The following is a 139399-nucleotide window of genomic DNA, read 5'->3' as shown; positions in this document are numbered from 1 at the left end:
GTCAATACTCTTCTTCTTGGCTCCCACCACAACAACCCATATACACAGACACAGGCTCCCACAGACAAGATATGCACGACCAAAGGACCACATATATTAGGACCACAAGGCAAAGAGATACAGATCCTCAAGAACACATTGAGGCAGCAGTAGGCATGGCCATGGCCATCTCCACTCCCACCATGGACCATGATAATTCCCCAGAATGTGACCACCCTACACACTCAGGCCCAAACAGGAGACCAGCACAGCAAGACACATCATTTCTCATAGAGCTCTATTGTGGCATATAATAATAGGTACTCTATATAAATTAAATTAAAAATAAAGCTCCAGCAGGTTGCACACATTGGCTGTTAATAAATATATCTCTGGGTAATTGTGCCCCAAGACCAGCTCATGACCACTCTCCCTCATCCAGAGAATTATACAAAAATAAATACAGGCTCGGGGGTTGGGGGGGGGCATGCCTGGTTCCATTCTAAAATTTCTCACAGGATCTGCCATTCCTTCCACTTCACAAGCTCTACTGCGGGAAGCCTGGCGCTGACTTCAGAGAGCTCAGAGCTGGGAAGGCCTCTCTCCAGTCAAGCACTCTCAAAACCAAAGGACCGAAGTCCCTCACTACACAGGCTACATCTCACCTCTTCGGGGTGACAGAGGGACTGCAAATCTCCAGACCCCCAAGAGGAGGAAATCTGCTGTCACTGATCCTACAAGCAGTCCCTACGAGAACCAGGCCAGAGAGAGGCACAGCACAAGCACCAGAAGGGACATACCACTGTGCAAAGCCACAGGAACCACAACTAGCCCAGCCAGGACACCCAGAGTTTGAGTCAAGGGCCCCCAAAGCTGAGGAGCCAATCCACACATACATTCTGCAGGAGCTGCTGCCATGGGAGACCTCTCTGGGGACTCAGGGTTTAGGCTTCCACCCTCTTCATCCTGGGAGGTCACATGAGGGTTGGCTACCCTAGAAGGACAAACTTCAGTCCCCAGGGGACTAAGGAGAGCAGCGCTCTGCTCTGGCAGAGCTGGGGCAGCCGGCTCACGATCAGAAATAGACAGCAAGCTGCCTGTCCACCCAGTAGGAACCTCCATCCAGGCTTCTGTCCCAGCCTCCCCTGGGGACCTGGTCACCCCAACTATGGGCGTATTCATATGCAAAGAGTTGACGTCCTTGCCCACCCCTTTCTCTGGATTCTCAGTAAACTGTCCCTGTGTTCCCAGAACCACAGGGCTGTCACATCTGGAGCCCCCAGCCCATGGGAGCCACACATCTCCCACAGAGCGCGCCCCAGAGAGGATTTCTGGAGGTGATTCCTTAGGGCTGTCTCCGTCAGGGCTAGAGGGAGTGATGGAGAGCCCCTCTTCGCCCTCCCCCTCGTCATCAGCGTCCTCAGTATCCTTGATGAGCTCCACGCCACACCCCAGGCGCGCATAGTGCAGCGTGATCTCCTCGGCCAGGGCACTGTTCAGGGCCCTCTCAGGGCCAGGCCACTTCAAGATCAGGTCACGGTCCGTGAGTATGCCCAGGGAATGGCTGGGGGATGTCCCCCCATCTGTAGAGCCCTCCCCGCCACCCCCTGCTGCCACAGCAGCCCGCAAGCGGCTCAGGTGAGACAGGTAGAGCTGCTCCAACTCCTGGTCAATGGTGTCCTCACCAAGCAGCTCCTCCAACCCACTCACAATCTCCAGACCCCGAGCGGGCTCATCTGTCACAGCCCCCACCGTGGGGGCCTTTCGACCCCCTCCGCTTTCCCACGTGGCCTCCACCTGGTGCTGAATGGGTTCCAGGAAGGGCCCAGTGACTCTATCGCTTGCATCTGGCCCTGAGGCCTGGTCCCTGGGAGGGCCACGCAGGCCACGGGTAGATGGAGGAATCCTGATGGCTGGTGTCTGGAGGACCTCTGTAAAAGCCACAGGTGGGTTGCTTCTGGGGATGTCACCTTCTTCTTGAGGGTTTCTGGTCACTGTAGCTTCAGAAACCTGTTTACAATATGTGCATAGGGAAGTAGAAGAGGGGAGGGAACAAGAAGAGACAATAAGAACTGGTAACACCCCACACCCAGTCCCTAGAGTTTTCCAGGCAAAAATATGTCCAAGATCCCCCTGTGATTCTCTAGCTGCCGAAGACTTGATCATGTTCAGGCAAGTACACAGAGACCTCTTCTTGCGGTGGCAGTGCTAAGTGATTCACTGGGTATCTGTACTCAGTGAATGACTGTCGGGAACAAATGAATTCATGATGGGTTTTCTCTTTTTAAAATATTTATCTATGGGTTAGCAGGATTGCTTAGTGGTTAAGAGCACTGCCTGCTCTTCCAAAGGTCCTGAGTTCAATTCCCAGCAACCACATGGTGGCTCACAACCATCTGTAATGAGATCTGATGCCCTCTTGAGGAAGAGACCTGGTCAGTCGTCCTCATCAACTTAGACCATGAAACCCAATATGGACAAGTTCGACAGAACCACCATATACGGACTGCCCATGCATGCTTCAGCATTGCCAGGGCATACATTTCAAAATTTCAATTTCAGGATGGGTAACAGCATTTGCTGCCAAATATGATAACCTGAGTTTGATCCCCAGGGCCCCTGTGTTGGAAAGCAAAGCGCCAATCCCTACAAGTTGCATATATACACACGTAAATGTAATAAAACTTTACTATTTACATCTAACTGTCCTTGAAAACAAGGCTCAGTCTAGTAGCAACAGTCCCGCTGAAGCCCATCTGAAACTCCAGACAAGCTTCTCCACTGAAAGGAACCAAGGCTTCTTAGTAAGACTGCTTTTTCCAGGTTTGGTGCAGGCAAAGTACAAGACCATGATATATAATCATAGCGAGACGTGAGAAGAGGTTCACAGAATAACGGGAAGTGCTAATAAGTACAGAGATACTTCCATGTAACCATGAAAATAAGCAAATGCAGTGGATTCAGAGTCAACAAATAAGTTTTGAATCCATGAATGAATGAACGTGTCTTAATTTTCTTCAGAGAAAAAGTCCAGCCAATAAAAGAAGTAGAATGATAGAATTTAATAGAACTTAATGGAATGAGCTCTGTTCAAGTCAATTTCATAATGCTAGACAACACTGAACAAATCTATTTAGCAAAAATAATGGTTTAGTAAATGCAATTTAATAAAACACCAAAGTAAATCAGATTAATAAATTAATGAAAATAGAGTAAGAAGGTTACTGTTAGCAAGATGGCTCAGTAGGTAAGGGCACGTGCCACCAAGCCTGGGAGTCTGAGTATGATTCCCAGGACCCACCCCACAGAAGGAGAGAACTAACTCTTACAAGTTGTCCTTTGGCCGTGACACACATACACTGTGGCATGCACACACCTGTGCACATACACAGATACACACACACGATAAATTAATAGCCGGGCGGTGGTAGCGCACGCCTTTAATCCCAGAACTCAGGAGGCAGAGGCAGGTGGATCTCTGTGAGTTTGAGGCCAGCCTGGTCTACAAGAGCAAGTTCCAGGATAGTCAGGGTTGTTACACAGAGAAATTCTGCCTCGCAAAACCAAAATAAATAAATAAATAAATAAATAAATAAATAAATAAATGTAATTTTAAAAATTTTAAATAGAATAAGAAATGTGGTATGTAAAAAGGAGGTTGGGGAAGGGAAGGGAAGGGAATGGGAGGAGAGGGGGGAGTGGAAACTGTGGTTGGTATGTAAAATAAAGTTTAAAAAATTAATAAAAAAGAAATGTGTTTCCACCTGAATGTAATCAGCCAAACCCAAACTGCATAGAACTCTACATGACAAACAGGGTTTAGTAAACAAACTGCAATGAAGAAACTTTGGGATATTAAAAAGTAAAGACACCTATTGAGAGGAAATATAATGTATCAGCTGGGCAGTTTAATCTCAGCACTCAGGAGGCAGAGGCTGGCGGATCTCCAAGTTCAAGGCCAGCCTGGTCTACAGAGTGAGTTCCAGGACAGCTAGGGCTACATAGAGAAACCCTGTCTCAAAAAAAAAAAAAGAGAAAGAATAGGAAAAAAGAAAGAAGGAAGGAAAAATGAAAAGAGAGAAAAAACAGAAAAGGAAAAAGAAATACAATTTATCACCTTGTTTGGGTCCTGGGAATATGCATAAGAAAATTGGATCACTAACCCAATCATTAATGATATGAAGGAACACTGTTAATTTTCAGAGGTGTGATCGTGGCACAATCATTTCTGAGAAACAAACTACAGAATTCACAAATTGAATGGTATCTGAATTTTTTTCAAAATCATTCTCTAGGAAATGGGAAGGGAAAGAGCTATGCTATAAAGTAGGAATGGGAACATACCAGTATGTGTCGAAGCTGGGTGATGAGTGTTCATTATACTAGGCTCTTTACTTTTATATATACTTTTACTTTAAAAGTTTTATACACAAAAGTTAAAACACACACGTTTCCAATGTCTCCTCCTCCCCTGCCAACAGCATCACGATTCACCAGTTTCCTCTTCCCTGGTGTCCCTGCTTCTCACCCTCCTCCAACAGGGTCAGTCCCACAGCAGACCACATTCCTCCTCTGCTCAGGACCCTCCCTCGTCTCCTCCTCACTGAGAGTGAAAATGCCTAAGTCTCACCTTGCCTCCCGTGCCCCACCTCCCTGATCTCACTCCTCACCGCTCCACTTTGCCCCCCCCCACTTCATTCTACTTTCACAATAGTCTTCTTTGTTTTTCTTGTTTGTTTTTTCAAGACAGGATTTCTCTGTGTAGTCCTGGCTGTCCTAGAAGTTACTCTGTAGACCAGGCTGGCCTTGAACTCAGATTCACCAGCCTCTGCCTCCCAAGTGCTGGGATTAGAGGCTGTGCCACCACTGCCTGGCTCAGTCTTACTTCTAGCATACAGGAGTCAAAGCACACCTTAGGAACTTGGCACTTGCCTGGAAGGCTCTTCTCTCAGTTTGTCATGAGGCTCATTCTCTCATCTTTAAATTTCTCCCAAGCCTCATTTCTCAGGCCCCTCCATCCTCCATTCCCCCTTCCATTCCCCCTTCTTGCTCTCCCTCCCTCCATTTTCCCTAAGCATTCATCTTCATTCAGATACAATATATGGAATTTATTATTTCATTATGTCTCTGCCCAAACATGTAATCCCCTTAAGGATGTCATTTGTGTTAAGTTTTCAGTGTCTATAATATGGAACAAGTATTCCCTAACTGTTTGCTAGTTAACAATTAAACCCAATGAATAATTTCAGCCTTCGCTTACCCTCATCAAATTCTGGGATTTGTGATCTCACTCCCACCTCCAACTCTACCTCTAGAATAGACAAGAGCTTGTCAGCTCTACCACTGGGTCCAGTTGTGGTCACACTGGGAGCTATTTATCAGGCTATTCATACCGAGGTTACAGGACCTGCTTACCTGAAGTGTCATCTGGGGCCATGGACGGAGAGGGGTGGGGGCCACCAGGGGACCCAGTGACTCTTGAACATCAGGATATTCTGCCAGAGAGAAGAGAAGGGCAAGGTTGAAGCAAGACAGATATACAAGCAGCCTCATCCTGTTCATCTAGGAAACCAACTGGAAGTTTGCACTGGAAGCTTTGTGTGGCAGTCCAAGGAAGGTGACCTTTTCTTTTTTATAGAAAGAAACAAGGAGGAAAGAAATGGTAAAAGGCCACTAGAAAGGTTAGGTGACATAGCTCCGTAGCAGAGCATTTGCCTAGCACACACGGAGCCTGGGTTCTACCCCCAGCACCATGAAAAAGAGTTACGGTATGAAAATGGGCCAGAATTCCCAAAGCCTGGCAGATGCTTACCCCCAAGGGGAGTGTCCTCCATGTTCTTCATCCTCAGCTCCTCCTCAAGAGGCCTGTAAGGCAGATGAGACAGCACATAAATCTGACACCCTGAGAGGACAGTTCTGCCACCTATGGGCACTTTCTGTGCCTCTGTGGTGACTCATCTTCACCTAACAGCTATTTTCTCTTCTGCTACTTTTAAATCCCTTGACCATAAAAGTCCTATACACTCACTGTAGAAATTTTACAAAATACAGAAAAACATAAGGATGCCTGAAGCAAAACAATCATGCGAGCCAGAGGCAACCACTGTTACTATTTGGAAAATTTCATTCCAGACATTCCCTGAAACCATTTAGATTCTGCGAACATGCTTTCCCAGCTGGCTTTGTCCATTAAACAGCAAGAGACATCATTATCGGCTTTTGCAAATATTGAAAAATGGCAGGCTTTATGCTCCTATCAAATGGCCTTACCATTATCTATGTAGCCAGTCCCTTCCTACTGAGTAGCTAGCTTGTTTATTTTATTGTTACAAACCAAATATCGATGGGCAGTTTGGGACCATTTCTTTAGGGTTTGCTCCTGGCTATCACAGAAGCTATTTTTAAGGAAAGGGCAGGCAGAAAAGACTGGGGGACACAGGAAACAGCAGAGGCGAAGAAGGAAGGCAAAGAGAGAATAGGAATGGGAAGGGAGCCCAAAAGGCCTGTGTCCTCCTCTCCACCCCTCCTTGGCCCCCAGACCAGTCTGGCAGGACCCATCGCCTCCTTGTATACAACATAGAGAGCATAGGGAACTCCAGAGTAAGAATCGAAAGCCAGATATCTGGCCTGGCACAGAGCAGTAGCTAAATCAATGGGAGAAATCTATTGGTCTAACTGCTCCTCTGGCAGCCAAGTAAGATCCTTGAGTGGCCTAAGCCAAGTATGTCAGCCAGATCCTACCAGGAATAGGACTTAATCATGGCACAATCACTGTTCATATTCCTACATGGGAGTCTCAGATGTTTACAAATAAGGCAAATGAAGGAAACAATGATTACAAGAGCAATGATATCAGGGTTCAGAGACCTGAGGGGAACTGAAATGATCAACTCTTTCTTCCTAAGAGCTAACAGGGCGCTGCTCACGCTTTTGAAAAGGGCTGCAACTGAGAAAATACCTAATCATATGCCTCACTCACCAAAATTATCTCCACAGAAACAGAATGCCACTAGCAGGTCTGGGCACAGTGCTCTGGTGTTAGCCAATGGGGTACATGTGTTACATGTACCGATTTAATAATCATGGTGACCGCAAGCCAAGAGCGTATAAATTCTTTGAAGTGGGCAGTGGATGATGAAGCAGAGGCTAAAACTGATGGCTCAAGGCTCCACGGGCAGGATCAAAACCCAGAGTTAACCAAGCTCATGCTGTTTGGATAAGAGACTGTGATTGTATAACCCAACCTCCAGCCCTGTCTAGAAATGGAGGCAAGAACCAATAATAACAGACAAGTAGATGCCCTCTCTCCCTCCCTCCCTCTCAAGAGGATTGTTTTCCAGCAGCCCATCGCCCACAGTTTCATTATTTGTCCAGTTCCGTGGCATGCATGGCTAGACTACTACCAGAGAGCAGTTACAGGAACCTGTTATCAGCACCCTGGAAGAAGAAGCTTTAACTAATACAAGGGGCTAGAGTCTAGAATCATTGGAAGGGATACTTAGTCCTTTTCTGTAGTCTAGGACTCGTGCATTTCAACAGAGGTGTTTTTGTCTGAATAGTAGAGAGCCTATGGCAGGCGGCTCTGGGAGCCCAGCCAGAAACTTCCACACAACACAGATGAGAAGATTCAGGAAAAACGACTTTAGTCCTGAGCCAGTCTCTTCAGTTGGTCTAAAATCCGGGCCTTTGGGTCTACAGCTCCCTGACTTCCGCCTGGCAGAAACACTTGCCTTAGTTTTTGCTCTTAGATCATCTTACTGAGGTCTTCTAAAGTAAAATCCTTCACAAACCCCCCAACTGGACAAAAAGGCAGCCCTTCCTCCCAGGCCAGCTCTACACAAGCATCCTGTAATCTGGCTTAACCCTGACATGTATGACGACCAAGCTTCGGTTAGGTATACATGTGCATGAAAAGAGACACAAGCAGCAGCCACTAGCAGAAGAGACTTCTAGGCAGATGAAGAAAAATAAATTTAAAAAGAAGTTCTTCAGCCACCACACCTCTTCCACTGCTAAAGCCTTCCAAATACAGCCCAAACCACGATCCGCCAAGTCAGCAGAAGTAAGCAAGTTGTTTTCCCAGCCTCAAAGAGTTGGGAAGAAAAGGAGTCAGGGGAGTCAGGGGCCATTGCGCCTCACCTCCTCCACTGTGGGCCTTTTTGTTACTACATCAAAGTCGTTTGGAAAGCCTTTCTTCAAAACAGCAACCTCTCCCTCTCCCAAATGTAGAAACTAAGATTGAAGGAACTGTGTCTCCAGCCACTAACTACACTCCATACTGATAACATTCAGAAACGGCCCCACTTGAAGACACTGCCTCAAACAGTAGGCAGGGTGTGTGTGCGCATGCGTGCGTGCGTGCACGTGCGTGTGTGCGTGTGTGCGTGTGTGCGTGTGTGCGTGTGTGTGGTGTTTGAACGGTCTTTCATGGTAACCATTTTGGAGGCAGCTGTGAGTGCAATCAAAATGAGGAAAGGAAGGGAACGTGTAAGTGCACCCTGACTCACAGAGCAGTAACAGTTCTTAGAAAAATGGGGAGGCCGATTAAGAACAAAACTGTACCTGCAATGTGCCTTTTAACTTTCAAGAATAAAACCTGCTCTTTTGGCACCAGTCCCACAAATGCCATGTGGCATCCTCTCAAGGGCCGTGAGTACACAGTAGGCCAGGCCACACACTGCCGGGGATGTGTTGGCATGCTTTATCTGAGTGTCTGTGAACATTTATTAGTCAAGTCCATCTTCTCTAGAATGGAGTACTCTATTGGGTGTGAAAATCCTTCCTGCCACTAAGAAACTCAATGGCTGCTTGACTTGAGAAAGTGGTAGCAATGGCCCCAGGCCAGGCCAGCCAAGGCAGAATAGAAAGATGAGTTGCCAGGAAGAACGAATGAATGAGCAAATGAGGGCTCACAAGTCCCAAAGAGAAATGCAAAGTAGCCTCAGTCCTATCACTGCCACCACTGTCCTCTGGGTCCTGTGTGAGCACTCCCAGCCCTCCAAGTTTCAAAGACGTTTACTTGCCCAAAGTGGGTCATGTGCTGAACCCCAAAGGGAAACACCGCAGTGCCCGGCTCCCATGGAGACAACCTGATGATGCTGTCTGGGGTGGGGGAAAATGGCTTCAGAAAGTTGCTCCGAGATACCTGGAATTCTAGTTACCCTAAGCCATGTGCTTTGGGGTGGGGCAGGGGGTTGGGTGAGGAGGCTGTGAAAGCCACCAAGTTATGTAGAACACTGTCTTGCCTTCAACAAGTGTGAGCCCCAACTCTAGGTCTCGTGCACTGTGGAGCAACTTACCATACCTCAGGCTTCTTTTATCTCACTGACACTTCTATAGTCACGGCCCAAGGTGAGAAAACCATTTTTCCTCCTAATCCAGCACATCCACATGAGTAAATACAGACACTGAGAACTGAAACAGTTGTCCTCCAAAACGATACTTACCTCTACTGCACGGCATTACGTACTGTGCTAGCTCCTACACCATTTCCAATGTTTGTTGGAAGCTAGCAAACTGATTTTGCATCTCAATAAATGGCCAGAAAATGCAATGTTGAGTAATCCCAGCTCTACTGCGTGCCAGCTGTGTGACCTGGGGCACAGTACCTAACTGCCTGAACCTCAGTCTTCTCGTCTAAAAGAGATGATAGTAATATTTCACCGAGTTGTTGAATAGACTTGGGGAGCATGAAAAGCACCGATAAAGTGCTTACAACTAATTCCTTCCGAATTCCCACTCAAAGAAACTGAGGCTCGTAAGAAGAAAGGCAACTTGTCCAGCCATGCCCAGCTGGAGGACCTCTCGGCTAGCCTAGCTCTGCAGTTCCAAACTGAGAGCTGCTACACAGTCCCAGCCCCCTGCTCTGCCACTCCAGTATGCAGCCTCCAGCCCACAGCCTTAACCACGATGCCCTAGCAGTTTTCTGTGGAACAAAGGGACATCACTTTCGCATGAAATCCTCTCTCCATACAACTCAGATGAGCCCTAGCCCACCCTGTTTCAATTCATGTCCCTCAGGCTGTCGGCTCAGCTATGACTCAGCTACCCATTCAGTCACAGGGGCACTTAAAAACCCCTGAGGCGTTGCTGTGCATCAGGGATAGTGACAGGAGACACACTGGTGAGCAAACCCAACTATGAAATTTAGAATTTGATATGGAGACACTTGAAAAAATACTCAAACTCATTATTTCAACAAATATTTATTGAGCACCTACTAAGTGCCATGCACCATGGCAGGCCCGTGAGAATACAGTGGTCACCAATGCAGAGCACGTCCCTACCCCTCACGGAGCTTACAGTCTTGCAGTGCAGTCAAACAATAACCCCTACTAAAGGTCTCGCTACAGACTGAAGTCAGAGCCCCTAGAAAAGGAAGGAGCATGCTAGAACACTAAGCCCTGGCACACACTAGAATCAGCAAGGGTTTAAGGATGCTTAGAAAACAAATGAGGGGCGTGTGTGGTCAGGAAATAAGAGGCTGTTTGGGAGCGGTGTGTGGGAGACAGTTAAGCATGAGAAAGCTAAGGATTCAGTCAAGTGAAGACATCAAGTTGGTAAGTGAAGCTGAAAGAATGAGAAAGAGAAGGGCCAGAGATTTCTGCGGAAAACTAGCAGAGTGTGGTGGTCCCAAGGCCAGGGACAGAGGAAACAGAAGGAGGACTAGTCAGCCATTTCAAGAATGAATAAAAGCCACAAAGCCATCTCAGTTTGACCAAATCCAGAGACTACTAAACATGTGAGGTGAGCAAGTAGAGGAAGCAAGCACTGGCGACTTTCGGGTAAAGGGACAAGGGTGACCATTAGGTACTGACCAGAAGAAGCAGAGGGCAAGGTGGCTGGCTAAGACAGAGGCTCTGGCCTGAGGATAGGTCAGCAGAGAGGACAGGATGAGAGGGACAGGGAAAGAGTTAACAGGACAGAAATGAGGCTTATGATCTCAGATTCTGGAGCAAATGGCAAAAACTGAAGCTCTGGAGCAAAGAACAGGGACTAGCCTAAAACGGGGACAATGTGAAGGGTGTCGGTGTTCAGAGGTGGGGGCTCTAAGCAATAGGGAGTTCCATTCTGATGGTTCCTATTATGTTTGGGGAAGCAAAAGGCAGAGTCTGAAGGTAAAGAATAAGTGAGAGGATCCCATGAAAGAGGAGCTGAGGGTGAATCAGTGAATGCACAAGATTTCCAGGCAGGGTGGACGGCACTCCTGAACTTGGGGTAAGGCTCCCAGTAGGCTCTGGGGCATTCTCTAACTTGACCTAACCGTGATGATCAGTGATACAAATAAAACTAGGAACTTAGAGAGGCTGGGGTGGACAGGCTGCCCTGAGGAACCACTCTTAGAACTGAGGGGTCTACACGAGGAGAATTTGAGGGGTACAGGACACACATTCTCAGGGAAACAAACAGTATGAGCAAAGACCCGAAGCAAGAGGAGTGACAGAAGGGACGTGGTGACAAGAGCTCAGGAACAGAAAACAGCGTAAAGCAAGACTAGATGACAGCAGAAGGCAAGCTGGAGAACAGAGAGGGGGGTAAGGGCCCATCAGACTTTGGTTGATCTTTATTTTGAAGAGGAATAGGACATCTCCTCAGAGTATTAAGCCAAGACAGACCAGAAGGCCTCCATCCGTTACCAGACCTAGCACCGAGGACTCCAATGCTATTTACTCACGCAGTTAAGAGGGATTAAAGCAGTCTAGCCCACAGAAAGCAGTCAAGAATGAGAGTATACAAAAATATTCAGCAAAGTTCCTAGCAAAGAAAAGGAGCTCAGCCATGTGTCACTTGGTAAGGCTTGACCCTACCTTGCCACCTGGCTATAGTACAAGCCCTTGGGTATCTTAGATCCAGTCTGGGTCTTCTTTGCTTCTTCCTAACCCTGTGCTCAGCACATAACAGGCCCTACAAAAAATGCTTGTTGATGGAGTATCTCTAAACCTAATGGGTACTGAAAACCTGGTCCTGCAACCCAGGGAAAGCATGCCTGAGCCTCTGGACTATATCCTCATGGCTGCCAAACATCTCCGCTGACCCCACCTGTCACGGCCCAGCTGCACAGTGGGCCTGCAGCCAACATTTCTGAAGCCCTCTACAGCAGGCCTCCCACAGATAAGAAAAGGGTATCCCCTGAGGTCCACCACCATTTCCCCAGAGGGCTAGATCACAGGGGGTAGCTATTCTTCAACAGCACTCCAAATCAGCAGCAGCACAAAGGCCTTACAACAATAATAAGTTGAAATGTACTTGCCAAGAAAGCCACCGACCTACAAAGAAAACCTTATCGCTGATCTTGCAGTGCACACCAGCCTCCCCTTTGCAAGAGCTGAGATCAAAAGATAAAGAAGCTATCAAAAAGCCATCTGCCCACTTAAAATATTATCTCAAGTCACGTTGGGAACCACAAGCATGGGGCCAGCTACCAAAACAATTGTCTAAATGAACTACTTCAATTTCTCCTTAAAACCACCCATGTATTTTAAAAGAAAAACACCCTCTCCACCCACCACGGCCTAGCAAGGTTTTGATTTGTCTGTTCCCTTCCTTTCACACTCTTGAAAATGACCAAACTTCAATACCCAAACTGTCATATCTTACAGACAGGGCTCCCATAACTGCCAACGGGGGTGAGAAGTGATTGAAATGAAGGCGATTCTGGGGGCACTGGAACTGCTCAGTCTCTCAGTCTGGGTGGTGGTTATAGAAGTGCAAACATACATGTAAATCTTCTGAGCCATGCACTCAAGATCAGTACCGCCATGTGGGTATACCTCAATAAAACATCAAGCACACAAAACAGGTACAGGGGAAAAGATGAAGACCTAAAAACACCACCCGTGAAATCCAGAATTTGCTTTTAAACTAACATCCTCAATATTTCCTCCCTGCGCTCACCATTTACTAGCTGAGTGGCTTTAAGGAAGCTGGATCATCTCCCTGAGCTCCCCATCTCCCTGTCAACTAGGACTCAGTATCCTACCTACAACAAACAGCACATTCAGCTGGCCTTCAGAGGACAACGGACCTACCACTCTTACCAGCACCAGTAAACGCTGACCACTATACCTTTCACAGCTAGTTATGCCTCAGTTACCTTGTCCACAGTTGCTGCATCCAATTAAACCACACAATGCCAATGCCATCCCTCTCTGAGAAGTGAAGAACTGAGAAGAGACCATACATCAAAGCTGAGTTCAGGAAGGGAATCCATAGAATGTGAGTATCTAAATATTAACGCTAATTAACACCGCTTTGGCATGACTTGGAACTAGGCTAAACCCTGAATGCTTTTACTCACCCTGTGCAGTACATGCCGTAATTACATATTTTACAGATGAGGGCATACTTAGTTACCTCCACACAATGCAGTTAAGAATTGGCTAAGGTCACAACACTAGAAAGGGGCAGGCCTAGGTTTTGAACCCAGGTAACCTTACAGCAGAATCCAAGTTCTCAACCCTTCAAGGTCCATCAGCTAAGAGCTAAACCGTTCAGAACCATTCACAACAAGCCCCTGACCACAACCAGTCAATCCCACAACACATCATGCAGCTTCCAATGGTCAAAAGAGCAACCTCCCATTCCCATATCCATTTTCGGTCCTCAGAGAAGGAAAACGCATACATTTCTCAGAGAACTAACTGACCCAAGGAGTCACCTCACCTACATGACCACAAAGAGAATCAGGCCTAGCAGCTGGCCTTGAAAAACTTATAGCCCTGGTTAAGAAGACCTAGAGAAGCATTCTATCAGTCTCCTGGGTTATAAATGGTCCTTTCTCCCAGCACCTGAAGCTTATGGGAGGTGTGCAAAAAAAGACATGAGCTTCAAGTCCACTTCTCATTAGCTTCTGCCTCTGCCAAAGCTAATGCTTCCATTTGAGATTATGGCCTCAGTCCCTCACCTCTACAGGAGGCCTCAGACTACTAAACAGTTTAAAAAAAAAAAGCTTGCATAGACTTCAAGGCCAGAAATGGTTGAAACTAAAAAGCCAAGTACCACCACTTCCTCAACCAGTTTCCCCACCTCTGTAACTGACTTCCTGCCATGTCAGATAGGAATCAGATTCCACACCCCACACTGGGAGACCCTTAATCCGCACCATCAAACCGCATGCTCTCTCCACTCCAGCACACCAGCTGTCATTCATACCAAACTCATAACCACCTCAGGACGTTTGAACTTGCTGTTCCCACTGCCTACGTCTTCCTTCCATGTATGTCACTGCTCCATGCCACTCAGGGCTCCATGCCACCTCCTTGGTAAAGTCCTACCTGTTCCACTCTCTATGAATTCTCTCTTCCATAACTCTTCTTTATCACCGTCTGAGACTGAGCACAAGAACTCACTCAACGCGTCTACAGCAGCCACTCCCTCTCCAGAGCCTTAACTCTATTTTTTTTCTTCTCAGCACTAACCTTAGCCCTATTTATCTTATCTACTTGTTTGCTTTTTCATACTGTTTCCCACAGGAGCCTAGCAGGATGGTTGAGGGCAGGGAAGGTGTCTGTCTTGTTCAGGGCTTTACAGTGAAACTCAATAATGGATGATACCCCGGTACTTAAAACAGTGCCTAGCACATGTTTGACCTCCCCTACTCTTTGATCAAATGCACCCTCCTCCCTGTCCTGAAGAGCAGGCCTGGGGGGAGGGGGGGCTCCTGGAATGGGATGCTTGTCCTCCATTCTACATCCAGCCCTGTGTTGGCGGAGGTGGCGCTGGCAGACATTACCTGCGCCTCACCGGCTTCATGCAGCTCTTCAGCTGCCTGGCCTCAGCCTCCACAGGCCCCTGGCACTCAGGCTGTGGCTCCAGCTGCTGCAGCTGCTGCTGCTGGGGCAGCCCTTCGGCATCAGTGGGTGTGGGAGCGGGTGCGATCCGGAGCAGGACAGTGTAGTTGCGGCCATGGTTGTTGGCCCAGAAAGTGCCCTCGGGGGTCTCATAGCGCACCACGAAGTCGAGGCGCGCCCCATCGCCCGCGCCCTCAGCAAAGGGCAGCTGGAAGGCAAAACGGTCAGTGCGGCCACCGTCGTCGGGCGAGGAGGCAGACATCTGGCCAGGGCCCAGGCCTAGACCCGAATCCAGGAGGGGATCTCCTGCTCCTGTTCCTCCCACTCCTGCCCCAGGCGGGCTGCGTGGGACATAGCGCGCTGGGTGGTCGCAGAAGGAAGCCCAGCCGTCGTGCGAAGCCCGCACGTGCACCGCCTTCTCGAAGGAGCGGTTCAGCACGCGCACCAACCCGCGCACCACCGGCGGGCGCCCCCCAGGCACCCACACCCCGGAACCCCCGGGGACCGCTCCAGGAGGCGGCAGTAGCGCCTCCAGCTCCACCATCACACGCCCCAACCGCTCCAGACGGCCCAGCGCGGGCGGCAACGAAAATGTGGGCACCAGGTAAAACCCCCCGCCAGCGGGAACGGGGCACAGCGGCGAGGGATCGGGGCAAGCCTCCTCTTCCTCCTCCCCTTCATCCCCATCCTCGCCATCATCGTCCTCATCAGCCCCGCCGATGCCGCCATCTTGCCCGGTCGCCGCCGCCATCTTGCCCGCCCCGGGCCCGCCCCACGGCCGGTAGCGGCGTAGCTGCGCCAGAGGCAGCCCCAGGGCCTCGTCAGCGAACAGCACCCTCCGCGGGGCCACCGCCGCCTCAACCGAGGCGCGGGGCTCTCCCGCAGCCGGCGACGGGGGCGCGGGATGCCGCAGCGGTGGCTCCACAGGGGCCGTGCGCGCCATATCGGCGGCGGCGGCGGCGGCGGCACCGACGGCACCGGCGGTGGGACCGGCGGGGGCAGGGCCTGAAAAGGCGGGCAGCCAATGGGAAGGCCAGGGCAAGGGGATGGGGCTCCAGCCGAGCGTAGGCGGCGAAATGAAGACAGGTACAGCTCACAGCCAATGGACAGCCACGCGGGGGTGACGTAGGCAGTGACTGCCGAGCAGGAGAAGCTAGCAGCCAATGAGGACGCCCGAGCGTGGGCGGTGTGGGAGGCGGGATGATCGCCGAATCAATGGAAAGGCCGGAGTCGGGTTAATGCGGGACCGAAGACGTAGCTAGCAGAAGTGTGGCAGTTAGTGGGAAAAACCTAAGCACGAGCGGCGTGGTGGGCAGCGGAAAGATGGAATGGATACAGGCGATGGGGGCAGCGGGGAGCGAACCCAGAGGTCCAAAAAGTGGGAGATCCGCAGGTTGCGTAGGCGGTGAGACGTAAGAAAAATAAAAAGAACAGCCAATGGAGAACTGCATGCGAATGATGTAGAGGCAGGATGACGATAATGATAGCATTGAGCCAATGGAGAGTCTTGTGAGAGGGCCCTGTGGCTTCAAGGGGCGGTAACAGGGTGAATCTAGCCAATACAGAGACCAAAAGGAGGCTGGAAGATATTGTGTGTGCAAACACGGAGGCGGGACTGTAAGGGGGAAGGGCCTTGAGCATGTAAAGAGTGAAGGTGGGAGCAAGAAAGAGATGGGGGAGCCAGGGTGAAGGCTGTGAGTCTCCCGGCAGTGCCAGTGTGGGATTAACCAATACCTAAACGGGAGAATGTAGCCGGATGGAGACTCTAGAGGCAAAATGGGAAAACAGAGCCAAGGATGGTAGTGTTGGTGATGTAAAGGAAAGCGTAAGTGGCCAATACGCAGGTTAGAGTGGAAGAAAGTGCGTGGACGGCCTGAGCTACTGAGGGGTTGAGCATAGAATCAGAATTCAGGCAGCCAATAAAATGACTAGGCCTCTGGGAATAGATTTACTTTCTCCCTATCCTTCCACGACTCCCAATGACCCCGCGAATTTCCAGAGCCCCTAAAAGCTTTGATTGCACCGTAGTGTGAGACCAAAGCAGAGCAGCTCTGCCATCAGTCACTGGATGTGTCCTGCACGCCCCCCCCCACACACACACGAATACCTCCCAGCCTTTTTGTGAGCAGCGCAACTAGCCAAAACCGCTTTTGATTGTTCCTTAAAGTTCCTAACTGAGCATTGGTGTTCTTCAGGACTTGGAACCATTGGGAAAAAAAAAATCAACCACAACATAGGAAATAGAAGTCTTTGAAGGATTAGCGTTTTCTAACTTGCATTCAGGAGACATTGGTCCTGACAGTATGCAACCAGTGGATAGAGTCAGGCTAATGCTGCCCTTCTTGCTCATTTTGACACTTTACACTCCACAGTGGTTTCCTCTCCCCACTTTCCCCATCTCTGCTGAGACCATCTCCTCTGCCCAGAATGCTGTCCCATCTATTTCTTTCATTCTCCCTTTGAGATCTCAGTCCTATGGGGGATGGAATAGATTCTGCTAGCATGTTCATTCACACATCATCCTTTCCGTCTTACTTATTAGGACTTACTGTCTGCCTTGTGCCGGCTTCAGGGGATGCTTTTCTCTAGCCTTCACAATACTCGTAACAGGAAGGCCATCCCTCGGCCCCTTGTAGTCTCTCTGTTCCTCCAGTCTGTGTCCAGAGTCATGAAAGGAATATGTTCAGCTACAAGTAGCAGAGGGATGATGAAATGATGAAGGTTTAAACAAGGTAGAGCTTCTTTTCTCCGACCTGAAAGTTCAAGGTGACAAATAATCTCACGACTCCATCCTAGCTGCCCATTTTTAGGCATCAGCTATGCCCTGGTCTCACTTTTGAGTCTCATTATTTAGCAAATCCAAAGCATCTCCCAAGCAATATATGGTGATGCATACTTGTAATTTCAGCACTCAGGAGGCTGAGGCAGGAGGATCACTGAATTCAAGGCCAGCCTAGGCTACAAGTGTGACCTTGTCTTTTAAAGAATGGTTAGGTGCAGCTCAGTGGTAAATCACTTCCTGGCAAATGTATGGGCCCCCATCTCTCGCACCATTTTTTAAAATGCCAAATCTGTCTTTTCACTACCAGTCTACCAATAGAAGCAACACCAGTGCCAGTCACCTGGGCTACTGTAGTAGCATCCTCCTTGGTCTATGCCCCATGTACCTACACCCTATTCCACACTCGGAAATCTAAGGTATCCTCTTAAATCCTGACAGTGATGTCCCTCCTCTGTTCCCAACACTCCCATGGCTTCCTCCCGACTTAGAGGAAACGCCAAACCTTCACACAACCTTTGTAAAAGGCACAACCTTTGACCTTACCTCCTGTTCCTCTTGCTTTCGCTCACTTTAACCACACCAGACTCCTTGCTGATGCTGCCCAAATCCAGTACACTCACCTCAGGTCGTGCAATCCACATTGGCCCTTCCCTTCAGTTCTGAGGGTCTCTCCACGGCTCTCTTCCTCACCTATGCCGGGTCTGTGTCAAAGATCCCTTTCCCTGGGGACTTTCCCTGACCTGTTCAATTCTACCCATTCATCTTCAACCCCCAGCCCTCCAGATCCTCTTCCCCAGCATCCTACATGGGCAGATACAGTTAAGGTCGAGAGGAGATTCTGCCCTCTGATAACCTGACCCCCAACCCTTTTTCTTCAAAGATCCTGGCTTTCAGCTTCAATAACCTCAACCCTCCCACAGCCGAGACCCACTCATGTAGCCTCCTGGGAATCTCTGCCACTAACCCTCATTCACTTCTCCTGCAACCTCTCTGTCCAGTCTTTCTCATGGAGTGGCAGTAAGGGGAAGATGGTCACAGGGATATAAAGGAGGATGCAGACCACACCATGAACCCTGAGAAAGCAAGCACCTGTTCCAGAAAGAGACAGGTGCTAGGGCGGGGAACTGGAACTGTCTCAGTTATATAGAATATACAGAGACTATTCGGGTTCAAGTACCCAAGGAGCAGGGATCATTAACCTTGGGGTACACCTACAGTCAGCTGCCCAGGACTCCCTGTTAGGTATGTATGTGCTTCACCCCTCCCCTCCCCCCTCCCCCACACAGCCACATCTGTTAAGCTCCTAGGATCTCTGCAGACCTCCAAAGTAAGAAAAAGGACCTCATCCCACCTCAGTACCTCCCTCTCACCTTGGTACCTCCCTCGGCTTCCAACGACCACACAGGCCATGTTTGGTCTTAGATATGTCCCACCAACCTAGAAGCCCCAACCAGTGAAAGTTTTGCTTTGAGATAATGGTAGGGAGGGTTGAGGGTTTTTTTCAATAGTTGTTGTTGTTGTTGGCTGATATTTTTAGGCCTTTTTTTTTCTATTCGCTTTTTTCCCCTTTTGTCTTTACAAAGCCAGGCCATCAGTTCCACACTTGTCTTTTCTAAAAAGGTGAGGTAGGTTGAGAAAAGTCACTCTCTTTGTGTGTGTGTGGGGGGGGGGTGGACCTTAGAAGATAGGGGATAAGGAAAAAGGGGGCAAAGAAAGGAACCGGTAAAGGGGGTGGGTATTGGCCACTAGATTAGTATGTGAATAAAAATGTATTTCTACTTTCTCTTCCTCAGGCCTGAAGCCAGTCTTGCAAAGAGGTCGTGGTGGGCGTGCAGCTGGATAGCTGGAACTCTAAGCTCTGCAGGGTGCCGGGGCATCAAAAGCTGGAATTCTTGACCTTGACTGCGCCTTGGCAGGAGAAATCTATAGAGGCTGATCTGGGTTACGCCGTGGTTGGAAGGAGCAGATCTGTGCCAAAGTGAGGAAACGCAGCTGCCAAAACCTTGTATAAAAACCTTGAATGCTCACAAGCATCGAGCTCCAGAAGTCTCCAAATCCCAGAACTTCCCTACCACTGAATCCTAGAAATTAAACCCGACACTGTTGGCTTCAGGAAAACTGGGCATTTCAGAACCCAGTGATAAGGACCCCTATTTTCCATCTTTGTGATCCTGGGCAAGTTGCACCTCCATTTTCCTTCTCGGTATAATAGCAATACAGTAATGATGAAATGGACCCCAAAGGGAGAGGATTGTTTGGGGAAATGTTCAGCTCTGTGGCTGGAATGTGGAAAAGTCTACATAAATGTTGGCTACCAAAAGTATGACAGTTACTTAGAGTCCTAAACCTTTGCAAACTGTAGCTTTTCTTTCCTTTTGTTGTTTAGGTTTTTGAGACAGAATCTGGCTTTATAGCCCCAGGCAGCCTTAAACTCTTGATCCTTCTGCCTCAGCCTCCTGGATGCTGGGATTACTGGCGTGTGTTACTAAACTGGGTGAAAGTGGAGCTTTTCAAAGTAGAATGTCACCAAGGCTTGTGTGTGTGGGGGGGGGGGGCGTTCCAGAATCATCAGGCTATGGTTATATTGTTCCTGACAGGACGGGAACCTTGGGCTGCCTTGTGTGTGACTTTTTTTTTCTTAATCTCGTTTTTGTGATACTGAGGATGGAACCAGATGCCTTGTTCAAGTTAAGCAAGACCTCTGCCACTGACTTTCTTCCCCTAGCCCTTTGTTGTGAAGTTGGATGCATTAGTATGGGGCCGCCGTTGGGGCTGTTCGCAGGTGGGTGGCTGGTGGGTCAGAGCGCTCACGCATAAACATCATGTGGAGATCCTTTTCTCCTCACGGGGAGACTCTCAGCAGATTCTAGGAGCCAGTGATTCTGAGACTTGTTGATTCTGTGAATTTGTGGTAGGAGTACACCCCACTTTTTCTCTCCATGAACTGCATTGCATGCCTCCTGTCTTCTATGGGAAGAAAAGGCGAAAGTGTCCAGATCTCCCAACCTTTGGTGACATGAGTGATGGGGACCATTCTACCTGAGGAAAAACCAAGGCCTGAGGCAGGACAAAGCCTGGGGAAACCAAGCACTAGTCCATCTCTTTCTTTTGTGTTTCCCATCAAAACACTGGGCTTCAGATCCCGTCTTCTTTTCAACCCAGTGGTCCTCAAGCATCCTCCCGTGCACAGAATGGTGTCTCTACCTATCTCGGGATGCCTTTGGGTTTTGAGTTATTTTCCTTTTTTTTTCTGACTCTACACACTTTTGTTTAAGAAATTGTGGTTTCTCATGAGCCCTGTTATCTCATTGATACCTTTTACCTCTGTCGTGAGGGGAAGAAATCATATTTTCAGATGACTTGTAAAGGGCAAAGAAAAAACCCAAAATTTCAAAATTTCCGTTTAAGTCTCATAAGAAAAGAATAAACAAAGCGAGAGAGAGAGAGAGAAAAAAAACTATGAGAACCCCCCCCCACCCTGTGATTATCAGCACACACACTCATCAAAAAAAAAATTGGATTATTAGAAGAGAGAGGTCTGCGGCTTCCACGCCGTGGTTTTTCTTCTCGGTATAAAAGCAAAGTTGTTTTTGATAATGTGGCAGTTTCCCACAAGCCAGGCTGATCCTTCTCTGTCAGTCCATTGCACCAAGGTGAGTGTCCCTGCTCTCCCCCATCAGACACAGCTCTGCTGGAGAAAGTAGCAGGGAGATAGCAGTTGTGGGTCAGGAGCCCTCAAGTCCAGCTGGGAATACCCCAGCCACTGTGAACTCCAGGTAAGGACTTTTGAAACTAATGCTATTTATCGGAAGTGCCAGAGAGGTGGCGCAGTCAGTCCTTAGATGGGGGCAAAAAGAAGAAAACTGGTTGTTTGATACTCAGATGGACAGGATTTTTTAAGGATGCTAATCAACCTCCGGTCTCTATGAATGCCAAAGCTTTGGGCAACTCGAAGTGTTGTCCAGCTGGAACTGGAAACTTGAACTGCATCTCTTGTTTCTTTCCTCTTAATGCCCCCACTTCTTTTCCTATCTCACTCTGTTTCCTTGTCTGTCCCTGTCTTTCTCTCTTGAATGCCCACTCTCTGTCCATATCTTTCCAAGGCTCTGCCTATATTCCCTGTCCCTTCCAAACTGAGCAGCTGTATCCCATTTCTTCCCCCACCTCTCTCTCTCTCTCTCTCTCTCTCTCTCTCTCTCTCTCTCTCTCTCTCTCTCTCTCTCTCTCTCTCTCCTCACCTTTCTTGACCTGCTTTTCCACCCAGCATCCAGCACACAGATGTGTACACCACTGGAACTTACTAATAATGGCTCGAGGGCTCCATTTTCCAAAAGTGGGTGTCAGTTCTGTTTGTCCTAGGAGGAGGAGGATTGTGAGCAGGCAGGTCGGTCTTAGCATGTGATTGATCTTTTGCTTGTCACATAAGAGGACACCCTCGAGAAAGGCACTTCACAGCGTGGTCAACCATGGTTTAGCAAAGGACTGTGTGACTGTGACGAGAACCCATGTCAGTGGAGGACAGACAGTTCAGGACTAGGGTGATCTCATGTCTCTAGTCTTAGTCGTGTGGCCCTGTGACTGGTATACGGTAAGTTCTCACTGTGAGCTCTTAGTATTTTTAAACAAATTAGAATCGTGCTGTATTTGGGGTTTGTGCCTGCTTTATTCAATCAGTACCGTTTTTGTAGCGTACTTTTAAAAATGAGCACGTGATCTTTTATGTCTGCCCTGACTGTCCTCACATCACACTCTGAAGTGCCTGAATTAAGTGCTGATAGTTGGACATTCAGGTTTCTTCTAATTACGAAGATGCACAACAGACGCCTTAGACCCTGAAGAGGGAGTAGCTGGGGAAGAAGGCTGTGCATTTTTAAGGCTTTTTGTTGTTCTCTCTGCGAATTGCTTTTCCAAAGTGCTGCCTTGTTTTCTATTGTTTCTATGTAAGCTAATCTTAGGTGGCTGTTACCATTTTTAATCCTTTACCATCATAAGTAAAAATTGCTATATTGTCAAATTTTGCATTCTTTGGTGACTTTTAATGACGATTGGCCATCTGTGCTTTGCGGAGAAGAGTTGTATGAACATGTCCCCACTCCTATTAGAGTAACAAGGTTTTTTTTCTACAGATCTTAATTTGGAAAGGACAATAATTTTCTATTGGCTATACGTTATAGCAAACATTTGCTCCAAATTCATCATTTGTGGATATGTGTATTTTAATTTTATTTACTTATTTTATGGGTATACCTGTATTGCCTGCATATGTACCATATGCATGCTTGGTGCCCATAGAGGCCAGAATAAGGTGTGGGGTCCCATGGGACTAAAGTTAACAGATAGTTGTGAGTTGTCACGTGGATGCTGGGAATTAAAGCCACCTCTGGAAGAGCAGTCAATGCTCTTAACCACTGAGCCATCTCTCCAGCTCCATTTGTGTGCTTTTGTGTTGTTTTTGTTTTGAAAGAAGGTCTCACCCTATAGCCCTGGCTGGCCTAGAACTCACTGTGTAGACCAAGCTGTCCTCATACTCACAGAAATCCATCCATCCGCCTCTGCCTCCCGAGTGCTGCGATTAAAGGCACAGGCCACCATACCCTATCATCTGCTTTTTTCTATTTATTGTGCTTTGTAATGCACGTGTTTTATGTACTCAGATTATTCTTTTCTCATGTGGCTTCTGTCTATGGCTTTGTGTTTAAAAGTCTTTTGTCACTTGAAAATGAAATAACTATTCACCCCATACTGGCTTCCAGTCTCCTTTATGGCTTCATTTTTTCCATTTTCACAAGTGTGGGTACTGGAGCCAGACTGTCTGGAACAATGTAGCCTCACCTCAAGTCATCTGTGTGAATGTGAACCAGCACTTAACCTCTCTGTCCCTCCATTTCCTTGTATGCACTGTGGAGGGTATAATAATACCTACCTCAGAGGAGCTTTCTGAGGATTGCGGAATACACAATGACAGACATTAAAACGGTTGTCTTCAGTGGGTCTGGAAATTATTCTAGAGCAGGTGATGATGGTGACATTTCAAGTGGGCAGAGATACTGGTGGGAAAGCAGTCTGATCATTCAACCCAGTCACTTGATTTTCTCCTGATTGTCTCAGAAGCATTTGATAATCTAGCCTGCACTATTCCTCATGTTGAAATGTTACATTCATTGCAAATCCCATCGTCTCTATGCAGATCTATGCCAAAGCTTTTAACTCTGCTCTGATCCTTACTATCTGTTGTACAAAGACAATACTACTTTTCTGATGTTGCTTTGCAAAACAATTCAATACCAGCCATGGATGCCTCTGGCACCTAGGGGCATTCGTCCTCCAGCCAGAGGCCAGTGATTATTTGGGTCAATCCCCTCTCTATCTCTTTCACTCTTTTTCTCGTTATTTCTCTGTCACTGTTTCTCTAAATAGCTCTCATTGTCTCTCTCTCACGTCTCTGTCTCTATCTCTCTCTATACCTGTAGCTCTTCCTCCATGTCTGTTTCCCCATGTCTTTATTCATACACACTTGTGCACGTGCACACACAGGGTGGATGGATGGATGTATTATGTATGTATGATTTACCCCAGACACAGGCCAGAAAGACCCTGGCCTTCCTCCATCCCATATTCTTCCCAGGCCTCACAGAGATGTTTTATCAGTTAAACACAATCTCCGATCTCAGAATTCTCAGTGGGACCTTGCCTCTGGCCATCCCCCATTGTGGCCTCAGTTTATCCCTCAGTACCCAGGAAGCAGTTATCAGGAAGTGCCAGTCCCTCTTCTGTCTTCTCACAAGTTGGAGCCAGATTTGAACAAGATGGTCCATAATCATGGCATGGGACCAAACCTCACAAACCCTGGGCCCGTGAGTCAGTCGGAAGCCCTAGCCAACCAGAGTCTAGCAATGATGGAGGAGTATCAGGAGCACTGTGCTGGGTTGGTGCTGGGTCCTGGGGACCACTATTCTGAGGTTTTGCCAAAGAGCCTGGTGGTGTGCTCTTTCCACAAATCCCAGGCCAAATGTCTTCCTCTTGTTCCCATCTGTGGTAGGATGTTATAATTTGGGGAAGTGTCCCAGGAGAGGGGGGCTGGAGTTGTATGTAAGTGTCCATTTACCAGTCAGACATTTTGCTCAGCATGTTATATGTACTAACTTTGTTACTGTCCCAAACTATAAAGGAGGGCAAAGCCTGGCCTGCAGATCAGGACACAAGAGGGTCCTTCTAATCCTCTTCCTTTATCGGGAAGGAAGCTGAGGAGAACTTGTTGACATCCCAGGCCCAGAAAGAGGCCTTATACAGTTTTGGGCTTCCTGGCCTTACATGGTTCCCATTTCTTTAGACTCAGAATGGTCCACATGGTGAGGAGGTGAATCCAGGCACCCTACAAAGTCTGTGTTCCTGACATCCTGAAATCCGTTGGCTCTAAAAAATGAGATCCTATGATTCTAAGTTTCAGTTACTATACCATTTGAAGACCCAACAGGTCCCAATAGCCATGAGGCCTGCCTAACACTCACCAAGTGTTCAACCCTGGGCCCCTGTGACATCCAAGAAATACAGGATCCACAGAACTTGGGGTTTACATGGTGGCCAGATGGACGTCACCTACCACATCCGCTAGCACCCACCCTGGGCCTATCCGGCTACAGGATGGATCAGTCAGTTCTCGGAACGAAACCTGTGGGGTGGGTTGTCTGCCCCCTTCTCTTCCTCTTTGTTGCCGATGAAGCCCGGTGCATCCGGCCGCCATGACGTCAATGGCAGAAAAGTCTGGCCAAGTCGGGGTTGTGACAACAGGGCCCAGATGTAGACCCCGATAGGAAAACATATTCTATGTCCCAGAAACAACCTCCATGCAGCTTCTGAGAAACAGTCAAAAAGGGACGCCCCAACAGACAGTGCAGGAAGCTGGCTGGCCAGCCCAGCCCTCCAGGTCCCTACTACCACTAGATAGACCATATCCAATTTAAGTGCCCTTTCTGAGAATGTGCTGATGCTTCCCAGAGTCATACCAGTTCCAGACATGTTTAGGGAGGAGATTTCTTATAAGTTCTGGCCAAATATCCATGCTGCTTCAAAAGTGACCATGGTCCACCCATGAGGGCTAAGCCACTATGGTGGAAAATTCTACTCACGGAACTTAATACACATTTGCTCGGACTGCAGTGAAGAAGTATCACAAACTGGGTGACTTATACAGCATAGTTTATCGTGGCACAGTTCTGAGGCTAGAAGGCCAAGGTCAAGATGTCAGCAGGGTTGACTCCTGTCATCTCTTCCTGGCCTTCTCCCAGTTTCTGGTTGTTTTCTTTGCTGCTCTTTTTCTTAGAGAAGCATCACCTCATGGCTGCCTGCCTTCCTTCGGTCTTTCAGCTCCTCTTCTCCTCTCTGTTCTATGAAGCCTGTGTTCTCAGCCTCCACAGACTCCTGGTTCTCATACTACTATTTTAAGCCATGAGACACTACAATTTTAATACCTCCATATTAAACTCAAACCAATCTCTTCCAGGACCACAGTTCTGACGATCCCATAACACAATAGCAAAGAAGCAATTGCCTTCCAGAACACTTCTGTGCTCCCCTGTTTTCAGAAGCTGTATACCCAACCCATGTAGTACAGTAGACAAGAGGATGGCATATACACATGCATAGATATATAGAGCTGGGAGTCTGTGAACTGTAGGCATGGATACATACTTCCTAGAGAAAGGTGTGGAGACATCAGCCTGGATGGTGACTTGTAATTCCAGTAATTAGAAAACAAAGGCAAACATTTCAAGGACAATCTGGCTATATATTAAGTTCCAGGCCAGTCCAGTCTACATGAGACCCTGTCTAGAAAGAAAAAGGGGTCCCAGGCTATGGAAAGACTAAGAATTATGAACCTGGATATCCCTTTAATTAAAAGGGGTAGAATTATAGTCATTTGAAGATCCGGCTGCCTCTCTGACTAGAACTGTAAGATCCTGAAAAACAAAAGCCATGCCCCTCAGAGGCTGTAAGTTACTGGGGCTCACCAGTGGGGCCTGGGTCACCATGCGGGGTTTGAGGAGAACACAGTATGGCTAAGGGAAAAAGCGACGGTCTAGGAATTCCAAGCTTGAGGAGCAGAGATTGGGGCACATAGAGATGTGGCTAATTTTGGGAGCTTCCAAGGGCCCTGGATCAAGAAATCCTGCCCCTTCTTTTTTAGGCACCTGCCATGCTAAGTCCATGCAGGACAAAAGCCCAGACAAGACTAACTAGCCCCCGCTGTGGCCCTGAGCTCTGCAGTCTTGAATTCAGTTACCTACCTGCATGTTTGCCCAAGCATCAAATGCTTACCTTTGCGTCTAGCCACATCTGACTAACATCACTGCAAGCCCTGCTCCTCCATCCTCCATCTCTCGTAATGCCCACTGTTTGATAACTGCTAATGCCAAACCCTAGACATCATCTTGATGCTTTCTCTCATCTCCGACATCCAAGCTTCCAGCAACTTTTCCTGGCTGTATTCAAAAGAGACTGAGTATCCAGCCACTTCCTACCAGCTCCTCTGCCACTATCCAGGCTGACAGCAGCAGCATCAACTTGCCGAAACTATTGCAGTAGACTTCTCACTAGTACCGCTAGCTCCCTGGAACCTTCCCTCTCCTGGCATCCAGCTGAATCTTTTGAGCTCATGCCCAAGTCACTGGAATAAAATAATGAGAAGATAATCTAAGACGAGCCCCAGCAGAATCGGCAGAGACTGTGGCCTGTGCAAAATGCATGGGCTACCGGAAAACTGAGGCCCCACAAACCAACTCCCCATTGCCCCATATTCACAACAGGGTTGTGTGGTATATGCTGGACATGCACATGTGGGGGCTATATACATATATCCGTGTTTTATGCACATATATCAGGGTAGAGTGTGTGTGTGTAATGGCTTCGGGTATAGTTATGGGGTCCTTTGTGACATACCCTGGCCAACACCTGCTCAGATCAGAGGCTACCTGATATTCAAGTGGATGAATATCTTACACTGTCCCTGGAACGCACGTGACTCCATTCCACTGTTGTCCCTGCAGCCTGCCTCTGAAAAGAACCCAATGCCCAACCCCAGGCCAGCCAAGCCCGTGGCCCCTTCCTTGGCCCTTGGTCCATCCCCAGGAGTCTTGCCAAGCTGGAAGAGTGCACCCAAGGGTTCAGAACTCCTAGGGACCAGGGGTCCTGGAGGAACCTTCCAAGGCCGGGACCTGAGAGGTGGGGCCCACGCTTCTTCCTTGAACCCTCTGCCACCATCACAGCTGCAGGTGAGGCTCGGGGCCCAGAATGGGGCAAGCAGGGTGGGGTACCTGGGCCTATAGGTGCCGACCTTTAGTGTGGCATGTGGCAGGAGGGGCGCTGGCTGGGGCACAGGAAGTGGTTTATGGGTCCCAGGCAAGTCTATGACTTATGCAGATGCAGGGCAAAGAAAATCCCCATTCCCCAGGCCTCAGAGATCTAGGCTTCCCCCACCCTCCCAATCCTTGTCCCAAAAGAAGACTTTGTTCTGATCCCATGGGCATAGCCCTGTGTCCTCATTTTGCTGTGACAAGAGGAGACTGCTGAAGCCCAGAAAGGTAAGGTGACAGTGTTGGGGCCAACTCTACCACTTTAAACTGTTTGACATTGGTGAATGATGTCTCCATGAGCCTCCGACTCCACGTTTATGAACTGGATATGTTAACAATTCCTACCACGTGGAACTTGAGTGAAAAGCTGATGAATGGGACACAGAACTGTGAAGATGGGTGGGGCTAGCATCTTACGGCATCTGTCTTCTCCTTCCAGCTGCCTACAGTACCCCTCGTCATGGTGGCACCATCTGGGGCCCGACTGGGCCCCTCACCCCACTTGCAGGCACTTCTCCAGGACAGACCACACTTCATGCATCAGGTACGGAACCTGAGCAGGCTGGGAAGAGGGAATAAACAGGAAAACTGTGAGGCGAAGCCCAAGCCAGGCTGAGCCATGGTCCATATGTTCCTCAGCTCTCCACTGTGGATGCACATGCTCAGACCCCTGTACTACAAGTGCGCCCACTGGACAACCCAGCCATGATCAGCCTCCCACCACCTTCTGCTGCCACTGGAGTCTTCTCCCTCAAGGCCCGGCCTGGCCTGCCATCTGGTAAACATCTCAGCTTTCTCCCCATGGCTTCACAGAATCTTTGAACATCCACAATGTAGACTTTTCTGAATTACAGTCCTATGGAAGTCTAGGGGTGATCTTGTTTTTGGTTTCTTGAGACAGGGTATTTTTTTGGGGGGCGGTTGGTTTTTCGGGACAGGGTTTCTCTGTAGCTTTGGAGCCTGTCCTGGAACTAGCTCTTGTAGACCAGGCTGGCCTCGAACTCACAGAGATCCACCTGCCTCTGCCTCCTGAGTGCTGGGATTAAAGGCGTGCACCAACACTGCCTGGCCATTTTTTTATTTTATTGGTGTTTTGCCTGTACATATGTCTGTGTGAGTGTGTTGGATCCTGGAGTTACAGACAGTTGTGAGCTGTCATGTGGGTGCTGGGAACTGAACCTGGTTCCCCCGGAGGAGCAGTCAGTGCTCTTAACCACTGAGCCATCTCTCCAGCCTAGAGGGTTCTTAAGAGTCATGAAAACTTCAACCTCCAAAAACTGTCAGGCTTAGAACCTTGAAGACATAGACTGCTAACAACCACAGATGGCTGCCATTAGTAAATATGTCATTACTTACCAATGGCCATCTTTAGGCTGCTCTGTCAGGAGTCCTGCTCTGTGGGAACAGCAGAATCCTGTGAGTAAGTATTCAATGGTCCAGGAAGGTAGAAGCCTTCTGAGACCAGCTACAGAACCTAGCCTGCCGCCCCAGAAGTACCCCGTCTCTACCCACAGGAATCAATGTAGCCAGTCTGGAATGGCTGTCCAGGGAGCCAGCTCTACTCTGCACCTTCCCACGCTCGGGTACACCCAGGAAAGATAAGTAAGTTGTCAGTGCTGGGAAGAACCCCGCTCTCTCTGCCCACCCCTCTGCTGATATCCTGTATTCCCCCACCCCCAGTAACCTCTTGGCTGCACCGCAAGGATCCTATCCACTGCTGGCCAACGGAGTCTGCAAATGGCCTGGTTGTGAGAAGGTCTTTGAGGAGCCAGAAGAGTTTCTCAAGTGAGTAGGCTGACTAACCATGGGCTTCTGGTATCTGAACAGAGGTCTGCGGTGCATGTCTCAACTCAGAATCCTCCTGATGGATGCAAAGTAGTAAAGGTTGAGACTTCATCCCCCCTCCCCACCCCCACCCCATTCTCTCATCTTGGGCAAGTCACTGGGCTTCTCTAGGCCCAGACTGCCTCACTTGAATGAGACATAATACTAAAGGTATATGCTGATAGTTATCTTCATTTTATACACAAAGGAACTAAGGCCAAACCAGAATTAAGTGTCAGTTAAGCTAACAAAGGTCCTGTGTGATGAATGGTGGATATGAACCCAGGCAGCCAGGCTCCAGAACTCACACACCTAACTGCTTTGTCTTGTTTCCCCTTGTGCAACACACATTACTAAGCCTCAAACTCCTGCTCCTCCCGACAACTGTAGCTGTTTCCCCTCGGCTTTATATCTGTCCCCTTCTACTTCTGTATGTCACTAATCAATCATACCTAGCTCTTGGCAATGATGCACATCCTGTATGGCCAGGCCTTTGCGTAGGCTGTGCCCACCACCTGAAATGTCATCCTCCCTCTCGGTGCCTTTCTAATAGCTCAGGCTGGAAAGCCAGTAGTTGCCGAAGAGTGGATGTTTAAAGTAGTCTATGTGGGAGAAAGAGACCCACAGGGGTGTTGCTGAGTGCGGGGAAACTCAGACTCTAAGGAGAAATCTCCCAAAGGGTCTAGTTGGTACAGCAAGCCAGGAGGCCTGACCCACCATGGTCATGGAACCTTTTCCTTGCTCAGGCACTGCCAAGCAGATCACCTCCTAGATGAGAAGGGCAAGGCGCAGTGCCTCCTCCAGAGGGAAGTGGTGCAGTCCCTGGAGCAGCAGGTAATGCCTGCAGGGTGTGGCTAAGGGGAAGGAGGGCTTGAGGGAGGGAGGGCCCTCCAAGGGTAGGCCCTAGCACAGTCAAGGGGGTGACTAAGAAAGACCAGGTAGAGGCCTTACTTTGGTGTACATCCCCACAGCTGGAGCTGGAAAAGGAGAAGCTGGGTGCTATGCAGGCCCACCTGGCTGGGAAGATGGCACTGTCAAGGGCTCCAGCTATGGTGAGTACCCCAAGTCCAGAGGCAGAAGACTTCAACTGTTGGGGGCCCTTAAGGACCAAATGACCTCTTCTCACAGCAAGCCCCGGCCTGTACAGGCCATTGCTACCTACTCAATATGCTTACAAACCCTCTAACCTTGTGACCCCAAAATGTCACGTTCTGCCTTTTCACAGCACACACAGAAGGCAGATGGTTACCCCAATGCACCAGTGGCAAAACTCAGAGGGGGCACTGCGAAAAGAAAACGGAGGGCCCTACACTCAAATTGCAAGATAATAACTCAGAACATTGAATACCATAGGTCCTGTGTGAGCACACACTTCACACGCCCAGTCCCAGGCACTTGGCTGATGTGAACTTTTTCCATTCCCATACTACAAATGCAGGGAGCCACCACTGTCATCCTAACAAACAAACGAAGATACTGAGGTCAAGAAGACATAGTTGACTTTTCCAAATTCACAGTTGGATGCTAGAGGATCCCAATTCAGCCCCTGCTCACCCCTAGCCCCAGCATCTATGGCATGCGCACTACTATACTCTAACCAAGATGCCCACTGCCCCTTTATGGAGGTCCACCACAGCCTGCAAGTGACAAGAGGGTGGTGGCCTTCTCGAAAACACTGACCTCACTAGACACACCGTATGCATCTGTAGTTCTAGCTACTTAAAGGAGGATCACTTGAATCCTTGAACTCAAAGCCAGCCTGACTAACATAGAGACCTCATCTCTAAAAGATGCTGGGTTGCCACGTTTATGATATGAGGGCTTGTGCCCAGTCTTACTGTATCAGAAACAGAGGAGGGGTGGATCTGGGGGAGAGGGGATGTGGAGGAAGGGACTGGGAGGAGTGGAGGGAAGCGAAACTGCAGGCATGATGTATGAGAGAAGAATAAAAGTTAAAAAAAAATACAAATAGCCAGATGGTGGTGACACACAACTTTAATCCCAGCACTGGGGGGGGGGGGGGGCAGGTGGATCTCTGTGAGTTCAAGGTCAGCCTGGTCTACAGAGTCAGTTCCAGGACAGCCAGGGCTACACAAAGAAACCTTGTCTTGAAAAACAAAACAAAACAAAAAAACCAAATAAACAGAGTTGGGGAGAATATTCAGTTGGGAAAAGTGCTTGCCATATAAGTAAAAGGCTCTGAGGTTGGACCCTAGCACCCACACCGGATGCAGAGTAGTTCAAGTCTGCAATCCCCTTGCACTTAGGTGGAAATAGAATTACCTAAAATGCTGTGCATGGTAGCAAAGGCTTTTAAGTCCAGCACCCAGCACCCAGGAGACAGAGGCAGTCAGAGCTCTATAAATTCAGGTCAGACTGGTCTACATAGTGAAACCCTGTCTAAACAACAAGAGAATCCTGCAAACTCAAAGCACACAGGCCGGCTAGCCCGGCATAAGTAGAGGCATACAAGAGATCCTATCTTAAACAAGGTGAAAGGACTAACACCCAACCTTGTTCTGTGATCTCTACACATGCACCAGCACTTACACACATCCAAACATGTTTATGTACACACATCATACATATAGACAAGTGAGATATAAATAGAACCAAATGAGTAAATGCAAATTTTAAACTAAAGTAGGGTTGGAGGACTGGAGAGATGTATCAGGGATTAAGAGAACTTGCTGCTTTTCCAGGGGCAGTTCACAACTCTCTCTAACTCCAGTTCCAGTGGGATCCAGTGCACATTTCTGGCTTCCACAGGCACCAGGCATGCATGTGGTGCAGGCATGCATGCAGACAAAATGCCCATACACATAAAGTATTTTTGTTCATTTAAAATAAAAGTAGAATGGAAGCAGGATATAATGACTCACACCGCTAGTCCCAGAACTCCAAAGGTGGGGGCAAAGGATCAGGAGTTCAAGGTCATCCTAGGATACAGAATAAGCTAGAGGCCAGCATGGGTGACTTGAGACCCTGCCTCAGAAAAACAATTTTTTAAATAAAAAATAAAATGGAAACTAAGTAGTGGCTTAGGTAGTAATCTCAGCACTTGGGAGGTTGATATGGCAAGTGGGTCCCAAGTTTGAGGTCATCCTGTGCAACATAGTAAATTGCAGACTAGCCTGCACTACGTAACATGAGACCCTGCATAGGTAGGTAGGTAGATAGATAGATAGATAGATAGATAGATAGATAGATAGATAGATAGATAGGTAGGTAGGTAGGTAGGTAGGTAGGTAGGTAGGTAGGTAGAAAAATAGATACAGAGACAGATGGATAGATGGATGGATGGATGGATGGATGGATGTATGGACGGATGGACAGACGGGCGGGCAGACAAACAGATGGGTGGATGAACAAACACAACCAAGCAAACATTTTTAAAAGTAAAATGGAAAGCCAGTGTGGTAGCACATGTCTTCAAGCCCAGAACTTGGGAAGCAAAGGCAAGTGGACTTCTATGAATTTGAGGGCATCCTGGTCTACATAGTGAGCTCCAGGACAGCCAGGACTACACAGAGAGACCCTGTTTCAAAAAACCAAAATATAAAATAAAATAGAAGCCACTTTGTAATGACACACACTTATAATGCCAGAACACCAGAGGTAGGGCTAAGAGGATGGAAGGTACAAGGCCAGCCAGAAATATATAGTGAGACTATCTCAGAAAAAATAATTAAGTAAGACACAAATAAAATGAATAGACAAGGCATGGGGGTACACTCAGGAGGCAGAGAGGCAGATAAGTTTCTGTAAGTTCCGGGCCAACTAGGGCTACATAGTAAGACCCCCATCTCTAATAATTAATAATAATCATTTTTGAACAAAATAAATAGACATGAATAGGAGTGACATTTGTGGGGAGGAAACGGGTAAGCAACAGGGGGAAGAAGCAGGGTGAAAGTGCTCTGTATGTACTGCATACATGTGCAAAATTGTTCAAAAATAAGTTTAATAATAAAAATACAAAAGAATTTTGAAAAGGATAAAATGAAATTTAAAGCTTAAGCCTCTCAATCGCTGTTCTCTCCCAAATCCACCCAGGCCTCAATGGACAAGAGCTCTTGCTGCATTGTAGCCACCAGTGCGCAGGGCAGTGTTCTCCCAGCCTGGTCCGGTCCCAGGGAGGCTTCCGACAGCCTGTTTGCAGTGCGGAGGCACCTCTGGGGAAGCCATGGAAACGGCACCTTTCCAGGTCAGTGTACTCTGCACCCTATCTGACGACCCCATTGGTGTCAGGGGGGCACAAAGGTGCTCCCCTTACCCCTCACACCCCCACCAACATCTGGGAGGAAAATGCACCTGACTTTATTAGGCTGAGAATCCTCCAATGGTTACAAATGCATAGCTCCAGCCCTGTGTCTTTTGGGGACTGGAGCCATTCCTCACCTTGGCATGTGCTACTTCATTTGGTCATCATGAGGGAGGGACCTAGTTAAGTAATTCCAAAGAACCCTCCCTTCTTCCTTGCCTCAAGGGGAATCAAGTGGATTCATCCAACCAATCCATTCCCACCTGCCAGGCCTGGGCTGTGAACTTACCAGGGACAATAACTCTTTGGTGTCATGCTGGCTGTGCCACTTGAACTGATGCGCAAGTTACCTGACTTCTTTTTAATCTGGAGAGAGCTGTTTTGGCAAGAGTGGTGCCAAGAGTCAGCTCCGGGCAGGCACTCCGCAAACAGTACCTGTGTGTGATCACAGACACCCCCTCCACCCTTGGTACTAATGGGAGGGTTTCAGGCCTTGGACTTAGTGTGGAGACAAAGGTGGGGCAAGGTGTGAGGAGCTCACGGGGCCTGATCTATTCCAAACCCTCCGCAGAGTTCTTCCACAACATGGACTATTTCAAGTTCCATAACATGAGGCCCCCTTTCACCTACGCCACCCTCATCCGATGGGTAAGCAGGGCAGCCTAGACCTCACAGCTGGGGGTGGGGGTACTTGTCTCCTATGCTGCTACATCTCTCTGCATAGAGAGTGGAATCCTGCATTAACAAACTTCAGTTCTGAGAAGCCCAAAGATGTGATCCTTCTTGATAGCTTCACCCCAGATCTGTCCCTGAATCAAAAAACTACTACAAGCCAGGCCAGTGCAAGCCAAATTGTGACACTAGAAACTATTCTTTCCTTTGTCCACCCCATTACTAACTTCACCCTTACCCTCATGCCTCATCCCATTCTCTCTCCCTCCCCTCCCTTGACTCACAACTACACATCTATCCCAGGCAGAGAGCTTAGAGTAGGCTCCCCACCCCCCCATACCTCAGGCACAGTTTTGAGAAAACCTGCTCATTCCACCTGACTCCAACTTCCAGGCCATCCTGGAAGCTCCAGAGAAGCAGAGAACACTCAATGAAATCTACCACTGGTTCACACGCATGTTTGCCTACTTCCGAAACCACCCAGCCACCTGGAAGGTGAGCACCTCTGTACAGTGGGGGCTGGGACAGCTCCAAGGGTGGGTGACCTTGGGCGACACACGCGGGAAAGGGACAGGTCAGTGCTGAGGTCTGCTGAACTCACTGCCTGACTGTCCACCCCATCCCTGCCCGGGGTCCTGACCCCCCTTCCACAGAACGCCATCCGCCACAACCTGAGCTTGCACAAGTGCTTTGTGCGAGTGGAAAGTGAGAAGGGAGCAGTGTGGACCGTAGATGAGTTTGAGTTTCGTAAGAAGAGGAGCCAACGCCCCAGCAAGTGCTCCAATCCTTGTCCTTGACCTCAAAACCAAGAAAAGAAAGATGGACAGGGGCCAAAACATAAAACGGAGGCTGTGGAGGCAAGGAGGCAAGTCCTGGACTTATCTACAGAGACCAGGCAATGATGTTTCCGCCATCTTGCCTGCCAGGGCCTCTGCTCCCTATCTAGCTGCCCTCCTGGATTATATCTTCCACCTTAAGGCTTAGGGACACCAATCCCAGCCCAGCCCCTATCCCCAACCTAGCCCCAAGACAGGCTTTCCAGCCAAATAGCCCTCAGACCCAGCTATACATACAGCCTGCCTTGGCCACTCCCAAATGGAAAAATGACACAGACACACAGTCATAAGCCTGTCTCCTGGACTCAACCCAAACCCCAAAACACAAAGAGCCTGCCTTGGTACATTCGCCTGCCCTCAAAGTTGCATAGTCCTGCAGTCTCACGTGACTGCAGCCCTACTGACTCATACACCTACATCGGGAACCATGGGCACTAACTGTCACACATAGGTACATATGCAGACCCTTGCACAACAGGAGAACCAGAACCTTCAGGATTGCATCCCAGAAAACCACACAGGCATGACTGGTAATACACAGTCTCATGCCATGCCCCAAAATATCAACAGTCACAGCTTGTCAGAACTCACACATGTACACACATGCAGCCCCCTCCACTGTATCTCCTGAGTTCCATGAATACACACTGACTCATCAAAATCTACCCCATGTCTCACTTGCCACTGACCCCAGTCCTCTACCCCAAGCCCCAATCCATGCCTCAGCGTGGACCACAAAAGAACTTCTCTTTTATTTGGGATAGAAGGCCCCTGGCCCCCAGTGCCCATCTAATAAACTGTGGCCAAGCTAGACAATCACCCTGATCAAAGATGGGACCAGATAAGCAGGCATCTGGGTTTAAGATCCCAGCAGGAGAAAGCAGAGGCCGAACGGAAGGAAGTGATAGAGCCAGTGCTTGGGCACTGCCTCCAGCACCCCCAAATTCCTGCCTGTGGCGAGGAGACCTCCATTAGGCCTCTAGACCTCCCGGACTCTGGCCAAGAGGCCAGCATTCTCCTGGCGAAGGGCTCGGTAGTCTTCACAGATCTTCTCCAGGTTGCTCAGAGTCTTCTTGCCCATCTCTGTCTCGATCTAAGACAACACAATGCACACATCTTCAGTATGCAGGGCCCATTTCCCAGCCCCTGCTGGCTGCCCCTCTACTGAGTTACTCTCTGCTCCCCCCATCCCTGTAAAAGTGGCCGGTCCCTTCCCATCATCAGGCCTCTGTGGATGTCCTTCCCATCACCTAAAGTCACAGTTTCTACCATGGGTTCTGGGAGCTGGGCATGAGGAACCTCAAGCTACTCAGAGTAGACGACTGGCTAGCTCCAGGTCCCAGACACAACAGGCCCCATGGCTGAGCCTCTAGCTCTCAGTTGTCTGGTTTCGCAGACTCTCAGTGTAAAGCAAGGAACTATCACCTGGTCTGCCTCCATTCCCCTTCCCATTCCCAGATCTCACCTGCTCCTCAAGGTCTCGAACTTCCCTCATGATGGTGCCTGTGTCCTCAATGGTCTGGATGAGCTGGCTGCAATTCTGGAGACAACAAGAATACAAGGCTTGCTTGCGCCTGTGCTAGCCCTCCACAGCCAGTCCACCAGGCACATGGCTCCCCTCACCTCATGCAGGGCGGCTAGATATTTGTAAGCCTTCCGGACAGCGTCATCCTTCTTAGCGTCCTGAAAAGACAGAAGGGACCACAACGTATCAGCAAGCCGTTCCCACTTGTCCATGACGCCAGTCCCCTCTAGACCCACTCTTTCCTACCACTGTGCCTTCACCCTCCAGAAAGAAAAGCTAGGCCCAAGCAATAGGCAACAGCCCAGGCCCGCCCTCCCCCTCCCCCAGGCCAACCCGCTCCATACCTTAAACACAAGCTCATCAGTCACTGCAAATGTCCGGTCCAGTTTCCCAGAGAGAGAGTTAATTTCCTTCTGAAGTGCCTTTGTGTCCGACAAGATCTGGCAGAAATCAGGGCAGCCATCAGTCCATGTCTGGGGCATGATGGCTGGCTAGTGATGGTACTCATGTGCCTGCACTTACATCCAGTCAGGGCCTGCGTCACTGTGTTGGGGTGTCTGGGGTATACTGCATGTGAGACTCTTATATGCTGGAGTGTACCTGAGCAGCTCTGCCTACCAGAGACCATAAAGTCCCTGTGTATCTACCCTACACCTGTCTGCCCACGTGATCCGTGATCCACCCATCAGAGCCATAGTGGCACACCTTAGTGATCTCTTCTTTCTGCTTCCGGATGTTGCCCACAATCTCCAGGATGCGCTGGGTATAGGCCAGCCGGGATACATCTTTTGGTAAAGTCTCCAGCTCTGACACCTAGACAGGAACATGGCAGGCATGAGCCCAAGCCCCACACTGCACCCCCGGTTACAGCCCAGGGCCCTAAAATCGGCCTTACCAGCTGCTTATAGACCTCCTCCTTCCTGCGAGCCTCTTCTGCAGCTGCTCGAACACTCTGGTGTAGTTCCTGAATTTCTGCCAGCCGCCGAGATGATTCCAGCTACAAGGAGCCCATAGACAGAAGGTAGTGAGCAGAGCTCAGAAACAGCCCCCAGTGGAGGCAGTACATCTCTGTCCACAGCCCAGGACTCCACCACCTACCTCCCTATAATCCTGGAGTTTTCGGAGGTGCCGGTACTCAGCAAGAAGCGGGACCCGATGTTTTTCCCACTGACTTGCTAGATGAATGACCCGCTGGGCACTACTCTCCACCACGAGCTGGCAGGAGTCAGGGAAATATGTCAAAAACAGGCTAGATCCATCCACCCCACCGCTCTCAGCCCAACCCCAATCCCAGCCCACCTGCAGCTTGGCGAGGTTGGCAGCCCCATCAGGCAGCAATTCCACCGCCCTACTCTTCAAGCGTAGGGCCTGCTCCTGCTCAGCCACGATGAGTTCGCTTTGTCGACACTCGGTCTCCACCTGGTACACTCACAGCCAAGCTCCCAGTCATATATACAGCTCATAATCCTAGTGAGCCCATTATGGCCCTGGCCCAGCTCAAGGCCTCAAAGATCACTCCATGGCCTCTACCTACTACAGGCCTCAGGATCTTCAGCTCCATACTGACAGCCAGAAGCCCTGAGAAGCCCTGCAAGCCCCTGCTCATACAGACCCATCTTGCTCCAGTGATGCCCATAGCTGCTATGTCCCCCTGCAAAGCCTGACTGGTGCCCAAATGTGCCTCTATATATAACCCCTATAGGTCCACCAAGCCATTAATGAAACATCGTTCTTGGCCTCACAAGTTCTCCTAGACCTTCAAGAATATTAGAGGTCCTTAATATCCTCCATTAATAAGCCTGGCATCTACAGACCTCTTCAGATCAGCTCTCAAGGCCCTAGTTCTGACCTGATCCAGCCCAGGTCGCTCTCCCAGCCCCTTACCTGCATAAGGTTGATTCCCAGGGTCTTCATGTCAGCTTCGACCTCCTCAATGTTGTGGTTCACACTCGCCAGCTGCTCCCGAAGGGACTCTAACTCCTGCTCTTGAGCTGCCCGTGTGTCCTGGGAAGCATAGGCCAGTCTAGGTGGAGCCACCAAGTCCAGAAGACAGGCAATAGCCTGGCTGACCTCTCTCTCTCTCTCTCTCTCTCTCTCTCTCTCTCTCTCTCTCTCTCTCTCTCTCTCTCTCTCTCTCCTCCCCCCCTCTATCTCTCTATCTTTATCCCCTTACCTGTTCAGGCCTCTGGGAGGTAGCTGGTACATCTGGTACCTGGGGGGCCTGGACCTGGGGCTCCTATGGATAGAAGCAGCAGCCTGGTTGTTAGTCACACAAGGTCCTAGCCTTCACAGCTCCGCCTCAAATCCCAAAGCACCCCCAAACACTGTACCCATGTCTGCTCAACCAGTGACAGTTTTCAGACTGTGACTACAGGAGAATAAAACACCATTTGTAACTGCAGACTATAGTGGCTGACTACAAGGAAACCTTCCTGAGGCCAACCCTGTAACCACCTGACCCTGTAACCACCCGACCCTGTAGCCAGCCCAACCTGTAACCACCGGACCCTGTAACCACCCCAACCCAGTAAGCACCCCGACCCTGTAACCACCGCGACCCTGTAACCACCCGACCCTGTAAGCACCCCAACCCTGTAAGTACCCCGACCCTGTAACCACCCCGACCCTGTAACCACCCCGACCCTGTAACCACCTCGACCCTGTAAGCACCCCAACCCTGTAAGTACCCCGACCCTGTAACCACCCCGACCCTGTAACCACCCCGACCCTGTAACCACCTCGACCCTGTAAGCACCCCGACCCTGTAACCACCCCCAACTCTGTAACTACCCCGACCCTGTAACCACTCTGACCAAAATGTCCATGAGAAAAGCAGGCATTCCTCTGAGTGGGTGTCCAAGGAAAAAAGATGTTCCCAAAGGAAATATGTTTACCAAAGGAAAGATGGGATCTGTGCTTGGGAGCACTGCACACCCCCTTACAAGTCCCACCACCTATCTGCCCTTTCTCCACTCAAGTCCCAAGAAGCTAGGGGAGCCCTCTGGGCTCTGTCTCCTAGTTGGAAGGCCTACTCAGTGGGCACGGGGAAGCTGTATGGAATACGGTGGTGTTAATATGGAAAGCAACTCTCAAGGCAGCCATCAGCACACTCCCTGTCCACTCTGGCCTACCTACCAGATGAAAGGTAAACTTCTCGGAATGGGTGAAGCGGGAGCCTTTGGGGGTGCTAGTTGTAGTCCTAGGATCCCAGGCCTGTAGCATCTCTCCTAGGTCTCGGACTTGTGTCGAGGCTCCAAGTGGGCCCCAGCTCTGACGCAGATGTTCAGCCAGCTGCTTGTGCAGTCGCTGCTGTGCAGCCCGGGAGTCCTCCTGGAAAGAACAGACAGGGGAAGAGGAAGACATAAGGAGCCTGCTGCTCCCTAGGACCCTGCCTTCTCACCAAGGCAGCTCCCTGCCCTACTGGCCTAGGAGCTCCCCAAGGACAGAGGGGTGCCTTTCTCCACAGTGGGTAGCATTTCTCTACCCACTCACTTCTGAACCTGCAGAATGTGAGAAGAGAGAAAAGTGAGCCTGGGGCTTTCAGATCAGAAAGAGACGGAAAAGACGGTGGGCAGCAAAGATACAGAATGTAGAGTTCCAGGTCAAAAAGGGTCAGAGTTCAAGACAGAGAGAGATAAGCAAAGGAGAGAAGAACAGAAACTATTTCAGTGCTGAAGAGCACGAAGAAATCATTCATTTCATTCAGTATAAAAATGGCACAAGGGTTACATAAAAAAAATGTTCTTGTGAGTAATGACTCATCATCTTGAGTACTTAGGAGTGAAATTATGTGGCAGTTTGGGTTGACTAGGATTTGATCCTGAACATGGAAGCCCAGATCCTTGTGAATGCCAGGAGAGTGTTCTACCATGGAGCTACATTCCAAGCTCTGAGATTTGCTTTAAAATACAGGGGGAAAGTTAAAAGCAAATAGAAGAAACACTAGAAGACAAGAATCATTAGAACAATCTTTCTATATTTATGCCTCCAAATTCCTGTGAATTTAAAGAAGATACAGTGTCTGGGTATGGTGGTATATGCTTGTAGTCCTAACACTTAGGAGACAGAGGCAAGGGGACTGTAAATTGTGATGCCAGCTTAGATTATATCATGACACCCTGTCTCAAACCTCCCCTAAAAAAAACCAGAAATGGGGCAGGGAGAGAGAAAGTACAAGCAAACGGTAACCAGGGTGGCAGGGATACATAGATAGAAAGAGACAAAGCAAAAATGGACGGGGAGGGTGGGGAGAGGAGACAGGTGGAGAAGCAGATATGGGGTAAGGGGGACAGATGAAGTAGACAGAGGTGGCGAGAGAAGATGAATTGGTAGGAAATGGCAAGAGGGGACAGGCAAAAGTGAACAGAGAGAAAGATGCAGTATACAGCCGGGCAATGGTGGCACACGCCTTTAATCTCAGCACTCAGGAGGCAGAGGCAGGCAGATCTCTGCGAGTTCAAGGCCAGCCTGGTCTACAAGAGCTAGTTCCAGGACAGGCTCAAAAGCTACAGAGAAACCCTGTCTTGAAAAACCAAAAAAAAAAAAAAAAAAAAAAAAGATGCAACATACAAACAGGAAGACAGAAAGGATGAGAAAGGGGCAGGAAAACCATAGAACAAGAAAGACAGTAAGAGGAGGAGATGGTGCAGACACCCAGAGCCAGAAACCGTGAGGATCAGTGACAAATGCAGAGGCAGAGACAGAGCTTAGGGGCACGCCCCAGTACCCACAGGGGATACTTCCAATAGTCCTAGGTAAAACTCATGCGAGCTCGCTACCCCACTAGCCCATTTTTTTCAGAACAGGAAAGCAAGCAAAGGGGAAGGCCTTGCTACAGGTTCCGTCCTTCTTAGCCATTCTTTCAGGCAGGGAGCCAGGCAGGTGCACACAGAGGAGAAGCAAAGAAGAGAGGGACAGAGTGGGGACAATGAGATGCGGAGAACTAAGAGAAGCCACCAGAAGCGGAAGCCTTGGGAGGAGAGCTGAACAATGGTGGTACCTGGGATGGGAGGCGGTGTGTCCGGCACACTCGGTCTTCATCCCCTGGGCAATCCCTGCTCACATGCTGGCAGAGCTGGATGGCATGATGTTCTAGGAGGGAGGCTGCCCTCCCCACAAGCTGGGGCACCTGTGTGGGGGCTGGTAGCAGCAGGGGACTCGCCTGGAACTCCCGTGGCTCTGAAGGCAGAAACAGTGCCAGTCAGCTTCCCCCTTCACCGCTGCCATACACCAATGCTCACACACTCCTCTCCCTTCCTCGCTTAGATCCACACAGCTGCAGCCTCACCTCCTCTGGAACTCAGCTCAGGCAAAACCAGTGTGCTGGAGTGGAATGACTGCCGGAGGGCTGAGCCCTGTGGAGAGAGCAGAGTCGGCCTCTAGGATGAGGTACTAGTGAAGGGGGGGGAGGGCAGCAACCTAAGCATGAGGGCAAAGAAGGCAAGGAGGGCGCAAGTCCAGATGGACAGGAGGTGGGGATCCCACCTGGAGGCGCTGCAGCTTGGGAGTTCGAAGGAGAGGTGGGACCCAGGGCAGGGCCAGCTGGTCCCGGATTTGGCTCCCAATGGCCCGAAGGAAAATAGCCGAGTCACCTATGGGGTGAGGGGTGGGGGTCGGGGTAGGGAAGGAGTGACATGCCACAAATCTGAAAATACTGGGAAGCCAGCCTGGGAAGCCAGCTGTAGCACCTGATCCCTCGCCTCCTAGTGCAGGTGGAGTCAACTAACATTCTCGCTCATCCAACAGTTACTGAGCTTAAAGTAGGTAGGTACAGTTACCACGTCAAACACCGCTTCAGGAGACAAAAGTGATAAGGTCCCCATCTTCATGGCGTCAGCAGGATAACAGAAAAGAAACTTCATGAATAGGACCATTAGGACCATCTATTCTAAGCAGGAGAGAGAAGGATTGCTAAAAGGGGCTGGAATGTTCCAAAGAGCAGCCAGAGGAAGGCCTTGCTGAGGTAACAGAGCAGAAGGCACAAGAGTTGAGGGCGTATTTAACCTTTTGACATTCTGACATGCTATTATCATCTACAAAGAGCACGCTCAAGAACAGAGCAGTTCAGTCACACCAAACAATCTCCGAACGTTTGAAGCGGGTTTAGTTTTGTATTGCCTGGCGTTTCACAGCTAGTTTCAGCAGCACACGCCCCATGGGTGGGACTCACTTAGTAGGGAGTTGACTATGAAGAGATCTGAGGGAAGAATAATCCAGGGACCCAAACACCCTGAGGCTAGACCGGGCCTGGCACACCTGGGAACACTAAGAACATCCATATGATAAGAGTGTAGTGAGGAGCAGAGGTACAGGAGGGAAGCTGGGGAACTCATTTCCTACCTTATGCTACCTACCTTGCATCCATCCACTCTCTGACCTTGGACTGACCCACTCTCCTGAGGATATATCCAGCCCCCTGCCCTTCCTATCACTTCTCTTAGCCCCTATCACCCTGGGAACACAGTCCATTTCCCTAGTCCTGCAGGATCCCATACCTGCAGGCTGGTCTGCATCCTCAGAGGCATCGGTGGGGAGCCGCTCAGCCAAGAAGAGAAGCAGGTCTCGAAGGTCAGGCTCGCTGGGATAGAGGAAGTTCTGATAGCCAAGCTCCAAGGGATAGCCCAGGTCCTGGGGGTTAGCAAGTATAGCCAGATGATGGTACTGAGGGTAAAAAGCCAGGCCCTCTTTTGCCAAGCAGGGAGGAGCCTCCTGATCTGGGGGCCCTGGGACTACCACACCTGCTCTGACTCTTTCGCTTGCCATCACCCTCCCATTCCCCCCACCACCTGCATCACCAAGGCATTCTGGCCACAAAGTCATCATAGTCGGAATTATAAGATCAATAAAAGAGATTAAAGCTCAGCAGGCTTGCTGACAGGGGCAGCGCATGCCTTTAATCCCTGCACTTAGAAGGTAGAGGCAACAGGATCTGTGAGCTGGAGGCTAGTGTGGTCTACAGAGCAAGTTCCAGGACAGCCAGGGCTACACAGAGAAACCCTGTCTCCAAAAACAAAAACAAAGTTCAGCCTTGTTAACTATGACTCAAAATCTAAAGGCCATAAAAGAACACAGGACTTCTGCCCATGTGAAAAAAAAAAGAAATGACTTTTAAAAACTATAACTATCAAAGTCAAAAGAGCAATGACAGCTTAGGAAAACAATATCCATAGCCTCTGAGAAGAAAGTCACGAACCTATCTATTATATAAGTAGTGCCTAAAAATAAACAGAACTGGGGATGTGGCTCAGAGTTCTTGCCTACATGAGCAAGGCCCTAGGTTCCATCCCCAGTACCAACAAAATAATTACCACCACCACCATCATCAATGACAACAGGCAAAAAAATCAGCAAACACACAGCTCAGGGAAAAAGGACTCACTCTCAAGAGTTCCAGAGAGGCCAGGTGGTGGCGCGGAACACACCTTTAATCCCAGCACTCAGGAAGCAGAAGCAGGCGGATCAAGGCCAGCCTGGTCTACAAAGCAAGTTCCAGGACAAGCTCCAAAGCTACAGAGAAACCCTGTCTCGAAAAAGAGTTCCAGAAAGGTTCAAAGACAAAGCAAACTCCCTGGACTCAAACCCAAGTTCTGCCTCTTACCAACTGTGTGACCTTGGGTCAATACTTCTCTGTACTTCACTTTTGTTATGTAAGAAAAAAATTATACCAAGGGCTAAAGAGATGGCTCAGTGGTTAGGAGCACTAGCTGCTCTTCTGAAGGACTTGGGTTCTAGTCCCAGCATCCACATGGTGGCTCATGACCCTCTCTGTAACTCCAGTTCCAGGAGAAGGCTGGAGAAATGGCTCTGTGGTTAAGAGCACTGGCTGCTCATCCAGAGGCCCTGGGTTTGATTCCCAGCATCCATATGGCAGCTCACAACTGTCCTTAACCCCAGTTCAAGAAGTTCTGAGTCCCTTTCTGTCCTCCATGACAAGTACATGATGTACAGACACATGCAGGCAAAACACCCATACACATAAAAATAGATAAGTGCACCTTAGCCGGGCGGAGGTAGTGACACACGCCTTTAATCCCAGCATTCGGGAGGCAGAGGCAGGTGGATCTCTGTGAGTTCGAGGCCAGCCTGGACTACAAGAGCTAGTTCTAGAACAGGCTCCAAAAGCTACAGAGAAACCCTGTCTCGAAAAAAAAAAAAAAAAACCTCCAGTTCCAGGGGAAGGCAATAGCTCCTTCTGACATCCACCAGTACCAGGCACACAAATTTTATATATATATGTATGTGTGTGTGTGTGTGTGTGTGTGTGTGTGTGTGTATGTGTGTGTGTGTAGGCAAAGCACTCATATGCACAGAATGAAAAATAAATCTAAATAAAAATTTTCAATATCTTTTTTAAATGTATTTATTATGTATGTAGTATTCTGTCTGCATATATGCCTGCAGGCCAGAAGAGGGCACCAGATCTCATTACAGATGGTTGTGAGTCACCATGTGATTGCTGGGAATTGAACTCAGGACCTCTAGAAGAGCAGCCAGTGAGTGCTCTTAACCACTGAGCCATCTCTCCAACCCTAAACATTCTTTAAAAAAATACTAAAAGTACTCATCTGAGACAACTGTCACGAGGCTTGAGTTCTCAGCATGCTATCACAGTGCCTGGTGTAGAATATTGACTCTAAAACCACCATTATGATATGTATTCATGTATTCTGTCACAATAGAAGCTGTATTAGAATAAAAAAAAACTGGTGTCTATGCTACATAATTTAAAGCTTATAAAATCTGACATCTATGATCTAAGAGTTGTGACTGATAAGGAAACTCATTCCAGGAGTGGGCTGCTGTGGTGGTTTGAATGAGAATAGCCCCATAGGCTCAGAGATTTGAATGCTTGGTCTCCAGGGAGCAGTGCTATTTAAAGGATTAGGAGGTGTGGCCTTGTTAGAGGAAGTGTGTCACTGGAGGTGGGCTTTGAGGTTCCAGGAGCCTGTGCCAACCAAGCCGAGCCCTTCTCTTCCTGCTGCCTTGGGATCCAGATGTAGAGCTCTCAGCTACATCTGTCTGTGTGCTGCCATGCTCCCCACCATGAGAATAACGAACTAAACCTCTGAAACTGTAAGCCAGCCCCAATTAAATGCTTTTTAAATAAGAGTTGCCATGGTCATGGTGTCTCTTCACAGCAATAGAACACTAAGTAGCCTTATACAGTGACAGATGCCAAAACACAGAGGTGTTTCAGGTATAGAACTGGATACCAAAAGCAAGGAACATAGAGAGGAAAACACCAAACACACAATGCTGAATTGGAGACCCTTTCTGATTGCTGCTGGCAAGCCATGGCTGCTGAACCAGACAATCACAGGTATCCCTTGACCACCAGGTTCTCCACCCCATACTGAAATTAACATGAGCCACAACATTCAGAGGCAGACAGCACTGAGAAGGGAACATCAGAGAAAGCCTCATCCCATCCACCACCTTGGTACTTCCCACTGAGCATACTCTGTGCCCAGCAGAAGACATAGCTTCTCTCTTAAAAGGCCATCTTCCAGGGGCTGAGAGATGGCTCAGGGGTTAAGAGCACTGGCTGCTCTTCCAGAGGTTCTGAGTTTAATTCCTAGCAACCACATGGTGGCTCACAACCATCTGTAGTGAGATCTAGTGCCCTCTTCTGGCATGCAGAGATACATGTAGACAGATGCTGTATACATAATTAATAAATAAACCTTTTTTTAAAAAAAGCCATCTTCCAGAATGTGGCCCTGAACAGGGGCAAACTAATCACTTCATGAGGCAAAGAGCCCTAGACAGAAGAATGTGAGAACAGCTCGGCAAATCTGAGAATGCTGAGCTAGCCAGGCAGAGCCAACAGGGGTACTGCTCAGACAAAAACTGCATAAACACTGCCCAAGGCAAACAGCTGATGACCCTGTCCCCTTTGGTCTACTGGGTACTCCACTGACCTGCCACCACAGACTTAGCAACGTACTGTGTATGCTGGAAGTGTCTACATTCACTCCATAAGCACAGGCTGCGGGATGCGTGCTGCCAGGGATGCCTGCGGCCAGGGATGTGTGTGGCCAGATTATGCTACCAACTCTTCCTGGAGCAACTTAATTGTTGCTTTTGGAATGCTGGAGACTGAATCCAGGAAGTACACACTCTAAAACTGAGCTACAGTTTGATACAGTTTAGCTTTCACATTCATTTTACACAGACAGAAACTAAAGATCAAAAGGTTAAAAAACAATGTTGCAAAGAAAGTTTGTTACAAGTGAGTTACAAAAAGAAAGGCAGAATTCTCAGCTCTTGACTATAGTAACTGGATACAGTTAGTTTGAAACAGACGGTGGGTGATTCATTGAAGCACTTTATTTGATCTAACAGAGCAGTGGTTTTGTAACTATAAGAGGCACAATACAATGTAACAGATGATGTTTTCCTTAAACAGAACACCTTTCTATGGGTAACCATCCCTTCCCCAGTTCTGTACCATGAAACAGCAGCTAATCAGTCCTAAAGGATGTTCATGTGATCTGGGCACAACTAATCAGAGCTTGGTTTGGAAGTATTTAACGCAATCAAAGTCTTTCTTCAGCCGTAGGTAAATGGCTACAATGTAACACTGGGGTGAAATCTTGACCGGCAAGCTTAAAAGGTGGGGGCTACAGGTAGTCCAGGTGTAAACTGGATCAGCTCATTATTCCACAAAACCTTTTATCACCTCCATCTAATAGATAAGGAAATAAGCAGCGCAGGGTTAGGGTCGTACAGCCAGGATGAGTAGAGCTATGTAGAGTCAGAACTAATCACACGGTTTGGTTACACACGTGGCAGCTTTAACCATTAATGAATGGCAAGCCACAAAGAGGGACAGAGAGGAAGGCAAGAGTGTCAAAGAACTTGGTGACAGTGAAAAGGGAATGAAGGTGGTGTGCATTCTGGGAGGAGGGCACTCACCATGCAGGCCTGAGCCAGGCTCATGGCCAGGCGGAACCGGGCAGACATGGCTGGTGGCAGCAAGTGACTGAGGCCAGAGCCCACGTCAGGACTGATCACTCGAAGGCATCGGACCACGGCCTCTACTACTAGCTCAGTGGTGAAAGCTCGCAGAGTCTGCACTTCTGGAGGAACTGCCCTAAAGAGGAAAGCAGCAGGCTTGAGGAGGAGTTCGGGGGGGGGGGGGGGGACAGCCTTCTAGAGAAGGAAGCGCTAGTACCCAGGGGCAGGGAAGAGCCTAGGTTTCAACAGACCCTGTGTGTCCGTGACTAGGACTTCTACTTCGTCCATTCTCAGGGATTCTGGAGACGCTGAGTGCCAGTCCTGGATTGTAAGTTTCCTGGATCTCAGAGTGCAGGTGTCTTACACCCTCTACATATCAGGGTCCCAGAATATTAGTATCCAAATCACACATTTCAGGTCTCAGTTCCCACAGTTCGAGGCTTATAAGGTGCGTGAGTCCTCTGGGCTTACCAAATGTCCAGGTCAAACATTTGGGAGATCCGTGATGTTAAGGTGTAGGTGGGCTTAGGATCCTGTAAATTGGGGCCCTTGGTTGCCAAGGTCTCGATTTTAAGGTTCCCGGGTAATGGGGTACTAGGTTTTGGAGTCCCGGATGTGAGCAATTGGAAGCGAGTAGGGGCTGCGTACTTACGTGCCCGCCTGGCGCAAAGAATGGATGAGGATTCTATCGGCCTCTTCCATGCTGGAGTCAGTTCTAACTCTGCTGGGGCTGGGTCCAGGACCGGATCAGAGAAAGTGGAGCAACGCTGTAGCAACTGCTCTCCGCGCCCACGGAGGACAGAGCATCACGTGCTGCGCAAGGAACATTGGGAAGTGTAGTTCTGCGAGTGAGCGCTACGCAAGCGGGATGGCTGGGGGCGTGGTATAGTGCACACACTCAGAGCTGAGTACGCAATGGCTGCTGGAGGTTGTAGTTCTTCCATCTGAAGTCCTGCAGCCTGGTCCAAAGGAAAAAGGAATTGTGCTAGCAGCTGAGGGACAGGTCAGAGAAATGCTTCATTTAAGGAAGCTTCATCTTCCAAGTTATAAAAGCCTACAAGTGTACAAAATGACTGTTCCCCCTCTGTGCTGCTTTCCTCATCTGTAAAATGAGAATTTTGATAATACCTACGTTCTATGATCAAGATATAATTACTACTCCTAGGGAGGCAGCTCAACATAAGGGCTCCTGCTACCAAATCCAACAGCCTGAATTCTGTCCCCGAGATTCACATGGTAGAAGGCGAGAAATGACTCAAGAGAGTGTGAACTCCACATGTGCACTGTGACACCTGTATGCCTGAGGGCGCACACATAAACATGCACTAAATACATTTTAAATAAATAAACAAACCTAATTACTGGGCCAGTAAGATGTTTCATCACGTAAAGCCTCTTGCCACCAACCCTGACAAACTGAGTGAGATACCTAGGACCCACTTGGCAGAGAAAGAGAATGGACGCCTACAAATTGTCCTCTGACATCCACACATGTGCAGTGGTACCACTGTCAGGCACGCACAAATGATGAAAAAAGAAAGTTACTAAACCAGGTACAGTGGAAAACACCTGTAATCCCAGGACCTGGTTGAAGCAAAAGTTGGGCTACACAGGGAGACTCCCTCAAAAAAGGAAGAGAGTGGGGGAGGGAGAGAAAGAGCTGTCAGTCATGCAATCAATAAATGGATCGTTTTAATATACTAATACATACATGTGCAATCCAAAGAGTATTAACACAACAATATCGATGGAAGCATTACTTACTGAACAGCCTATTTTGTCTCCCCTGCTCAATAGTCCTAACTTTTGTTATAAATCACACACACATCACGTACATGACTCAGTTTCTGAACTATACTTTGTTTTTTATTGTTGTTCTGTTTTGTCTTGGTTTGGTTGACAAAGTCTTGCAATGTAGCCCAGACTGACTTCAAAATTGTAATGGTAGTACTCCTCTTTTTCCCACGTTCTCGCATTAAAAGCTTGTACCACCACACATGACTATATTCTATTTTTAATTAGTGTAGATTTATAATGAATCTTGATAACAGATATGGCAAGCCTTCCCATCTTGTTCCCATCTTGTTTTTTTTAAAAAAAAGTGTTGGCTTTTCTTGGTTCTTTGTATCTCAAAAAATGTCAATTCCAAAGAAAATTATGCTGAGATTTTGTTTGGTATAGCCGATGCAAAATGCCAAACGGATCACTTTGGGAAAAATTTACATCACCACTAAATGTTATATATTTCTCCATTTTACATCCCTTTGGTATTTACTATTTGACTCTTTTTTCATGGAGATAATGCACATGTTAATTTTGTCCAACGTACTTAAAATTTTGTTATTGGAAAATTGCATCATTTGTTCTTATTTCAGCTTCTGTCTTCTTAGTGCAGGTATCTATTTGGTAAACAGTTAACCAGAGCCTTTCACTTGCCAATCTCTGGCTTACAAATATCTCCCCTGTTCACCCTCCCAACTGACACTATCATTCCCCGCCCTGTGACCTTAATCTCTCTAAGGCTGGAGGAGAAGAGGGGGGACGGTGTCCAGATGGTCCTTACATCTCCAGAGGAGGATGTCGGAATCTGAAGGCGGGAAAGGTGAGAGCAGCCTTCCACCCCTGAACACCCTTGGAGTCACCCCGGGCTCTGATCCACCCTCACCCTCTCACCTACCCACTGCCCACCTGGATCCTACTTCTGGAGAGTCTCTGAGGGAATAGAGTATCACCACTCTCTTCCTGTCCTAGCTACCCCTTAGAGCTTCTTTGTCACCTGCCATATAGGCACCACAACCTAGCCCGTGTCCCCAGTACCCTCCCCAACTTCATTCATAGCCTTAGTTCCCAATGAAAGCCTGACTCCGTCCTGACACTATCACTCAGTCCACTTCTAACTCCAATCCAGTAGCACTCTAAACCTTCATCTAAACCATCCTAGCCAGAAGACAATGCCCTACCTCCAGCACAGGGGACATTAGACTGCAAACCTCACAATGGCTACAGACTTTATCATGAACTTGAAGGTCATCTAATAGATATCTCTAGATACCGGTACTGCTACTGACTGATTTTCCCTGGCTGCCCAGAAACAGCACAGACCCTTTTTTCAAATTGCTATTAATTTGTTTTTATAAGTATATGTATGTCCCTGAGTTTATGTATGAGTGCCATGTGTGTGCAGTGCCAACCGAGGTGAGAAAGGGACAACAGATCCCCTGGAACTGGAGTTACAGGAGACTGTGAGCTGCCAGGTGGGTGCTGGGAACCAAACTCCCATCTGCTGGAAGAGCGGTGTTGTGCTCCTAACCAGAGAGCCACCTCTTCAGGTTAAGCAGACACAAGACCAACACAGAGCGAGAGCATGCAGCTATCGCTATTATAAACTGGGAAGGTCAGATTGTCAGAATGCTCGATTTGACCACTTCAGCAAATTATTAATGCTTGCATCTCAGCTTCCTCATTTTCAAAACAGTGATAATACTACATACTATGCATTCTTATGAACAGTGAGCTCAATTTACTCATCACAGCCCCCTTACAATGTAGTCAACCGTTATTATCTTCCTCAGTATACAGATAAGAAAACTGAGGTTCAAGGGTAATTCCATAATTTACTCAAGGCAATACACAACTTCTAAATAGTAGTCAGAATTTGAAACCAGACAGCTTATTTCCTTGAAAGCTGGGGATCTTAACCAGGCCAACCTCCTACCCCTTTCAGAAACCGAAACAAAGCCACAGAATCTTGAAACTGAGTGATGAAAACCCTAATGAAAAACGCAAATCCTACTCAAAATTTATTCCTCACTTTGATCCGAAGTCCAAGCCCAACTCATTCAAATACCCAGCTTCAACCCTAAATAAAATCTCAACCAAACTCCATCCTTGCCTTTATCAGTAAGGTTAAGCCCACTTTGACCCAAAATCCAGCACTCCAGTTTGACCTTAGGTTGAAGTACACAGCACAGTGACCATCCAGCCAAGTCCTGCCCTGCTTGAAAACATTCTTATCTTCATTCCTCAACAAAACTCGCTCTATCCTAAACTTAACTCCAACACTGATTCTTAACCCTCAACCCATAACCCAAGCATGCTCCACTTGTCCGTAGTTTTGCATGTTCTTCTTCCTTCAAACAGAGGGATAGAATTGAATAAGAAGTTGCTATGATTGTGGTATGCCATCCCTCCCCTGACTCTGTTTCTCCACACAGACACCACTACAGAGCCCAGTCCAGCCAATGGCACAGGCCCTGGTCCTGAATGGGGGCTGAGTCCTGGGCCTCCAACTGTGGGGGCTGATACCAATGGGGCAACAGGCCTGGGAACCCCAAGAAGAAGGACCCAGCACAACAAACACAAGACTGTAGCAGTGGCCAGTGCCCAGCGGTCACCTCGAGCACTCTTCTGCCTCACCTTAACCAATCCCCTTCGTCGGTCCTGCATCAGCATTGTGGAGTGGAAGTATCCTAGGAGACTCAGGGGTAAGAATGACCAGGGTATGAAGAGTCAAGGATTAGATCAGGCCTAGAATGAAGGAGGACTGCAGTCACCAGAGACCACGGATCAAATGTTGGGGCGGGGTAGACGGATTCCTGGGGAGGGCACATAGCTCAGTGGTAGAGTATTTATTTAGTGTAGTAGATGCCCTGAGGTCAATCCCAAGGCAGAGAAAAAGAGAGAGGGGTCAAGAACTGGAATAGAAAGGGTGTCCAGAGAAATGACAGTCACCGGGATCAAGAGTCAAGCACTAAACATAAGCTGGCTATGCTTGCATATGCCTATAACCCCATAACTCGGGAAGCTGAGGCGGAACAAAAAATGCAAACGCAGCCTAGGCTACATAGCATGATCCTGTCCAGAGTCAGCACTGGGTGGAGAAGGCACCAAAGGAATATGGGGGTTTCAACGTCACTTTTCCTGGGTCCTTAACTGTGTTCACCTGAGACCTTTTGACATTCTCATCCTCCTGACCATCTTTGCTAACTGCGTGGCCCTGGGTGTGTACATCCCCTTTCCTGAGGACGACTCCAACACGGCTAACCACAACTTGGTGAGGCCTACCCCATCCCCAACCAGACTGAAGTTTCCTTTAGAACCACAGCTTAAGCCACCCAGGCAGGCCCCACCCCTCCCTCACTCCACTCTTGGTTCTGGCAAAAGTAACCTTCTTAACCTTAACCTGTGCCCACACCCACCGGATCTGACTCTGGCCCCAAATAAGTCCCGACCTTCATGTCCCGTCCCCGGCTCCGCCATCAGGAACAGGTAGAATACGTGTTCCTGGTGATTTTCACCGTGGAGACAGTGCTCAAGATCGTGGCCTACGGGCTGGTGCTCCATCCCAGCGCCTACATTCGCAATGGTTGGAACCTACTCGACTTCATCATCGTCGTGGTCGGGTGCGCGTCTGCAGGGGGAGGAGCACCCCACCCTAGTTCGCAATCCACTGAATTCTGGGGCTAAGGGAAACGACTGCTTCGGACAGTCCCTATTCTGCAGCTAAAATCAGGCATATTAACATATGTAAAACCATTTGCGTTTCCAGTTACAGGGACTTGTATTTTTCTAAACGGAAAGGAGGGAAGGGGCGGGAGCCAAAGGCCTGACTCTCCCCCTCCCGGTTCCATGCTCCGCCATCAGGCTGTTCAGCGTGCTGCTGGAGCAAGGACCCGGACGGCCAGGTGATGCCCCACATACTGGAGGAAAGCCCGGAGGCTTCGATGTGAAGGCACTGCGGGCATTTAGGGTTCTGCGGCCACTGAGGCTGGTGTCTGGGGTACCGAGTAAGTGTATACGCCCCCTGAGCTGGAGGTGGGGCTCCCAGCTGAAGGCGAAAGCGCTAAACCCGCCCCTCCCCATCACAGGCCTGCACATAGTGCTCAATTCCATCATGAAGGCGCTTGTGCCGCTGCTGCACATTGCCCTGCTGGTGCTATTCGTCATTATTATTTACGCCATCATCGGACTCGAGCTGTTCCTCGGACGCATGCACAAGACGTGCTACTTCCTAGGATCCGGTCAGCCACCCCCCTTTCACAGGACAGGACATGCCCCCTGCCCTCTCTTGCTTTTAGAAAGCCCACTCTGTTTCTTAAGGATCGGTCTCTAAGCTCAGGTATAGCTTAACCCCACCCTTGTATTGAAAACTCCGCCATAAACCCCAGAATACAGCCCCTCCCTCCATAATGGCTGTGCAGGTATCACAAGACCCCACCCACAGGACCAGTCACTCCACAACCTGCCTTTAGGCATTTGTGGAGACCCCTGCCCAAGTATTTTCTCTGCCTTCTTTTCAAGACTCTCATAGTCACAAGACTCTGCCCCCAGATTCATGCCTCACTGTTATTTAAGATTCTTTTTTTTCTTTGTTCACCACTATACTAATGAGGATATTTAAGATTCTATACAAGATTTACACTTCACAATTCCCAGATCCATGTTGGAAGGAGTCAGCTTCCCAGTGGTTCAAATCGATACCTCCAGGGCTTTGATCCTAGCACAGGAGCCAAGAGTTACTTTTGCCTTAAAAACCCCTCGAGCAGCCAAACACACTTCCTTTGAGGATGGGGCTGCAGAGTGGCAGGAACTAGTATGTGACTTTGCCTTATAGCTCCGGCTTCAATTTTCCTACAGATATGGAGGCAGAGGAGGACCCATCACCTTGTGTGTCTTCTGGCTCTGGGCGTTCATGCACACTGAACCAGACTGAGTGCCGCGGGCGCTGGCCAGGGCCCAATGGTGGCATCACGAACTTTGATAATTTTTTCTTCGCCATGCTAACTGTATTCCAGTGTATTACCATGGAAGGATGGACAGACGTCCTCTACTGGGTGAAGTGAACAAGCCCTCAACACAGCTTAGAGACTACACCTGCCCTTCTTTCCCAGCTCAGGTTGTCGTGTCTGCATGCTAAGAGGGGAATGTGCTCTCTCTCTCTCCAGATGCAGGATGCCATGGGGTATGAGCTACCCTGGGTGTACTTTGTGAGCCTCGTCATCTTCGGATCCTTCTTTGTTCTCAACCTTGTGCTTGGTGTCCTAAGTGGGTAAGAAGCCTGGGTGTTCTCCCCTACAAACCCCCTGCCCTTTTGTGCTGTCAAATTCCTAAGCATCTTTCAAAAACCCACATCTAAGCTGAGCTTGGTAGCACAAGCCTGTAATTGCTGCTATCTGGAAGGCTAAGACAGAAGTATCTCAAATTTAAGACCAGCCTGGACAACTTAGTGAGACCCTGCCTCAAATTTTTGAAGTTAAAAAAATTAAAGTCTGAGCATTTGTCCAACATGTGCATGGCTCAGGGCTCAATCCCTGGCACTACCAAAGAGAATCTGATGTGTTCCTTCAGTCTTTCAATCTTAAACACCTACTGTGTGCCAGGTACTGCTAGAGAAATGGAACAAGAAACATGAAACCCCTGGTTTCTTGGATATTGCATTTTTGTAGAAAGATACAGATAATAGAAACATATAAGTAAATGTCTGTAAATTACACACAATGTGTACTGTGGAAAGAAACAAAAGATAAAGAGGAACAGGGAGATGTTGCAATTAGAAATAGCAACATCAGGGGCTGGAAAGATGGCTCAGTAAAGAATCCTTGCCAGAGCTGGGTGTGGTGGCACATGCCTTTAATCCTAGCACTCGGGAGGAAAAAGCAGGTGGATCTCTGTGAGTTCGAGGCCAGCCTGATCTTATGTAGTGAGTTTCAGGACAGCCATGGCTATGTAAAGAGATCTTGTCTCAAAAAAGGGGGGATTGCTAGCAGAAGATCTAGATTCAGTTCCCAGCACCCACACAACAGGTTACAACCTCCTATAACTTGTAGTGCTGGGGTAGCTGATTCTCTCTTTTGGCCTCCAAGGGTTCCTGAATGCAAATGGGGCACATATAGTCAGGCAGACTCGCACACATACACAGAAATACTAAATACTTTTAAAAAGGAAATAAATGGGAACCTCAGAGCTAAGCATATCAGTGCACACCCATACCCAACACCCAGAGACAGGAAACATTGCAAGTTTGGAGAGGCTCTGTGCTAGTAATGAGACACTATCTCAAAAATATAATCAAACCAGGCATAGATATGCATCTGTCACTCCTGAACTTAGGAGGCAGAAGCAGGAGAATCACTTTGACTACATAGCAAGTTCCAGATCAGCCTGGGCTGCTTGGCAAGTTCAAGGTCGCCTAGACTACTTAAGATCCTGTCACACACACACACACACACACACACACACATAGACACACACACACACACACACACACACATATTCCGAGTCCAACAACATGACTATGTGGGTAAAGATGTTTGTTGCCAAGTCTGTTGACCTAAGTTCAATACCCAGGACCCACATGGTAGGAGAGAACCATCTCTCTTGGATTGTTCTCTGGTCCCACAGGTCATGATATCTACTTGCCACCCACACACACACACACACACACACACACACACACAATAAATAAATAAATTTACTTCTTTTAAAAATCAGGAAAGACCTCTTGAGAAGGTGTTGATGATATTTTAAGCCACAGGAACAGCCAACGCAAATGCTTGGTGGCTAGAATGCCTTTGGCATATCCAAAGAACAATTAGAAAGCTACTGTGGGTGGGGTGGTACAGACAAGATTACTGGTGTGCCTGCCCCATGTAGTAATCTTCTCCCCTCCTCCTCCAGGGAGTTCTCTAAAGAAAGAGAAAAGGCAAAAGCACGAGGAGACTTCCAGAAGCTTCGGGAGAAGCAGCAGATGGAGGAGGACCTTCGGGGCTACCTGGACTGGATCACACAGGCTGAAGAGTCAGACCTCCATGACTCCTCAATAGATGGCAACTTGGCTTCTCTTGCTGAAGAGGGACGGGCCAGCCATCGTAGGCAACTCAGTTCTGACCCAGCTTCATTCCTACCCCAGATGTGATTTGTCTCCCGAGACCCAGACCAAGCCTGCAGCCACCCTACGCTTTGTTCCAGATCTGACTCAGGACACAGAATCTCATCCCAGACTCAGACCCAGACCCCAACTAGCCCCTTGTCCCCCTAGATTTGACTCTAATTCTGCCTCTGGATCATCCTTCCCAGTCCTATCTATCCCCACAGGGCCACAGCTGTCAGACCTGACCAATAGGAGGCGTGGACGACTACGATGGTTCAGCCACTCTACCCGCTCCACACACTCCACCAGCAGCCATGGTGAGAACCAAGCAGGCAAGGGGCAGGGCAGAGCTGGGATGAGTAGACAGAGGGAAAATCTGAACACGGGACCTAGGCCTTTGGGTCCTGACCTCTATCCTCACTTTTTCACAGCCAGTATCCCAGCCAGTGACACTGGCTCCATGACAGACACCCCAGGAGATGAGGATGAAGAAGAGGGGTCTCTGGCCAGCTGTACACGCTGCCTGTAAGGGATCCCAGCCTCTGAACCCTAAGTAGCCCAGACCCCCATCCTTAGTTTAGCTTCAAATCTTGACCTCAGCCCTGCCCTCTACCCACAGATGCTGATTCCCTCTCAGCCCCTTATGACACCCCATCCCTTTCCCATCCTTTCTAGAAACAAGATCATGAAAACCAAAGTCTGGTAAGTTGTGAAAGTATGCAACCTTTTGACCCCATGACTTTAAGACCAGTCCACCTCCAAGGATCATTGCACTTCTGAGCTCCCCGACCTGAACCCCGGGTTGACCTAAGCAATCTCAGTGATGTGATGATGGGCTCTCCTTTGCCCAGTCGCCACTTCCGCCGAGCCAATCGGAGCCTCCGTGCACACTGCCGCCGGGCTGTCAAGTCCAATGCCTGCTACTGGGCTGTTCTGCTGCTCGTCTTCCTCAACACGTTGACCATCGCCTCGGAGCACCATGGGCAGCCTGTTTGGCTCACCCAGACCCAGGGTGTGCCTCAGCCTGCCAGCTCTCTTCTTCATCCCTTGCTCCCTCCACTCCAGGCGTTCAAATGCAGGCTCCCTAGGGAATCTTAGACCCCCAGATACTATCTTCCAATCCAGATGAGTACAGAAATCTTAACCTGTCCTATCTCACCCTGCAAACCACACTTATGTGGTACTTGCTATATGCATAAAGCTCTAATCTCAGTGTTTCACATGTCCAAACTCAAACTGTATTCTGCTAGAACCTTACTTAGTACCTATGTACTAAGGACGGCCAAGGGTCCTGATCACCATGGCACTGAAGTTAAGCAACTAAGCCCAGAACCCAGCCCCCAAGGGACAGAGTAGGATTCTAACCTGGCCTCTTAACACCAGGCTATCTGGACAACTCCTCTGTATCTCAGCTTTCCCATGCACAAGATGGAGCTACTTCTAACTACCCATGGCCTGGAGTGGTTGGGGCGACTAAAGGAACTGAGCTTAGCTATTGCTTGGCCCACATTGTGTCACCTGTTATTATTCTGTACAATCTCAACTCCAATTTTACCACTGACCCTACTTCTAGCCCCACCCCAAACCTGTTCAGTCCTAAAGAAACCCCAGGCTTGGAGCTGGTAGAGCACCTGTGTGAGCCCCTAGGTGCTGTACCCAGAACCAAAACCATAAGACATAAATAGAAAAAAAATAATTTAAAAATAATAACTTCTAGATACTGACTGTACCATTGAATTTGGAGTTGTCTTGGACTCACAAAGGCTGACTCTGGTACCCATCTCAACTCTATCTTCTACCCCAGCTCCAAACCTACAAATTCACCTCAGTCCCTAACCCCAATTAAACCCTAGCCCATACCTGGCCTGTTCCCTGCTACCCTAAGATCACACCAAAGCTCCTGGCCCCCTGCATGTTGCCATAGCCAGTTCAGTCACCCTCCCTGCTCTCCCTGCAGAGTATGCCAACAAAGTGCTGCTCTGTCTCTTCACGGTGGAGATGCTTCTCAAACTGTATGGTCTGGGCCCCTCTGTCTATGTGGCCTCCTTTTTCAACCGCTTTGACTGCTTCGTGGTCTGTGGAGGCATCCTAGAAACGACGTTGGTGGAGGTGGGAGCCATGCAGCCTCTTGGGATCTCAGTGCTCCGATGTGTGCGCCTCCTCAGGATTTTCAAGGTCACCAGGTGTGTGTGCATGGGACCCCAAAATGTAAACCCAATTCCACACCCCAGCTCCGAAGATAATCTTGTCAGTCTCGTCATTCATTTAGCAAATACTCATTGAGTACCTACTGTTGTGTGCTGACCTTCTAGGTCCTAGGGAAACACCAGAAAGCAAAGCATGTGCAAGTCCCCATCCCCGTGGAGAGGAGAGTCACCTGGGAATAGTGCCTCCTCCATCTCCATCCCATTTGCCAACATGATTTTACCCCCAAGCCCATCTCCATGTTCATCACCAGTCCCAGCCATACTGTCCTCTCTAAATCCAATCCCAACTACATGCCCTGCACAGGTCCGCTATCTAATCCCAAGCCCAACCCAACCTCCACCTCAGCACTAATTCCCAGCCCCAGTCCTGTCACTGAGCACCAACCACAGTGCCATTCTCAGTTCGCTGATGCATCCCTACCCCTGGCCAGCAACCTTTCTCCAATTGTAATCCCATGTTCTGCTCTCCCCAGCCTCAAACTCCTCTTTATTCCCTCCCTTATACCAACCTTCAACCACAACCTTATTCCAACTCCTCCAACCCCAAATCACCATAACCCCATGCCCAATTCATCCCAGTCCCAACATGAAACCCAACTATATCTATACCTCGTCCCTAGTTTTACCTCCCGCCACACACCCTGGATGCCAACTCTAACTCCAAACTTAAAGGTTCTCTTCTTTCTTACTCTTTTCACACTTTGATTCCAAAAGTCACCTCCAACCTCGGCACCACAACCTATTTTAACCCCATGTGCGCCAGTGTATCCCAAGTTGGAGGCCTGCCTGGACTCTGCAGTTGACGAAACGTCAACCTTGCCCTTTTTTGGTCTCTGCTGCAGACACTGGGCGTCTCTGAGCAATCTGGTGGCATCACTGCTCAATTCCATGAAGTCCATCGCATCCTTGTTGCTTCTCCTCTTTCTCTTTATCATCATCTTTTCCCTGCTTGGCATGCAGCTGTTTGGGGGCAAGTTCAACTTCGACCAAACCCACACCAAGAGAAGCACCTTTGACACCTTCCCCCAAGCCCTTCTCACTGTCTTTCAGGTATGGCCTGGAGACCCTGAGATCTCTCTCTCTCTCTCTCTCTCTCTCCTCTCTCTCTCTCCTCTCATCTCGATCTCTCTCTCTCTCTCTCTCTGTGTGTGTATGTGTGTGTGTATGTGTGTGTGTATGTGTGTGTGTGTGTGTACAGCCTGGAGTTATAAGTGGGTCCCAAAAACTATTTGATGACTTCCTTCCCCAGATTCTGACAGGTGAAGATTGGAACGTCGTCATGTATGATGGGATCATGGCCTACGGTGGCCCCTTCTTCCCAGGGATGCTGGTGTGTGTTTATTTCATCATCCTCTTCATCTGTGGCAACTGTATCCTCAGAACTTTGGGAGACAGGATAGAGCAGGGTGAGGGGTGGAGGGGGTGCTGGGCAGTCCACAGGCAGGCTGCTTCTCCATCTTTGCAGCCTGAACTCACCCCAGACATCCTGTTGAATGTATTTCTTGCCATTGCTGTGGATAACCTCGCCAGTGGAGATGCAGGCACTGCCAAAGACAAGGGCAGGTAAGCTATTGGCTCCATCTCCAAAGCATCCTTTCCCTAAGATTTCTAACTTGGATCTCTCTCTCTCTCTCTCCTCATCTCTCTCTCTCTCTCCTCTCTCTCTCTCTCTCTGTCTCTGTCTCTCTCTCTCTCTCTCTCTCTCTCTCTCACACACACACACACACACACACACACACACACACACACACACTCCACAGGACTTCAGTTGTGCTGGCAGCACCCACCTCCAGATACAGGCCTCATTCATTCATTCCTTCAACATGAATTTATTGAGCATACACACAATAATTTTGTGTTAGGCTCTGATGCAAATGCTATGGAGACAGCATGGGTTAAGGCACATAGAGTCCTTGCTGTTTGGAGTTGAGGAAGACAAGCAAACTACAAAAATATAGGTATACAATCTTAAGGATATGTTAGTAAGCCGGGTATGGTAGCACATGCCTTTAATTTCGGCTCTCAGAGGCAGAAGTTATCTCTGCAAGTCAGAGACCATCCTGGTCTACATAGTGAGTTCCAGTCCAGTTGTGAATTGTCTAAAGAAAGAAGTTAATAATAAGTAGTAGTGAAGGAACAGAAAACAGAACAAAGCAATAGTAAAAAATTAAACCAAGCCTAGAAAGCCATACCTATATTCTCTGTACTTGGACACTGAGTCAGGAGGATAAGGAGTTCAAGGCCAACCTGGGATCTGCATTGAGACTGCAGAGGATATAAGGTTCAATAAGATTGCTCCTTTGCCTGGTGGTGGTGGTGCACACCTTTATTCTACCACTCAGGAGGCAGAGACAGGCGAATCTCCATGAGTTTGAGGCCAATCTGGTCTACAGAGTGAGTTCCAGGACAGCCAGAACTGTTACACAGAGAAACCCTGACTCAAAAAAAAAAGATGGCTCCTTTGAAGTTGTGGTGTTGTTAGAGCATTGACAACAGAACACCAGGGTTCGGGACCTAGCTCAGAGGAAGAAAATGTACCTGCTTGATATTCTGGTTTCCATCCCAGCACCATCCACAAGCAAACATAAGCCACCAGTGAGGTGGGAATGCAGCGGGACGGGGTGGGGGACAGCAATAGAAGATATGGCTAGATGTCAGGAGGAATAACAAGACCAGCCTGGTGATATCCAAGGGCAAGATGAGAGTTTGGGCTTTTGCTCTTGGTAGAGCTAGGCATGGGAGCGTTAGGATTTCACCAGTTCCTTCTGCACGCTGTGAGGATAGACTCTAGGCACTGGGAACAAAAGCGGGAAATCCCAAGAATCAATATCCTGACAGCAATGTCCACCCCAGCCTTAGCCATCTCTTACCACCTGCCACCGTCACCTCTTATTTTCCTTGAACAGAGAGAAGAGCAGTGAAGGACACACCCCACAGGAGAGCAGAGTGTTGGTGAGTTAGAAACCTGGCTGTGGTGATGCACGCCTTTGATCCCAGCACTAGGGAAGCAGAAGCAGGGGGTCTCTATGAGTTTTCAATTAGTCTGGTCAACATAGCGAGTTCCAGGCCGCCAGGGCTACATAGTGAGATCCTTTTTTCAAAAGGGTAGGGGAGCTGCAGAGATAGCTCCACAGTTAAAGAGTGCTTGCTGCTCCTCTACAGAACCTGAGTTTGGTTCCTAGATCCATGCCAAGCAGACCACAACTACTTGTAACTCCAGGTCCAGGAGTTCTGAGGCCTCTGGCCTCCAGGTCACCTGAATTCGCATGCACACACCCACACACAGATACACATCATCAAAAACAACAATAATAAAAATCTTAAAGCTGGGCAATGGTAACACACACTTTTAATCCCAGCACTCAGGAAGCAAAGACAGGCAGATCTCTGTGAGTTCGAGGCCAGCCTGGTCTACAAAGTGAGTTCCAGGACAACCAGGGTTACACAGAGGAACCCTGTCTCGAAAAAAGTAAAATAAACAAATCAGTCTTATAGAAAAGAAGCCTGGGAGTTATATATACCTCCCCCTACCACCCATACCTATTAACATGTACATGATTTTAACCCATCCTTTGCCGATCCATTTCCATAGTATCCTGTCTCTTCCATGCCTCCTTTGTGTCTATTTCCTGGTGTCTCGCCCATAATCGATGACTCCAGTCTTCCTGTCTCCAGGTGCCTGGTGGAGAGAATGAGGAAGCAGAGGGTGCAAAGAGTGCAGGAGCAGGCAAGTAGGCAGTTCCTCTTCCGATGGAAGAGGCATGGAGTCTTGAAAAGAGGATGCAGGCAGAGAACTCCTGGCCACCAGACTCTTCCAAGATCATCCTGAAGGCAGTAGGCATAGTAGCGCATATCTGCAGTCCCAAATCTTACAAACGGTGACAAATTCAACAACACCTTGTGCTAAACCGTGAGTTCCAGGCCAGCCTGGACTATATCAGAGACACTAGACACTATCTCAGAAAAAATAATAAACACACCAATAAGGACTAGGGATATACCTCAATGGTAGAGTGCCAGGCCCTAAGTACAATCTTGATAACTGTAAAAGTAATTACTCTGTGATGAATGAATAAGCTTGGTCCCTAGCCGGCAACATTTGGGAAAACAAGGTTAAACAAGAGAAATGGACATTTAATTTTACTATGGGCCTTCTCAGAGCCTTTGTTATCAAATTGTGTGTATATAGTATACTCACTAAACACACTCACCAGGCTCTTGGTGCGTCCCAGAAACTGTTGGGAAAGCTAGGCATGGATTTAAGACCTCTTCCCCGAGAAGCTGAGATTCTGGGCAGGAAATGAGAATTCATCCTGTGTCAAGCACGGTTCCAGGAACTTTCCATTGATTCTCTCAGCCAATTTCCCTTTTTGCTCTTTTTAAGAACCATGCACAGAGGAAGATGAGGAAGAAGAGGAGGAGGAAGAAGAAGGTGGTGAAGGGCATGTGGAACTCTTGCAGGAAGTTGTACCCAAGGAGAAGGTGGTACCCATTCCTGAAGGCAGTGCCTTCTTCTGCCTCAGCCAAACCAACCCGTGAGTGCTAGAAGGGGCAGTAGGGTAGGGCAACAGAAACTGGCCAGGAGGAGAGCCCCAGAACTACCCAGGAGGCAATGGGCACAGATGTATCCCTGGGGGTCTCCCAGTAAACACTGATCCTGGTTTCTAATCCCTGACTTTTCCCCACTCCCCAGACTTCGGAAGGCCTGTCACACTCTCATACATCACCACGTCTTCACCAGTCTCATCCTGGTGTTCATCATCCTCAGCAGTGTGTCCTTGGCCGCTGAGGACCCCATCCGAGCCCACTCCTTCCGCAACCATGTGAGCCCACGGCTGAAGGCTAGGAGGAACTCACAGGGGCATTCTCCTCGGCACAAATTCAAGCCAGGAGACGACTCTTCACTGGGCTAGGGGACAGGACCAGTAATGGCGGAGAATACAGCAGTCATTTCCATACTCCAAGAAGTGTGGGCAGGATAGCAGGATTTGTCTGGGGATGGGGGAGAACTCAGAGAGGTTAAACAGGCCAAGGGCACTCAATGTAGCTGGGTAGAGACAAAGGAATCTAAATCTGAGTCCTCATCTCAGATGGACAAACCTTGGCGTGTATAAAAGTCTTTCCTAATGCTAAGAGGGAAGGATGAGGGAGAGCAAGGCTTATACAGAGTGGTGCACACACAAGCTGGCACTCTGGTACCTGCCTGGATTTCTAGCACTTAGGAGACTGAATCAGGACGATTACTGCAACTCAGAGGCCTGGGCTGCAGAGTAAGGCTTGTCTCAGATAGATAGATAGATAGATAGATAGATAGATAGATAGATAGATAGATAGTAGATAGATAGACAGACAGATGATAGATAGATAGATAGATAGATAGATAGATAGATAGATAGATAGATAGTAGATAGATAGACAGACAGACAGATGATAGATGATAGATAGATAGATAGATAGTAGATAGACAGACAGATGATAGATAGACAGATAGATAGATAGATAGATAGATAGTAGATAGATAGACAGACAGACGATAGATAGATAGATAGACAGACAGACGATAGATAGATAGATAGATAGATAGATAGATAGATAGTAGATAGATGATAGATAGATAGATAGATAGATAGATAGATAGTAGATAGACAGACAGATGATAGATAGATAGATAGATAGATAGATAGATAGATAGATAGATGATAGACAGACAGACAGATAGATAGTAGATAGACAGACAGATGATAGATAGATAGATAGATAGATAGATAGATAGATAGATAGATAGATAGACGATAGATAGATAGATAGATAGATAGATAGATAGATAGATAGAGAAGAAAAAGAGGCACACACATACCTATCAATCTCCTTTAGTAATGACACTGTTCCTCATCTTTCTCATTTCCTCAGATTCTGGGATACTTCGATTATGCCTTTACCTCCATTTTCACTGTGGAGATTCTACTAAAGGTGATTACTGAACCCCTAATACATTCTCTGCCACCCTCTCCCATCCTATCCAGCAGCTCTCCTCAGGTCTGGGGCCTAATCCAGTGTCATCTAATCCCCAGATGACAGTGTTTGGGGCCTTCCTGCACCGTGGCTCTTTCTGCCGTAGTTGGTTCAATATGTTGGATCTGCTTGTGGTCAGCGTGTCCCTCATCTCCTTTGGCATCCAGTGAGTAGCACCTTCCCCTGCCCACCCCACTCCTCCCCGAACCGGGACCAAGCCCTAATTAGGACCTGAAAACCTCCCACCCCCAGCTCCAGTGCCATCTCAGTTGTGAAGATTCTCCGAGTACTCCGAGTCCTGCGGCCCCTCAGAGCCATCAACAGGGCCAAGGGACTCAAGGTAAGCCTAACTCACCCAAAGCCACAGGACCCAAGCCCTGGGTCAGGATCACAGATCCAACCGACCATTTGCACAAAGACGTTATTGTGCAGACTGAATCCAACACGTGACCATGGATTCTTCACTACTGGCCATGTGGTCTGCTCCGTGTTCCTTCCAAGTGACTATACCAGTGGCCACGTTTTCTGACTCATGTCCTTGACGTGTGACTGCTTGTCCTTACCTAGAAAACACTTATTCTTTGTTAATAGCCATACATGCTAGCCCACAATACTAGTGTTCCTCACTTGCAACCACCTACCCCTGGCCCAAGTCCTTAAACGATATTCATCACCCAAGCTCCCACTGCATGCTATGGCCTGCGGTGCCCGCTAACATGTGTGGGTGTCTGCAGCACGTGGTGCAGTGCGTATTCGTGGCCATCCGGACCATCGGAAACATCATGATCGTCACCACCCTCCTGCAGTTCATGTTCGCCTGCATTGGCGTGCAGCTCTTCAAGGTGGGACAAATCCAGAGAGAGGCCCATGTCAAGGTGGGGGTGAAAGGTGAACCTGTCTGACAGATGTCCTCCATACAGGGGAAATTCTACAGCTGCACTGATGAGGCCAAACACACCCTGAAAGAATGCAAGTGAGTGAGATGCCACCCTCTATGGAATCCAGAACCCCTTCCAAATCGCATAGAGAAATACAGACCGCTCTGTCTCTAAGGTCCCTGGAGCCACTCACAGCCTCTTACCAAGGACTCTAGACATGTCTGGTTTCCTAAAAACCCCTAAGACCCTTGAAATTCCCTAAAGGCCCTAAGACATACCCCCAAAACTCTCCCAATAATTCTAGCGGCCTTCATATTACAGCAAGCGCTCAAAGCCCCCCAGAACCCTTTTCCATACTCTTCAGCATTCCCTACATCCCACGCCAGAAGCCTTTGCAATTCCTGCCCCTCCTCTGAATTCTAGCTTCTCTCTAGAGATGTTTGTAGAGGGAGGTGGTTTCAAGCAAAATCCATGAAGCCAGGAATCCCTGGCTCAAACCTACTTCACGAGGCTTAAGGGCATCTATTCACTTTGCTGAGTCCCAGTTAGCTCAACTGACGAAAGGAGATAAAGAGTTCCTGTTTCACAGGGCTTATGAGGAGTAGAGAGGCGGGGTATGGAGTAGACATATACAGTAAATACCTGCATGGCAAGCCAGCACCGTCCCTGGCATAGAGTTGGTGCTAAGAAACTTCGGCCATTTGAAGAACTGCTTTCCCCTGGATGGCAAAATGCTCATGACAGTGGCGATGATAAACCAACTGTGTTCCAGAAATTAGTCTTGTTTGTTGGTGGGGTTTTTTTTACATTCTTGTATTTATTCATATGGTGAGTATGCCTGCCACTGTGCATGTGGGGATCAGAGTTCAACTTGAGGGAGTTGGTTCTTTCTTTCCATCATGCAGGCTCTGAGGATCGAACTCAGATCAAGTTGGCAGCAAGTACCTTTACCCACTGAGCCATATTGCTGGCCCTTGCTTGTTTTTTGGTTGTTCTTGGTTTTGATTTTTTATGGTTTTGGTGGGTTTTTAAACCTTGGTCTCAATATATCTCAATCTAACCTTAAGTTCTCAAGCTAGCCTTAAATGCACAAGTTTCCTGTCTTCCGTCACCTGAATTGCAGGGATTATAAGCATATGCCACTATGCCTGACTTTATTTATTTGTTCATCTGTTTATTGTGAGACATAATCTCAGTATGTAGCCCTGGCAGACCTGGAAATCATGTAGACCAGGCTGGCCTCAAGCTTGCTAAAAAATCTTCCTGCCTCTGCCTCACAAGTAATGGGATGATAAATGTGCACCACCATGATTAACTGTCATTTATTTAATTTATTTAATTTATTAATCTTGGTAAGATATGGGAAATGGATTCTGTTAGCACCCTCATTTTTCAGATAGGTCGTGAAAACAAAAAGTGCATAGACGAGTCAGGCAGTGGTGGCGCATGCCTTTGATCCCAGCACTTGAGAGGTGGAGGCAGGCAGAGCTCGGTGAGTCCGAGGCCAGCCTGGTCTACAACAGCTGGTTTCAGGACAGCTAAGACTGTTACACAAAGCAACTCTGTCTTGAAAAACCAAAAAAAGTGCATAGACAGAGATTGAATGTCTACAATAACCCAGCCAGGAAATCAAAGGGCAGGATGTGAACCCAAACTATCTAGGTACACCATTGTGCCCTGTTACATCCATAATAAAGACACTAGAGCCTTTGCCATGGTCCCCACTCCTCCTCACTCACCTAGTTTGTCTACAACATCCACAGGGGCTCCTTCCTCATCTACCCTGATGGAGATGTGTCACGGCCCTTGGTCCGAGGGCGGCTCTGGGTCAACAGCGATTTCAACTTTGACAACGTCCTTTCAGCCATGATGGCCCTGTTCACTGTCTCTACTTTCGAAGGCTGGCCTGCGTGAGGGGCAGGGCCTTGGGGACCACAGGGGACGGGATAGATGATTCTAGATAATTGCCTGGGATCAACTGGGAATGGGTGGGAGTGTGTCTTAAGAATGTACAGAGAGTCTCTTAAGCCTGGATAGGGTTTCCTTTCTTTCCTTTTTCCTCTTCTATGCTTGAGAATGGAACCCAGGTTTTGTACATACTAGAAAAATAGTGTAACATTAAGCTGCATCTCTATCCCTTATTTTCTTAAGTCGGGGTCTTACCATTTAGCCCACTTTGACCTCAAACTGGTGGTCCTCCTTCCTCATCCTCCTGAGTGCTGGCATTCAGGTTTGTGCTACCACATCCAGTTGCGGGTAGCTTTCTAGAGGCTCGTGTGTTGAAACACTGGGTGGGGATTGCCCAGAACTGCACTGGGGACTATTGGGACTTCAGAAAAAGGTCTCTAGAAATTGCGAAAAGGTCTCCAGGGGTAACAGGTGAAAAGAAAAGACTGGGTGAGTGTTACTAGGGGTAAGTAAGATGTGGAAGGATTCTGAAGGAGTTCACTAAGAAAATAGGATTCAGAAATTTACAGAAAGGTACAAAAGTCTTTGGGTATATTGGCTAGAAATTTCTGGGGGAAATTGAGCAGAGCATTCAAGACTGTGGGATGGGGTTCCAAGATCTTTAGAAGCCTGTGGAAGAGTTCTGGAGAACCACATGGAGGAGGTGCTCCAGAGGCCATTATGGGGATGAGAGGTTTGTAAAAACACAGGGGATTTGAAATGTCATTGAAGGTCTGGATAGTATTCTTTAAGGAACTGTATAGGAGTCTCTGAGACTTTGAAGTGTCTGGGACAAAAGATTTGGGATCCTGGCCTACCTAGTTGAGTTCCAGCACAGCCAAAGCTACATAGTGAGACCCTGTCTCCAAAAAAGGAAAAAATACAAATATTTAGGACCCTTTAAAAGCCTTGAGGGGGTTACTTTGTGGATGTATAGAAGTCACAAATGATTAGGCTGTAAATTTAGTGGGGTCGGAATACCAGGAGATTTGGGAGGCGAGTATGATAAGTAGCCTGGGAAGAAGTCTGAGCAGGGCTAGGATTCTCCTACACATGCCCTCATCGCTACCTCCCCCCCATCTCCCACAGGCTGCTATACAAAGCCATAGATGCACACGCAGAAGATGAGGGTCCTATCTACAATTACCATGTGGAGATCTCAGTATTCTTCATCGTCTACATCATCATCATTGCCTTCTTCATGATGAACATCTTCGTTGGCTTTGTTATTATCACGTTTCGTGCCCAGGGAGAGCAGGAATACCAAAACTGTGAGCTGGACAAGAACCAGGTGACTCTCTCTCCTGACCCGTGGCCAACCAACCTGTCTTTCCTTGTCCTGTGAACCTCCTCTGCTCACTCATGCCCCATATACCATTATGCAGCGCCAGTGTGTGGAATATGCCCTCAAAGCCCAGCCACTCCGCCGATACATCCCCAAGAATCCCCATCAGTACCGTGTGTGGGCCGCTGTGAACTCTGCTGCCTTTGAGTACCTCATGTTTCTGCTCATCCTGCTCAACACAGTTGCCCTAGCCATGCAGGTCTGTCTGAGCCCCCACCCCCATCTTGATCATTGCCAGACATTTGTTCTTTTCACACAATCCCTTGAGAACTATTAGGAATGCATTAGGCTGCAAGTAACATTCCCCTCCCACACTCCCGCCTCACTTACTGAACCTGAAATTAAGATACATTTGTAAGCTGGGCGGTGGTAGCACACACCTTTAAACCCAGCACTCGGGAAGCAGAGGCAGGCAGATCACTGTGAGTTTGAGGCTACAAGAGCTAGTTCCAGGACAGGCTCCAAAGCTACAGAAAAACACTGTTTCAAAAAACAAAACAAAACAAACAAACAAAGTTACATTTGTAACCTTTCTTCAAATCTAAGGCCAAAAACCACATTCTGCTTTTAAAGACGCTGGAATGTGAACCTAATGGTCCATGACCATTGCAAGATGTCACAGATTATAAAATACATTCCAGACTCAGATTCTAAGATGAAACCGGCTGTGCACACTAGAGTCAGTGCAGTCAGCTTATTTACTGCAAACATCGAGGAACACTGAGGTAGGCTGTCTTCTCTGCTGATCAGTGACCCTGGTTCTGTCCAACTTCCTGCTGTGCCATTCAGTCTGATGTAAGTTGGTTGTTGCTTTATGGTCACAAAACAACTATTCCAGCCTCAAAGTAGGAAAAAAGAGAGAAAGTTGAACCAAGCAGTAATTCTTGCATATTTTAATGAAATAATTTTTTTCACAGAAGCTGTCAACCATGGCACTCTGGGAATCAAGAACCAGGCTTTGCAGGGTCCATAAGGACAGACAAGCAATGCAAACACAGTGTTAGACACAGTGTTTCCATGTCCCCAGATGTCTGAGCTCAGGTCAGGGACTATGTGTCTGCGTATAGGGTGTCTCTGTCTTAGGCTCTGTCCCCATCTGGTTTCCCCCATAGCACTATGAGCAGACTGCTCCCTTTAACTATGCCATGGACATCCTCAACATGGTTTTCACTGGCCTCTTCACCATTGAGATGGTGCTCAAAATCATCGCCTTCAAACCCAAGGTACACCCTAGACCCACACCCTATGAATAAACTCCTTTGGGAGGAAAGGCATTCCACAGTCCTGGGAGGGGGTAACAACCAAGTAGTCGTAAGACTAAGGAATGAGAGGAACCCATGTACAGACCATTTGTGGTCTAAACTAGGCCCTGCCCCCTCAATATCGCTTATCCTCTACTGGCCCCCTACCCTGGTCCGCTGGTTAAAAGAACACAGTACAATGCTTTCCTCCCATCTACAGCATTATTTTGCCGATGCCTGGAATACATTCGATGCTCTTATTGTAGTGGGCAGCGTAGTGGACATTGCCGTCACAGAAGTCAATGTGAGAACTGGGCTTTGTGCTAACCCTTCTACCCTCTCCCTAGAACCTTCCTTCACTCGGGTAGACAGCTCCCACTCAGATCTTCCCCAGTCCTGGAGACTGAGCATTCCTCACGCTAGGTCTGTCTTTTTTGAGTCCTTGCTGGGCTCTAGCAAAGTACTCCTCCCTCTAACCAGCCCCGTATTCTGTTTTGCAGTCTACCCAGTGGCTTTGCTGCCTCCTAGAATGCCTCCCTTATTATTTCTGTTATGTCTTTCATTGTCTCCATCCCACTCCAATGGCTCCATCATCTCTCTGACTACTTCGTTGACTCCATCTGCTCCACCAACTCCGTCATCTCCTACACTGGCTCTTTCCTGGCTCTGTTACCACAACTGATTGCATCATTGGCTCCATCATTTTCATCCAATTGGTACCATGTGATAATAACCTTGACTGACAATGCTGCCAATTGCATTTCTGCATCACTGGCTTCTCCAATGTTCATCCATTTATTCTCATTTCCATGAAACTTTGGCCCCTGTTTCTTTCAATGTCTTTGCTGCACCTCTCCTTTACCTGATTCTTTTACTTCCACCCCATTAAAATTCTGTCTACAACCACCTTGATCTACTGCCATATAACCTTTCCCACCATTCCCTGAGTGTTCACCATGTTATGCCCTTATCCATTTGGGCATATAATTACATCATCTCCTTTATCACCTCTGTTTTGGCCACATGTCCCATCAGAATGGAGGCCATCTTGGCGAGGTAGCTTCTCACACCTAACAGGAATAATTTTTTTCAACCTTCCCTCCCAGCCCACTCCCTGACACACTCCCTGACAGCTGGGCATGGTGGCACACACTCAGGCAGATCTCTGAGTTCAAGGCCAGCCTGGTCCAGGACAGAGCTACACCAAGAAACACTGTCTTGAAAACAAACAAACAAATAAACAAAAAATGCTTCCTGACCACTCTTGGGCCTGGGTTCTGAGAAATTTGGGAACTGGGAGGGCCAAGGCATGAGGGAAAGAAGTTGCTAGACCTGACGCAAACTGATCACTGCCACTGCACCCCTAACTCCAGAGTTCAGAGGACAGCTCCCGAATATCCATCACATTCTTCCGCCTCTTCCGGGTCATGAGGCTGGTCAAGCTTCTCAGTAAGGGTGAGGGGATCCGCACACTGCTCTGGACGTTCATCAAGTCTTTCCAGGTAAGTAGCTACTCAGAACTACAGTTCCCAGTCTGTCATGGCATTTCCAACTTTTTTTCTCTGGGCTCTTAATCATTAACATGCCTCTAGTTTGCTGACTTTACCCTACTCTGTGTAATAGTGTGCCTACATTTGGGAAGCACATGAAATCCAGGAAAGTGTGAGGCTAGACTACATCCCCAGCAGGCCCAGCCTGGTAGAGAGGAGTGCATTCTGGGATTTATAGTTCTCTGACTGCATCTGAAATACCTGTCCCCTTCCCTTTCTCCCAGGCCTTGCCCTATGTGGCTCTTCTCATAGCAATGATATTCTTCATCTATGCAGTCATTGGCATGCAGGTAAGTAGAGACCCTCGAGAAGATCCCTCCGGAACCCTTCTGTCCCAGATACTTGGTAGGAATAGCCCTAGTGTGGGGATGGAGGAGCAGAAAGATAAACTAGATGACCCTGGGTAAGTCTGCATGTGTGGAATGAGCTCATTAGTAAGAGCTTTTAAGATTATGAAGATCCCTTAGGTATTAGGAGATATGAGGTGGATGGGAACACGTGGTAGCATGGGTTCACTCCTGGCACGCGGCCTTTGTATGTCTATAGATGTTTGGCAAGGTGGCGCTTCAGGATGGCACACAGATAAATCGAAACAACAATTTCCAGACCTTTCCACAGGCTGTGCTTCTTCTGTTCAGGTGATACACTCCCACGTCCCTGCTACCTTGCTCCCCAGAATACCTAGTGTATCTACATACCCTCTCTGGGCCCCAAGATGCCTAAACTAGGGAAATCTCAGAGCGGCCTGAGTTCCACGTAAGCCGAGGCCATTTCTGACTGCGATCTGAGGAGTCTTTCAAAATATTCCAGTTTTCAGGCTGTCAGATGTGCCTCCTTTTTAGTCCATGGTACCCTCATCTGTAAAAGACATTCTATAACTGCCATTACCATGGTCATTCTAGTTGTTAAAGTGTTCAAATGGAAGCTGGTAGATGGTTCAGCAAGTAAAGACATTCGCTGCCAAGCCTGGCAGCCTGAATTCCATCCCCAGGAGCCACATGATGAAATGAAAGAAAAGATTCCCACAGTTGTTTTCATACACACACACACACACACACACACAGTAAATAAATGTAAAATATAGCCCCTGGTGAGAAGAAGCTATCCCCTCACTCCCCTAGACCCCCCACAACTGTACTGAACATGACTTCAGAGCCTCTCCAGAATGCCACCCCGTTTGACCATCCCCAGGTGTGCCACTGGTGAGGCATGGCAAGAGATAATGCTCGCCAGCCTTCCTGGAAATCGATGCGACCCTGAGTCTGACTTTGGCCCAGGCGAGGAATTTACCTGTGGTAGCAATTTTGCCATTGCCTATTTTATCAGCTTCTTCATGCTCTGTGCCTTCCTGGTAAGGAAACGTTTCCCTGCTGCCACCATCATTGCCACGGGGGCTGGCCTTGAGTGGTTCAGAGACGTCCAGATCTTGAGAGGGCTGCCCCAACAATAAGATCAACCAAGCAACTTATGACCCAATGACCATAAAAGATCATCCCAGCTCTTACCCACCTCCTAAAACCCAGCTCTGGCCCTTTATTTAACTCTGCTTGCTCCTTATCCCATAGATTATAAATCTCTTTGTGGCTGTGATCATGGACAACTTTGACTACCTAACCAGAGATTGGTCTATCTTGGGCCCCCATCACCTTGATGAATTCAAGAGGATCTGGTCTGAATATGACCCTGGAGCCAAGTATAGCCTCTACCTTAGTACCTAGAATCCTAGGGATAATGTGTTGCCCTCCATAGCCCCCTAGTCCTAGAACTTCAGATCCACACATTCCATTACCCAGCAATAAAGAAGTTTCCACTGCCCCACCCTCTGTCCTCTCCATCTGTGTTCTTCCCTGGAAAGCCTTGAGGTGTTGGTTTGGGAGGTAATGATTTGCTTGGGGCAGGGCATAAGAAAAGCCTAAAGGAGATCCAGTGGCACCTCTCTGACTGCCCCAGGGGCCGCATCAAGCACCTGGATGTCGTCGCCCTGCTGAGACGCATCCAGCCCCCACTGGGATTTGGAAAGTTGTGCCCACACCGAGTGGCCTGCAAGGTCTGTGCACCTGCCCCCCCTCACCTGTTGATCTCCAAGAAGGGGCTATACTTTATGGGAAGGGAAAGGGACTTGCCTTTGGTAGGGATGGGTATACGGCTGCATCCACAAAGGTTTCTACCCTGGGCACTTAAAGTGTGCCTAGCATTTTCCCAGAGTGGGTTCTATGTCTCTGGTGTTTACAGAGACTTGTGGCAATGAATGTGCCCCTCAACTCAGATGGAACAGTGACATTCAACGCTACACTATTCGCCCTGGTGCGGACATCCCTGAAGATCAAGACAGAAGGTGTGGCGGAGAGGAGGAGCAGGAGTGAAAGGGTCCCTGGGGAGGATTCAAGGAGCAAATGCAAAGAATGACAGATATGTGTCTCCTAACTTGGGATCTCAAAACGGATGACTTTGGCTTCGCCAGCCTGCTTCCACACCCTATCTGAGAGCAGTAATGTGAAGCTTCAAAGCAAAGCCCCTCCCCCTTCACCAGCAATGAGGAGCAACTCCAGCACTTCCACTTCCCCTACTTCACACTCTCCTGCATTGCAGGGAACCTGGATCAAGCCAACCAGGAGCTTCGGATGGTCATCAAAAAGATCTGGAAGCGGATAAAGCAGAAATTGTTGGATGAGGTCATCCCCCCTCCAGATGGTAAGCTGCCCACCGCCAATTCCTTAATGGCCTGCCCCTACTATTGCTGGTAGGTAGGAACTGGGGAGGCAGTAGCAGTGGAACCCTGTGTAACTGCCCTCTTTTCTTGTCCCAGAGGAGGAAGTCACCGTGGGCAAATTTTATGCCACATTTCTGATCCAAGATTATTTCCGAAAATTCCGGAGAAGGAAAGAAAAGGGGCTCCTAGGAACAGAGGCCCCAGAGAGCACATCTTCCGTCCTTCAGGTCTTAAAGACAGGGCCTGGGGTGAAACCCATGTCACAGAGGAAGAAACTGAGGGTCAAGGGAACCTCAGAGCCCTGACACACACACTTCTGCATGGGAAGCAAGCTCACAGAGGGGCAATTTAGACCATGAGTTACCAAAGTTCCTTCTTTTTCCATCCATCCCTACAGGCTGGTCTAAGAAGCCTTCAGGACTTGGGTCCTGAGATGCGACAGGCCCTCACCTATGACACTGAGGAGGAGGAAGAAGAGGCAGTGGGTCAGGAGGCTGAGAAGGAGGAAGCTGAGAGCAACCCAGAAACATACAAAGTGAGGACAAGTTTCTACTTCCCTCAAAACTCTTGACTGTAAAATGCTTCCTCAGACTCCTAAGTGAATTCAGTACTGTGTCTGGGGAGAAGTCTCCTCTACAATGGAAAACTATTCAATACCGATCACTAACTGTTGGAAAACAAGAGCCAGATTCAGCCCCTAGGGAGTGATGGTCCCCATGGCCCAGTGAGGGCAACACTGATCAAGTAACTTAGGCATTGTATTGATAAAGCACTCAGTCAAGTAATTTCCCCTTCAGGACTCCACAGACTCCCAGGCCCAATCTCGATGGAGCTCCAGGCTTTCAGGGTCTCTACCTGTGAGGGAGAAACTCCCAGACTCTCTCTCACCTGGGCCTAGTGATGATGATGGAGTGGTTGCCAACTCCAAGCAGCCAAGTGTGTTCCAGGCTGGATCCCAGCCCCACAGGTATGGTCAAGCTTCTGGGGAAGGTTGTGAGAATGAAGAAAGACTAGACACGGTGTTAGATGAGATGGGACAAGGCTAGAGGCCTTCAAGAAGAAATTCGGGAAGGACAGATGTGTTTCGAGGGCTCAAGTGAGAGTCAAATGTGGTGGGCCACAGCAGTAATCTTAGCACTTGGGAGGTGAAGGCGGGGGAGCCAGAGTTCAAGGCCATCCTTGGCTATATAGTGAGTTTGAAACGCTGTTTAAAAAAAGACAAAGATAAATGAAGGGCTCAAATGACAATAGAGGGTGAAAAGAGACTAGCAAGACACCGTGAGAATGTGGGAAAGAGAATAGCAAGAAAAGACGAGAAATGTGGTGCAAATGATTAATGCAAATCAAGTGTCATGGCGCACGCCTTTAATCCCAGCACTCAGTAGGCAGGTAGAAACAGCTCTCTGTGAGTTCAAGGCCAGCCTGGTCTACAGAGTGAGCTCCAGATCAGCCAGGATTACATAGTAAGACCCTGTTTAAGATTAACTATAAATCCTAGTGTTTGCACAGAGAAAGGGACGTGCATGGGATAAGAGGAACAGGGAGCCTTGGGTCACATATGGTGAAGGGGGTGTTGGGACTTGGTCTAATTAATATGCATCACTTCCCCAGGAGAAGTTCTGGGGTTTTCATGTTCCCCATCCCAGAGGAAGGAAGTTCTCAGCTCAAGGGAGTTCAAGAGGAGGACAATCAGAATGAGGAACAGGAAGTCTCTGACTGGTACCCTGGCCACACCACATGGGTCATGCCGGGGAGGGCAGGAGTGTTGATACCCCGACTCTGAGTCCCAGACGAGTTCACTGCTAGCTCTGCCTTCCCCACAGGACCCCCTACCTGGATGAGCAGGCAGAGACTCCCCTGAACCCAGTCCGTTTGCCACCTCACCAGCCCCAGAGACATGTAAATGGGCACCACATACCACGTCGGCGTCTGCTGCCCCCAACACCTGCAGGTAAGCAGACAAATGGACCCTATGGAACCCGAAGGGCTAGCAGAATGGAGCAAGGGAGGAATTGCAATGGTTCTTTGCCCACCAGGTCGGAAGCCCTCCTTCACCATCCAGTGTCTGCAACAGCAGGGCAATTGTGAAGATTTACCCATCCCAGGCACCTACCATCGTGGACGGACCTCAGGACCAGGCAGGGCTCAGGTGAGGAGAAGGGACACTGTGGCCTTCAGGGAGATAACCTCTTAGGCCAAACATCACAAACATACTACATTTCAGGGACTTCTGAGGAACAGGACACTTAAAGGACCACACATAATCCCCACTGTACTTAGGAAATGGGTTTATGATCCCCAGTTTATAAATGAGGAAACTGAGGCTCAAAGTTTATCCTCCTGTGGTCACATAGCTAGTAAGCAGCAAACCTGACATTTTTTTTTTTTTTTTTGGTTTTTCGAGACAGAGTTTCTCTGTGGCTTTTTTTGGAGCCTGTCCTGGAACTAGCTCTTGTAGACCAGGCTGGCCTCGAACTCACAGAGATCCGCCTGCCTCTGCCTCCCGAGTGCTGGGATTAAAGGCCTGCGCCACCACCGCCCGGCCAAACCTGACATTTTAAAAAGACGTAGTACTTGCTTATTCGTTTATTAATTTTTGTATGTGTATGCATGTCTTCTTGTGTCTCTGTGCATGTGAGCATGTGGATACACTCAGCCATGGGGGTGTGCAGAATTCACAAGAGGGTGTCAGTGTCCTCCTCTATTTGACTCCACCTATTACGTTGAAGTAGGCTCTTTCACTGAACCAGGGGCTCACATTTTCTTGGCTAGGCTGGAAGCCAGCAATCTCCAGTGATCCTCCTGTCTCTGTTCCCCTTGGAGTTAGGGTTAACACCCCCCAACACATACACACACACACACACACACACACACACAACTGACATTTAAATCCAGGTTTCTGAGTTGGATATGATGACACATACCTACAATTCTATCACTTCGGAGGTAGGCACAGGAGGATCAGGAATTGGAAGTTCTCCTCGGCTATATATAGAACTGAGGCTAGCCTGGGTCACATGAGACTGTGTTTCAAAAGAACCAGAATAGCTAGATGGGGTGGTTCATGCCTATAATCCCAGCTCTTGGGAGGCTGGTACAAGAGAATTGCTACAAATTTGAGATCAACCTGAGCTAAATAGTAAATTACAGGCCTTGATGTTGAAGGGAGGCTGCTTGTTCATCCCAGCTGCCCAGAACTGAAATAATCACACAGAAACTGTATTATTTAAATCACTGCTTGCCCATTAGCTCTAGCTTCTTATTGGATAACTCTTACATCTTAATTTATCCCATTTCTAGTAATCTGTGCATCTCCACGTGGCTGTGGCTTTCCCGCTAAAGTTCCCAGCATCTGTCTCTGGCGGCTTCATCGCTTCTCTCTGACTCAGTGTTCCTCTTCCCATGCTATAGGCCAAGCCAGTTCTTTATTCATTAATCAATAAAATCAACACGTAGACAAAAGGACCTCCCACACCACCTTGATAACAGAGTCTCAGATAGATAGATAGATAGATAGATAGATAGATAGATAGATAGATAGATAGATAGATAGATAGATAGATAGATCACACATAATGCACACAAACAAAGGCCTTCTGTATTATGACATAAACTCAAGTCTGGAGCTGGGGATGGAGCTCAGTAGTGAAGCATTTGCTTAGCATGTTTATGACTCAGTTTGATCCCCACAAATAAAGAGGTCATTTATTTCTCCTCTGAATCACATCCATTCAGTGTAACTGCAGTTGTGTATATTAGAGAAAAGGGATGGAACTAGACTCTCATACTCACCAATCCTTTCCCCCTCTGGTCTTTGTTCTGATCCAGGGTTCCTGGGCAGCCCCTCCTCAAAAGGGACGGCTGCTATATGCCCCCCTGTTGCTGGTGGAGGACACCACAGTGGGTGAGGGGTACCTCAACAAACTCAGTGGGCCACTGCGTACCTTCACCTGTCTGCAAGTGCCCGGAGCACATTCAGATCCCAGCCACCACAAGAGAGGCAGTGCTGACAGTCTAGTGGAGGCTGTGAGTCCTGATGGTTATGGCGGAAGGGGTTGGAGTAGAAGGGCCAGAGGTGAGAGCTGGGAAAAGGCAACAAGGAGTGGCCAGATTCTATGTCAAGCATGTTGAAACCCCTCTTCTCAGTACACTGTACTTGACCCTGTTCCCCTGAACCATTAGCACGTGGCTTCACAGTGACCACTCTGTTCATTGTGCCATTGGTCAACACTATTCCCACTTAATCCCCGCCCCAGGTGCTCATCTCTGAAGGCCTAGGTCTCTTTGCCCAAGACCCACGATTTGTGGCCCTGGCCAAGCAAGAGATTGCAGACGCATGTCACCTGACATTGGATGAGATGGACAGCGCTGCCAGTGACCTGCTGGCACAGAGAACCGCCTCCCTTTATAGTGATGAAGAGTCTATTCTTTCCCGCTTTGATGAGGAAGACCTGGGAGATGAGATGGCCTGCGTTCATGCCCTCTAAAGTCTTACCCCTCATCCACTGCTCAATAAACCCCCTGCCCTTCCTTCGCCCGGAAGGAGGCAAGCATTGAGCGCACACTGCTGGATTTTGGTGTCTTTGCGCTAGCAGTCTGGGGCAGCCCAGCAGTTTCCACCCATCCCTCTTCCTGCATCCCTGAGCCACTGCCCACACATGAGTATTTCCAGAAACCAGGACAGCTAGGCCTGATTATTCAGCGTCAGGGAAGGAGGGAGGAGGAGGAGAAAGAGACAGCAGCCAAAAAAAGCTGGATACAGAGTGGAGGTGGGAGAGAAGGAGGGCACTGGGCAGATAGGGGGAGGGAAGAGAGGAGACACTGGGTATCCGGATAGTAGGAAAGGGCAGAGGTGTTCCAAGGGGGGTCATCAGTCAGGTCAACCTGAAGAAGGACAGTCTGTACAAGAATCTTGACAGGGAGAAGGCCTAGAGGTTACAGTTAACCTGGTAACTTAAGCAGAAATGTCCTCATCAAGAATTTTGGGAATATTAAATTGGTATCGTAAGTGTCTCCCATTTCCCATCTTCTGCCTGAGAAAAAGAACAAAAGCCTAAATCCATTGGTAGAAATTGTAGGTGACAGCAAACAGTGGTGCTTCTAGCTCCAGGGAACCGATTCCAAGCCCCCTTGATCTTCCTGAAACAGCTGAGAATAACTGTCCTCCCACACAGATGCCTGAGCTCCTCTTTCTGCTTCTGGCTCTGCCTTTGGGGGGTCTCATTCATTCAGGGAAAGCTTATCAGGCATTTGGTGTGTGCCAGGTGCCTTGCTGGTTTCCCTCGGGGCAAACTAAGGTGGCTTAGACAGATGACAAGGTTTATCTAAAGTGGGAGTCGGCTCCACTCCAAAAGAATTGCACCTAGTATAGTGAAATGAGGTCAGATGCGACTCTGCCCTAAAATGGATCCCTCCCCACTCTTGAAGCAGGGGGGTTCTTATTTGTATCTTTTGGATCAACCAAGCCAGGAAATTTGGGGGGAGCGCAATCAAAGACTGGGTCTCTAAACACACAACTATACTGGCATTGAAACAAAGGTTTAAAGTAATTGGGTTGGTGTATGATAAAAAAAAAAAGCAAGTTATTCTGGGCAGTGGTGGCACAGGTGGCGCACGTCTTTAATCCCAGCACTCGGGAGGCAGAGGCAGGTGGATCTCTGTGAGTTTGAGGCCAGCCTGGTCTACAGAACTAGTTCCAGGACAGGCTCCAAAGCTACAGAGAAACCCTGTCTCAAAAAACCAAAAAGAAAAAAAAAATCAAGAAGTCTTGAATGCCAGGTTCTAAGACGTCTGGTTTTTATATCGAAAAGCAACCATAGGAAAGAGTTGCGTAAGGTAGTGACATAGTTAACTATGCATTTGAAATAGATGCTCTGGTGGTATGCTGCGAACAGGTTGGAGGGAAAAGAGTAGAGATGCTAACATTGGCAGAAGTGATGGTTCCCCTAGCCAGGAAAGCTAACAAGGGGCTTGGTGAGAAGTCAGTGAATTCCAGGACTGTAAAGGAAGTAAAATGAACCATGTCTTGATCCCTGGACTAAATGCATTATAGTTGATTATCTTTTTTAATATGTATGAAAAGCCTACATATAATATTTTAAAACATTTTACATGTCTAAGGTCAAACAGGAGTAAATATTAGAAATGAGATTCAAGCAACTGAGAGCCAAAACTCAAACAACTGGGAAGTATCTATTACATACTTGTGCTTTTAAAAATAAATATAGGGGCCAGGCATGGTGGTGCAAGCCTTATTCCTAGCATTCAGGAGGAGGAGGCAGGCAGATCTTTGTGAGTTCAAGGCCAGCCTGGTCTACACAGTGAGTTCCAGAACGGCCGGGGCTATACAGAGAGACACTGTCTCAAAAAAGTAAAATAAAACAAAATAAATATGCAGGCTAGGGAGATGGCTCAGCAGGTAAAAGTGATTGGCACCAAGCCTAGAGACCTGAGTTGGATCCTCAGGACCCAAGAACTGACTCTCACAAGGTATCTGATGACCTCCCCTTGTGCATACACACATACACACAGTAAATAATTCAATGTAAAAAAAGTGTAAAAGCCATAGCTAGCCTAGCTATGGTGGCACATGCCTTTAATCCCAGCACTTGTGAGGTACAGGCAGGAGAATCTCTGAGTTCAAGGCCAGTCTGATCTATAGATTGACAGCCAGGATTGTTATACAGAGAAACCTTGTCTAGAAAAAAAAAATAAGAATAAAAAACAAAACAAACAAACAAACAAACAAAAAAGTCAGAGTTAGCATAATAGTACATGCCTATAATTCCAGCATCTGGGAAGTAGAAGAAAGAGAATAAGGGCGGCAGTGGCGCACGCCTTTAATCCCAGCACTCGGAAGGCAGAGGCAGGCAGATCTCTGTGAGTTCGAGGCCAGTCTGGTCTACAAGAGCTAGTTGCAGGACAGGCTCCAAAGCTACAGAGAAACCCCGTCTTGAAAAAAGAAAGAAAGAAAGAAAGAAAGAAAGAAAGAAAGAAAGAAAGAAAGAAAGAAAGAAAGGAAGAATTAACGTCATCCTCGGCTACCCATGAAGTTCTAGGCCAACCTGGGCTATGTGAAATCCTACCTCAAAAATAAATAAATAAATAGATAGATAGATAAATAAATAAATAAATAAATAAATGGCATCCATCCAAATGTTTAGACATTCAAAGATACAGAGAGGTATGGAACGGTGTTCTTTTATCCTAGATAAATGCTGTTATCCATTTTCTTTTATTACCTGCGTCAGCTGACGCACTCATAGGTTAGCCCTTAGTATCTTGGTGCTTTTCACGTGCATTTCTTAATGGGAGGTTGACCATCTTAACCTGCACTGTATTTTATCCCGCGGATTTTGTAACATTGCAATCATCACTGACTTTGATGGGCCTAGTTTTAGTATCACGAAAGAGGGTAGTCCATTAAGAGATGGAACCCCCACAGTGCTGAGAGAGAGCCTACTCTGGTAAGCTGTCCTTTCATCTCCAGGCCTGTACTCTAGTGCCCCCCCTTCCTTCCCTCCATCTCTCTACCCATACTAAATCAATGCAGTTTTACAAGAAAGAGGGCTAACACACAATCAATGTATTAAAAGAGAGGGCCGAGGAAAAAAACAGAAGGTGAAGTACAGAGTTAGAGTAGGCAATAATTTGACCAAGAGAAAGAGAAAAATTGAGGTGGTTAGAGTTTGGGGATGTGCTTAAAAATGCAGATTTTCCAAAAGGAATCCTCTGGACCTTGAACTGTCTTTTAACCTGCAGAGACTCTGAGCACCGCTGATTACTAACTGTGTGACCTTGTGCAAGTCACAATCTCTCTGGAGACTCATTTTTCTCATTCGTAAAAACAGGACTAATAGTCGCTGCTATATAGGGATTAAAAGAGTGAACACATTGTAACAAACACAACACTCGGCTTGGCAAAATATCATACAACTGAGCGGTCCTCCTATCCCCAGACCTCTACCTATGCTTTCTGAAAGGGCCCTACACTTTAAGATTTACGGATTCCAGCCTCCAGGATGGAATGGCTGCAGGCGAGCTGGAGGGTGGGGGGGGGGGGTACCGTGGTGCGCAGGCGCTCGCCCAAAAGAGAGACAGAGAGAGAGGGGCGGGGCTGCCGCCGACTGGGCTGTTCCGACGATCGCGCGCCGCCCCCGCCGCGCCCCGCGCCCGCCCTTGCTAGCAGGCACCTTCCGCCCCCTGCATTGCTGATGCTGCTGCTGGCAGACATGGACGTGGTGAATCAGGTATGCGCTTCAGCACCGTGGATAGAGCCCAGCGCTGGCTGGAGCCCCGGTGGCTATGGCCCCTCCAACCCTAAGAGGTGTTGGCCAGGGTGGCGGGATGCGGTCACTGGGGATGAGGATGGAATTGGGGGGTCTGCAGCAGGCTAGGGGAGGGAGGAAGGTGGAGAAAAGGAGTGCGCCTTTTGCCGCATCGAGAACTATCCTCACTGCCGCAGAGGGGGCCGCCAGAGCCCCATAAGAACTGTCGGCGGAGAGAAAGGGGAGCCCGGGTCTAGGAAGAGGGCAAAGGGATAGGGGAGGGGGAAATGAAAAGAAGACTTGGGGGGCTACAGATGAGCTAGGAAATAGAGCGACAGAAGGTGTGGGGGCGGGGTGGGGGAGGGCTGGCATCCGCCCCTCCCAGAGATTTCACCCCGGTAGATGACCACCCTTCCCTCCCCCCAGCAGATCTAGGGGGACGATCCGATTTTGCCTCTCCAAAGCCCCCAGGCTCCTCATTCCCAGCGCATATCCAGTGAATCCATGCCCCAGCTCTTTCCCACCTTAATCATTCCGGACCATCTCCGCCATCTCCTTCTTCTTCATCACCTCAGAACTGGCTTCCTCCCTAACCAGTAGCGACCCCTCCCCACCCGCATCTCCTCAGACACAAGCACCAACCATCATCTGACTCACCTTTACCACTGCAGACCCCTCCCCTATGCTGTTGTGACTCACCTTCATCCCTCGGCGCCCCCTCCCCCACTCGAATGAACCCCATCTTCTTCCACTCGATCTTTTCCCCTTTTCCCTTTCTGAGTCACCTTTAAGCAGCTCAGACTCTCCTTCCCTAACTAGTCTGGACCCCATCTATTTTCTACACCCGACCTCTGCCGTGTGACTCATCAGCTCACACTTCACCACCCCTGAACCCTGGGGCTTTTCTCTGAGACCCTGGTGTTTACTCCTTCACCAAAGTGTCATTTTCTCCTCCTCACTCCCTCTCCATATGTCACCCACTTCTAGGGGTCACATGCCCTATCCCCAGGGATCATTGCTTGGCAGCCTGGCCCCTCACCTCCATCTCTATTCCCCACCACCTCCCTCCCCCCACTGTTTTTCTCCTCAGCTGGTGGCTGGGGGTCAGTTCCGGGTGGTCAAGGAGCCCCTTGGCTTCGTGAAGGTGCTGCAGTGGGTAAGTGTGGTCTGGGTTGTGGGGTGGGTGGGGTGCAAAGAGAAAGGATGGTAATGGGGTCTGGAAGAGCAGGGGTGTTGGAGGGTCAGGGAGCCAGACAAGAATTGGAGTGGAAAGAGATGAGGGAATTGGACTCTAGAGTAAGGTCCCAGGGGTTTAAGGGACAGGGAACAGATAGGCTATGACGTCACATAAGGCCAAGGGTACCCCTGTTGTGGAGTGACAGATTGTGATGTCCTACCTCCTCTCTTTAACTAAAGGAGGGAGGGATGGGAGGTGGAGCCTGAAGCCGACTGCAGAGGGAGAGAGAGAGAGAGAGAGAGAGAGAGAGAGAGAGAGAGAGAGAGAGAGAGAGAGAGAGAGAGAGAGAGAGATGCAAAACCAGAAAAATCCAGAGACAGTGAAGGAGACAGAGAATGAGAGGCAGGGAATGGTAGAGACAGTGATGTAAATGCTGAGAAAAAAAAGATGAGAGCCAGAGAACTGGGCGTGAGGCAGAAAATGTGGTAGGGGAAAGAAAGGCACACACAGATAGATGGACACCCAAAAGAGAAAACAGAGAGCAACATACAGAAATGGGCACAAGGGAGACAGAGAACCACAGAGACCTTGGACAGGCAGAGCAGAACAGACAGGCAGACCAAGAAACAAGTGTGCAGAGACATATAGTCGCACAGTGTGTGTGTGTGTGTGTGTGTGTGTGAGAGAGAGAGAGAGAGAGAGAGAGAGAGAGAGAGAGAGAGAGAGAGAAATGATGAGGGAGAACATGCATAGAAACACAGATACTGAGAGAAAGAGATGCAAAAGACAAAGATGCAATGAGTGACAGAGGGGAGGAGAAGCCAGAGCACCCAGAGGTAAAAGCAGAGACACAAGGAGAGAGAAACAGTCACACCCCTGTAATCAGCTTGTGCTAGGACCGGGTGAACCCTGATTAGGGGGGTGGGGGTGGGGACCTCTCCATCTGCTGCTGTCTCTGCTGCCCCCCTCAATCTGTCCAGAGGAGGGCACTCCCTCCCACATGCATACAGGCTCACTACAGCCATCCCCTTCCCTGCTACCCAAGGTCTTTGCCATCTTCGCCTTTGCTACATGTGGCAGCTACAACGGAGAGCTTCGGCTGAGCGTGGAGTGTGCCAACAAGACGGAGAGTGCCCTCAACATCGAAGTTGAATTTGAGTACCCCTTCAGGTGTGCCTCTGCCCTGGTATCCTGAGACCTGGGAGAGGCAGGGCCAGGGTGAGGGTGGGTCTGAGCAATCCTTCCCCGTGACCTTTGCACAGCACAGGTCAGAGCCACTGGGATCACTGCCCATGCGTTGAACACCTACTGTGTAACTGGCACTGTTCCTGATCTCTAGGACAATGTGATGTGCAAGACAGACACAGGGTGTCACCCTCCCTAGCTATATTCTGGCAAAAAAAAATACAAGACAGGAAATAAGTACGATTCATAAGCAAATGGCCAATTTGGGGCTGTAGTGCAGTGGTAGGGAGCTTGCACAGCCTTGGCACGGCACTGGGATATACACAGAGAGAGAGCTACATGTGTATACACACATATGTGTACGCTTGAATGCAGTAAGTGCTCGATTAATGTTCATTGCTGGGTGTGGTGGCAAATGCTTGTAATCCCAGCACTTAGGAGGCTACGCCAGAAAGATTGCAGTGAGTTCCAGGCTATCCTCAGATACAAAGTGAGATCTTGTCTCAAAATAAGGGGAGTGCAATGGCTCAGCAGATAGAGGCCCTTGCCACTAAGCCTGACAACTTGACTTTGATTGCTAAATCACATGTGGTAGAAAGAAAGAATAGACTCCCTGCAAATTATTCTCTGACCTCCACACATGAGCTGTGACAAACATACACCTACATACATGTGGGCATGCACACACTAAATACAATTTCTAAAAGACATTTTAAAATAAGGCTAGTTAACAGTATTTACTTCTCAATGTGCTGGAGTTTAACCGGGACTAAAGCAGATCAAATTCCCAGTCCTCGTGACTCTACATTAGAACAAACAAAAGAGGATAACTATCGATGCAGATGAATACTAGAAGCATACCCTCATGCAGGGGTTTTGCTAGAAAATAATGGGGATGCTGTATAGATATGGAAAATCATGGGACCAAATTAGAGGTTCCTGATGTTTACTGAGCCCTGAACATGTGGCAGGCATTGTACTAGGTGTCAGGTGTACATGAGTACAGACAAGCTGGAAGAGCTGCTACATCTTAAGGAGACAGACTCACAGTTTCGCTTGACTCTCCTTGACGACTGAAGCCATAGTTTGAGTCTCAAGTTCCTCGTTTGTAAACAGAAATAATATTGATGCTCCACAAGGGGATGGGGCATCTTCACTAATTCAATACTTGTAAAGCACTCAGTGCAGTGTCTGGGACCAAGAAGTGCTCTGCGTGTGCTTGTTAAGTGTAAGAAATCAGATTTAGGAACTTGAGGAAGAATTGGGAGTTGGGCAACACCAAGGGTAAATGGAGGCCTAAAAGATCACACAGTTGGGAGAGGGAAGCCAGCTCAGGTCCTGACCAGTGATAGAAACAGGAGACAGCAGCAGAGCATGGCCTGAGAGAAAGCAGTCAGAGCTATCCAGATTCACGTAAGCCATGGAGAAAAGAGTTTGGGGACTGAGGGGGTAGCTTAATGGCAAAGCACTTGTCTAGCATGCCTTGGGTCCCATCTCAAGTACCTTGGAGAAGGAAGAGACACACACGTGATGTTTGGGGGGCGGGGGTAAGGGGTAGTTGGCAGCATAAGAACCAGCCTTTTGGGAATTCCCTAAAGGCCACAGAAGCCCTCTATGAATCCCCCACCTCCACCCCAGCATCTTCCATGCTTGGGATCTCTGCTATAGGAGACACCAGTTCTATTTGTTCAGTCTTGGGAGCCAGTCTCCAACCTGAGGCCAGAGCTGTGGGCTCCCAGGCCAGTTCTATTCTGCCCACACATGAGGCTATCCCCATCACAGCACAGGGAAGGCCTTTGACTCAGAACACCTTCCCAGTCTGCCCTTCCCACAGCCTGTTCCAATATCCCTCTACTCTTCAGTCTTTTCCTATTCCACAGCTGTTGGGCTTCTCTGCCACGCATACATTTTTTTTTTATCTCAGGGACCTAAAAAGAATCTCTAAAAAGAGAAAAGAGTCAACATGATTTAGGAGGAGATCGGATTCATACAGGCGCTCTGTCCTTCCTCTACTAGCTGCATGACTATACAAGCAAATGCACTTCTCTAAGCCTGTTCCCATCTCTGTGCTTCACCCTAAAAACACTGCTTGAGAACCTAATAGGTGCCAGCACTGTTCCAGACCCTTGGGATCTGTCAGTAAATGAGAAAGGAATAAGCCCTGCCCCCTCATAGTTACAGGGAAAAAATCAAAGGAAAATAGTAAATCCTGAGCTGGGGAGATAGCTCTGTCAGTAGAGTGCTTGTCTTACAGGTGTGAGGACTTGAGCTTGAGCCCCAGAACCCACATTAAACAAACCCAGCGTGGTGGCTCATGCCAGAATCCATGGCACACCATGGACAGCCAACTTAGGGTACTTGGCGAGTTCCAAGCCAGAGAGAGACCCTGTTTCAAAAAGAGGGGTGATGGCACCTGAGGAACAACACATGACGTTAAAATTTGTCACAAGTCTGTGCACCTGCATACACACTAACAAATGTGCACCTGCATATACATGTGCATCCAAACACAAACACACACATGCATACGGTCCTATGTTCAATCATCAGCACCAAAAAGGTTTTAAAAGTGAGACGTGGGAAGTCTTTAATGAGAAGGTGATCCTTAAGCAAAGTCTGAAGGAGCTGGAAGAATAACACATGAGGCCAGGCGGTGGTGGCACACACCTTTAATCCGAGCACTCGGGAGGCAGAGGCACGTGAATCCCTGTGAGTTCGAGGCCAGCCTGGTCTACAAGAGCTAGTTCCAGGACAGCTAGGACTGTTATACAGGGAAACCCTGTCTCGAAAAACAAACAAACAAAAAAGAATAAGACATGAAGCTCTGTTAAGGAAGAGCATGCTTACATGCTCTTCCAAAGGGCTGAGAAACAACAAGGGGAGAGCATGCCTGGTAAAGAGAGCATGCAGCCAATGCAAAGACCCTAGAGTAAAAAAATATGATTCTACGTTCTAGGACAAACTCAGAAACAGAAATGCCTGGGTTGCAGTGGGGAAGGGATACCACATATCTTACTTACCAGGATGCTTTCAGCAACCAATGGTACATTGCCAGTGCTCAGTGCATGGTCGTTTCCTCCTCTTCCTGGGACCTTGAAACAATCTGGGAGACCCATGGTTTGGAAGGTGAGAAAGGGATTCTTAGAGTCTGGGCCACACCTACACACCTCTCTCTTCAGGCTGCACCAAGTGTACTTTGATGCACCCACCTGCAAAGGGGGCACCACCAAGGTCTTCCTAGTTGGAGACTACTCCTCATCAGCTGAATTCTTCGTCACTGTGGCTGTGTTTGCCTTCCTCTATTCCATGGGAGCCCTGGCTACCTACATCTTCCTGCAGAACAAGTACCGAGAGAACAACAAAGGGCCCATGATGGTGAGTCCCCACAGTTGATGGCATGCATTGACCAGGGACATGAGGCTGCATGAGGCTCACAGGCCAAACCGACTCCAAGACAGGCCCATTGCCAAGCAGCCCAACACTGCCGTTGTCTCCATGACTCGACAGTGGGCATCTGGCTTGTGAAGTCATAAAGTTCGAGAGACATACGCACAGCCCACACAGAACGCCAGGCCGGCCCACAACCTGACCCTACTATCTTTCACACAGCCACAGAGGCTAGATCAAAGGAAGGAGTACTGAAGTTCACTGTGACAGTAATACATGTCACCCTGCCACACAGACACTGATTCCTACACAGAGATATTCTCACACCCTCATCTCAGACATAAAATGACACATATTCCCACATGCAAATAAAAGCGGTAAGACACACTTCTCAGAGATTCAGAAACATCCCACGGACTTAGTTCCTCCCTCAACATCCACACCCACAGCAGCACACTCCCACAGCTTCGGTATCATATACACTCCCAGGAACTCAAGCTGAACACACTGGGAGCTTCAGGGCTGCAAAGGCAGAAGAGAGGCAGGCCTCTTCTAGAGGACCCGTCCCGCAAAAGCATGTCACCTCAAAAGGGCTGGGGGCTCAACTTGAAGCAGTCCATTCACAGTGACGTCTTCCTCACCCCTGCCTAGGACTTTCTGGCCACGGCAGTGTTTGCCTTCATGTGGCTAGTTAGCTCATCTGCTTGGGCCAAAGGCCTATCCGATGTGAAGATGGCCACGGACCCAGAGGACATTATCAAGGGGATGACTGTGTGCCGCCAGACAGGGAACACGTGCAAGGAAGTGAGGGACCCTGTGACTTCAGGACTCAACACCTCAGTGGTAAGCCCTGGGAAGCTGCCTGGGTGGGAAGAGAAAAGCTGAAGGACACAGTCTGGGATGGAAAGTGGTGGAAATAGAAGATGAGAGGAGAGTCAGGAGATCCATGGGGGCTCCCAGGAGGAGGCATGCCAACAAAAGAAAGCTGAACAATTATAATCGTTAGGATAGAACACACTGTCTGTCCCCCATTGGGGGGAACATGAGGTCCTTCAGACTAGGCCGGGACACCTGGACCCAGCCCAGTATGGTCAAATCTCCTGAAACTCAGTATCCTCCCAGGACTTGTTTCCGAAACTGCAAGAGAAAAGACTATCTTGAAATGGTTCTCGTCTTGGACGCCCCCTACTGGCTAGAATCAGTCTTGACATAGATCCTGACACTTGCAAGCTGTGACCGACAGCTAGCGACAAACCTTCCAGGGATTATTTTGAGCATGTAATTGAAGGCTAATAATGACAGGTTCTGCTCCAAAGCTGAGTTCTCACTGAATTCACACCACACAAATAACCTGACACAATATCGCATCCTATGTCACTATTGCAGATGCTAAGATTTGAACAGTTCTTTCCTGCCTCTTGTTGACTGTGTTATCTTGGGTAATTTAGCCTCTATGGACTTGACTTTAAAATAAACATATCAAGGCTGGAGAAGAGGCTCAGTGGTTAAGATCACCGGCTGCTCTTCCAGAGGACGCAGATTCGAGTCCCAGCACTAACATGGCAGCTCACACCTGTCTGTAACTCCCGTTCCAGGGGATCCGACACCCTCACGCAGACATACATGCAGGCAAAACACCAATACACAAAATTTTTTAAACTAATTAATTAAAATAAATAAATAAAATGGACATATCAAGGGTTGGAGAGATGACTTGGTGATAAAGAGTACTTGCTGCTCAGCTGGGCAGCAGTAGCACATGCCTTTAATCCCAGCACTCAGGAGGCAAAGGCAGGCAGATCTCTGAGTTCAAGGCCAGCCTGGTCTACAGATCGCGTTTCAGGACAGCCAAGGCTACACAGGGAAACCCTGTCTCAGGGGAGGGTTGCAGGAGGATGAGGAACACTTGCTGCTTTTGCAGAGCACCGAGATTCAATTCCTAGCACCCACACTTTGGCTCTGACCCCTCCATAATCCTAGTTCCAAGGAACTTGTACCCGCTCTGATCTTCTCAAGGAACAGGCATGCAGGTGGTACACATGCATATGTGTGGCCAAAATGCTATATCCCTAAATGAAATTTGAAATCTTTTTAAAAAGTAAAATAAAATGGAGACAACAGTCCAAGTATGGTGGGAGGCTGGGGCAGAGGAAGACTGGTGAGAGTTTGAGGCTCTGGGTTATATAATGAGTTCCAGGATAGCCTAGGCTGCAGAGTAAGATCTTGTCTCAAAAACAAAAAAGAAAAAGAAACTAAAAATACTAAAAAATAAAACGGGGCTATCCACTGGGTGTAGTGGTGCATGAGTGTAGTCTCAGCTACCAGACAAGTAGAGGCAGAAGACCAAGCACTTGAGCCCAGAAGTTCTGGGCCAACCTGGGCAACATTTCAAGACTGTCTCGGAGAAAGAATAAAATAAAATGTAGGTTTTACTTCCTGTCCAAACATGGAACTTTAAGTGAACTAATATTGTTTAAGGTACTCAGAAGAGGGTTTGACATAATAGTAAATGGCATATAGCATTTTGTTTTTAAAGTATTTTATGTGTTTGATATATTTATTTATAATTTTAAATTGACTTTCTTTAAGAGCATATACTTAGCTAGGCATGGTAGCATAGATCTTTAATTTCAGCATTTGGGAGCAGAGGCAGATGGATCTCTGTGAGCTTGAGGCCAACCTGGTCTACATAATGAGTTCCAGGTCAGCTAGGACTACACAGAGAAACTCTGTCTAAAACAATCAAAACAAAACAAAAAAGCATTTATTTAGAGTCAGAAATGTTAATACATACCTGTAAACCGAGCACTTAAAACACTAATTTTTTTAAAAAAGATTTATTTTTTACACGTATGAGTATTTTGCTTACACGTGTGTATGTGTACCACTTTTATTCTTGGTGCCCGTGGAGGTTAAGAAGAGGGTGTCAGAAGCCAGACATAGTGGTGCAGGTCTTTACTCCCAGCACTTGGGAGGCAGAGGCAGGTGGATCTCTGTGAGTTAGAGGCCAGCCTGGTCTATAGAGGGAGTTCAGATAGCCAGGGCTACACAGAGAAGCCTTGACTCAAAAAAGATTTAAAAAGAAGAGAGTACAAATACCCTGAAGCTGGAGTTACAGGTGTTTGTGACCCATCATGTGGGTGCTGGAAATTGAATTGAGCCTAAATCCTCTTAACCCTGAGTTATTACTCCACCCCCATGGCTAATTTAAAGCCAGACTAGGCTACATAATGAGCTCCAAGCCATCCTGGGGTAAATGACAAGATGCTGTATCAAAAACAAATAAAAATCAAATGGGCACACCATGCCTCTTGCACTTTCAAACACACACACACACACACACACACACACAAACACACACAAACACTATAAATAAATGAATTTAATAAAAAGTAAAGCCATAAGGCAGTGGTGGCACATGCCTTTAATCTCAGTACTCGGGAGGCAGAGGCAGGCAGATCTCTGTGAGTTCAAGAACAGCCTGGTCTGCAGAGTGAGTTCCAAGACAGTCAGAGCTACAGTAAAACCCTGTCTCAACAACCACAAGAAGCATTTGAGAGGCAGAGGCAGATCTGAGTTCAAGGCCAGCCTAGTCTACATAACAAGTTCCAGGACAGCCAGATCTACATAGAGAGACCCTGTCTCAGAAAAAAATTATATATATATATATATATATATATATATATATATATATATATATATATATGAGGAGGGCTGCTGGGTTGCTTGTTCATCCCGGCTGCCGAGAACCAAAATAATCACACAGAAACTGTATTAATTAAAACACTGCTTGGCCTATTAGCTCTAGCTTCTTATTGGCTCTTATACTAATTTAGCCCATTTCTATTGATCTGTGTATCACCACATGGCAGTGGCTTACCGGCAAAGATTTGGCATTTCTGACTCTGGAGGCTCCATGTTGTCTCCCTGACTCTGCCTTCTTTCTCCCAGAATTCAGTTTAGTTTTCCCATCCTACCTAAGTTCTGCCCTATCAACAGGCTGAGGCAGTTTCTTTATTCACTAATGGTAATCACAGCACATAGCAGGGACTCCCACATCATATTTTATACATGTACATTTCTAAGTTTTATACATATGCATCTGTGCTAATTTGTACATATATGTGTATATAAACATCAATTAGTGTTTATTTAAAATGTATACTTATATTTTTGCAAATTTAAATTTATTATATTTTGTATATGTATAAACATGTATACTTAATAAGTGTGTACTTAAATACATTTTAAAAATTATGTTTTTCTTCTTTTGAGGCAGGGTCTGTCTACATGGCCCTGGTTGTCCTGGAACTCACTCTGTAGACCAGACTGGCCTCAAACTCAGAGATCCATCTGCCTCTGCCTCCTCAGTACTGGGATTAAAAGTCTTGCACCACCACCCCTGTCCTAAAAATTAGTTGTTTGAGGCTGACTCTCATGTAGCCCAGGCTGGCCTCTAGCCATGAATCGATTATCCTGTCTTCAGCTCCCTAGAATTACAGTTGTGGGCCACTAGGCTCAATAAATACTTATACATCTAAATTCTAACAAATGCTCCAGTCCCCAATTTTTCTGTACACTGATAGTCACAGAGACTCAGGAATTTAAGCCTTAAAAATGCCCATTCCTGTTCGCTCAGCCTTAAAATTCCCGGGGCTGCCAAGGTCATGAATGGGTGAGGGACAACAGCTTGGCCTTGTCTCCCTGCAGGTGTTTGGCTTCCTGAACCTGGTCCTCTGGGTTGGCAACCTGTGGTTCGTGTTCAAAGAGACAGGCTGGGCTGCCCCGTTCATGCGCGCACCTCCAGGCGCTCAGGAAAAGCAGCCAGCACCTGGCGATGCCTACGGTGATGCCGGCTACGGGCAGGGCCCCGGAGGATATGGGCCCCAGGACTCCTACGGGCCTCAGGGTGGTTACCAACCCGACTACGGGCAGCCAGCGGGTGGCGGTGGCGGTGGCTACGGGCCTCAGGGCGACTATGGGCAACAAGGCTATGGCCCACAGGGAGCGCCCACCTCCTTCTCCAATCAGATGTAATCTGGTGAGTGATGGATGGACGGATGAGGCAGGGAGGTACAAGAAATGAAACTTGAAGGAACCAATAGACAGGCAAAACTACAAAATAAAAAGGGGTGGGGAAACGGACGCGGAAAATCTAGCCAATGGGCGGAGAGCAGAAGAAGGAAGAGGCAGGAGCAGCGTTCAGAGTAACCAATGCATGGAGTGTAGGAGCACTTGCGCAGTGGAGAGTCACGGAAGTAGTGTAGTTTCCAGGTAGGGAAGGGGAGGTGGGTCTTCGAAATGATTGCTAAACTAATAGGAGATAAAGCGGATAGATGGGGGAAGGTAAGCACGGTGGGGTTTGAGGGTTTCCAGCGCACGAGCAGGATGTAGATCTGCTGCTCCCTCTCCTTAACTCTTGCAGTGAAAGAGATGGTGTGGAATTTCAAATGAAGGAAAAGGGAAGGGCAGGGGCCTTGGAAACATGCATATGCCTTCTTGTTGGGCCATAAAAGAAATGAATGCCTGGCGTGATGGAGCACATATATAATACCCCCACTTGAGAGGCTGAGGCACGGGGATTGCAAGTTCTTGAGTCCTGCTTGGTCTATATAGCCAAATCCTGTCTCAGAGAGAAAGGTGGCATCACATAGGTGGGAATAGATTTGCTAGTGGATGAGCCAGGTTGGAGAGTCTTCTAAAGCAGCTCACATTTAATTAATCAAAAAGTCCTTGGCCAGGTGTGGTGGTCCCAGTGTCTTTAATCCCAGCACTGGAGAGGCAGAGACAGGCGGGGCTCTGTAAATTCAAGACCAGCCTGGTTTACAAGGCAACTTCCAGGTCACTCAGGCCCAGACTTCCCATTTTTAACATTCATCTTCCCTCTTCACAAGAGCCTAGTCTATCCCATTTACAACCTGTTCAACTCCCAGCATCCACGAGGATTCAGCTAGGCCACTGTCCTCCTAAATTCAGACATCGCTGTCCTGTATTCAGAAGCCGGTTGTAGCACCTCACTAAAAGGGGACAATTTTCCAGAGTGCTCACAAGGCCCACATACGCTGCACAGATGGCTTTGTCTTTGCTGTATGGTTGATGTTATTTTTGAGACCAGGTCTCCTAGAGCTCATGCTGGCCTGGAGCTCATTGTGTTAGCTAAGGATGACCTTGAATTCCTGACTGTGCCTCCACCTCCCTGTTTTGCTAGGGTCCCACTAATGTAACTCAGGCTGGCCTCAAACTTGTTTTCCTCATGCCTCTGCCTCCTAAATTCTGGGGTCACAGGCATATACATCCAACTCCATAATCAGTGATTTTGTCTAAAACAGACCCTCCTGTTATCCTCATCACATCTTGTGTTTTTCTGTATCACAATTTTAATTGCTAATTTATGGTTCATGACTCTATCCCACTAGATTGGAGGTATAATCAAGGCTCATTCATGCTATACACACATCACTTAGAGCACTTTTTAGAAATGATTTTATTTTTATTTGATTATGTATGTGTGTGTGAGTATGTGCGTGTGAGTTCAAGTGACCATGGAGCCCAGGAGAAAGGTCAGATTCCTTGGAGCTGAAGTTACAGATGGTTGTGACCTACCCAATGTGTGTGCTGGGAGTCAAAGGTGGGTCCTCTGAAAGAGTGGCAAGCTCTCTTAACTTCTGAGCCATCTCTATAGCCTCCCTTAGAGAAGTTTTTGTTCTTGGGTGACAGGTCTCAGTACATAGCATTGGCTATCTTGGGACTCACTCTGTAGACCAGGCTAGCCTTGAGCTCACAGTGATCCACCTGCCTCTGTCTCCTGAGTGCTGAGATTAAAGGTGTGCGCCATCATGCCTGGCCTCTTATCATTGTATATTAGGTGATTCACTAATATGTCCTGTTCATCCTGTGAGGCTTGTCTCCCCTAATAATGATGTAAGCCTCACCAAGATAGGGTTACTAATTTTGATTTTCAACAGTGACTAGAATGGTACTGATTAATGGGCTTTTTTGATTAGGAGAGAGGACCTCAACTGTTCCTTTGGTTCCCAGTTTGAGCAAGGTTGGTAATATCTTCGTCGTGAGAGCAGCCAGGATGAGGCTGATTCCAGAGCTCGAAGAAAACATGTCAGGCAGAAGAAAAAGTGTTGTGGCCCAATCCCTCCCTGGGGATGTCACCCTCACTGTAGGGCACCACCCTCATCTGGACTTCTCCTTTCTGTGGCTTTTGTCTCTACAGGTCAGTAAAGCCCACGAAGACCCCATGGATGGGCAAGAGCTCAAGAGAAGACCTGCCCCCCTTCCTATCCCTATACCTACTAGGTCTCCACCCCTCAACCCAGGAGACCCTAACTGTCTGTGCTGTTTATATATATATTATATTATATATAAATATCTATTTATCTGTCTGAGCCCTACCCTCACCCACTTCTCCATGCACTAGGGGCCCAGTCCTGAATGGGCTCCTCCCTTATCCTGACCTTGCATTCCTCAGCCCCTCTCTGTTCCCTAGTCCTGTCCCTTGAGGTAAGGGGACTCTTGAAAGGGGACAGGAAGGGGACCAGACCTTGGCTGCATGTGGAGGGTCAATGTGACTTTTCTTTTACTTGTCTCCCTCTGCTCCTCCTAGCTCTCTAGCCTTGGTTCCTCCAGCATTGCCTGAACAGAAGCTTGAATGGAAATCCAACCCCAAGAGTAGGACAGCAGATTGGGTGGGGATACAGGATACGGGTGAACCAGGTGGAGAGATGGGAGGAGCTCTGTAGAGAGCTCTGGAGAGTCAACAGAGAGCTGGGTTCCAGGCATACTAGACACTAGACATGGAGCCTTTTAGGGAAATGGTGTCCTACAGCATTCTGGAATGGGGTTAGAAGGGACCCAAGGGAGCGGTTTTAGGAGGGGCATGGCTTTAATATCCAGTGGGCTCCAGAATGAGCCAACTTGGGTTGGAACCAGCATCTCTAGAAGGAGTGTATATTGAAACATGCAGGAGTCTGTGTTTGATTTCAAAGAGCTTGAGCAAGGCTAGAACTGGAGTTCAGGAGTGATGTATGTAGGCTTGAGAGGAGGTCCTGTCAGGGTTCTAGACAGGCATATGAAGGGTATGAGGAGTGTGTGATGGTTCTGAAGGGAAGCCCTTCCTGTCATGGGGCAGCAAAGAAAATATGTTTTCAAATGAGTAGGGTTCGAGCAGTGGGTGTGGGGGGCCGTAATTAGGAGCTGTGAGACAAGTTTTGTTAAACGCAGGAGAGAGAATACACCTGGCACCCTGGGAATTGAGGTAACCTGGGAAGAGCCAAGTATTGTGGTTTGGAGGGTGAAGGGTGGGATCCAGAGAGAAATGTCCCTTGCTCATCCCCTCAAGAGACAGCTAGATAATCAGAGGACAGAGTCTACAGTTCTGTGGGGCTGACCCACCCTCTTCCCTTTTCTCTACCCTCTCCCTCCACACTCCCCTCTGCCCCGGAATACTTGGAGACTGGGTCTGGAGCCCCCATCCTGTACCCTCTGCTGTGTCTGTGATGTTGGTAGTGCCTGTGATCGTGTGTTGCCATTTTGTCTGACTGTGGCCCCTCCCTCTTCCCTCCAGACCCCCTACTTTCCTGTGCCCTTCGGTATTGTTTGAAGACTCCCTCCCCGAGGAAAAACAAATATGAGAAATTCCCTTCTCCCAAATAAACTCCTCAACCACCCAGTTCATCTGGCTCTGATTTCTCGGTGCGTCTTTTCCTTTGGGTGCAGACGAAGGGAGAGGAGGCAAAAGGAGAGGAAATTAGAGGAAGCTCAGCCCCCAGTAGCATCCTGCTGAAGCCTTGCCTACAAAGTATTCCGAGTCTCTGAGTTAGCACTGCTTGCTGTACCATTGCTGGCCATCAAATCTTTCTAGGGTGTGGTCCTCATGCTGATCCCTTAGCCACCAGCCTTCCTGGTCCCAGTGAAGTCTTGTCCTCAAATTCTCAAAGCCTCCGTAACTAGGGAGACTCCACAAGACTTCATCCTACCCAAGCTCTTGTTTGTGAACCCTTCAGGTCCTGTGGCAGCTATGTTCTTTCACTTGCCTCAGCCTAAGGAGGGGAACCAGAGACCTATCAGGTGGGGAGGCTCATTAACTGATGAAGATTCTCCCCTCCCAACCCCAGTTTCTCCCCGACAAGGGTCAGGAAGTGACAGTGTTGTGTGTAATGGGGTTTGGGGAGGGAGTGGAAGGGAGAGTTCCTGGGCGCCCAAGATGAAAGGCCTGTCTGACCCGTTGCCGCCTCATGCCTAATTAAAGACTCCACTGGGGCGCCTGAGTTCTGAGCTGTGGCTGCCAATACTTGACCCCTTCCTAGCCCCAAGGCCCAGAGATGCCAAGAGCAGGAAAAAGAGACCCAGCTCTGGAAGTGAGCTCAGGAAAGGCAAGATCTACCTGGCTACAGAAAAATAAGGGAGCGAGAAGGAAAGCTCTAAGACCTACTTGTTTGGGCTGGGATCGGTAGGCACAGTGGCTGGAGTGGATGCCTTGGAAGGATGTGGAACAGGCCTCGAAACCTGGCCAGTGATTTCACTCTCTTCCACATAAATCTCAGGTCTGTCTCTGAAAATGGAGTAAGTCCAGTAGGACCATGAGTGTCACAGAGCACCAGTTAGGATTGAAGATGAGGTTGGGACCATTCTTGTAACATCCATCCTGAAAAAAGGACTCTGGGAAGGGACCAAGAGGTGGCTTTGACCCTATCCCCCAAAGCTTTCAAGATAAATTGATAGATACTATTCCTCCAAGCAAGCACTCTAGTGTACCACTGTAATCATGTCGCCACGTCCAACAGCTTTCAAACTCTAAAGACTGTGACACCGAGGGACACTGGAGGGTCAGCTTCCTGACACCCTGCTCTGGCTCTAGGCCTGGAATGAAAATGGCAGACTTTCCAGCGAGGCACTCACTCACCTTTGACTGGGGACAGCACAGTGCCTTAGCTACTACAGGCCGGGGGGCGGGCCCTATTCGGCGTGCTCCTCCCACCCCGGAGTCAAGTTTACGGAACAGAGCTGCCAGGCCGGACGCGCCTGTGGCCTGGCGGCCCGGAGGACTCCATTCGCCTGACCCGGCTGGGCTTGACTCTGTCTAGGCGCGCCATGTTCGCGCGTGGGTCCCGGAGGCGCCGCTCCGGGCGTGCGGTGAGCAGGGTTCAAGGGCAGTGGTGGGGGTCAGGGGAAAACTGAGGCCCGGGCGAGGAGGCAAGGCACTGGGATAGAGGGGAGGCGCCCTAGAGACGGCCTGGAAATTCCCTTCCCCAGCTTTCCTAAGACTTGGGCGCTGGGACCCGAAGCACACTCGAGGATGCAGAAACGTGTAGAAATGGTGGCTCAAGTCTCTAACGCATCTCCCACGTTTTATCACCCGCTGCAATCTGGGGACACCCCCTTTCCTGTGAATTAATCCTAAAGTTGAAAATAGGGTCTTGGGATTTGAAGTTGAGCAGGGATGTCCTGAGCTCTTCAGTAAAGGACCTCATACATTGGGGGACTGTAAAATGAGGAGCGTGGGGGGGGGGGGGTCCTTCACTCGTGAGTACCAAGACTCAATGAACCAAGATTTGTATAATAAGATTTCCAGGCTTCCATCGGAGTCTGGACGCTTTTGATTTCCTAGATAGGAGGATTTCCCCTCTTTTCTTTGGAAGATCTCTAACCAAGAAAGGTGGAGTCTGGACCAAAGAAGAGAATAGTCCTAAAGTGTGAAGGGTAAAGGCAAAGATGTATTGGGATGGGACTTTCAGAATGGAACAGGGACGTACTGTGGTCCTAAAGGTAGTTACTCCTCAGTTCCTCAGGTAGGAGAGGTGAAGCCAGGGTTTGGGGGAGGGGCAGCAGAACTCCTTAGGGAAGAGCATTGTCCAGAGTTCATGGGGATCTCCGGGAAGGGTGGTTTCGCAGCCGCCTACCCTGTGGAACTGGATGTTGAAGGGATCAGAATAAGGGAATACCAAGACTAGGGACCCTCCTCTGGTCAGGAGAGGACACTCTGACGGGCCTGTCTGAGAACTAGAGAGAGACAGACCAGCCCAGACTGGAGAATTCCCTGAAGGAACATACAGGAAAGTGGTCCCAGCTGCCCTGCCTCTGGCTTGGTTGTTTCCTCCTCCCCCGCGCTCCAGGCGCGGTCTCAGCCTGCCCAGCGCTGCCCCCAGTGAGACAGGCCCCAGCCTGCGGTTGCGAGCCTGGGAGTGGAGGAACGGGCGTTGACGTCTCCCTCCCTACTCCCGCACCTTATTTTGCCTTGCATCTGCCCCCACCCACTACAGCCTCCCGAGGCAGAGGACCCTGCTCATGGCCAGCCCTGCAATTCCTGCAGGGAACAGTGCCCAGGCTTCCTGCTGCACGGCTGGAGGTAAGTGACCTCTAGCCTTTGTCAGAGCTCTGCCCCAAGGTTTGAGCTCCGCCCACAGAGCAGAGTTGGGAAAGAAACCTAAAAGTCCATTCCAGAGCCCCGCCCCCTGACTCATTCCCGAGAGACCTGTTCCCAGGAGGGTTTCACAGCCCTATTATCTACCAAAAGCATCTTCTTCAAGTCTGGGTTCCATCTCCAGAGAGATCTAGCCCCTTCCACATACTCCCTCAGCCCCCTTCTTAAGCTCAGACCTTTTCTCCTAGGCCCAGTGTTCTCTCCTCCTGGAGCCTTACACCCAAAGTCTAGGAGCTCATAGTCCACAGACGCACTGTCGTGTCCCCACTCCCTGTACACAAGTTCAGGGCCTCAACACAAGACCTGCCTCCAGGGGTCCCCCACAGAGTGCAGAATCTTTCCCTAGGAAATCCTTGATTTGTGACACCAGTCTGAACCCCGGAGTCCCACCCCTGTTGCCCAGAGACTCTGACCCACGCACAGGAGCTGGTTGGGTAATGTCCTTCAGACCCTGAAGCCCCACCCTTTAGTATTCTGCACCAGAATCACAGCCCAACCCTCTAGGCCCTCTAGGCCCCTGTGTTCCTGACCTGTCATCATCCACAGCCTGGCACAGCCAGTGTCCCATGGCCTGGTGACAAGCAAAGTCAGACCTTGGCTTAGCCCCAACTCCTGTCAGCCCTGGCCCCAGGAACGGAGCTCTGTCCCAGCTCTGAACCCTCTGGTGTTAAGCTACATGCCTTGCCCTTCTGCCGTGCCTGGGCTGCCTAGGGAGCGGGGTGGGCAACTCCTTAGTAACTGACTCCTATACTGCCTCTCACAGGAAGATCTGCCAACACTGCAAATGCCCACGGGAGGAGCATGCAGTGCATACTGTGCCTGTGGACCTAGAGCGCATCATGTGTCGGCTCATCTCGGACTTCCAGCGCCACTCCATTTCTGATGACGACTCAGGCTGTGCCTCAGAGGAGTATGCCTGGGTACCCCCTGGCCTTAAGCCGGAGCAGGTGACCAAAGGCTGGCCACCCACTCTCCTTCTCCAGTGGGTGCACACAGATGCATTTGAGTGCAAATTCATTTCTGGAGGAATGCGGGAGTGTGGTCCAACTGTCAGCGTCTCTGTTCTGAGTGATCGCTGGGCCAGTTCCCCTGGGTCCTTCTCACTTGTCATCCCATTTCTTTTTTCTTTTTTTAAAGGTGTGTGTGCATGTGTGTGTGTGTGTGTGTGTGTGTGTGTGTGTGTGTGTGTGTGCGCGTGCGCACCAGGTGTGTATGGGTACCTAAAGAAGCCAGAGAGGGTATCAGATCCCTTGGGAGTAGACTTGGGGGGGGCACTGCCAGCTGTCATGAGCGTGCTGGGAACTGAGTTCCAGTTCTCTGGGTGAGCGCAAGAGCACTTCCAACCACTAATCATCTCTCCAGCCTCATCTCTAGCCTGTCCGGTACTCCAGACTTGATCTCAGCCCCTTATCACATCACCATGGATGCATCCCTTCAGTTATTACTGCGCATTGATTGGATGTCAGACCTGCCTAGGCCCTGAGGGCAGTAAAAAAACCAGAAAACGAAGACTAGAGCATTTGTCCTAGCATGCACACAGCCCTGAATTCCACCCAGCACTGAAACGCACACAGAGGCACATGCATGCGGACTCTTATTTTCCTACATGGGCATACCAAAATCCAAAGATGCTCTTCTCTTACATAAAATTATGCAGTAATGTATATAACCTATGCCTTATGCAAAATGGCATACATTTGTATAGAACCTACAAGCATCTTCCCATATACTTTAAATCTTTCCTAGATTATCTAAAACTTGGTACGCTGTAAATGCTCTAAGTAGTTGTGTTATTTCTGGCCTAGGGGTAGCTCTGGTGTGAAGAACTTGCCTAGCATGTGCAAAGCCTTGGACTCCTCCAAAACTGGAAAAAAGGATAGTGTTCAGGAAAAAATAGCTGGATGTGGTGATACATGCCTGTAATCCCCGCACTGGGGAGGTGGAAGCAGAAGGATTGGCACAAGTTCAATGCTGTATAAAATACCAGGCCAATCAGGGCTATATCTTTATAAGATATATAAGACCCTATTTTTAAAAATAAAAAATAGCAACAATGGCAAAAAAATCTGCATGTAGGTGTTTGGTTCATATGGATCTTTTAAAAATATCTTCATTTAGTTAAACCCTCAAATATGGAACTCTTAGATGGAGAGGGATGACTTGCGTCAGGTGCTTGAAGGGCTATGGAATAAAAAAAGAAAAATGAGGAGCAGAGAGTGAGGGTGGCCAGGACTATAAATAGACTGTCCAGGCAAGCCCTGGCTGAGCCACCCTGAAGAAGGGGAGGCTGTGAGCTTTGCAGAAGTCTGAGGTTGGCACAAGCCAGGCAAAGTGAGCAGGGAGCACAGTGGCAGGATGTGCTTGGCACATCTGTGTGAGGACATGTGAGGGACCAGTGTGGCAGGAGCAGGCTGCAGGAAAGGTCAGAGGGACTGTAGGTCATGGGGAGAACTCTGTTCTGAATGAGGGGGAAGGCTCCAGAGGGTTGTGAAAAGAAGAGGGGCATGGTTTGTCTTATTGTGTAACAGTATAGCTGGCTGCTCTAACAGTCTGTAGCGCTGAGGGTAGAAACAAGGCAGTGAGAGGAAGCTGTCAACAATCTGGGTGACTGCTGAGAGAGGCTTGTTTTGGAAATACATGGAGTGCTAGGAATAGCACACTGGGCCTTTGCACATGCTAGGCAACTGCACTACCACTGGGTGTGGGATCCCTCCTAGCCTCATTCTGAATACATTAGCTTTTGTTGTCTGGGGAAGATTTTCTGAGACAGGGCTTTGTAGCCCTTGATTGGTGTGGAGCACACTATGTGACCCAGCCCAGGCTGGATTCCTTAACAAGACCTCAGTCTTTGAGAAAAGAAACTGAGCAAGGCAGACATGGGCAGATCTTTGAGTTCATGGTCAGCCTGGTCTACAGAGCAAGTTCCAGGACAGCCAGGACTATGCAGAGAAACCCTGTCTAGGAAGGAAGGAAGGAAAGAAGGGAGTGAGGAAGGGAGGGAAGGAGAGAGGGAGGGAGGGAGAGAGAGAGAGAGAGAGAAAGAGAGAGAGAGAGAGAGAGAGAGAGAGAGAGAGAAAAGAAAGAAAAGAAAGAAAAATTGAAAGCCAGGTACAATTTCACAGGCCTTCAGTCCCAGCACTCAGGATGCTGAGCTGAGGCAGGTAGATCTCTATGAGTTCAAGGCCAACCTGGTCTACAGGTCAAGTTCCAGGCCAGTTAGGGCTACATAGTGGGATCATGTCTCATTATTTACCTATTTACATATGTGTGTATGTATACATACATACAGTAATGGTTAGAGTAACACTGAGTGAAGAGTGAAAGATGAGCTTAAAGATGAGTAGATGAATTGAGTATGAAAAAAGCCAGGGCAAACCAGGCATGGTAGTACGTGCCTGTATTCTCAGCACTCAGGAAACAAATAACAAGATCCAAAGCAGCAAGAGCTACATACTGAGACCCCTGCCTCAAATAGGAAAATGAAGAGAAGGGGAAGGGAGAGGAGGAAAAGAAAAAGAAAGACAATCAAGAGCATGTTTGAGTTAAGATAGTCGAATTACCTAGGACTTGGGGAGAGGTCACAGGACTGCATGTGGACACCTTAGCCAGCAGATGATAGTCACAGCCATAAAGACACATGCAGTTTCTAAGAAGGTGCATATAGGCACAGGCAAAAGGTCCAAGTACTAAGCCCCATAACCATTCCATATTCAAGGGTCCATTAGTTGAGCAACTTAAAGAATCCAAAGAACAGCCAGTGAGGAAGGAAGGAAACTAGGGCTATGTGCTATTCTGGAGGCCAAAGGAAGAAACTGTTGCCAGGAAGAGAGAGTAATCAGCCAGACCCAGAACTACTGATGGTCTGACCAATAAGGACTAAGACTTGAACAATGATTTTTACAAAACAAACATCCCCGGGGACCTTAACAGCTTTGCAGGTGGTCAGAGCCAGAAGCCGAACTGGAGTGGGCTCAAGATACAATGGGAGCAGAGGAAGTAGATACCTGGCAATGCACACAACTCTCTTGAGAAGTTTTGCTATATAAAGGGAAGAAGGAAGCAGGTTTGCTCTGTGGGTCACTTCAACCGTTCAGGAGCTTTGGGAAAGAGGATGGCATCAGGAGAAGCACTCTTCAGGTGGTTTGAATTTGCCTATAGAACCAGGGAGCCATGACCGCACGGTCTCCTGGTTCACCCCTAACTGTAATTGTTTTCTTCTCTCACCCTTCTGTGTCCTCCCAGGTTTACCAGTTTTTCAGCTGCCTCCCAGAGGATAAGGTCCCCTATGTCAACAGTCCTGGGGAGAAATACAGAATAAAGCAGCTGCTGCACCAGCTGCCCCCACATGATAGCGAGGTGAGGAGTGGAGAAGAGAGGATGGACATACCAGGAGTGGGGTACAGCCTGGACAGATTCGGGGCAACTGGAAAGAAATGGGCGAGGTCAGCTAAGAAAAGGTGAGCTGAGCTGAAATGAAAGGCCTCAGAAAGCAGGAGTCAGAAGGGGCCATTCCTTGACCAAATGTAGCTGAGCCTTGAGAGACAGGTGAGGAATGGGTATTTCCAGTAGGTGGCACCATATATATATGTATATGTACATACATGCATACATGCCTAGAAGTAAACTCCGTGAGCATGGACGAAGTCTAGTAAACTCCTCCTACCCCCAGGCACAGTATTGTACGGCCCTGGAAGAGGAGGAGAAGAAAGAGTTGCGAGCCTTCAGCCAGCAGCGAAAGCGGGAGAATCTGGGACGGGGCACCGTTCGAATCTTCCCAGTGACCATTAATGGGGCTATCTGCGAGGAGGTGAGCTACAGAGGATCTCAGCAAGTGGAGGCCCTGAGGCCTACTACTTAACACCCAGTGGGGGTGTCTCTGGAGCCCTCTGATGAATAGAGCTTATCCCTTAGACACCACTGTTGGGTCCAAATTGTCTCTAAGAAGGCCTTGATATATATTTCTGTGGCTTCCTCTCCTCCATGCAAAAGGCATGGAGGAGGGACTGTCTTTTTGGTCTTCTTGTGATCAGGACTTCTTAATTAAGATCTGACCCACTGGCTGAGCATGGAGCTCACACCTGTAATCTCAACATTTGGGAAGCTGTGGCAGGATTGTTGTAAGTTCAAGGGCAGCCAAGGTACGTAGTAATATCCCGTCTCAAAGCAAAGAACTGACTTACATGCCCATCCCCAACAATGCAAATTAATAACAGCAATAAATAATAAACTGATGTGTAGTGGTGGAGCCTGAGTCCTGAAATAGAGCCCTCCATAGTAGGTGGGATTTGTCTCCAAAGCCATCCCTGGTAGGTGGAAACCTGTCCTTGAAACTATTTGGTGAAGTCCATTGATTGAGACCTCTGGGTGGAGACTGTGTCTATAACACCTCCTCTGGACCCAGCTTAAGATTTCCCCCAGCCCCTAGAGGACAGCTTGTCTGTCTGTAAGGCCACCCATGATAGTTAAGGTCCTCTCCTTATGGCTTTCCCATGAGCAAAGTTAGTCTCTTATGTGTCCCTCTCCTCCCTGCGAGTGAGAACTATCTCAAATTTATCCCATAGGTGGTGCTAGTTACTGGAAAATCAGGAGTTCAAGGCCAGCCACAGCTGTGTATTAAATTCAGAGCCAACCTGGGCTACATGAGATCTTGTCATTTAAAAAAAATTATGCAAAGGTTCAAGTCGTCACACGTTTGGCTGACCCGATCCGTCTGACTATCTTGGTGACTGTGATGGCGTCTGTTATTTGGCAGTGTGGAAAGCAGATCGGAGGTGGCGACATTGCAGTATTTGCCAGTCGAGCAGGCCTTGGTGCCTGTTGGCACCCTCAGTGCTTCGTGTGCACCACCTGCCAGGAGCTGCTGGTTGACCTCATCTACTTCTATCATGCTGGCAAGGTCTACTGTGGGCGCCACCATGCCGAATGCCTGCGCCCTCGCTGCCAAGCGTGTGATGAGGTTCGTGCCTCCGTGGCCAGAAGTGGGAATGGAGGGTGGACGGAGGCAGAAGCCGCTCTTCTAACAGCCCTGGGTGCCCTATGCTCTACAGATCATCTTCTCCCCTGAATGTACGGAGGCCGAGGGCCGGCACTGGCACATGGGTCACTTCTGCTGCTTCGAGTGCGAAGCTTCTTTAGGAGGGCAGCGCTATGTCATGCGTCAGAGCCGCCCCCACTGCTGCGCCTGCTATGAGGCCCGACACGCGGAGTACTGTGATGGCTGCGGGGAACACATTGGTGGGTGAACATGATGGGACAGCACAGGGGAGTGTATGAACAGCTAGGCCGTGGCCCCTCTTCCCTCCTACCCTCCTGCCCTCCCTCCCTTCCTTTGGTGCTAGAGATGGGACTCAGACATACTCAACAGATTTTCTGCCACTGAGCTATACTCCCCCAACCCGTATGCCATGCCTTCTAAATCCCACCTACACATCAGTCCCCCACTGCACACCTAAATACACCTGCAGAGAATCCTGAGTGTACTGCTCAGAGCTCCACTCCGTTCTTTCCCACTCTCTACCCTCAGCCTACCTGAAGTCCTCCTATGTTTTAAAACTGGCTTCTTTCCCAGCAAATCCACGTCTCGCCCAAGTCCTGCTCCCACCAAGCAGGCCTCTTTTCAGGTCCTGCCTTCCATTTGCCTTCTACCTGAAGCTGCCTGGCACCTGTAATGCCCGCATATCAGAGCTCAGTGCTCATCTGTGCTCTTTAAATGAGCTTCCTAGGAAAGAAAGAGGAGACGGCACCATTGCCAGCCCCTCTGCAAGAGATAAGGAAGATGAGGGCCAAATCTCACATTATCTGCCTTCTCCAGCGAAAGTGCCCCTTCTGGGTGTGGGAAGGAAAATCAGGGTACCCTACCTCAAATCCCCCACCTCTTCCTAAGAGCCCGCTTAAGAGGGGTAGCCTATGGGTGCTGCCTCAATTTTCTCACTCATGTTGGGTCCCACAGGCCTGGACCAGGGTCAGATGGCTTATGAGGGCCAACACTGGCACGCTTCAGATCGTTGCTTCTGCTGTAGCTGGTGCGGTCGACCCCTGCTGGGACGCCCTTTCCTGCCACGCCGTGGCCTAATCTTCTGTTCACGAGCCTGCAGCCTCAGGGCTGAGACCACCGCTCCTGGGCCCGGCCGCCGCAGCTGGAGCGCCAGCACAGTCACAGCACGGCTCACAGCTTCTGCGGCTTCTTTCCCGGCTGCGGAGGGGACAGCGGAGACGACAAGCAAAGGCACCTGTACCAAGGCCGAGCCTGGTGAGCCCCGATTCTGCCCTGCCTTACCTGAGCTGCCCAGCCTTGCCCTGGAGCATTCTTGCTCCCAAATAGCTGGGCCCAACCTCCTTCTCCATGCCATTTCAGGCCTAATCTCTAGCCCTAACTCCACCGGTCTGTTGACTAGCCTGGGTCCGCCCAGCACCTGCAGAGTCCATAGAACACCTCAACTGGTCCCATCTTGAGCCCAAGTACTTCCCTCACTTTCTCCAACTGGTCACCCTCCATCCACTGTACCCAGGCTTCCCCCCACCCACCCATTCCATCTCAAACCAAATCTACTCCAGCCTTTGAAATGTCCCCTTCTGGCCAATCCACCCATTCGTGGACCACAACCCAAACACCAAACCTTACCACTCATGCTAATTTACTTCCTACCCTTTTCTCCACCTAAAGCCTGCACCAACAGTCAGACTTTGGACTATCCCATCCCTGACCCCTGCTCCACTTCCCAGTCTGGGTAGAGGGAAAGAGGCATTTCCACGTCTTCCCTCAGGTAAAGGCCAGACAGAGCAGGCAAATACCAGAAGTCTTCCATCTTTCTTTTTATAGCTGCAAGCCCCAATGAACCCTCTCGCTTTCTGAGAGGGGCCCCGCACCGCCACTCTATGCCTGAGCTGGGACTCCGCAGTGCTCCTGAGCCACCTAATGAAACCCCTGGACATCCTGCCCTGCACCCAGATGATAATGCCTTTGGCCGCCAAAGTACCCCGCGTGTCAGTTTTCGCGACCCTTTGGTGTCTGAGGGAGGGCCCCGAAGGACCCTGAGTGCACCTCCAGCCCAACGCCGAAGGCCGCGAAGTCCCCCACCCAGGGCCCCCAGCTGCCGCCACCGCCGACGTAGGCGCCGACGCCGCGGAAGCCACCATCACCACCATCATCCTGGCAGACATGGCCACCATCGATGTAACGTGGGATCCGGTTCGGATTCAGGATCCTGTTCAAGCTCACCCTCTAGCCCCAGTTCAGAGTCCTCTGAAGATGATGGCTTCTTTCTAGGGGAACGTATCCCGCTGCCCCCTCACCTGTGCAGGTCCAGGACCACTCAGGACACTGCAACTGAAACCTTTAACTCCCCAGCCCCGCCACTCGTCCAGGTGTCTCACCCAGTGACGCCTCGCCAGACCCGAGACAAAAACTGCATCGTGGCTTGAAGGCGGGCAGCTTAAGGAACTCTACTATCCAGTCAGTGTACACCATGATTCCCCTAAACTAAGTCATGGCCCCGTTTCCACCCTGTTTGTATTAGTGAAACAAAGCAATAGTTGTTTTAAAAAACAACAGGCCTGGCTTCTTTGTTCCAGTGGCTTCACCGCACTTTCCCTCTTCCTGATGCTAACGTATATTTGATGAAAAAATTAACTTATTCATTATAGATTTTAACAATCTGATTATTATTTATTTAGCCCTTCACAGCTCACCCCACACAGAGAAAAGGTTATTTGTAGTGGGTCACTCATTTTGTGGCTTATGTGGGGGAATGGTTCAAGCAGAACTCAAATCAGCTGCTGGTACTGCAGAGCAAAGGGGGACCTAGGCATACCCAAAAAGGTGACCACACCCAGGAGGGTTGATTGGCAGGCTGGAAGACAACACTCTCCCAACAAAGGCACTTTTCCAGGGGATATAGCTCAGCGGAGACTGCTTGCCTAGTATGCAGGTGGCTCTAGGTTCAATCTCCTGTACCATAAGCACTTCAGTGGGGTCAGAGAATTGGCTGGGAGTGTTGTGGAAACAGGAGGTATTTTTTTTTAAACAAGGTCTCACTGCGTAGCCCTGGCTGACCTCGATCTCACAGAGATACACGCATCTCTGCCTCCTGAGTGCTTGGATTAAAGGCGAACGCCACCGGACCCAGCAAGAGGAAGTTTTCGGTGGAGGAGCTATTTGCAGGTAGCAGAGACAGATAGATGAGGGTCACGGGCCATCTGTGGGGTCTGCAAAATGAAGAAAGCACTGGTAGATCCACGTGCCCATTTTTACCAACAGCAATGCTGACACACTTATGGTACCTACAGGCACAAAAGTCCTAAGTATAAATACAGGACAGATTTGGCATTCATATCCTTCGTTAGAAGGTCCTTTCCCTTTTTTCTTTTCCCTTTTTCTTCTTTTTTCTCTTAAATTTTTGAGACAGGGTCTCACTATGTAGCTCTAGCTGTTCTGGAACTGACTATGTAAACCAGGCTGGCATGGAACTCAGAGATCCATTTGCCTCTGCCTCCTCCAGAGTGCTGGGATTAAAGGTGTTTGTCACCCAGCCCTCTCCCCCCTCCCCCTATTCAGCATGCACATACACACACATATATTCTCTCTCTCTCTCTCTCTCTCTCTCTCTCTCTCTCTCTCTCTCTCTCTCTCTCTCTCTCTCTCTCTCTCTCTCTCTCTCTCTCTCTCTCTTACCAGTAGGGGCTGCTGTATGTCTTTGCTGCTTGAGAGGGAAGGTGAAGTAGGCATCACAGCCAAAGAGCAATGTAGCAAATATGCCCAGCACCTGAGAAGACGGGAGTGAGGGGACTGGATTAGAGGATGTACCTACTCAATCTCTGCGTCCTGTATCCACCTCCAGGGACAGGCCACATAGTACAGTGACTCCAGCCCTATGCTAGGAAACCAGGGACCACCAGGGAAAGGCCCCCAGGAGTCTGAATACTTACTATCCCACCATCTCCCCAGTTACCTCAGCACAGGACAGCCACCCCCATTGCTTCATATGTAGAAGGCATGCGTCATACTACATTTGATACAAATTTCTAGTAGATTGTAGTCTAACATATTGACAAAGGGACTGCCATTTTGTGCTTCTCACAAAGGTCTCTGTGTCAGACAAGGGACAGTGTTTTATGACAAATGATCTTAGTAGATAAAAATCACTGCTGGGGCCAGACTTCGCCACAAGTCCTGAGAGCAACTTTGGCCTGGTGTGGTGGCTCACACCCTCCTGCAGAAGCCCCTAGATTCTCAAACCCTTCTTCCTGTGCTTTGGATCTGCTTCTTGGGCCCTTACCCCAGCGGCGATTCTCGAGCCTCCCTTTCCATCTACAAGGACAACAATGGAGGTGATCAGGTAAAGGATAGCTGCGACAAGGGATCGGAAAAAGTCCTGTGAAGTGGATGGAGAAAAAAAGTCATTTCGGCACCCAGCGGTCTTCAGACCATTCCAGCTTCCCAACCCCCAGCCACCCTCTGCAATGCCGGCCCCTTCCTCACAGTCCATGGCCAGTTGATGAATGATATCTTGGAGTGCAGGTCACACATGTAGAAGACAAATAAGACAGCAGCAAAGATCATCTCCACCACCGACAGGGAGGAGTACGCGGATGTAGAAGCGCTGAAGCAAATCAAAATCACCAGGCACAGTACCTGAGAGGGGGCCAGGGGACCTCAGTCAGTCGCAGGTTAAAAGCAACGGTTTAAATTACAAAAGAGGGATCTCAAACTCAAATGTCCATCAGAAAAAAAAAAGAAAAAGGAAATCCACTTCCCAAGACTGGCGACGTAGCTCTGTGGGCCAGCATTTGCCTAACGTGTAGGAGGCCCTAGGTTCTGCACACTCAGCAGAGAGAGTTGGGGGTGGGGAGGGAAGAAAAAAATTCAGTTTCTCAAAGAAGTACCAGGAATGAGAAAATGACTGCTAAACACCTCTCGCACGTGCTCGCTGTTCTCCAAGCATCGTCCAAGAGTTTTACGTCTTATTTCATCACAACCATCAAATGAGCTATGTTCTAGTCTATTTTACACAATTTTGAGTCATAGAGAGGTTAAGTGGCTTGCCCAGGGTCACCAAGTAAGAAAGGAGCAGAATTATGTGCTTCGGTTCCCCTTTCCCTGAGGGGAGTGGCTCTACCAGGTGTTTTGTGAGCGCTGGTGGCGCCAGCGTCCATGCCTTTAGGGGAGGGACGTGCGGTTCCCCAGGCAACCCCTTTGGGAAGGGGTGAGACTGACACTAGAAGGGCAGGACTCCGTTAAAGGCGCCGCACCGATTTTATAAGTGACCCAAAGGCAGTGTCCACTTGGAGAGGGATGGAAAACCAAAGTTCCCTATACCCATCCAAAGAGCTAAGAACCTCCCATCCAGTCCCAAACTGGTAAGGGAGAACTGGCGAAGGGTGGAGCGCCGTACCCTAGGGGACTAGTTCTACCCCACCCCAACAGGCCCCGCCTTTGGGCACTTTGCCAGCCCGCCAGCTAGTGCCCAGGCCGGCCACGCCCTGCCACGAGAGGCTCCCACTCCCCAGGACCCCTTCTCTGCGTCCTCTATGCGTCTGCGCCCCCGACACCGAGTCCCCAACATAAGTTATAGACTCTTCGCTTCACCAGTGCACCACCAGCTCTCTACTTCGCTTATGCCCCACCGATCCCCGCACCCTGGCTTCGATCCTCCTCCACGAACTCACCCACCTGCACCCCACTGCCAACCAGCCTGGCCACGTGCCTGCCTCAACCCGAGCAGTCCAGTACCGAGCGGTCCTGCCTGCACACCCGGCCTCTGCCCACCCTCCGGCCCCGGAGCACTCACAATCTCAGCAAACAGGAAAAGTCCCTTTTTGGTACGCGAGAAGCTGGTGCAGGCTAACCAGCAGCCAGGGGCTGAAAGGCGCTCAGAGTCCGCCATGGTGTGTGCTGGAGTCGCTGGACACAGAAGTTGTTTTCTGGCTCACGAGTTCGAAGTCGCTGCACGCCCAGCCGTTTGTCCCGCCGTCTGGCCGGGAAGGGGGCCCCCGGGCAAAGGAGGGAATGAATCACCGCGCCTAGCTGAAGCGGGCGGGGCCGGAGGAGGCCGGGCCAGGTGGCTGCCGCCCCGGAAGCCCCCTTTGCCCTGCAGCCAAAGACGGTATGGGTCCTGCACTACCCGCATCTTCAAGTTGTCAGGCAGCTCCAGGTACCAGGTGCAAGAATACAGAGACCCTTAACTTTTCAATAAAATGCAAAAGCGCTACGTTCCACTCCGAACCGAGCGAATCTGACTTCCTACATTTGATCTTAGCCAAAAAGCCAAGAAGCGAGTGAGTGACTCAATTTCCTTAGCTCAAAAAAAAAAAATGGCCAAGGCCCTGTTTAAACCAGAAATTCCCAAGGCCAGGTATATTTCCTGAATTTGGAGTGCTTTGAATTTTAGAGGGGTTTCCCTTTGCTTATATAGCAATGGTTCTCAACCTGTGGGTCACGACCCCTTGGGTCTCACCACCCTTTCATGGGAGTCGCCTAAGAGCATCGGATAACACAGATATTCACATTACGATTCCCAAGACTAGCAAAATTACAGTTAGGAAGTAGCGACAAAAATAATTTTATGGTTGGGGGGGGGTCACCACAACATGAGGAACTGTATTAAGGGGTCGCAGCATCAGGAAGGTTGAGAACCACTGATAGATGGTATATATCCTAACACCCTCGGTTTGATATGGGGTATTAAATTTTAATTACTTCAAGAAATGGTGTAAATGTTCACAATAAGTGAGATGAGGAAAGATTGAAAATTGATTCTGATTAGGTCAGGTCAGGTTCTGTAGTCAAATGGGGTGGAGGGTATGAGCCGGGTTTCCAGAGTGGGACAGTTCAGTGTGAAAGAGAGGCCATGGGTGCTGCAAAGACTGAGTGAGAAGAGGGCCTGCTGATCACCCAGTAAAGAGTAGTGATATCAATAATCTGCTTAGAGCCCAGGGAGCCTTATAGGCTTACTCTGTGCCCTGCAATTCCAGGGAAGTCTTCAGCCTTCGTGCTGGCTCTCGGCTTTCTGGTTCTGAGAAGAGAGGCCAAGTCAGCTTCAGGTAAAGAACGGGGAAAGCACACATTTTTGCTGAGAGCTGGACAAGGTAAGGGGATGGTTCTTGGAATACAATTTTGGGTAAGAAAGTCGACATTTTGCACTGTGTTCCTGAGCAATTAATTTCTCCTGGCCACCTTAGTATCTAACTCTAACACATGCGCCTGGTTACCTGAAATCAGGACATGCCCCCTCACAATGTGTTCTGGACATTTGTTTTTTGGGGTTTTTTTGTTGTTGTTGTTGTTATCGTTGTTGTTGTTTTGTTGGTTTTGTTTTGGTTTGGTTTTCCGAGACAGGGTTTCTCTGTAGCTTTGGAGCCTGTCCTGGAACTAGCTCTTGTAGACCAGGCTGGCCTCGAACTCACGGAGATCCGCCTGCCTCTGCCTCCCAAGTGCTGGGACTAAAGGCGTGCGCCACTGTTATACTCATCTCAAGTATAAAGAAACCGTTGGAAGGCCCGAATTCAACCTAAGGCCCTGCTTATTCCCCCAAACATAGGTTCCCTTCCAAATTAAGGGGATCCCTTTACAATTGCCATTGTTGAAGGAGTGACTGAGTAATGGAAAGGTGGAAACTTTTTCCTTAGTGTTGAATGCATGCATTCAAGGGGTGATAAATACCTGAACTTGTAGAACATGGCAAATTTAGCTGCCTCTGGCCTTTCTACTTGCCATTCCCATGACTGTAGATGCACTTACCCCAGCTTTTCATTCTCTTGGCTTCTGGTTTTTCAGGTTCTACTTCAAACGTTATGCCTTCAGCAGCCCATGCCAGCAGCCCACCACCATCTCCCACAATATAACCCCTCCTTTTCCTTATCTTTCCTTTTGTTTGTTCTTTGAAGCAGTCTCACTGTGTAGCCCATGATGTCTTAGAGCTTGGGATCCTCTTTTCACTTAATGGGATCCTCTTGTGCCACTCAGCTGCCCACAAGGAGGAATTACAAATGTGCACAATCTCCAGCCATAACCCCCCTTTTTATTAGCACTTCTCTTGGAAGCTATCTTTTTATGGGTTTTTTTTTGCATTTTCAAGACAGGGTTTCTCTGTGGCTTTTTATTTTAATTTTATGTGCATCGGTGTTTTTCAACAGGAAGTGGGAGGTCACAGACAGTTCTGCTGCCATGTGGGTGCTGGAAATTAAACCTGGGTCCTCTGGAAGAACTGTCAATGCTTTTAACCGCTGAGCGGTCTCTCCAGCCCCTCTCTGTGGCTTTTTTTTTAAGCCTTTCCTGAAACTAGCTTTTGTAGACCAGGCTGGCCTTGAACTCAGAGAGATCCACCTGCCTCTGCCTCCAGAGTGCTGGGATTAAAAGCATGCGCCACCACCGCCGGCTTTCTTTCATGCATTCTTGTCTTTCTTGTCTGACATCAGTCTACTTTCGCTATGCTAGCAACACAATGGAGTCCCCTGGTATCATCATAGAACTCTCTAGAGCAGGTATACAGTTGAGGTTCAGCTGGTATTTGTCAAATATGGGTGAGATTAAGATGAAAGGTTTCAAAACCAAGCTTTGACTAATGCTTTGAGCTCTCCCCTCCAATCTATCTGCACTCTCTGGGCCTCATGTTCCCCCTTAGTGAAAAGATCTATCAGTGTTGTTGGGTAGGTGTGTAACGAGATGAAAATAAATACTCCATTAAAGCTAGTAGCAGGGATGAAACTAAACTAAGGGAATGGTGACTGGGGTTACTATATTAGTCCCCTGGGTGTGACTGTTCAGGAATTGTATACTAGAACCTTTTTCCTGACTTCTGGGGAGCCATACTCCCTCTGAACTCTGAGTCATAAGTAGCTGGAAATCACCCCCACACACCCCCACAATGTTCACAGTACTACCACTTCCAAGTGTTCACTTCTTTATACCCCAGCTGCCAGCTGTCCCTGTTGGGTTTTGCAGTCTGCCTCACCCCATCCCCAGTGCTACCTGAGACTCCGGTTCTGGCATTTCTCTCCCCTCCCTGCATCCCCCTTATAGGAGCGAAAGTTGCCTGTTTGGACCACAACTTCCCCCTTTGGGGGATGGGACTGGGTGTTCAGGATGTGGTTAACAGCAAAGGTGACTGGACATTTGTAGCATTGGCTAGAGACTGCTTTGTGGCTACCCGGGGTTGTCTATATAAGCCTTTTGACAGTAGGACTCAACTCCAGGGTGGAGGAAACTCTAGTCTCTTCCCCAGACCAGGATCACCCGCCGGGAGCAGTTTACCACCTTCTAAGGAAAAGGGGAGGCGTGACCCAAAGACTTCTAACAGCCCTTTTTAGCCTGGTCCACCCCAGGCACTGACTCACACCTTCCCCATTTGGTTCTTAAGTGGGGGGGGGGGCAGTCCGCGCCCCTAGGGTAGCAGTCTGCATGCCAGTTAAAGCAGTTTTTTTCAAGCCCGAAGTAGGAGACCGCAGTCTCTGGGTGGAGGAAGGCGCCAGGTTTCTAGATTTGCTATCTTGATGACGGCTGAGGGTCTGAAGGATTCCATGCGGGAACCCTGAGCCTCCTGGGGCACGCCCACAACTGACCCACTTCTGCATTCCCCACGACACATGCAATAATGTGCGAACTCCAAGCGTGAAATAAATGAATAGGAAGAAGTGCGGGGGCTAACAAAGCAAAGAAAACTGGGGAGCAAGCAGAAATAAGGATCCATCTGGAGGCATGAAGGAAGAAGCACACAGCTTTCGGGTGGTTTCAAAAGGCCTTCATCGAAACCAGATCAACCCACCCCTCCCCTTCCAGGGTGGACTGGGAATCCTCACCCCGCCTAGAGCACCTGGCAAGTCAGGACTGGATCCAGATATTTTATTACCTCCCGACCGGGAAGGAACTAGGAGAATCCTAGGCGCGCGGGGGTGGGGGTGGGGGTGCGAGCGTTCTGGGGCTCCGGGAGGGAGGGCCGTGTCACTGGCATCATGAAGGGGTAGGGACCAGTCCCCTGAGCAGTGCAATGGGAGGGTACTAGACCGGGTTAAAGCTTAAGAGAAAAACTAGTGCCTGGCCGTCAGGCATGCTAAAACCAGATAGAACTTCACTAAGTGAACACAAAACTGTCTGTTGGCGCTCAGTGCCTCCGCCTTCCAGCTGCCATCTCTTGAGCGAGCTGCGCGCCCCCGCCCCGAACCCCTAGAGCCTGTGAGAGACGGTCCTCACTCGGCACTAGCCAGGGCCCAGGGGTACCAGGGATACGGTCGTCCAAGTCTTCTGTGGGGTGCTCCACTGAGGGAACCACGTGGCCAACAGCCACTGCCTCTGGACTAGGTTCCAGACTGGGCCGGGTCTTGGATGGGTGGTGAACTGGGGAAATGGTGCTGCGGGACTTCGTCATCCTGCTTCCCCTAGGATCTGGGCTGCAATCTGGAGAGAGCAATCCTGAGAGTTAGACTGGGTGGTGCAGTGAGGGAATGGAAATCGGGGCCTTGACTAAGAGTGACCAGAAAAGCCTTAGAGAAAGAAAGTTCTCTTCAAGGCCTAGAAATGCCACTCCTTCACAAACCTCCAACCTTACCCCCTCCCGATATACTTCTTCAGTCCAGGACAGAAATCATTGCTCAAAGGAAGCTTTCCTACGTGAGACTTCCGAATCTTCCCCTCTCACCCTTTCTCCCTTGGTTCCCTACCCTTTCACCTACTGATCAGTGCTCAAGCATTTTTGGGCGGTGGGGAGGGGGAGTTCACATATGGAGGTCAGAAGACAACTTGAGTGGATCAGGTCTCTCCTCCGGCTATGTGGGTCCCAAGGATCAAACTCATGTCGTCAGTCTTGGTGGGAAAAGCACGTTTATCTGTGAGCTGGCTTGCCAGCCCCTTTTACTCTCTCAAAGGAAGTATCTGGGAGATGGACTCCACGTGGCTTCTCAGATGGCTAGGCAAACACTGCACCACTGAACCACATCTCAGACATCAAAGTCCTCCGTCTCTATAGCCTTACTCCATCTTCCTAAGACTTTCCTTCTTAAAAGAAAAATAAAAGCCTTTACTCCAGACCCTCCTCTCCTATGACCTCAAAAGCATTCTCTCTGAAGTTCCTAGCCTGTGATGATTTTGTGTTCCAGATTTTGTAAATTCCCCCACCCCACCTTGGCACTGAACCTCTAAATCCCCACTGAGACCACCAAACCCTTTCTACGCAGGATTCAGCCTTTCCACTCTCTGAGCTTCTCCTTCCCCTCTCTCCCCTGGGAATCTCAGCACCTCACCTCTCTTTTGATGGCCTGCAACCTCCTCAATCCTACTGACATCCATCTCTTGAGGCCGGCGGAGCACCAGGCAAAGTCGGGGGCCTCCAGTGCGTATCCGCTCCACCACCTGGGCATGAGTTAGGCCCTGTGTTGACTCTCCATTAATATAGAGCACGAGGTCACCAGCCTGCAAGAACACAGTGGCATATGAAGGGCAGACGAAGAACACTTGGCAAGGACAGGGACCATATCTCTGACTGTACTGCTGCTTAGAGCTAACCTGCAAACGACCACATCGCTGTGCTGGCCCATCCTTCAGCAGTTCATGCACGGCCAGTGGAGCATCCCCAGATACACCTCGTCCCCCTTTTAAAGTGAAACCAAAGCCTGCAGGACCTCGGATCAGCTCCACGGAAAATCGACCGGTGGCTTGTGGTAGTTTCAAAGCATAGCTTGCTTTATTCTGGGTTACTGGAGGTTGCTCCATACATGTCACCAGAGTCTCAGACCTTCGATGCTGAAACAAGGGCAAGAGTATACATGAATTAGCTGGGTGAATACCTTTGTTAGGGTTATTATTGCTGTGATGAAACACCATGACCAAAGCAAGCTGGGGAGGGAAGGGTTTATTAGGCTTACACTTCCACATCACAGCTCATCATCAAAAGAAGTCAGGACAGGAACTCAAACAGGGAAGGAACCTGGAGGCCAGAGCTGATGCTGAGGCCATTGGGGGATGTTGCTTACTGGTTTGCTTCCTTGCTTACTGACTTGCTCAACCTGCTTTCTTATAGGACCCAGGACCAACAGCCCAGGGATGGCACCACCCACTATGGGCTGGACCTTCCCCCATTAATCACTAATTAAGAAAATGCCTTACAGCCAGATCTTATGGTGGCTTTTTCCTCATATGAAGTTCCCTCCTTTCAGATAATTCTAGCTTGTGTCAAGTTGACCTAAGACTAGCCAGCACAGTGTAAAAGGTGAATGCCTGTGATCCTAGCACTAGAGAGTCTGAGGCCGAGGGATCACCTTGAATTTGAGGACAGCCTAGTCTACCTATCAAGGTCCAAGCCATCCTGGACTACAGAGGATGCCCTGTCTGAAGGCCAGCCAAAGCAAAGGGTTAGCACAGAACATAGCATTGAGTAGTAGTACTACCTGGGATCGACGTCCCACAAGAGTGGCATGAGGCAAACGGCTGTCTGTGACTTCTATATCTGCAGAATCCAGGCTGCTAACAGCTGAGATACAAAAGTGACAAAGAGGGATATCAAAAGATGTTGATATGGAAACAACCTAGGACCCCTAGGTTAACTTTATAAAAATTATTTTTACTAGGGGCTGGAAAGATGGTTCAGTGGTTAAGAGCACTGGTTGTTCTTTCAGAGAACCCAGATTCAATTTGCAGAACCCACGAGGTGGCTCACAACCGCCTGCTAGCTCCAGTTTAAGAGGGTCTAATGCCCTCTTCTGGCCTCCATAGGCACCAGGCATGCATTTGGTACACAGACATACATGCAGGCAAAATACTTGCACACATAAAATTAAAACATTAAAAATTGTTTCTACTTTATTCTGTGTGTATGGGTGTTTTGCTTGCATGTATGTTTGTGCACCACATGTGTACCTGGTATCAAATCCTCTGGAACTGGAATTACATCATAAGCCACCATGTGTGTGTGATGGGAATAGAACCTGGTTCTTCTGTAAGAGCAACCAGTACTCTTTTTTTCTCTATATAACAGTTCTGGGGGCTGGAGAGATGGCTCAGCGGTTAAGAGCATTGCCTGCTCTTCCAAAGGTCCTGAGTTCAATTCCCAGCAACCACATGGTGGCTCACAACCATCTGTAATGAGGTCTGGTGCCCTCTTCTGACCTGCAGGCATCCACACAGACGGAATATTGTACACATAATAAATAAATAAATATTTAAAAAAAAACAGTCCTGGCTATCCTGGAACTTGCTTTGTAGACCAGGCTAGCCTCAAACTCACCTAAATCTGCCTGTCTTGGCCTCCCAAGGGATTAAAGGTGTGCACCACCTCTGTCTTAAAAAGTAATCCTGTGCCATCCATTTGAATACTCCATACCTTCTTCCCAGATGTTAATAACACATAGGCTACATGCATTAAATAACACCCTAAGTGGCTGGGGTGCTAACAGGACTTTCTAACGTGTGGCACATCCTGAGTTTGGGCCTAGCACCTAAAGAGTCAAATAGATAAACTATTTAAAAAAAAAAACCTACTCAGGCCTTTGGGAATGTTGCCATCCCAAGATTAGGTTCCCAAAAATCTAGACAACCTGTAATTAGCCTACAAAATTTATTTCAATTCTCACATTTTTTTTCTTTTCTTTTGGTTTTTTCGAGACAAGGTAGCTTTGGTGCCTGTCCTGGAACTAGCTCTTGTAGACCAGGCTGGCCTCGAACTCACAGAGATCCACCTGCCTCTGCCTCCCAGTGGGATTAAAAGTGTGCGCCACCACCGTGTGGCTCAATTCTCACATTTCAAGATCCGCCTGCAGCAGACTATAATCCCAGCATTCTAGAAGCAGAGGCAGAGGCAGGAGTGTTGGATTGGAGGCTGATGTGGCCCCTAGCATGAGACCTTGTCTCATGAAACAAAACAGGGACTGGAGAGATGGTTCAGCAGTTAAGAGTTCCCACTACTCCTGCAGAAGACCAGAGTTCAATTCCCAGCACACACATAACAGCTCACACCTGCCTGTAACTGCAGCTCCAGGTAGATCTGATACAGTCACGTGTTTATACCTGCACACACACACACACACACACACACACACACACACAATTAAACACAAATAAGCCAGGAATGGTGGTGCATGCCTTTAATTAATCCCAACACTCAGGAGACAGAGGCAGGCAAATCTCTGAGCTCTAGGCCAGCCTGGTCTATGTAGTGAATTCTGGGACAGCCAGGGCTACATAGAGAGATGCTGTCTATAAAATGAAATAAAACTGAAATCATTAAACACACACAAGAAACCAAGCAAACAAAAATCTCCCTCTAATATGTCCAGTGCTTCCTTCCACTGGTTGTCCAGAATTTCAGGCTCACCCCTTTGTAGAACTCATTTCCTCTCCCTAAGTGCCACCTCCTTGGAAATGACATTTTGGACAATTTCACACATGTATAAAATGTATTAAAAGTATCCTTATTTCCATTATGCATTCTTAACCCTCTCCCACTCCTGCTAACTCCCTTCTTCCCAATCGCCCCCTCTCACACCCAGGTTTTTGTATGTGTTGCAGGTAGCTACAGCTACTGAATGTTCAAGATTGCGAATGCCAAATCGAAGTCTCGCTGACCTTAATAGCTACCCAGCCCAGCCCTTTCCACAAATGTTCTGAAACTCATCTATCGCAATAACCCCGAAGGAATACACTCCAGTTCCACGAGGTTTCGCTCCCTCCTAACCCCTCCCTGAGGAATCACACTCCTTAACAGTTCTCGGCCTTCCGGCAGGGAAGCCAACCCCTTCTGCCCCGCCCTACGGAGTTCTTGTACCTACCCTCCTTGTGGCGCAGGCGCAATGTGGTACCCGCCTTTCGTACCAATGCTGACAAGTCCGCTGCAGCTCTGGCCGCCAGGGGGCGCGCGTCCAGACGCTCCAGGAGCTGCCGAGCGCGGGGGCCCCCGGACCCAGGTAGGCCACCTCCTGACCGGAGAAGTAGACAAATCATCATGGTCCCAGAGCCGTGGAGCCCCGACCTGAGTGATTCCTAAGTCCAAAGACCTAGAAATGTCCCTCCAGATATATGGAAATCCCCGTCCACTCCTGTAGTTCCAGAGATCGCCGCCAGTCCCCTCCTCTCCTATGACCCCCGACTGCTACAACTGTCTGCGCTGCTGGCTGTCTTGCCCCATAAAGTCCTTGGAGATAACCATTTGATAGCAATAGACCTGGATACCTTGGAGCAATCAACACATTTCTTTGGAGCTCACCATACTGTCCCTTAGTAAAACTAGATACTAAATTTCTTTGGCCGTGACTCTGGGGACCCTGCTTCTCCCACATAAGCCCCTCCCCGCGAGCAACTCTGAAGGCCTCAATTTCACCTCTGGTATACTAGGCAATCCCTCCTACACCCAAGAGTTCCCTTAAAGGCCCAGTGTCCCCTCAGGGCGCAAGCATCTCCAGATACCCATCCACAGATCCCCAGCCCACCCTCCTAATCCCCTACAGACTGCCTGCCCTGGCTCAGCGAGTGCCTCCAGGTTCCTGTTCCCAGTGTCCTGAGCTAGGTCTCTGGAGTCTGATGTGTCCCTCCACCATACACACACACACACACACACACACACACACACCCCTGAGTCTGTAGGGTAGGAGACCTGACACAGTTCCCATCGCTGGGCCCCTGGTTGCTGCCAGGATAGCCTGGGCAGCAAGGCTGATGTTTACCACTTGTGGGGTGAAATGGTTAGGAGCCGACAGGCAAGGAGAGGGTGGCCTGGGACGGCTCCTTCCCTTTCTCTCTACTCCGCCCACGCCAGTACCTCCTCTGCTCCCTCTAGGGTCTGCGGTGTTCCCAGCGCGGGAGTCCATAGCCTGCGGTGCGCCTGGTGGACTCGGGGCAGCCGGGTGACTAGTTTTTAGCACAGGGGCGCGCTCAGTTGGCTCCTAGCCCAGGCCTGGACGTCGCTGTTGTCTGGCCAGTCCCAGGCCTGGCGCCTGGACTGCGAGGTGACCTACCTGGCCGCAGGCAAGGAGGCCTGGTTGAGGGAGCTTGTAAAGTCTGAGTTTAGCCTTTCTCTGCCCCAGGCGCTTCTGCTTTTCTTAACTGGAGACTGGTTAAAACTGAAAAGCCTGAGTGTACCAATTGTTAAACAAGATAAGCAGGAAATGGAACTTAAATACACTGCTGGCATAAAAAGTATAAAAGGTACACTAACTTTAGAAAACAGTTTGTAAACATTTTCAAAATTAACACTAAACAATAAAGAAAACTAATTAAACATACACATATGAGCCATGTATTCCATTCCGGAGCACTTATCGAAAGGGATGCACACTTTCCATAAAGACATGAGGATAAGTGTTTATGAAACCTTTGTTTCTGGTCATCTTCTCCTTGGGCAGCCATAACAAAATATTGCAGAGTGGGTGACTGAAACAGCACTTTATTTCCTCTTATTCTAGAAACCGGGAAATGAAATATCTGACCAATTTGATTCTGGATGCATGGCTTTTTGTTTTCTTCGTTTGAAAGTAACTGCTTGCCAGGAAGCAGTGGTGCACACCTTTAATCTCAGCACTCAGGAGGCAGAGGCAGGCAGATCTCCGAGTTCGAGGCCAACCTGGTCTACAAATCAAGTTCTAGGACAGCCAGGCTACACACAGAGAAACCCATCTCGAAAACAAAACAAAAAATAAAAAAAAAGTTATAGGGATGTAACGAAACATGCCCTTAAGCCCAACACTAGGGGAGCAGAAGCAGGCAGACCTCTGTGAGTTCGAGGCCAGCCTGGTGTACATAAGGAGCTCCTGGCCAGCCAAAAGTACGTGGTGAGACCCTGTCTCAAACAACAACAAAGATTTAATTGTCAGGTGGGATGGTATAGTTCTGAATCACATGTATTTGGGAAGCCAAAGCAGGAGCATCAGGAGTCCAAGGTTATTTGTCTACACAGCTTGTTGGGAGAGAGTCAGGGATATAGAAGACTTTATCAAAAGATGTGGTTGAAGCTAGGGGATGGAGCAGAGAGCAGAGTGCTTGTCTAGCATAAATAGTGCACTGAATACTGCCATCCCCAGTTCTCTGTCTCTGTCTCTGTCTCTGTCTCTCTCTCTCTCTCACACACACACACACACAAATAGGTAGGTAGGTAGGTAGATAGATAGATAGATACATAGATAGATAGATAGATAGATGATAGATAGATAGATAGATAGATTAAAATGGAAGGCAACTCAACTCAGCAACATAAAAGAATTAATAATCTGAACTCAAATGATTATGGTATGGACTAGAGGTATAACTCAGTAGTGGGGTATATGTTTAGCTTGAGGTCCCGGGTTAAGAAATTCACCAAAATAACTATAGTATGTAAACGGACACAAACATATCTGTAAAGAGTACGTGGTATATGACCCCAGTTATATAAAAATCTAGTAAAAGGCAAACTGATGTACAATGACAAAAAGTGGGCCAGAGACTGCCTGGAGATGGGACCAGGGTCAGGAAGGAAGCATTAGAGAGGTAATAAAAACACCTGATGGGACGACTGTGTTTGGTATTATGATCACAATAATAGCTTCGTGGTTATTAGTATACTGTATTCAAACCTGTCAAGCCTATGAAACCAGACATGGTAGTAGTGGTGATTGCCTATAATCTATAGCACTTGGGAGGCTGAAACAGGAGAATCATGAGTTCAAAACCAGCCTGTGTTACATAGAGAGACTCTGTCTCAGAAAAAAATAGTGTTTAGGACTAGAAAGATGGTTCAGTAGTTAAGAGTACTTTTTGCTCTTCCAGAGGACCTGGTTCAATCCCCAGCACCCACATGGTCGCTTACAACTGTTTAACTCCAGTTCCAGGGGATTCAACCCCCTATTCTGGCCTCTTCGGCATCAGGTACGCATGTGGTACACATACATCCTGCAGGCAAACTATCCATATACATAACAATTTTTAATTTTTTATGATTTATTTATTCCATGTGCATTCATATTCTGACTGTCTGGATGTCTGTGTGCAGGTATCAGATCCCCTGGAACTGGAGTTACAGGCAGTTATGAGCTGCCATGTAGATGCTGGGAATTCAACCCAGGTCCCCTGAAAGAGTAGTTAGTGCTCTTAACCACTGAGCCATCTCCCTGGCTCCCTCAATTTTTAACTTTTAAATTAAAAAATAAATGGGGCCAGGCATGGTGGCGCACACCTTTAATCTCAGCACTCAGGAGGCACAAGCAGGAGAATCTCTGTCTGAGGCCAGCCTGGGGTACAGAGGGAATTTCAGGACAACCAGGGCCTAAAGCACACATGGTGACAAGATGGTTCATTGTGTAAAGGCATTTGCTGTCACTAAGCATGATGACCTGATTTCGGTCCCCAGGCCCCACATGGTAGAAGGAGAGAATGAGAATGTCTCCTGCAGATTGGACTCTGACCTCCACCTGTGTGCCCTAGCATGGCCATGCCTTCCCCTCAAATACTTTTTAAGTTTTCATTTAAAAAGAAAACGTGAGCCGGGCGGCGGTGGCGCACGCCTTTAATCCCAGCACTCGGGAGGCAGAGGCAGGTGGATCTCTGTGAGTTCGAGACCAGCCTGGTCTACAAGAGCTAGTTCCAGGACAGGCTCTAGAAACTACAGGGAAACCCTGTCTCGAAAAACCAAAAAAAAAAAAAAAAAGAAAGAAAGAAAGAAAGAAAACGTGAAACACGTTGCGGGGGGGGGGGGCAGGGAAATGACCAATAGGACAAGTCTCTGGAACCCAGGTCAGTGTGGAAGGAGAGAAGCACCACATGTATGCCACGCAGGCAACTTAAAGCTGAATTTCTAATTTTCTTGGCAGGCTTAACCACACATACATCACCATCCCCACTTTCCAAAGGGCTACGCTGATGCTCTAGAGGTTGCAGTGGCTGGGGTTCTACTGTCTGTACCCCACTGAACCCTGTAGCATGAAATTTTTCTATTCACCCCACTAATGGCAAACCAAAGAAACTATTCCACCAAACCTTCTAGCTTAGGGAAACAATGACTTTAATCGGGATTCCTTTCAAGTTTAATTTAATGTAATGTGTGTGGGTGTTTTGTTTGCATGTTCGCCTGTGCCCTATGTACGTGCCTAGTGCTTACAGAGGCCAGCAAAGGGGGCTGGCTCCTCAGGAACTGGAGTTGCAGCTGATTGGGAGCCTCCATGTGGGCGATGGGACTTGAACCCTGGTCCTCTGAAAAAGCAAGTGCTCTTAACTACCACTGAGTCGTTGTCTCCAGTTCCTGACGAGGATTCCTTACAGGAGCGTGAGGAAAAAAGAGTTAGCTTAGTGGTTAAGAGCACTTGCTGCTCTTGCAGAGAACCTGAATTCAGTTCCCAGCATCTGTGTCGGGCAGCTCACGACATCTGTAACGCCAACTCCAGGGACCTGGTACATACTCGTGTGCATGTACCTATACGTAGACACATACATAGCCATGCAAATAATAAAATAAAATCTTAAAGAATTGGGATTTTTAAGGAATCATCGAGGTGGGTTCTTAGACTAAAGGCAATTGCCCCCAAGGCACAGGATCTGAGTTGTATTCCTGAGACCTACATGATTTAAGGAGAGAACCAATTCCTTCCCTTTGTCCTCTGACCTCCACACACATACAAACTCAAATGAAATGTAGTAAAAAAAATTAACCCCTCTCTCCACTAACAGTTCTACAATTTTAAATTCACGGAGGGGGCATGTGTATACACGACACAGCAAGCATGAGTTCAGAAGAAAACTGTGAGGATCGGCTTTCTTCCACCAAACTCGGGTTGTCAGGCTGATCACCGAAAGCCATTATTTGCTGAGGCAGCTCTCTAGTCCAGCTGTTGCTATTCTGTGGGAGATCGTGGCCTCACAGGCCCCTCTCCCTAGCTACGAGCAACCATAAATCCTAGAGAACTGGCATGGCCTCATGAACCCTCTTCAGCAGTAATTGTTAATGTCAACTGGTTCATAGTTTATCAGGGCAATGAGACCGCCGAGATGGCTTAGATAGATGGTAAAGGTACTTTCTGCCAAGGCTAAGGTTTGACTTCTGGGACCCACATAATGGAAGGAGAAAAGCAGCTTCCTAGGGGTATCTTCTGAAATCCACACACGTGTAGTGGATGTGTGCAAAACAATAAATGTAATAAGGTTTGTTTGTTTGTTTTCAAGACAGGGTTTCTCTGTGTAGCCCCAGCTGTCCTGGAACTTGCTCTGTAGACCAGGCTGGCCTTGAACTCACAGATCTGGTAAAGGTAGGCGCCACCACTGTCTGACTTTGAAATAAGTTTTTAAAGAGGGCGACAGGCTTGTCATACCCAAGGACAGGGTTCCACAGCAACCTCCTCCCTTGCTGATAGATTCAAGTGATACAAGCTTCACTCCTTGGTCATTCCTTGCCCTTGTCTCTTGAATCTCAGGGTTTTTTGTTTGTTTGTTTGTTTGGTTTTGGTTTTTTTTTTTTTACATCATCTTGCCCAGGGAGTCCTCATCTAGCATCCTGCGCCCTTTGTGTACTAATTCATCTCTAAGGATAACCTTGGAGCTGCCTATTCCTTCTCAAGTACCCATGCCTGAACATCTCCGAGTCTGGACGTAGTTCTCACAAACCCTTGAACCTCGCATCTAATTGTCATGCCCCTAAGGTGCTCACCACTCCCTTCACTGCCCAGCCCTTGGACAATGCCCTAACCGGCAAGGCTCTCACATCCTTGGAGCTAAAGGGATTCAAGCCTCCGTTCTTTAGATTACAAGCACCCTGCTACCCATCCACAGGTTCCTTAATGCTCAAGCCTCCTGGTGGAAAGCCCTGTACATCATCTAGAGGTGAATATCTCAGCCAAAGTTGAGCATAGGGACTGGAGAGATGGCTCAGAGGTTAAGAGCACATGCTGCTCCTGAAGTGGACATATATTGGCCTGTAACTCCAGTTCCAAAGGATCTGACACCCTCTTCTGGACTCTGCAAACACAAACAAGTGACATATATACATAAATACAAAGAAATAAAAGTAAAGATTTTTTTTTTTTTACAACATAGGCAAAGCCAGGTATAGTGGCATGCACCTGTAATCCCGGCATGCACCTGTAATCCCAGCATACACCTGTAATCCCAGCATGCAGGAGGCTGTCAGAGGATTGCTGCCAGCTTGAGGCAAGCCTGAGCTACAGAGGAAAACCTTGTATCAGAAAAGGAAAAAAATAAAAAGACCGAAAAGAGTAGCAGTTCCAATGTGTCTTCCCTCACACAAGGTCAGGCCAAAAATGCAGGGCAAGGGATTGCAAGAGTGAAAGCAGGGCTGTCCAAGTCCTTGTCACCTGTCAACACCTGGGCTCTGACAGCTCAACCAGAGAGGTTGTTTGGCCAGCTAGTATACATGTTGGGCACAACGTGTTCATGCCACATAATAAAATAGTCACCGACCCGTGGGTGTAAGCTTATGGAGACGGGCATGGTTTTTTGGCACTGGTGCCCTGAGCAGGTCTATAAGCCTCTGAGATTCCCAGTTTCTTCTGTAAAGTGCTGGCCCTGAGTGCTGGCTTACTGCGGTTCTGTTATTCCTTCTCCTACAGTCTCGCTGTGCCCAAGTACACCTTCCAAGTTCCCAAATGTGTGTTTGACAAAATGAGAGGGGACCGTGTTCCTCCACTAGTGGTGTCTCATCCCACTTCTATGTTCTCAGAGCTTCCAGATCACCCCATCACTTTATTCTTCGGGGGACCTGCCCTACTTACTTCTTTCTATATTTTTTATAATTCATTTATAATTATTTTATGTCCATTGGTGTTTTGCCTGCAGGTATGTCCATGTGAGGAGGCCAGATCCCCTAGGGTGGAGTTACAGACAGTTGTGAGCTGCCATGTGGGTGCTGGGAATAGAGCCCAGGTCTTTTGGAAGAACAGCCAGTGTTCTTAACCTCCATCCCCCCTACTTACTTTTTAATCCTCTAGCCCCACGATGTTCAGGACCCCCAAACATCCTGTGGCCTCTAAAACTCCAAGGATAGTCCTCACCCCAACTCTACCATATTATTCCAATTCCTGAGTAGAGACCATATTAAGCAAATTTTTACTGAGTGCCTACTTTTTGCAAAAATCTGATGGAATGTTGCAGAATGTCCTGATAAAATGTGGCCTCCAATTTTGCATGCCAATTTTTGGTTCTCAAAGATCAGAAAGTGCTCTGACTTCTCTGTATCCCAGTTTTTGCCTCCTGTGCCTGGAATAACAGCATCTCAAGAGGGGAAAGAGAAGTCTGATCCAGGCTTCTCAGTTAGTGGGGGGTTAGCACCTGAGGCCAAGTGAGTCCCAGTGTTCTTACTGGCTCCCACACAGGTCTCCTTGTTGGCAGCCGGTAGGACATGGGACAGCCCAGCCTCAGTGTCTAGACCTGAGCAGGTTACCGGATAACTACATCTTCTCTCAAAACATGTCACAGGTGACCATATGTCCACTGGGGGACTACTGTCACATATCCCCTTGTATCCCCATGCAGAGGAGGTAACTGTGTGGACCTGTTGGACCCTGGAGTCCAATTACCAAGGAGGAGTAGCCCAAAGAAAACACTCTCACACCACAGTTGATGTAAAAGCAAGAAGATTTAATTAATTCTGTCGTGACATGGTTTTTCAGCATTCAAGAAGCCAGAAAGACCCCAAAATAGCTGGTACAGGCTACTTTTAAAGTAAAAAGCCACAGAAACAAGGGGGGAGTCTGGGGGTTGTTTTTCCAACTATTAGGACTGGCTGATTCAAAGGGCTACTAGTAATGATTGGTCTAAGCCACGGCAAGAGAGTGGTTGCTAGATCAGGTGGGGTAAGAGGGAAACATCTGTGAGTCATCCTAACCGTATCTGAGGAACTGAGTCAATATCCCCTGACCAAAGCCAAGGAACCGAGTCAACATCTAAGGGTTATCTTGCCCCGATTCCAATAACTGAGTTCTATCTGGAGAACATCCACAAGGACACAGGGAGATGGAAAATCCCCAACATTCCAGTACATGCATGTGAAATTGTTAGGTGTTTGGTTCCTAGGGGAGGGGAGAGCACTACTTCTGAGAGGCCTCAGAGTTGTCAGAAATGGCTTCAGAGTTATCCTAGAGTTTTACAGACCAGGGAAAGAAGAGGGTCTGTCCCCTACCACCCTTGCCCTGACTTGTTTGCTATCACCTTTTCTGTTCTACAGGTGGCAATAGAATTCTGTTGGCCAAGCAGCAAAGGCAAGGGCAGGTGTCTAGCCCCAGTTGCTGAGCTCCAGGCCTCTTAACTACACCAGAACCCACACCCAAGCAGAAGAATGTTGCACAAAACAAGACAAGGAGGATAGGGAAGAAGCTCTAGTCCCCTGGGAGATAGATGTTCAGAGAGAGAGACCTGTCCCAGATCACTTTGGATATCAGGACATACAGGGTCTGTACTGAATTGGTGGAAGAATTGAAGGCTTCTGTACTCCTGTGGATGGGGAAATTTGGAAGTACTTGGGTTTTGTGGGGGAAATGAGGCCCCTTAGGGAACTTCTGGGGGTAAGCAGGGGTTATTAAAAATATCTGAAGGAGGGTTGGAGAGATGGCTCAGAGGTTAAAAGGTCATGAGCTCAATTCCCAACAACCACATGGTGGCTCACAACCATCTGTCATGAGATCTGATGCCCTCTTCTGGCCTGAAGGCATACAGGCAGGCAGAACACTCTATACATAATAATAATAAAAAAGAATATCTTAAGCACTAAGGAGACAGACCCAGACAGATCTCTAAGTTTAGGGCCAGCCTGGTCTATAGAACTAGTTCCAGGATGGCCAGGGCTGTTACACAGAGAAACCCTGTCTCAGGGGAAAAAAAGAAAGGAAGGAAGGTATGGAGGCCCAAAAATGTGAGCCATTTCCACCTTGTCCAAAGGCCAGAAAGTTGGAGCTTACCTCTGTTCCTTCAAGGTTATTGTCTGTTTTTACCTCAAACAAAGGCCCCACCTAGATTTAGATCAGAGAGTTCTGCTCTCAAGGTTATTGTCAACAAGTGTTGACAATAATATCCATACCTTGTATTTCAGGAACAGAGAAGTAAATATGTTTCTACTCCAAACAAAAGTCTAAGGATCCAACTAAATTCCTACTCCCTTAAGGAGATAACAGTGGATTCCACCCAGGGAGTGGTTGTCTACAAAATGTGTTGGTCTAGGGTGTGAGTGTGACTTGTTTTATTCTAGGAACAGAATGTTTAACTATGAATGAAGCATGTGACCTTTAACTGGTCTGTTCATTTCCTTGTATCATGTTAATGCAGTTTTTTAATCTTACTCCTACCATTGGGGTCAGGGATATTTTAAGCAATTAGAAATTAAACATGGGCGATTTCAGTATTCACTGGAATGCCCTCCCGGTATGATTCTTGTTTCTGTTTTATTATTTTCACATGCATCTTCATATTCTTTACTTGTTTTTCTGATCCCCATGCCCCTACCTTGGCAAGAGGTAATTTTGTTGAGGCTGGTCCCTGACAGGAAGGAAGGAAAGTAGATAGGAATGAAGGAAGAAAGGAAGATAGGAAGGAAGGAAGGAAGGAAGGAAGGAAGGAAGGAAGGAAGAAAAAAAGGAAGGAAGGACCCAAAGCAAAATGAAACAAAACCATCTGAAGGGTAAATCAGGGATTCCCAGACATGGAGAGGGTGGAGGTGGGTAAGCCCTATTTTCTAGGACTATCTGGGAGAAGCAGGTTCCCCCAGGCAGAAATCTAACATCTCTAGCTATTCAGGAACAGAGAGAGAGCTCCAGAAATAATTAATTGAATGTTAAAGTTGCCCAAGTTTTTGGTTTTATTCTTTCTTTCTTTCTTTCTTTCTTTCTTTCTTTCTTTCTTTCTTCCTTTCTTTCTTTCTCTTTTGAGACATCTCATATAGCCTAGGTTGGCCTAAAACTTCCTATAGAGCTGAGGAAGGCCTAAACTTTTGAATCATCTGCCTCTGCCTCCCAAGGGCTGGCATTACAAGATGGTACAGGTACACACAGTTTTATCTGGTCCTGTGGACCAAACCCCTCTTATTCTGCATACTGAGCAAGCACTCTCTCGAGCAGGTGACCCTTTCAACCCACGGGCTTCCAGATTTGCTCGGTGTATGCAGTCAGGCAGTCAGATAATGTGGGAAGTCCTTCTGTGTATGTGCTGCTTTTATTAGTTAATGAATAAAGAAGCTGCTTTGGCCTATGGCAGGGCAGAATAGAGCTAGGCAGGGAAAACCAAACTGAATGCTGGGAGAAAGTAAGTAGAGTCAGAAGATGCCAGGTAGCAGCTGAAGGAGGATACAGATGCCGGGGAACCTTATGGTAAACCACAAGCCTCATGATAAATTATAGAACAATAGAAGTAGGTTAATTTAAGATATAAGAGCTAGCTAGCAATAAGCTATAAGTGATTGGCCAAGAATTGTTTTAATTAATACAGTTTCTGTGTGATTATTTTGGGCCTGTGTGGCTGGGAACAAATGAGCAGTTTCCACCTACAGTGGAAGGTTTAGAAACTGGTAGCTGTTAGATGTCACATTGCACCCAAACCTCAAATAAGTACAGTGATAGGGATAGGAGCCTCTCCTGGGTCTATATCAGAGTAAAGGGCATTTTGTAAATGAAGACCAATGATTGTTACGTCCCTAGATGAGTCAAGGGGGTGTGATTTGGGAGATAAAGCTTAGGAGGGGGTTTTGAAGGGGAGAGACCTTGGCATTAGCATTACCTTACTGTATTCTACATATTCCTTAAGATTTTTGTGAGAGGGGATCCTCAGAACATTTGTTGAGCCAGGTGTTCAAACCTGTGATTCTAACACTCAAAAGGCTGATGCAGGAGGACAGCTGCTAGTTCCAAGGCAGCCTGGGCTACAGTGAGACCCTGTCTCATAAACAGGAGGGGGCAGGAAGGCAATTCATTGTGGGTACTGGGCCAGATGGTGATTCATGTTAGTGGGGCATCATAGTCCTGCATGGTGGCCATACTCCTGTAATCTCAGCACTTAAGATGGTGATTCAGGAGGTTCCTGAGGTCAAGACCAGCCTGAGCTAGATAGTGACAATCTGTTTTTTAAAATATTTATTTATTATGTATACAATATTCTGTCTGTATGCCTGCAGGCCAGAAGAGGGCACCAGACCCCATTACAGATGGTTGTTGAGCCACCATGTGGCTGCTAGGAATTGAACTCAGGACCTTTGGAAGAGCAGGCAATGCTCTTAACCTCTGAGCCATCTCTCCAGCCCCCGACAATCTGTTTTAAAAGAAAAAAGAAAGTGGAGCTACAAGATGGCTCACCCAGAAAAGGCTCTTGCCACCAAGCCTGACAATCTGAGTTTGACTTTTGGGACCCACATGTCAGAAGAAGAAAAAAATACACATACTGTGGCATATGCCCACACAGATATACATGTGCCAAATAAATAAATAGAATGTGAAAACAGCAACAACAACAAACAGGGTGGAGGGCTTCAAATGTCATTTCTGAGAGTCAGAGCCTGGAAAGGGGGAGGGTTGGATATGTGGCCGGCATTGTGAGCAGAGCTTGAGAAATGGGTGACGCTTAGAGGCTGGCGGGCTGACCTGGATATTCGGGAGTCCAATCCTGAAAGAACAACCCCCAGAGTTGGTCTTAGGGTATTATTTGAGGGAGGGGTTTGGGTCTTACTAGGGGAAGGTAAGAAAGACTGGAGGATTAGTCACGGAGCTGACCAGGATTATTTATGAAGAAGACGGGGCAGTCAGAAACTGTGGCTCACACCTGTAACTCTAGCCCTTGGGAGGCTCAGGCAGGAAGCTCAGTGCAACTTCCATGCCAGTCTGGGTTACATAATGAGTTCCAGGTGAGTCCAGGTCTCTGAAAAAAAAGGAGGAAGAAAACCAAGAACAAGAAAAAAACAAAGAAAGAGAAGAGGAGAAAGAGCTTTGAGAACAACCCAGCCTCGGTTTTGCAGGAGTTTACCAGTGTAGGAGACCTCAAAGTGAGCAAGCAACATAGAAGAAGAAGAAAAGATGAAGAAGAAGCAAACAAACAACGAAATAAAGAAGAAAAGGAAAAAGGCTGAGAGCAGAATGTTAATTTGATCCTGGGACCTCCTAAAAGCTTCCTTGGTCTCTTTGGCCACTCTAGACACTACCATGCTGATCTCTGAAGGACTTTGATGGCAAGGATAGTGACCTATCCCCCTATCTCAAGACCCTTCTGCCTCTCAGGCAGAGGTTCTGGGACAGTAAATACTAATACCCCCAAGGCATGAGAAACCTTGATTGTGTTTGGGAGCTGTTCTCTAACAGTTCCCGGTGCTAGAGGAGGCTGGTGGAAGAGAATGTGAGCAGAAGGAGGGTCCTGGACCTGGCCAGACTGGAAATCACCACAAGCCCTGAATTCACACGAATCAGATAGCCGGGTATAGTGATGCAAGCCTGTAACCCTAGCACTCAGAAACTGAGCCAAAAAAAGCTAGCAAGAGTTGAAGGCCAACCTTGACTACACAGGGAATCTGTGTCAGAAAACAAAAAAAGTAACAAGAAGAAACACTTTCTCAATATTAACAACTATGTAAATTATTGACTGATGCGTTGAGAGGAGCCCTAAGATTCTCTCTAGCATTTAATATTTTGATTTTTGTGTGTGTGAGTGTTTTGCCTCCATGTATGTATGTGCACCATATGAATACCTGGTGCCCTTGTAAGTCAAAGGAAGGAACTGGATCTTCCAGAACAAAGATGATTATAAGCCACCGTGTGGGTGCTGAGAACAGAAATTGGGTCCTATGTAAAAGCAACAAATGCTCTTTAACTGAACCATCTCTCCAGCCCCATCTTTAGTATTGTTGATTTAATTTATCTATTTATTTATTTGGCATGTGCTTGTGTGTGTGTGTTCATGCTATGGATTACCTGTGGTGTTGAGAGACAGCTTCCAGGTGTCAGTTCTCTCCGAGCACCATGCTGGTTCGAGGGGTCAAACTCAGTTGCTTAGGCTTAGGAAACATGTAACTGAACCCACTGAGCCATCTTTCGGAACCTGTCACTAATATATTTTAAAGATTTCTTTATGTGTTAGGTATACAATGTTCTGCCTGCACTCCAGAAAAGGGCACCACTTTAAACCCAGCATTTGGGAGGCAGAGACAGGCAGATCTCTGAGTTCAAGACCAGCCTGGTCTACATAATTAGTTACAGGACAGCCAGGGCTACACAGAGAAACCCTGTCTTCAAAAAAATATATTTTAGGGGAGAAGACGCCGGAGAGGAGTCGACTCGCCACCCGCCGCCGCCAGTGAGGCCCGCCCACCCGTTCGCCTGGCCGCCTGCCCAGTTCACCATGCAGCCTGCTTCTGCAAAGTGGTACGATCGAAGGGACTATGTATTCATTGAATTTTGTGTTGAAGACAGTAAAGATGTTAATGTAAATTTTGAAAAATCCAAACTTACTTTCAGTTGTCTTGGAGGAAGTGATAATTTTAAGCATTTAAATGAAATTGATCTTTTTCACTGTATTGATCCAAATGACTCCAAGCATAAAAGAACGGACAGATCAATTTTATGTTGTTTGCGGAAAGGAGAATCTGGCCAATCGTAGCCTAGGTTAACAAAGGAGAGGGCAAAGCTTAACTGGCTTAGTGTGGACTTCAATAATTGGAAAGACTGGGAGGATGATTCAGATGAAGACATGTCCAATTTTGACCGTTTTTCTGAGATGATGGATCACATGGGTGGCGATGAGGATGTAGATTTACCAGAAGTAGATGGAGCAGATGATGATTCACAAGACAGTGATGATGAAAAAATGCCAGATCTGGAGTAAGGAATGTTGTCATCGCCTGGATTTTGAGAAAGAAAAATAACTTCTGCAAGATTTCATAATTGAGAAAATTCCTGAGTTCATAGCTCTAAAGGCAGATGCTGTATTTGCCCCCTTTAACCCATTTTTCAACCTGTTTTTTTTTAATTTTTTTAAAGGCTTCACTAAGGGTTGATAATGTACCATTGTATGGGGCAATTTAAGTCAGGTAAGGCAATATCCTTATGCATGAACATTTCCCAGGATTCCATGAAGCAGTTGAGATCCTAGGCAACTGATACAACAGCTCTGATGAATAAACACATTTCACCTAAGTCTTCTTTCTTTATAACACAGCTACTTACTTACATGTTAGGAAGCTCTCAGCTTAGGGAAAGGTCCCTAGTTTAGATCCCAGACCATGAACTTGAAGGGGGCGGAAACAAATTGGCTGATTCTTAAACTGATACCCTGCCATTCTTTCAGTGTACCTTTCAGAATTATTCCACTAAAGTTTATTTTTCAAAAAATGTACTTTACATTATTGTATGTGATCACTTGTCAGTGTTCTGGTGTATTTTAGCTAAAACTAGCGAATGCCCTAACCTAGATGGTTTTTTGAAGCCTATACATTTGGTATTATTTGGCCCTTAAGCTCTTAACATCTCTTAGCATGGAGGACGAAGAAAGAAAGCTGTACATTGTTGCTTGAGAGTCTGTACATTTTAGACCAGATTTGTATTTGCACTGTCAGTATGGCAAATGAGTGGAAAATGTTAATACACTATTGGATTTTTTTATTTCCTGTTTTGATTTCAGCTTATGCCCTGGCTGGAAAACCTCAATTTATGTTCATGACAGTGGGGATTTTTTTAAATGTCTACATTCTTTCTAATAAACTGTTGGACGATTAAAATATATATATATATATTTTATGTGTATGGTTATTATGGTTATTTTGATCCTTGTATGTCTGTGTACTACTTGTGTATACGCCTGGGGCCTGGGAGGGAGGCCAGAAGAGAGTATATGATCGCCTGTGTGATGACCATTCTTTTTTTTAATATTTATTTATTTATTATGTATACAATGTTCTGTCTGTGTGTATGCCTGCAGACCAGAAGAGGGTGCCAGACCTTATTACAGATGGTTGTGAGCCACCATGTGGTTGCTGGGAATTGAACTCAGGACCTTTGGAAGAGCAGGCAATGCTCTTAACTGTTGAGCCATCTCTCTAGCCCCCGTGATGGCCATTCTTGATGCTTGTCAGCTTGACTATATCTGGAATCAACTAAAACCCAAATGGCTGGTGCACACTTGTGAGGGGGGTTTCTTTTCTGTTCTTTTTTCTTTTCTTTGTTTTTCTTTTCTTTCTTTCTTTCTTTCTTTCTTTCTTTCTTTCTTTTCTTTCTTTCTCTCCCTCCCTTTTGGTTGGTTGGTTTTTCAAGACGGGGTTTCTCTGTGTAGCCTTGGCTGCCCTAGAACTCACTGTGTCTACAAGAGCTAGTTCCAGGACAGACTCCAAAGCTACAGAGAAACCCTGTCTCAAAAAACCAAACCAAACCAGACAAAACCAAAAAGAGTTTGAAGAGACGTACTCTGCATTAATGGCTAATTCTGCTCCCATAGTTCATAAGTTATTAAACAAAAATTCCACTGTGAAGTAATTGTTTCTATTGGCAAGGAACATAGATCTTGAGGGGTGGAAAACCAATCACTGTTGTTTTTATTAAATGGATATGTTTTCAAACTACTTATTAAATATATATATGCTTATTTTTGTTTATTTGTTGACATGGGGTTTCTCTATGCATTCCTCACTGTCCTGGAACTCTCTATGTAGACCAGGCTGGTCTTGAACTCTCAGAGACCCACTTGCCTCTGCCTCCCAAGTTCTGGGATTAAAGGTATATACCACTTTGCCCTGCTCTAAATATATATGTTTAAACCCACCAATTTTTTTCTAACCTCAGCCTTGGGGAGAGAAGGTTCTTTTCACAGTGGGCAGTGGTGAATGCAGAGATTCAAGCAAGTCAAAGTTATGAGATTAAGTGACTATTGAATATTCAATCGTAAATGGGATGGACACACACACACACAGAGAACATCGTGGAAACATCAATGGAAGATCTTGAAAGATGGGGAGGATGTGGTGTAGCACTGCCTTTTGGACATGACATGACTGTAGCACTCATGAACTCTCATGCACAAGACTAAACATGTTAATAACCCATCATAGATGTGGAGGGAGCATAGTAGGCCCCATCCTTCCTTGGAAACTACAGGCAATTAATGGTTTGTGGGAGAATGGGTGTTATATTCCTCAGTGGTGTAGCTACCTTAAGTTGCCCTTGCTCAAGTGAACCACTCCTGTCCTCACAAGCAACCCTAATTAAATGCAGAGCGGCAATGAAAGCACCTAAAGAGTTGAGCCACACTGAGGGTTTGTGGTCAGAAAAATCCTTTGACCTGTAACCTTATGGATATTTTTCTATTTTATTCTCTTTGTTTCTCACGTTACATGTAACTAGATAAAATTTTTTTCATGTTTTGTTTTACTTTATTCATTTTTTTCGTGTTTGCATGTATGTGGGTGAGTGTGTGTATTCCATCCTGTAGCACTTGTATGCCTGGCTGGCTGTCAGAAGACAGCTAGTGACACTCAGGTCTATTTTTTCTTTTCTTTTTTTTCTAAAGATTTCTTTATTTTATGTATATGGTGCTCTATCTGCATATATACATACCTACATGTCAGAAGAGGGCATCAGTTCCCATTTTAGATGGCTTTTGAGCCACCATGTGGTTGCTGGGAATTGAACTTAGGTCCTCTGGAAGAGTTGTTAATGTTCTTAACTGCTGAGCCATCTTTCCAGCCCTATCTTTTCATTATATAGGTTCTGTAGATTGAACTCAGATCTCCAGGCTTGACAGCAGACACTCTTACCCATTAAGTCATCTAGCTAGCGCTGAATTAAGCTTTTCTGTGGGGGCCCACAGAAGTGGGTCCATTCTACCTTGACCACAGGTCAGAGAATTCAAGCCTATTCCTGCTCCTTCAAGATGTGATAGGAGGTGTGTCCCAAGCAGTGGCTGCCCACAGGATGCTTGGTCTAAGGTATATGTCCTGCCTAAACAATAGAAAGCTTAATTTGGGATGTAGTTGCTTGATGTTTCAGGTATTGAAAAGGTAATTCCTCTGTTTGTTCTTTGTATCATGTTAAAGCAGTCTTTTGCCTTCTTCGCCCCCACCTTTTGGATTGGGGTCTATAAGCGTATGGAAAATAAACACTGACAAATCCAGTATTCACTGGATAGCCCTCCCAGTTCTATTCTGCATCTCTGTTCCTTTTCTTTTGGTATCTCTGTTCCTCCTGACTAATTTTTCTAATCCTCACACCCCTACCTTGGAACATGTGAACCCTGTCAAGGCTGGACCCTGACACTTTTAAATGCCAATAAGCTATGCACCAGAAAAAAGTCTCAAAATTTTCATTATTCACAATAGGTATGTACCTGGTCTTCAAGAATCTTCATTTTAATCTGACACAGTCTTTTACATTAAATTAGATTAGCTCAATATTTTATTGATAAGACTAATTAGGATCACACTTCATCTTTATTTTGTTTTCTCCGGCTATCTGACCATAGTGAGGCTTTATATGTTTGCTCTGTACTGCTGAAAACATATTTTAATATTACTAAATGTCTTAGTCAGTGTTATATTGCTATGATGAAGCACCATGACCATGGCAACGCCTACTAAAGGAAAGCATTTAATTAGGGATTGCTTATAGTTCAGAAGAAGTCTATGGTCACCAGGGCAGGAAGCATAGCAACATGCAGGCAGATATGGTGCTGGAGAAATAGCTGAGAGTACTGCATCCAGATAGGAAGACAGCAGGAAGAGAGAGCCACTGAGTGTGACTTAAGCATTTGAAACCCCAAAAACTACCCCCAGTGGCACACTCCCTCCAATAAGTACATGCCTATCCAACAAGGACACATTGCCTAATCCCTCTCAAGTAGTGTCACTCTCTGACGACTAAGCATTCAAATATATGAGCCTATGGGGGCCATTCTTATTCAACCACCACCCTGAGTGACTAACTTAAATAAAATACTGAATTTTTCTGTGTAAAAAAAGTGATTATGAGCCAGGTATGGTGACATATGTCTTTGTAGTGATGGGAGTAGCGGGCTGCTTCCCACCACCCGGCTAGCTTTACCCGAAATAATTACATGGAAACTGTATTCATTTAAACACTGCCTGGCCCATTAGCTCTAGCCTCTTACTGGCTAATTCTCATATCTTGCTTAACCCATTTCTAATAATCTGTGTAGCACCACAAGGTGGTGGCTTACCGGGAAAGATTCAGCACGTCTGACCTGGTGGCTGGCTACATGGCGATTGACTCACTGCCTTCTTCCCCCCAGCATTCTGTTCTGTCTTCCCGCCTGCCTATGTTCTGACCTATCAGGCCAAGCAGTTTTCTTTATTAATTA

General features: G+C 48.2%; 9 protein-coding genes across 11 annotated transcripts; 5 read left to right on the top strand and 4 right to left on the bottom strand.

Annotated features, from left to right (window-relative positions):
• Nucleotides 1-63: 63 nt before the first annotated feature.
• Ppp1r3f (protein phosphatase 1 regulatory subunit 3F) lies at nt 64-15711 on the bottom strand. The gene is made up of 4 exons (XM_038317477.1): nt 14711-15711; nt 5792-5844; nt 5395-5474; nt 64-1989 (listed from the first exon to the last, which is right to left on the bottom strand). The coding sequence occupies exons 1-4, from the start codon at nt 15709-15711 to the stop codon at nt 727-729; spliced, it is 2397 nt and encodes a 798-aa protein (XP_038173405.1). The 3' UTR covers nt 64-726.
• Nucleotides 15712-27599: 11888 nt separating this feature from the next.
• Nucleotides 27600-35637, top strand: Foxp3 (forkhead box P3). Of its 2 annotated transcripts, XM_038317178.1 has the most exons (11): nt 27600-27818; nt 28339-28443; nt 28539-28677; nt 29414-29501; nt 29580-29684; nt 30470-30557; nt 30695-30775; nt 33780-33930; nt 34559-34635; nt 35053-35154; nt 35313-35637. In XM_038317178.1, the coding sequence occupies exons 1-11, from the start codon at nt 27615-27617 to the stop codon at nt 35454-35456; spliced, it is 1284 nt and encodes a 427-aa protein (XP_038173106.1). In that variant the 5' UTR covers nt 27600-27614; the 3' UTR covers nt 35457-35637. The 2 variants fall into 2 exon arrangements, with proteins under 2 accessions (XP_038173106.1, XP_038173105.1); XM_038317177.1 differs by lacking the exon at nt 28339-28443 and having other exon boundaries at nt 27615-27818.
• A 591-nt stretch (nt 35638-36228) lies between these two features.
• Nucleotides 36229-48783, bottom strand: Ccdc22 (coiled-coil domain containing 22). Its single transcript, XM_038317176.1, has 17 exons — nt 48632-48783; nt 47938-48115; nt 43515-43647; nt 42505-42611; nt 42308-42374; nt 42020-42198; nt 40156-40350; nt 39194-39256; nt 38905-39024; nt 38320-38439; nt 38119-38235; nt 37916-38017; nt 37726-37833; nt 37365-37460; nt 37119-37178; nt 36961-37035; nt 36229-36588 (listed from the first exon to the last, which is right to left on the bottom strand). Exons 1-17 carry the CDS (start codon nt 48679-48681, stop codon nt 36475-36477), a joined length of 1884 nt encoding a protein of 627 aa, XP_038173104.1. The 5' UTR covers nt 48682-48783; the 3' UTR covers nt 36229-36474.
• A 1773-nt stretch (nt 48784-50556) lies between these two features.
• Cacna1f (calcium voltage-gated channel subunit alpha1 F) lies at nt 50557-79225 on the top strand. Its single transcript, XM_038315975.1, has 48 exons — nt 50557-50581; nt 52194-52443; nt 52927-53032; nt 53242-53381; nt 53623-53765; nt 53847-53999; nt 54616-54812; nt 54924-55027; nt 56656-56846; nt 57073-57165; nt 57280-57373; nt 57524-57550; nt 57700-57860; nt 58806-59031; nt 59898-60105; nt 60305-60425; nt 60537-60618; nt 61962-62007; nt 62731-62782; nt 63440-63590; nt 63749-63878; nt 64966-65025; nt 65127-65233; nt 65320-65407; nt 65802-65909; nt 65988-66040; nt 67709-67855; nt 68982-69183; nt 69278-69436; nt 70350-70460; nt 70699-70782; nt 71514-71534; nt 71852-71980; nt 72253-72318; nt 72575-72666; nt 73220-73379; nt 73594-73721; nt 73979-74075; nt 74261-74363; nt 74618-74719; nt 74835-74965; nt 75136-75273; nt 75536-75705; nt 76350-76457; nt 76562-76689; nt 76775-76887; nt 78567-78764; nt 78995-79225. The coding sequence occupies exons 1-48, from the start codon at nt 50557-50559 to the stop codon at nt 79223-79225; spliced, it is 5934 nt and encodes a 1977-aa protein (XP_038171903.1).
• Nucleotides 79226-82941: 3716 nt separating this feature from the next.
• LOC119804791 (synaptophysin) lies at nt 82942-97437 on the top strand. Its single transcript, XM_038316467.2, has 7 exons — nt 82942-82987; nt 84096-84161; nt 85228-85352; nt 88547-88742; nt 89406-89597; nt 93465-93795; nt 95980-97437. Exons 1-6 carry the CDS (start codon nt 82952-82954, stop codon nt 93789-93791), a joined length of 942 nt encoding a protein of 313 aa, XP_038172395.1. The 5' UTR covers nt 82942-82951; the 3' UTR covers nt 93792-93795; nt 95980-97437.
• A 1328-nt stretch (nt 97438-98765) lies between these two features.
• Nucleotides 98766-108761, top strand: Prickle3 (prickle planar cell polarity protein 3). Its single transcript, XM_038317035.1, has 9 exons — nt 98766-98897; nt 100025-100110; nt 100949-101132; nt 104428-104541; nt 104855-104992; nt 105938-106141; nt 106233-106419; nt 107135-107434; nt 108005-108761. Exons 1-9 carry the CDS (start codon nt 98856-98858, stop codon nt 108604-108606), a joined length of 1857 nt encoding a protein of 618 aa, XP_038172963.1. The 5' UTR covers nt 98766-98855; the 3' UTR covers nt 108607-108761.
• Nucleotides 108762-108825: 64 nt separating this feature from the next.
• Nucleotides 108826-113453, bottom strand: Plp2 (proteolipid protein 2). The gene is made up of 5 exons (XM_038316807.1): nt 111972-113453; nt 110663-110815; nt 110460-110555; nt 109856-109946; nt 108826-109389 (listed from the first exon to the last, which is right to left on the bottom strand). The coding sequence occupies exons 1-5, from the start codon at nt 112065-112067 to the stop codon at nt 109370-109372; spliced, it is 456 nt and encodes a 151-aa protein (XP_038172735.1). The 5' UTR covers nt 112068-113453; the 3' UTR covers nt 108826-109369.
• A 2552-nt stretch (nt 113454-116005) lies between these two features.
• Nucleotides 116006-122076, bottom strand: Magix (MAGI family member, X-linked). 2 transcript variants are annotated; one of them, XM_038316377.2, is made up of 6 exons: nt 121920-122076; nt 120934-121080; nt 118558-118640; nt 117677-117913; nt 117415-117583; nt 116006-116572 (listed from the first exon to the last, which is right to left on the bottom strand). In XM_038316377.2, the coding sequence occupies exons 1-6, from the start codon at nt 121966-121968 to the stop codon at nt 116280-116282; spliced, it is 978 nt and encodes a 325-aa protein (XP_038172305.1). In that variant the 5' UTR covers nt 121969-122076; the 3' UTR covers nt 116006-116279. The 2 variants fall into 2 exon arrangements, with proteins under 2 accessions (XP_038172305.1, XP_038172308.1); XM_038316380.2 differs by lacking the exon at nt 121920-122076 and adding an exon at nt 121755-121855.
• A 12282-nt stretch (nt 122077-134358) lies between these two features.
• On the top strand, nt 134359-135812 carry LOC119805013 (prostaglandin E synthase 3-like). The gene is given in 1 exon segment (XM_038316800.1): nt 134359-135812. A coding segment is annotated over 1 exon segment (483 nt). The 5' UTR covers nt 134359-134437; the 3' UTR covers nt 134921-135812.
• Nucleotides 135813-139399: the final 3587 nt, after the last annotated feature.

The sequence above is a fragment of the Arvicola amphibius genome, chromosome X (assembly GCF_903992535.2).
Source record: "Arvicola amphibius chromosome X, mArvAmp1.2, whole genome shotgun sequence".
Taxonomy (NCBI): domain Eukaryota; kingdom Metazoa; phylum Chordata; class Mammalia; order Rodentia; family Cricetidae; genus Arvicola; species Arvicola amphibius.
Note: the sequence above shows the minus strand (reverse complement) of the source record. Positions and strands in the feature narration are given on the sequence as shown.

Coding starts and splice junctions, on each gene's coding strand:
- Plp2 (XM_038316807.1), bottom strand. CDS start 112,067: ATGGCGGACTCTGAGCGCCTTTCAGCCCCTGGCTGCTGGTTAGCCTGC. Junction 110,816..111,971: donor TTTTCCTGTTTGCTGAGATT/GTGAGTGCTCCG, acceptor GCCCCCTCTCAG/GTACTGTGCCTGGTGATTTT. Junction 110,556..110,662: donor TCATCAACTGGCCATGGACT/GTGAGGAAGGGG, acceptor TCCACTTCACAG/GACTTTTTCCGATCCCTTGT.
- Ppp1r3f (XM_038317477.1), bottom strand. CDS start 15,711: ATGGCGCGCACGGCCCCTGTGGAGCCACCGCTGCGGCATCCCGCGCCC. Junction 5,475..5,791: donor GGAGGACACTCCCCTTGGGG/GTAAGCATCTGC, acceptor TCTCTCTGGCAG/AATATCCTGATGTTCAAGAG. Junction 1,990..5,394: donor GGCCCCAGATGACACTTCAG/GTAAGCAGGTCC, acceptor TATTGTAAACAG/GTTTCTGAAGCTACAGTGAC.
- Foxp3 (XM_038317178.1), top strand. CDS start 27,615: ATGCCCAACCCCAGGCCAGCCAAGCCCGTGGCCCCTTCCTTGGCCCTT. Junction 33,931..34,558: donor TGGAAACGGCACCTTTCCAG/GTCAGTGTACTC, acceptor AACCCTCCGCAG/AGTTCTTCCACAACATGGAC. Junction 34,636..35,052: donor ACGCCACCCTCATCCGATGG/GTAAGCAGGGCA, acceptor TCCAACTTCCAG/GCCATCCTGGAAGCTCCAGA.
- Prickle3 (XM_038317035.1), top strand. CDS start 98,856: ATGTTCGCGCGTGGGTCCCGGAGGCGCCGCTCCGGGCGTGCG. Junction 104,542..104,854: donor TGCCCCCACATGATAGCGAG/GTGAGGAGTGGA, acceptor TCCTACCCCCAG/GCACAGTATTGTACGGCCCT. Junction 104,993..105,937: donor ATGGGGCTATCTGCGAGGAG/GTGAGCTACAGA, acceptor GTTATTTGGCAG/TGTGGAAAGCAGATCGGAGG.
- Magix (XM_038316377.2), bottom strand. CDS start 121,968: ATGGACTCCCGCGCTGGGAACACCGCAGACCCTAGAGGGAGCAGAGGA. Junction 121,081..121,919: donor CCCTAGAGGGAGCAGAGGAG/GTACTGGCGTGG, acceptor TTCTCCGGTCAG/GAGGTGGCCTACCTGGGTCC. Junction 116,573..117,414: donor TGCAGGCCATCAAAAGAGAG/GTGAGGTGCTGA, acceptor TGCTCTCTCCAG/ATTGCAGCCCAGATCCTAGG.
- LOC119804791 (XM_038316467.2), top strand. CDS start 82,952: ATGCTGCTGCTGGCAGACATGGACGTGGTGAATCAG. Junction 88,743..89,405: donor ACAACAAAGGGCCCATGATG/GTGAGTCCCCAC, acceptor ACCCCTGCCTAG/GACTTTCTGGCCACGGCAGT. Junction 89,598..93,464: donor CAGGACTCAACACCTCAGTG/GTAAGCCCTGGG, acceptor GTCTCCCTGCAG/GTGTTTGGCTTCCTGAACCT.
- Cacna1f (XM_038315975.1), top strand. CDS start 50,557: ATGTCGGAATCTGAAGGCGGGAAAG. Junction 54,813..54,923: donor GGACAGACGTCCTCTACTGG/GTGAAGTGAACA, acceptor CTCTCTCTCCAG/ATGCAGGATGCCATGGGGTA. Junction 70,783..71,513: donor TTGCCGTCACAGAAGTCAAT/GTGAGAACTGGG, acceptor ATGTCCCATCAG/AATGGAGGCCATCTTGGCGA.
- Ccdc22 (XM_038317176.1), bottom strand. CDS start 48,681: ATGGAAGAGGCCGATAGAATCCTCATCCATTCTTTGCGCCAGGCGGGC. Junction 40,351..42,019: donor CACACCGCCTCCCATCCCAG/GTACCACCATTG, acceptor TGTTCTTTCCAG/GAGGACTCCCGGGCTGCACA. Junction 39,257..40,155: donor AGAAGTTTACCTTTCATCTG/GTAGGTAGGCCA, acceptor TTCTATCCATAG/GAGCCCCAGGTCCAGGCCCC.